At 34.7% G+C, this 144,179-nt stretch overlaps 3 protein-coding genes across 8 annotated transcripts; 1 reads left to right on the top strand and 2 right to left on the bottom strand.

Moving 5' to 3' along the window:
- Positions 1-29,908: 29,908 nt before the first annotated feature.
- UQCRB (ubiquinol-cytochrome c reductase binding protein) lies at positions 29,909-36,276 on the bottom strand. Its single transcript, XM_074269039.1, has 4 exons — positions 36,178-36,276; positions 33,352-33,417; positions 30,569-30,735; positions 29,909-30,125 (listed from the first exon to the last, which is right to left on the bottom strand). Exons 1-4 carry the CDS (start codon positions 36,194-36,196, stop codon positions 30,048-30,050), a joined length of 330 nt encoding a protein of 109 aa, XP_074125140.1. The 5' UTR covers positions 36,197-36,276; the 3' UTR covers positions 29,909-30,047.
- Positions 36,277-44,276: 8,000 nt separating this feature from the next.
- On the bottom strand, positions 44,277-95,711 carry MTERF3 (mitochondrial transcription termination factor 3). Of its 5 annotated transcripts, none has more exons than XM_074269015.1 (10): positions 95,471-95,604; positions 84,732-84,840; positions 84,355-84,437; positions 82,582-82,926; positions 73,988-74,140; positions 71,391-71,580; positions 54,905-55,052; positions 53,716-53,787; positions 50,159-50,320; positions 44,277-44,576 (listed from the first exon to the last, which is right to left on the bottom strand). In XM_074269015.1, exons 4-10 carry the CDS (start codon positions 82,904-82,906, stop codon positions 44,382-44,384), a joined length of 1,245 nt encoding a protein of 414 aa, XP_074125116.1. In that variant the 5' UTR covers positions 82,907-82,926; positions 84,355-84,437; positions 84,732-84,840; positions 95,471-95,604; the 3' UTR covers positions 44,277-44,381. The 5 variants fall into 5 exon arrangements, with proteins under 5 accessions (XP_074125116.1, XP_074125124.1, XP_074125107.1 ...); XM_074269023.1 differs by having other exon boundaries at positions 84,367-84,437; XM_074269006.1 differs by lacking the exon at positions 84,732-84,840 and having other exon boundaries at positions 84,367-84,437; positions 95,471-95,690.
- Positions 95,578-143,853, top strand: PTDSS1 (phosphatidylserine synthase 1). Of its 2 annotated transcripts, none has more exons than XM_074268972.1 (13): positions 95,578-96,412; positions 102,751-102,842; positions 109,568-109,612; positions 111,860-111,984; positions 116,079-116,237; positions 118,431-118,582; positions 120,640-120,781; positions 121,594-121,706; positions 126,338-126,403; positions 135,896-135,995; positions 141,263-141,331; positions 142,563-142,632; positions 143,727-143,853. In XM_074268972.1, exons 1-13 carry the CDS (start codon positions 96,234-96,236, stop codon positions 143,834-143,836), a joined length of 1,422 nt encoding a protein of 473 aa, XP_074125073.1. In that variant the 5' UTR covers positions 95,578-96,233; the 3' UTR covers positions 143,837-143,853. The 2 variants fall into 2 exon arrangements, 1 of the variants encoding a protein (XP_074125073.1); XR_012482469.1 differs by having other exon boundaries at positions 95,699-96,412; positions 141,263-141,413; positions 142,542-142,632.
- The last annotated feature ends 326 nt before the right edge of the window (positions 143,854-144,179 follow it).

Below are 144,179 nucleotides of genomic sequence, written 5' to 3'. Positions count from 1 at the left end.
ATTGAAACACTTAATAATCATGTGAAAGACAATGATATTGAAAAAACAACATACAAAATTTGTGATACTTCCAAAGCTCTCATTCTGGGGAAAATGATATCTTAAAAACTTATAGTTATTAAAAAGAAAAAGTGAACTGAACATACGTTTTAAAAATAAGAACCTATAAAATAAATGCACTCCAAGTCATCAAAAAAAGAGAAAACATTGAAGTTAGAGGAGAAACAGATAAAAATAAAAACAAACAAACAAACAAAAAAAAAGACTACAGAAATGATAAAACTAAAAGCTTGTTCTTTGAAAAAAATTGAAATTAACAAACCTTTAGTTAAATGGACTAAAAAGAAGGCAGAAAAATAGTCAATAAAATAGCAAGTGAACTAGGTGAAATCAGAACAAAGCTAGAAGAACAAATTAGAAAAAATGATCAGTACTTATGCATAATATTATGCAAAAAACACAATTAACAAAAACAGATTTTCTTCAAAAAAAATTCTGAACTAATTGAATAGATAGATAATCCCATCTCAGAAAATAAATAAATAAATAAATAAATGTAAAGTAACTATGAAAGAAAGGAAAAATATATAAAATATAAAGAAAATCTTGTCAGCATTTACTTAGGATATCGTTCATTATGACCAAGTTAGATTTATACTGGTAGGATCCAAAAATATTTCAACATTAGGAAAACAATCAGTATATTTAATCACATTAACAATACAGCCATCCAGCATGACATGAGTAACTTGATACATTAGAAAAAGCCTTTGACAAAGTACAACACTAATTTATGACTTTAAAAAAAAACTCTACAAAGTACAGGTAAAAAAAGTAATTTTAATATGTTAAAATTGTGTAAAACTCAAAAGTAACTTGCCATGGAAAAATACAAGAAGTTTTCACAATAAATAAAGAGTAGAGTAAGGAAGTCCACTCCACCCAATATTATCTAGTATAGTCCTAGAAATGCTAATAATAGCTAGTAAAAAAGACAAAAGAAAGAAATTGAAGTGCAAATACGGGCAAAAGAAGCTAAAACTACTCCTGTTTGCAGAAGTCATGAGAGTGTACTTAAAACATTTTGAGAAATTATGAAAGAAACTAGATGAGGTAATTAATAGCTTCAGCTTAGAAATATGACATTTCTAACTAATAATAATAATATAATCTAAAGGAGAAGAGAAACTCCAATTAAAAATAACTACAAAAGTCACAAAATATTTGGTCAATTTATTAAAATAAATTCAATAATTGTGTTATGCAAAGAGTTCCTTAAAGAATTAAAGAAGCTCTCCAAGGCAATTCCAATAAAGTTTGGATAGAAAATGTCATCTGCATCCAGAATGGAAATAAAATAACTTATGCTATGTTCACTTCTTTTTTCTGTTGTTTTTTTTTTCTCCCATTGTTTTTCCCTTTTCTTCTGATTTTTCTCTCCCAACATGATTCATAAAATAATGTATATTAAAAAAAAAAAAAAATGGAGGCAGCTAGATGGCGCAGTGGATAGGGCACCAGCCCTAAAGTCAGGAGGACCTGAGTTCAAATTTGGCATTAAAGGACCTGAAAATAAAATAAGGTAGAATTTTCAAATTTTAGATAATAAAAATGGTGGGCGAAAGAGATATTAAGTAACCACTTAAATAATTGAGAAATATTCAGTACTTACAGGTAGGCCATGCTGAGACAATAAAAATGACAACACTGTCATAGTTACTTTATAATTTTAATATATACTCAAAGGCCTGATTTATAGAAATTGATCAAATAATAACAAAATTCATTTATTGGAACAGAGAAATAATAAAAAGTGGTAGAAATGAAAGAGGAATAGCACCTCTAGATTTCAAATTATGTGATACAGCAACCGTTGTCAAAACCATTTGGTATTGGTTTTAAAAAATAGCTAAATAAATCCATGGAGCATACAAGATGGAGAAGCAAAAATAATGAAACTCAGTAACCTAGTTTTCACTAAGTCTCCAAATATATCATTTTAGAAACACATTATAGTTGATAACTGATGAGAAAATTAGAAAACAGTCTTAGAGAAATTATATTTAAATCAATTTCTTACATAATTTTCTATGTTAAATTCAAAATATATATGTACTCTGAATATTAAAGGCCATATTATAAAGATACTTTACCACTAACATAAAAAAATAGAAAAGAAAATAACGTACATCTTTTAAAGCTATGAGTTGGAGATATTTTGTTAACCAAAAAAAGGAAAGAGAAAGTTATAAAAGATAAAAAAAAATTTTTTTTGATTACATGAAATTGAAAATCAATATATCTAGAATGAGAGGCAAAGAAGTTAGATATGGGAAAAAATCTTTATATTAAATTTCTCAGACATAAGTTTTGTATGTAACATAATAGAGATGTCTAACAAAAATATATTAGTGGTGTCAAACTCAGAAATGGGGCTACAAAACCATAAATAAGAATCCCTTTGGGATTGCATTTTGATTTATAAAAACTTACTTTTAACATTATCTGCTATTGTATTTTTATTTCATTTTGTTAAATATTTTGCAATTACATTTTAATCTATTACAAGTCACACTCATGAGTGTTGAATCATATATTTAATACTTTTAATACATAACTAAAAACCATTCCCCAATAGAAGAAACAGCCAAAATACTTGGGGAAAAAGTGTTCTCAAAAGATGTTCTACATTGCTAAGAATGAAAAAGGCAAATCAAACTATCCAGAAATTTCATATTAGCCTAACAAATTAACAAGATGAAAAAAGATCTGAATAGTCAATGTTGAAAGGACTGAAAAAACTGACATACTAATTCATTGGTAATGGAGGTACAAATAAGTACAATGATAGAAAGCAATTTGGAATTATATAAATAAATGTATTTAAATGTCCATACCTTTTAACCCATAGACTCCCAGGCTAGGACTACATCTCAAGTAAATAAATCAATTAGCCTTTATTTAATGCTAGATACCAGGCACTAGACAGAATTCAAACACATGTGTAAAGAAAGACAGCTCCTGCCTTCAAGGAGTTTACCTTTTAATAAGAAAAAAACTCATAAAAGAAAATTGAAAACTATGGGGAATGGAAAAGGAAGGGGAAGAAAGAAAGTTACCTATGGTAAAGGAAGGACTCTAGAGAGTCAGAAGCAAACACCAGAAAGGAATGAAGATATTAACTTTGCTGACCTGGATACTTCTCTTAAAATGAGGTCTCCAAGATGAACTGACCAATCCTATAGAAGGAATCCTCTAGGAAGAGAAGGCTGCTTGATAAAAGTAAAGAAAGAATCTTCAGTTAAAAAATAAGCCCATAAAGAAAGGGTGTCATGGATAAAAAGAAAAGTTTCCAAAATATTTATAGAAGCATTTCTGGAAACAAAGTAGATGATGATTAGTTGGAGAATAGATAAACAAATTAAAGTATATGCATGTAATAAAATATTACTGTGCTTTAAGAAATGACAAATATGAAGACATCATGGAAAGACATACAGTGATAAAATGTGAAATAAACAGAACCACAGAAACAATGTATATAATGCTTATAATAATGTAAAGAACAACAAGATGATGGAAAATGGATATTTAAAAATTATAAAAAACAAGCTCTGTCCCATACTAGAGATACAAAAATACTCTTCTCATCTTTCACAAACATGGGGAGGGACAGAGATTACACAGATGTAGAATATTGTATTTATTATATGATTTTTTAGAATGTATTGAATGATTTTGCTGATTTTTTCCCTTTATTTTTTGATTTCTTTTTTCTTTTTTTCCCCTTTTTATTATTATATATATTTTTAATAATATTATCCCTTGTATTCATTTTTCCAAATTATCCCCTCCATCCCTCTACTCCCTCCCCCCCCATGACAGGCAATCCCATACATTTTACATGTGTTACAATAAAACCTAGATACAATATATGTGTGTAAATACCATTTTCTTGTTTAAGTATTAGATTCCGAAGGTTTAAGTAACCTCGGTAGATAGACAGTACTGCTAACAATTTACATTCACTTCCCAGTGTTCCTTCTCTGGGTGTAGTTATTTCTGTCCATCATTGATCAACTGGAAGTGAGTTGGATCTTCTTTATGTTGAAGATATCCACTTCCATCAGAATACATCTTCATACAGCATTGAAGTGTACAGCGATCTTCTGGTTCACTCAGCATCAGTTGATGTAAATCTCTCCAAGCCTCTCTGTATTCCTCCTGCTGGTCATTTCTTACAGAGCAATAATATTCCATAACCTTCATATACCATAATTTACCCAACCATTCTCCAATTGATGGGCATCCATTCATCTTCCAGTTTCTAACTACAACAAATAGAGCTGCCACAAACATTTTGGCACATACAGGTCTCTTTCCGCTCTTTAGTATTTCTTTGGGATATAAGCCCAGTACTGCTGGGTCAAAGGGTATGCACAGTTTGATAACTGTTTGGGCATAGTTCCAAATTGCTCTCCAGAATGGCTGGATTCTTTCACAACTCCACCAGCAATGTATTAGTGTCCCAGTTTTCCCACATCCCCTCCAACATTCATCATTATTTGTTCCTGTCATCTTAGCCAATCTGACAGGTGTGTAGTGGTATCTCAGAGTTGTCTTAATTTGCATTTCTCTGATCAGTAGTGATTTGGAACACTCTTTCATATGAGTGGATATAGTTTCAATTTCATCATCTGAGAATTGTCTGTTCATATCCTTTGACCATTTATCAATTGGAGAATGGTTCGGTTTCTTATAAATTAGGGTCCGTTCTCTATATATTTTGGAAATGAGACCTTTGTCAGAACCGTTACTTTTAAAAATATTTCCCCAATTTGTTACTTCCCTTCTAATCTTGTTTGCATTAGTATTGTTTGTATAGAAACTTTTTAGTTTGATGTAATCAAAATCTTCTATTTTGTGATCAATAACGATCTCTAGTTCTCCTCTGGTCATAAATTCCTTCCTCCTCCACAGGTCTGAGAGGTAGACTATTTTCTGTTTCTCTAATCTATTTATTATCTCATTCTTTATGCCTAAATCATGGACCCATTTTGATCTTATCTTGGTATATGATGTTAAGTGTGGATCCATATCTAATTTCTGCCATACTAATTTCCAGTTTTCCCAACAGTTTTTTCCAAATAATGAATTTTTATCCCTAATGTTGGTATCTTTGGGTTTGTCAAAGATTAGATTGCTATAGATGTACCCTTTTTTGTCCTTTGTATCTAATCTGTTCCACTGATCTACCGGTCTATTTCTTAGCCAATACCAAATGGTTTTGGTGACTGCTGCTATATAATATGATTTTTTCTTTAAAAAAAAAATCTTTATTACATGAGATGGATTCCTGGAAGGGGAGGGGAGAAGGATTCAAGAGAAAAGTTGTGATATATGAAAAAAGTTAAGAATGAATATTTATTTTCTAAAAATAGTATCAGAAAGCATTCACAGTACAAAAGTTATTATCATGAACAATAATTTATTGAGCACATACCATATATAAGGCGCATCTGCTAAGGATACAAAAACTATTTGACAAACCCCCTACTTGTCCTGGGTGATGGTCTTACAGTCTATTTAGAATAATAAAACAAATATATTAAGAACAGTACAAGGTAGAAGTTACTAAGTGTTTAATGGATGGCTCAAAAAGTAAGTGGTATAATAGTTCAGAAGAGGAAATAATCAATGAGGGCAATTTTGTTTGGGGAAGCTTTATGAAGGCAAAAGTTGAAAAAGACTTGAAAAAAGGACAAAATCTAGAGGAATAAGAGGAAGGCTAAAGGCATCCATCTTAAGCCAGGAAGCAGTGAGAGGAAACACTCAGAAGTGAGGATGCTCCTAATACACTTCAGGAAACATGAAATCTGTTTGAGGAAAAGTTCATATAGAAAAATAGAATGAGAATATGTCAGGATGATCAGAGCCCTCTGTTTTCCATTAGGCATCATCTTTATACCATTAGAATTTTCCCAAACTAATTTATTTGAAGAAATGAAGTCCTGATTGGAAGCAGATTCATCAGATATGGATGGAATGATGACCATCACAAGCAGTGGGTTTCTAAAAGCCCTTGATCTCCTTAGGAAATGTTGCTCAGTTTGTCTGAATTGGTTATCTTGTGGTCAGGATTATGCAACCACCAAGGAGCAGGTGGGGTAAATTGTCAGGATGTTAGATCATGTGGTAGAGTTTTCCCTGATTTCAGATCACTGAGGTAACTCTCCCCTCATTTGAAGTACATATGTATGTATATATGTATATATGTGTTTTTATACACTTAAAAGTAATATACCTGTATATGTGTCTAGACAAAATGCCTATGTATTCTCTGGCATGGGCTATCTTTAGTACCTTTGGATGCTGAAAGAATGAATCACCCTTGTGGATTTTACCATCATAGGTCTAGGCAGTTGAATCCATAAATAAAATTAAAAGAATGATAATCCTATGTCAAAAGGTAAATAACAGCTTCATTCTAGATGGCAATTTCTGAGTCTTTCCCTATTTTATTAGGCATACCCATGTCAGAAATCACAGGATTTTAGCAGTAAGAGATCATGTGAACCTTATAATTTGGAGGCACTTACCAACAAAATGACAACATTCTACCTTGGCCAACTTTTTGCCATTTGGTCTGTCCATCATTGAATGAAAAATCATGCTCTAAGGGATCTAACCATTTAGCTCTAAATCTCTTTCACTGGAACTGATACTGTCCTGCTTGGTGAGTGTATCACATGGACCAATATATCTAATTGGACCCAAATAAGTGTCACATTGCACTCCAGTCATTTTTTTTGCCAATCACTGTACTGCCAATTGTGATCATTCTCTTTATCCCAGCTTTCCATTTCTGGAATCATAATCAAATTAATGGGATATTATTCCCTATAGTTTTACTCAATATCCTTGTGATTTTTTCAAAACAAAACACTCAGGTAGTTAGGTGGGCCTGTGGATAGCGTGCCAGGCTTGGAATCAGAAACACTTATCTGTCTCAGTTCAAATATTTGCTAGTTGGGTGGGCAAGTCACTTAACCTTGTTTGCCTCAATTTCTTCATCTGTAAAATGAACTAGAGAAGAAAATGACAAACCAGTCCTGTATCTTTTGCCAAAAAGACTTCATATGTGGTCATGAAGGATCAGAAATGATTGTACAAACTAAAACATTCCTCCCTGAACACCTCTCTCCTATATGTATTGTCTCCCCCCACTAAACTTGCAGAGTCCTTGAGGATAGGAACTGTCTGTCTCACTGTTATATTTATATCTCCAGAGTTTTATAGAGTACTTGACATGTAGCAAACATTTAATAATTTTGTTCATTAGTTTATGGTACAATGGAAAGATCACAATACTTGAAATTATAAGGTTCAGCTTTAAATTCTATTTCTCCCCTTACTGATCACATGACGTTGGTTCTTCATTCAGTCATTATGAGCCTCGTTTTCCACAGAATAGATTTCATATATGTTCTGCTTATTGTTATTGTTGTTGTTGATTTAATAGACTAGGTATTTATGTGAATGAAAGAGTTTGGACAAGATATTAGGCATCATACAAATATAACATATTAGCATTAATTTTTGGGAAATTTATCATCCTGTATATAAGGTGACTGCCTAGAATACATATGAATATATATTCATTACATATATCTCATATATTCATTATATCTTATATAAGAGGTATACCCCTCAAAATATTTGCTATATATATTTATATATTACATATTTATCATACATAATGTTAATCTAATATATGTAATACTCCTATATATATATATGTACTATCTATGTATAGATGGTAAGGCATAAAGCACCATACAAATATTAGAAATTAGAAACTGTTTTTGGGGAAAAATAATCCTGCAAATGAGGTGGCTCCCTTTTTGAGAGTTTATATAAAATAGATGTCAGTTGAAAAATGGAAAATAGATAAAAGAACAGATATTGAGAGGACTGTTACCATCCTAGAGCAGTTCAAGTAATATAAATCAATTGTGTAGCAAAAAGGCCAAAAAAAGCCACAAAGGCCTAAAACCATCTTATCCAGTACGTTATCTCTTTGCCAACCAGCAAGATATGGAAGCCTAGAGCAATACTGATTTAGAATATAAACTTACTTGAATGTAAACTTAATGGAATATAAACAAAATTTTATGGTAAAAATCTTACAGAGGTGATTTAGTGAAAAATTATGTGTAGTATCACCTTATAAAACAATGAGAAACAATAGAGGGGAAAATGATATAATGAAAGCCTGGTAAGGGGCCCAAACAGTAACCCTGTGGGCATTTGGGCATGAAACCAACACAAAAATTGAAAAATGCAAATTTTTTTATCATCAAGGACAATAGGCCTGCAGCATTTGAACTCAAGCATTATTCTTGGATGTGGTAAATACAGATCTAAAAATAGACATTGAAGACAATAGACAGGAAAAATAACTGATATAGACTAAGTATACATTTTTATGTGTACATATATACATGCATATCTTTACACACACACACACACACACACACACACACACACATACACACACACAGAGTTTCATTTAGAGGCAACAAATTTTTGAAGGCTTTAAGGGATTGATTCACATAACTAAAAAAGTGAAGAATATCAAAAAATGGAAAAAAATATCACAATATATTTTTGCTTTTTAAAAGGTGACTCAAAAGAATTTTAAATACAACCAATCCATATGACCCTTTGCTCATCTCAAAACAAAACAAAACAAAACAAAACAAAACAAAACAAAACAAACAACAAAAAAAAAAAAAAACCCAACAACAAAACCCCACAACTCTATGTGCACAATCAGGGAAACTTTGACAAATGTATTGGAAAAACCAGGCCTTTTCAAATGTTCAAATGATATTCTATTGAAGATATTTGTAATCATATAACTGACTGAAAAGTGAAGAAAATATAAGATTATACTGAGCTTGTTGTTTGTTGATAAAAAAAAAAATTGTTTTGGTAAAGTAAAAGTATTTCTCCAACACCTACGAACACAAGATTCACAATAAAAAATACTTTATAATTATCTGATTATCAATATCTAGCAAGAAATGAACAGGGAGATATTAGCTCATCAAGAGTATTGGCACCCATTGTAAAGCATTTTTAAAACCAAGTATACATGAATGAGAAGTATTTTCTATAGATGATGAGATCCTCCAAATGATTTTGATTTAGAGATTTAATCTTAGCCTGGAGCACTCTAAAGGAAACCAGAGCCCTGAGAGTTTAAATAATTTACCCGAAAATTACACAGACAGGTAAATGCAAACAAGATTTGATTCCAGACATTCCAAATTAGGCCTTTTTTTGTTGGTGATTTTTTAATCCAAGTTTTATTTAAGCAGAAAGGGAAATTCTTTTTTTTTTTTTCCCCTGAGGCAATTGGGGTTAAGTGACTTGCCCAGGGTCACACAGCTAGTATGTATTAAGTGTCTGAGATCAAATTTGAATTCAGGTCCTCCTGACTTCAGTGCTAGTGCTCTATCCACTGCACCACCTAGCTGCCCAGCGTGCCTCAAACTGAGGATAGCTTCTCACAAAAGTTATAAAGACCAAAAAAAAATCGGTTGATCTTTTAATAAGCTAGGAAATTAAAAGCAGTTGTGATGTACTTAAAAAATTTAACTCATTCAAGAAGTGCGTGCTTCCTGCTTGTGAAAGGAAGTTCCCAAAATGGGAATTGCAAACACAATTGGCAGTTTTACTACATAGTAAGTAATAAAAGTAATCATCCCAACTACAGTTTCATCTAACATTTAGCATTTTTTCTATAGATGGAAATTAATTTAACAGTGGCATTTCAAATTGTGATATGGAGTACATCAGTCTTATAAGAGATTGGCAAAGAAACAGAACATACAGAATAAATAACAAAGGAGGAGGCTTTCTAGTCACTACCTTTTAGTACAGAGAACAGTGATCTAGAAGATCTTGAATAGCCATCATACATATGACCAATAAAAACATTCAGCAGAAACAACGCAACACCAGTAGTACCCAGCATAGTACAGCAAAGAGTGTTGTAATTACATACCCAAAATTCATGGGCGGCCCTACATCATTGGTGGTATTAGTTACCTTGGCTATGAGTGTTTCCTAAGTTTTTTTCTTCTCTAGGCTAATCATCTCCAGTTCCTTCAATTGATCCTCATATACCAGTCTCCAATTAATTCATAGTTCTGGTCTTCCTCTTCTGGATATGCTCCATTTAATCAATTTTGTCAATGTCTTTCCCAGAATGTGGTACAGAACTGAACACAACATTAATTTCCTAGCTTGGAAAATAGGGAATCACAGAATAGAATGTGTGGTCTAACTAGGACAGAGTACAGCAAGCCTCTGAAAGTTTCCTTACATGAAGCTTTAGACTCCAGATCAAAACTTCTCCACACCTTTTGATTCCTAGGCAATTTTCTATTTTCCAGGATAGGAAATTAAGCTTTCTCATTTTAAAAATATATAATTACATGAATGTCTGAACTTTAGAGTATTTTAATACAAAAACTATCCTTTTTTTTTTTAATCTAAAGGGTCCATTTCTTCTTCTCTTGATCCCAAGGAGCTGTATTAATAAATTAAGACTGCTTCTCAGGACTCCATTAAAAATGAGAGTAAAGTTTACATAACAAGAGGTAGATTGAAAGTTGTGTACTCCTGATCTTTTGGTACATTTTTATGAAGCTAAAGGATATCTTTGCAAAGCAAACTGATTTCCAAACCTTGTTTATTTCTTTGCACATGATCTAGTCCTTTAGAATTCCTTAGAAAAATATTTTTTTAAAAATATGTTTTAAAAGGATTGCACATGTTTAACCTATATCAGATTACTCACTGTCTTGGGGAATAAGTTGGTAAGAAAGGGAGAGAGAAAAAATTGGAGTACAAAGTCCTACAAAAATGAATGTCGAAAACTATTTTTATCTGTATTTAGAAAAATAAAATACTAATGAGAAAAAATAAAGTAAGCAGATTGTCAAAAAAGAATAAAACATTGACAGTTTTATTGTTGATAATCTGCTTGTGAAATATTCTTGTGCCCACAAATACCAGAACTAACCACTATAAAGCAATTGAATAATGATACAAAGTTAAAATTATTTTGTAAAATATATAAGGCTCCTGAAGAATGTGTTTAGGGACAGTTTTGGATTTTTAAAAATCAAATCTAGAAAGTTATATTTTTATTGTCTTCCCATGATGCTAAAGAATGTTATTAATAAAGATCTTGCATTTCAAGTTAAAAAAAAGTTTTTGAACTTAGAAATAAAAACAGACAAAACCAATACAAAATGGCTTTTAAAAATCTGAAGAATTCAACAGAGTTTTAAAGATAAATCAATCAATCCACAAGCATTTATTAGATAGATACTTACTATGTGCCAGGCAATGTGCAAAGTGCTAGGGATACAAGCACAAAGAATCAAACAATTGCTATTCATGTGGAAGTTACATTCTAAAGTAGAAACAAGCACACACATAGATATATGTAGATATATGCAGATTAAATACACAGTGCTCCCAAAATCTTAGTACAGTTTTAAGTTTAAAATTTTGGGGATACCTTGGGATAAAGAGAATAAATACAGACAAATTCAAGGTAATTAAAGAGGGAAGCAATAACAGTTTGGGACTCAGGAAAGGCTTCATATAGAAATTCATGCTTGAACTTTGTGTTATAGAAAATGAGGGATTCTTTATGGCAAGAGGCAAAATAGAAATGTGTTCCAGGAAGAAGCGACAATCCATCCATGGACATCAAGTATCCTGTGTGAGAAACATAGAATAGGCCAATTTGGCTCCATTGCAAAATATGGGAGAGTTACATAAAATAAAATTTCAAAGTGAGGTGGGGGTCATATATGAACAATTTTAAAAGCAAAACAGAGGAGTTTTATTTTAGTATATTGGAAGTAGGGAGCCACCAAAGTAGATATATTGAATTGAGAAGAAATTTTAGGTAGGAAAGCCAATGAAGAAGCTATTGCAATGATCTATAAAACTGATGATGAGAGTCTGAACAAAATCAGTGTCAGTGGCAAGTTGCTCTGATACTCTTAAAAAATACCAACTGACCATTGCCATATCCTGCTATTCCTGACCATCTGACCATTTATCATTGTGTCCCTTTACTTTGTATATATTTTTTGTCTCTGATGTCACTCACTTTTTTCCCCCCTTTTCTTAATTGGCTAAATATATATAAAAATAATGTATATTTTGCATAATTTTTATATTTGTGGGACAAAAGTTTGTATTTTTAGTTTTTAAAACCAGAATTCTAATATAGCTTATATTTATTTTCTCTCTAAAATAAAACTAAGTTAGTTTTGCTTTTTCTTTCATGGACCTGCACTGATTTTTGTTCACATGCAGGAGAAAAATTGATTCCTAATTTCTGCTTCACAAAATTTATCTGTATATGGAAAATTAGTGTGTTGGGTATTCAATAATTCAAAGAATAAGAGATAGTCCCTATTTAATGCAATTACATATTGATTGAAAAAAACCTGAATAATATTTTTTGTAAAGTAAATACAAAAGCTATCATTTATAGAGTGCTTTAAAGGTTTCCAAAGTGCTTTTTAAATATGATCTCATCTTATCTTCATAACAATCCTTGGTAGTAGGTACTATTATTGTCATTGTCATTTTACAGATAACGAAATAAGACAAAGATTGCTTGCTCAGAGTCACACACAAGTGTCAGAAGCTAAGTCATCCTTACTCTGGGTCCAATGTGCTCTATTCGCTGAATTCACTAACTAAAGACTAATGATTGCTGCTTTATTTGCTTTGTAAATCACTGAATTTTTTTAAAAGTGAAATACATTTGAATGTTATGTGAATCAGAAAGAATAATTACAGGTACAATACGAATTACCAAACCTGGTCATATAGCGTAAAAATGCAGTACTGTTTATTTCTAAATTATATCAATTTGATATCAATGCACAAACTGTTCAGAAGAGGACAGCCTATATGTTGAAGTGATTAGAAACCACTTATTTTTTGTAAATGATATTTTTTAAGTTTATCTGAAAGCCTTGGAAATTGTCATAGAATCCTAGGATCTCAGTGAATATATATATAGTAGATCTCCTCTATAATATCATATTGACAAGTTGTTAACCAGTCTATAGTTGAAATCTTCCAGTTGAATAAGTTAAAGTCTTACAGTGGAAAAAGGTGAGCTCACTACCTCCTAAAGCAACCCATTCCATTCAGAAACATCTCTGATTGTTAGATAATTTTGCCCTCTATCAAGCCAAATTCTACCTTACTATATCTTCCAATTATTGATGCTATTTATAATTATAATAAATAGTATATGAGAAAATAACAATATAACACAATGATACAATAACAACCAATATGCACAAAACATTTTGAGATTATAAAGATGCTTTTCTAGAACAACCCTATGAAAAATATCATGTTATTATTATTATCCTCGTTTTACAGATTAGGAAACTGAAGTTCAGAGAAACTGGTTGACTTGTTCTGTTCAGGAAGTTAGTTAAGTACCGAAGCTTCTTGAACCTAGATCTCCTCTCTCCAAATCTATTCTTTTAACTGTACAATCTCGTCTTTGGTATTCCTGTTGCTCTTTAGTCATTTCAGACTCTTCGTGACCCCATTTGAGATTTTCTTGGCAAAGATACTAGAGTGGTTTGCCATTTCTTTCTCCAACTCTTTTTACAGATGAGCAAACTGAGGCAAACAGGATTAAGTGACTTCCTAGGGTCACACAGCTAGTTAAGTACCTGAGGTCAGATTTGAACTCAGGATGATGAGTCTCTCCACACCTGGCACTATCCGCTGTATCATATAGCTGTCCTGTCTTCTGGGGCCAAACAAAATAAATATAAACCCTCTGCCATGTGTCAGGCACAGCTGTAATTTCTTTTGGATGTTTTCTTCTCCAGGCTAAACATTCTCATTTTCTTCCACCTCCCTAATAATAGAACATACTTTCTAATACCCTCACTATACAGGTTGCCTCTTCTTAATAGTTTGTTAATGTCCTTTCTATATAATGTTTCACCCAGAACCTAACATAGCTTTTTAAAAAGTGGTCTGACCAGGGCTGAATATCACAGAACTATAAATCTCTCTTTTTCTGACAGAAAGTCATATCATGTATACAGTTCATCAAAACCTTCAGGTCCTTTCCTCATAAACCATTCCTCATAAACTTGCCTTCCAAGGCAAGAATCATGGATTTGGAATCAGAGATCTGAGTTCAAATTCTAACTCTGACTCTTTCACTCCCTGTGACTTTAGGTGAGACATTCAATTTCTCTCAAGCCTCAGTTGCCTCAAATATAACATGAGGGGACTGGATCAGATGACTTCTATGTTTTTTACCCACTTTAAATCTATGGTTCTATGATTCTAGCCACATTTCTGCCATCACAAACTTGGACAGTCTAATTTTTGTACCAAAGTATAGGACTTCAAGAATACAAAAAGTTTCCTTTTGGCAGACAGGATGAAGAGAAGCTCAAAGTGATCGTTTTAATATCTTTGACTCACAACACAGTCCCTCAGATATTTACAGATTGTCTGCTATCTATGTTAGGAGGATTGGAAAGCAGTACGGTCCATTGAATCTTGCTCTGCCCAGATGTTTATTCATGTAACAACATTTCCCAGCAAAATATAATTCAGCAACACCATCCTGAGACCTCAGAAATAGAAATGCTATGGTTTTTAATATAAAAGCCAGTATAACTAGAATTAAAACAAATTTATGGCAAATAAATTAAAACATTTATATTTTAACATCTACAGACTTTATTAGGTGTTCCTTATACAGTCATCTGGTATGTTTAAAGAGTGAGCAATCATATAAAAGGAAATATGGTCATAACTGATTGAAGTAATAAAATCCTGAAACTAAATAACATCTCATAATTCATTACATAGCATATATTAGATTTCATTACATCAGTATATGACTTAGTAGTAAATTCTCCTGGTGGTCATAAACCTCTAAGGTGTTGTCATCCTGAAAAATGAAGGAGGAGGGATTTAGCAGGGTATCAGATGGTCCCAGCTTGAATGGATCTGGGTTGCAGTCATTCTAAAGTTGTGTTGCATCACCACCTGGTGGCCATATGGAATACTACCCTTTGGTAAATGTACAGTTTTCAGGAAGGCTGTATCATTCTTCACAAATGTGACTTATTTCACTTTTAATTTTCTATTCTCATTCTGAGTTTTCAAAAAGTAATGCCTTTACCCAATAATGTCACTATTGTGATAATATGCTCTCATAATGTTTTCGAAAAGAAAATTCAAGTATATAGATATATGAGCAGGTACACGTGCATGAATACATGCATGTATGTATGTGTGTGTGTTTATGTTCAATTCCAAAAGCATTTAGGGGAAGAAGGAGTGGAATATGCACTTAGATAGCATCTCTTATGTGCCAGCACAACGTTAAGCATTTTTAAAATATTGTCTCATTTAATTCACACAACAATTCTCTGAGAGAGGTTCTATTATTTATTCTCCATTTTACACTTGAGAAAATTGAGGTAGACATAGGTTAAGTGACTGGCCAAGAAGAATCTGAGGCCAGATCTTCAACTCAGCCCTTTATCCACTGTAACACTTGCTGTTATTATTGCTATTCTCCTATTTTATTACTCTCATTACTATTACCAGGTTCACAAGCAAGATAGATGTCATCTTCAATTCCTCATTCTCACCTAATATTCCATCAATTGCCTAGTCCTGTTTATTTTACTTTTGTAACATTCTCACTTATGTCTCCTTCTCTTCTCTGACACTGCCAACCGCAGCCTGTCTCAAGTCTCTGTTTAATTTGCTCTTTTTCTAGCTTTTTTAGTTGTAAGCCTAATTCATTGATTTTCTCTTTCTCTATTTTATGCAAGTAGGCCTCTAGAGATAAAAAATTTCTCTTTATTACCGCCTTACCTTCCCACACATTTTGCTATGTCATCTCATTATTGTCATTCTCTGGGGTGAAATTGTTAATTGTGTCAATGATTGTCTGTTTTACCCAATTATTCTTTAGGATGAGATTATTTAGCTTCCAATTACTTTTTTGGTCTATTTTTCCCTGGCTTTTTGTTGGATGTAATTGCTATTGCATCGTAATCTGAGAAGGATGCATTTACTATTTCTGCCTTTCTGCCTTTGAATTTGAGGTCTTTATGTCTTAATATGTGGTCAGTTTTTGTATAGATTCCATGAACTACCGAGAAGAAAGTGTACTCTTTTCTGTCTCCAATTCGGTTTTCTCCAAAGATCTGTCATACCTAAGTTTTCTAGTGTTCTATTTACCTCTTTAACTTCTTTCTTATTTATTTTGTGGTTTTATTTATCTAGTTCTGAGACTGCAAGGTTGAGGATCTCCTACTATTATAGTTTTGCTGTCTATTTCTTCTTGCTGTTTTCTTAACTTCTCCTTTAGGAATTTAGATGCTATGCCACTTGGTGCATATATGTTTAGTATTAATATTGCTTCATTGTCTGTACTACCCTTTAGCAAAATATAGTGCCCTTCCTTATCTCTTTTAATTAGATCAATTTTTGCTTTTGCTTGATCTGAGATCAGGATGAGATCCTGCTTTTTTTACTTCACCTGAAGCATAATAGATTCTGCTCCATCCTTTTACTCAAGTTTCTGTTTAATTCAGCTTATCTTCCATTTAACTACCAAAATGATCTTCCTAATGTGCAAGTTTCACCATTTCAACCCCTGCTCAATAAACTCCAGTGGCTCCCTGTGTCCTCCAGGTTCAAATATGAATAATCCTCTGGTTCATAAAGCCCTTCAAAATCTGTCACCTTCCTGCCTCTTCTTACACTTTGTACTTCCAATATATCCTGTGATCCAGTGATTCTGACCTCCTTGCTTATTTCTTAAACCGGACACATCACTAGTTCCATGAATTTTTTACTGACTTCTCTTAACTTGCTTCAAGTTCCACTAAAACCTCATCTTCTTCAAGAAGCCTTACCTGAACAATGCCCCAAAGACTATCAGACTGTGCATATCCATTGATCCAGCAGTGTCTCCACTGGGTCTGTATCCCAAAAATATCATTAAAAAGGGGAAATGTGCACATGTGCAAAAATGTTTGTGGCAGTCCTTTTTGTGGTGATAAAAAAAACTGGAAAATGAATGGATGCCCATTAGTTGGGGGATGACTGAGTAAATTATGGAATATGAATGCAATGGAATATTATTTTTCTATAAGAAAAGATCAGCAGCAAAATGATTTCTGAAAGACCTGGAGAGACTTATAAGGATTGATGCTAAATGAAAGGATTGTAACCAAGAGAACATGGTACAAAGGAACCACAAGATTATATGATGGTCAATTCTGATGGACTTGAGTCTTTTCAACAATGAGGTGATTCAGACCAAATTCCAATAGACTTGTGGTGGAGAGAGCCATCTGAATCCAGAAAGAGGATTGTGGATCTACAACATGTTTTCCCTTTTTTGTTGTTGTTTGCTTACATTTTGTTTTCTTTCTCATTTTTTCCCTTTTTGATCTGATTTTTTTTCTTTGTGCAACATGATAATTGTGGAAATATGTATAGAAGAATTGCACATATTTAACATATATTGGATTACTTATTGTCTAAGGGAGGTGGGGGAGAAGGGAGGAAGAAAAAATTGGAATATAAGATTTTGCAAGAGTGAATGTTGAAAAGCTATTTCTGCATGTATTTTGAAAATAAAAAGTTATTATGTATAATAAAAAAGAAAAAGAAGCCTTTCCTTAGCTCCTTCAATTCTATTGTCCTCACTCTGGAATTTTATCTAATTTATTTGATAGATAGTTATAGACATATATATATATATATATATATATATATATATATATATATATATATATACATATATGCACATTTAATTTAATATATATATGTGTGTAAACACACACACATATATGGTTTGTACATAATTTTTGCATATTGTTTTCTCCCATTACACTATGAACCCCTTTGGAAGTAGGAATGTTTTTTTGTCACATTTCCAGCACTTATCACAATGCGAGGATATAGTTGGCACTTAATAAATACTTGTTGGCTTGATTTGATTTGATTTATTTTATAGTATATTCATATCTAATCAGTTTAATGGAATCGTAGCATATAGAATTGGCATTAGTGTAGTTAAAGTTTCTTTCATCATGCACCAAGTTTTGCACATTTTGATTGTTTTTAGAACTCTGAAACTATGCAGACATAGAGATATTTGGAAACCTTCAAAAAGAGGCTGAATGATCACTTGCTAGGTATCCCCCTCAACTATAATGTTCTATGATTTTTTTTCACTTGGCTATATAGATGCAAAATATATTTATTGGATGAGATTCAACTTTGTCAATGCTCTATGTCCTAAGACCTAAAAGATTCTAGGGACCTAGTTTCAAAAAGATTTGGGGGAGGGGAGGGAGCCGAGGATGAAGATTAGGGAGGATTAGCTGTAATACAGAGAAATTTTCTATGTCTGCCTGAGAATAGTGCCAAGGGAATGTGAATAAGAGTGATCCCAGACCTCAACAACCTTTCTTATAGTCTGACAGAGAAGATATGAAATATGTACAAATAACTAAAATGTAGAAGTAAATGCCACAAGACAGATAGAAACAAAACAGGACATTCTGGGTTCAAAACTGGCCTCAGATCTTCCTAGCTGTATGATCCCCAACAAGTCACTTAACTCTCTGTAGGAAGTCTAATAGTTCTGAACACTGGGGGACATTTATACTTAGGAGTAGAGTATGATGATATCCTAGCACTGGAGACTGAGAAGCAGACAGGGAAGAGAAAAAACATGAAGGAGCAGCAACAGAAATCAAGGGAAGAGAGTGTGTATAAGAAATTATCCATGTGAGATAAGTGACTATGTTTGGGATTGGAAGAAGAGCTAAAGAAGGAAATGGCAAATCATTCCAGTGTCTTTGCCAAAAAAAAAAAAAAAAAAAAAAAAAAATTCCCAAACATGGTCACTAAGAGTCAGATGTGACTGAAAACAACTGAATAACAAATTGCTTCTAAGAAGCCATGGGACTTTAGGCAATCAGTTCTATATATCTTAATTTTCTCATTGCAAAACAAAAGGGATGGGTTGGATAATTTCTTATACACACTCTCCTCCCTTGATTTCTGTTACTGCTCCTTCATGTTTTTTCTCTTCCCTGTCTGCTTCTCAGTCTCTAGTGCTAGGATATCATTATACTCTACTCCTAAGTATAAATGCCCCCCAATGTTCAGAACTATTAGACTTCCTTCTTTTTACTCTATGTATTGCCTCTTTAAAAGATAACATCTTCTCCAGTGTGTCAAGCTGCCACCTCTGTACAGTAAGTGTTAAATCTATATAAACATCAGCATCAATGGGGAATTGGAAGGAGAATAAGAAGTCATCTGCTCCAAATCTTTAGTTTTATAGATAAGGAAAGACACATAGAAATTAATCTTACACAGACAGTAAGAATCAGAGAACAATGTCAAACCTGGATTCACACTTATCAATCTTTTCATTATTGCATGACAAACTCTAATCTACAATCTCCAACTATTATTACCTTGGCATCGCCCGGTTTTTCCCATTGGTACTTCAAACTTAACATGTCTAAAACCTTTAACTTTTCATCTTCTCCTTTAAACTTTCCCCTCCTCAATGATCCCCACTTCTAAGCAGAATACCAACATCTTCCTAGTAACCCAGTTTTGTGCTCTTAAAGTCATTTTAATTCTTCTTTCTTCCTCATTTCTTCCTAAAAGCCATGTAATATCTGAATTTGTAATACCAAGTGTGGACAAGGTAGATCAGAATAAGAAAAAGTAGTGATCAAAGCAGAAAATAGGCGTGGAGAAATATTGTAAATACTTAGAGCAAGGCAAGACCCCTTTAGAGAAAAATGTCTTTAACTCCACACTTATCTAGGTTGGGACAAGAACTAGACTTGAGAAACCTTGAAACAATTTACGACAGAAAACACAGCAAGATTATTCAACTCTGACCATCTTTAAGATATTACTAAGGAGAAAACCAGCTGCTGAGGAAGATAATGTAACCTAGATCAGTAACCTTTTCCTGTGCCTTTCAAGCCTGGAAAAATGTTCCTCAAAATCTTAACAGTAAACTAAAACTCCCACTCTGCCCTTATACCATGCCTTAGGCTTATATGTTTAGAGAGAGCATACTACAGAACTTTGCATTTACTTAGATGCTGGTTTATATGTTACTTGGATTAAATGAGGTTGTTTTAAACCATTAGCTCATCCAGCCTTCATCATTACAACAATGAAAACATTGAAATTATAAAATTAAAAATGAATAGAAGTAAAAATAAGCAGAAATAATTTCTAAATCTTGTTTATTCTTTCTCCACTATTTCTTCTACATATCCCCTTCTCTCCATTCAACACTATAGTTCATCATTCATCTGGACTATTATCATACTTTCTAGATTAGTTCTCTGGCCTCAGGATTTATTTTACATTATTTCTTTCCATACATTCCCTATCACAGTTACTTCCATATATTCCATATTATAGTTACAATATATCCTTTTCACCTTCATATAAGTTATCACATGCTCAGAAAGCACTCCCTTCTCATGTAGGTTATTTCAGATTCCTAATCTAACCTCAAATCTAATTTGGGGTGGCTACGTCTCTGAAAAGTCTTCCAGGATCCCCAGCTGAGTTTTCTTTCCTCAAATGAACCTAGAACAATGTGATTTTTCAAAGCCCTTCACAACCTGGTTCCAACCTCTTTCTAGGCTCATTCTACATTTCTACCCTTTCTGTGGTCAATCAGTCAATAAGCATTTATTGAGCACTTACTAAATGCTGTATTAAGTATTGGGAAGAGAAATGCAAGCAACTATCTTTAAGGTCTTTTATTCTAATGAATAAAGACTTGCCAAATCTTCATTTCTCACTAGGTTGCAATGTTAAATTTCTCTACTCTGCCCTGATGTTGGGTTTCTTACTCCAACTTTCATCCTCCAATTCTTTTACCTTCCTTTTATGTTATCCTTACATAGCATCTGGGAGATGCCATCCAATGAGAGACAAGGGCCTTTAGTGCAAAAATGACCCAAAATGCATAATGGAGAGGTATGAAGAAATGTACCTTGGGGAGAAATGAAGAGCATTCCTTCACTCTACTGTCTACTGATCTCTTTAGTGTTATTCATACACAACACCACATCTCTCAACTCCAGACTTTTGTCCTGGCTGTTCTCCATTCCTGCATGCTCTTCTTTCTCATCTTATAGAATCTCTTGTTTCTTTAAAGATTCTCCCATCCCCAATCCTTGCAATATTGGTACTTGCCCTTCCTCAATACCTCCTTATTTATTCTGTAAATACTTACATATGTATATAATGTCTTCCTTCAATGAAATATAAGCTCTTTGAGGACATGAATTATTTATTTTTATTTTTTGCATACTGAGCATTTATCACAGAGTAAATGTTTAAACACCAGAAGTACCAGAATTTAAGAGCATCTCAATGGATCAAGCAAATTTTTGAATCAGTTGATATACCTAGTCTTACTGAAAATGCTTGCATACTCTCTTGATCCTCTCCTTTGCTCCTTTCACTCTCTGTATTATCTATGTATTATTTGTATTAAAACTTTGTATTATTGTGTTTATGTCACATATTTAAAAGCAGTTGATGGCACAGTGAGTAGAATGTTGGCCCTGGTGTTAAGAAATTGTTTTTCAATTATTTTCAGCTGTGTCCAACTTTCTGTGATCCCATTTGGGGTTTTCTTAGCAAAGATATAAAAGTGGTTTTGCCAATTTTTTCCTCCAATTCATTTTACAAATGAGGAACTAATGCCAATAGGGTCAAGTGATTCACCCATGGTGACTAATTTGAACTCAGAAGATAAATAAGTCTTTCTAACTCCAGGTCCAGTACTCTATATATTAATCACCCAGCTGCTCTGGTGTCAGGAAGATTCAATTTTAAATCTATTCCTAGATACTTACCTATCTCTGCCTCAGTTTCCCCTATTGTAAAATGGAAATTATAATAGGACCTATCTCAGAGAGTTATTGGGAGGATTAAATAAAATAATATTTGCAAAGTGATTCGCACAGAGGCTGGAACAGTTTAACAAATGCTTGTCTCCCCTTCCTTCCTGTGTGATTATAAACTCCTTGAGATAAAGACTTTAATTCTGGTCTTTGTGCCCCATTAATTGTGTTTTTTATTGAATAAATAATGGAAATTATTGAATGCTTTAGAGCATAGGAAGCAGCACAGTTACTGTTACAACAATTAGCAGGGCAGTTTAAAGCAGCAACTGTTACCAACAATCCTAACAAAATGATTAGTCTTTTCTCCATGGTAAAATGACCAGCAGCCAGTCCTTAGAACCACAAAGCAAGTTTCTTTGCTGGTGTTGTAGCACTTGCCCTGTTTTATTACTATAACCCAATTCCTCATCCTTGAAGAAGAAAGAGAAAGCTAGAAGAATCCATGTAGCAATGGAGCAAAAATAAACAAAATAATTGTTTAAGTGAAGGGGGTGAGATTCTGGTATTCCTGGGTGATTCTCTCCGTCTTGTATATACCTGTTGTACTGTGAGCCTCAACATTAATGGTTTGGTGATGATGAATCCAAGAAATTCCTAACAACTACATTCATTTAAAAAAAAAAAAAAAGTCTGAGCTGTTCCCTATTCTTTTGGATTAAAAATCAAGGAATCTTATCAAAGTGGTATTGTAATCCAATTAATCTGATGTCAATATCGGGGGAGGGAAGAGTTAGAGAGAAAAGAGACTGGGGATTTCCCAGTCTTCATTATAATACTACAATCAAGAACCTAATTGAAAATCAAAGAGGAACTGACCTAGGGTTATGATAGTTAGAATAGAAGCCACTGATTCAGAAGAGATTCTCCTCCTCTCCCCTCCCAATTTATCATCCAACTACCAATTACTATGAATATATTTTGCATTTTGTCTATCTGTAGATATGTTATCACCTCAATAGAATGCAAATTCATTGAGAGCATATGTTGTTTCAGTCATGACACTCCATGACCTCACTTGTGGCTTTCTTGGCAAAGATATGACATTTCCTTTGCAGCTCATTTTACAGATAAGGAATTGAGGCAAATAGGTTAAATGACTTGCCCAAGATTACACAGCTAATAAGTGAGGCTGGATTTGAAATTTAGGATTTTCCTGATTCCAGAGCTAGCAGTCTATCCATTACACACCTAGCTACCTTGCTTGGCATACAAAGGATACCTAATGAATGATAAGAATACTTAATAAAGACCTATTGAATGAATGAATAAAGAGAATTTATTAAACTTGGTGATTAAATAGATGTTCATCAGAACATACTTGAGCCAGCTCAAACCAGATCCTCAAAACTTGATTGTTAAATTCTCAGTGAACACATGTACATCTAGAAATCAACAAATGTTAAAAATCAGGGTTGATTTATTGTTTTGCTGATTACCTACACTAAAAAAATGATAGAGAAGATGCTGATAATGAAGATTAAATTTAAAACACGTGTAATGCATGCTTTTAATTCTGGAAAACTATTTTTAAAATATTTTCCAGCATATCCCTCATGAGAGAATTAAAGATAAAGATTTTGATCCAGCATAGATGTAGTAATGTTGTTCATAAGGATTATAGATTTGGAGTTAGAATGAACTTTGCAGGTCATCTAGTGTAAACTCCTACTTTTACAGATGAGTAAACTGAGGTCCACAGAAGTTGTCTTCTGCAAAGTTAAATAGGTGGTGGATAGCGGAACTAGTGTTTTCTACTCTATTCTTATGTCTACATTTATTATAGTTGTTGATTATATAAGTATAGATCACTAACCACCAGAATCAATGATCCCTTACTCATAATTTCCATTTCTGTCCAAATGCCTTAAGACCATTGGTGGAATGTGTCTACCTATTATCCACCAACCTCAATATAGCCATTTATGGTCCAAGAACCTAATCTGTTAACTGGGCAGTTTCCATTTGTCTATCATTCTTATTATTTGAAACACCCAGTAACTTTTCTCATAATTTATAGGAATGAATTTATCCTGTCATACACATACATACATACACACACACACACACACACACACACACACACACACTCTTCCTCCCCCATCATTCTTTAAAGTTCCTCATTTGTCAAATTTTTCTATTGCAAGATACTGTAGTTAATTCTCCTATAATGCTTGTTTAGAAAACATAAATCTGTCCAACTCATATATTGAAGATGATAATATGAATTCTGGTTGTTCATTTCTTCCTTGAGAAGACAGCATTGCAGCTGAAAACTTCACAGTAACTCACCCTTCTAAGGCTGACTTCCATAAGCAAATTTCAAGTGTTTATTAAGATAAAATGTCATATTTAATGTAAATATTCTGGTGCTATCAGAAGTATGGCAGGAGACTGGACCTGAATCCCTGAACATACTTTCCATCATGCCTCTGACATGATGAGTTGTTATGGGCTAGAACTCTATTTGCAACAAGGATTCTTACAAAGTGCTAAGTCTGTAGAATTGATGAGACAATGGTTATCTATTTTAGCATGGTGATTAATAGTTCTCTAGTGCAGGATGATTGATTTAATCTTACAACAAATGGTTCCCTAGTGATGTAATGATTGGTTTATACTTAGTATATTGTAAATGATCTAATTATAATAGAACATATTAAATGAGGACAACTCAGCCAGGGTGGGACTGAGAGAGACAGATTCATTCCATCTTTGATCAGACTCAGAGATTCATTCCATCTCCCCCCTTTGTGGTGGCTGGAGGCTGAAGCACAAGCCCTCAGACTCGACATTCCATCTTTGAGCAGGCTCCAGGTGGCTTTCCTCCTTCCTGCACTTTGGGAGAGACTGTTTCAGATTAACTCCCATCTCATACCACCCTAGTGACTGGCTTGTTCTCCTGCGTTTCCTCCATGAGACCAAGCTAGCCTGTGCCCCAGACAAGAAGAAAATAAAGAATTTGGACTTTTAACACCTAGCTATTCTTGTGGTGATTACTCTACTGAAGTGAAGGCTGCCCCAGAGACCTCCAGAAAATCAACCTGAACACTACAATGAGTTGCAACCAGTACAATTTGGTCTATACTTTGTCCATTTGAGGCTCAAAAGCTGAAGGTTTTGCCTTAGATTTTATTTCTGAAATTATTTGTCTAAAAGTTTTACTAGCCTCCTCTTTTCTATCAGTTTTTTTTTTTAAGTTGTACCCCTGACCATTCCTGACCATATCTTCTCCCATCAACTCTGTGGGTTTTATTGCTCAATTTTGCATAATGTGATGCTTTTTTTTTGCATATGTCCCATTACATCTGGACTAAACCTTAATTTCTTCCTTTTCTGCTGGTTTATCTGAAGCTTTTGACATATAGTTAAGCCATCATTCTGATGCATTATCATTGGAAATGCTTTGGAGGACAACAGTAATCTCAGAGAAGTAGAGTAAGAGTATTTAGGAATTCTTCATGAGTTCACTTCATCCAGATGAACCACTTCCTTAGGTACTATTAAGAACCGGTAGCTGTGACTGCTGTCAAGAGGTCTTTGATGGAAGGCAAAAAATAGTTTCCACAACTGGGGAAGAGCACATAGAGTACAAAGTCTTCGAAGACAGGAAGGGAATGTAGCCTACAAAGTACAGGCTGGTGAGCTTGACTGTAATGCTTGGCCAATTTCTAAAACATGATTAAAGAGATGGGTTTTGTTTAAAAGTTGGATTTTTGTGACAAGGGACAGATTAGGATCAGTAAAAGCACTACAGTTTTCTAACTATAACCCATTATATTCTTTTGCTCTTATTCAACTATTGGCCAAATTTATTTCCCATTTTGTTATGAGGTTCTTAGTCTGGAGTTCATCACTTTTTTTAATATTTTGATATTTGTATCTAGATTATACATTTAAAAAACATTTTTCTGAGAAGAGGTCCACAGGCTTCATCAGACTAAGTGGATCCATGACAGAAAAAAAGCTAAGGATCCCTATTGTAAATATAACAAAAAAAAAAAAAAATATATATATATACATATATATATTAATTCAGTGAACTATCCAACTGCATGTCAGTCCAGATGGATTTCTTTTGTACAGGCATGAATCTCATTGAAAAAATTCTCATGTTCTGAGCCTTGAAGCAATACATAAAATGAAGCAATACAAAAAACCTCACCTCTAGGAAATCCTCTTTGCATTTGGACATGTGAGGAATAAGCAGAAGAGGAAAAACAAATGCTTATTAAGAAGCATCTCACTCATGACCTATCTGACAAACAGATTGAGCATTTATTGTCTACTATGTGCTAGGAACTGGTCATATAGCTTTTGTTTGAAGACATGGCTAAAAAGCAACTTACTTATGGGAATAAATAATATAGGTGAATGGATTGTAAACTGAATCAATAATATGTGTCAAGTGTGACCTCACTGAACTCTACTCCAGAAAGACCATATCTAGAATATCAGGTTCAGTTTGGATAATACATTCAAGAAGCAAAATTGGGCTACATGCACAACAAAAAAGAAATCAGGACAGAAAATTTAAAAATCGTGAAAAATGATAATTAGTTGAAGAAAATGAGAGTTTTAACATAGGAAGAAAAAATACTGGGGGGAAAGAGCAAGTCTTCAAATATTTGAAGGGTTATTGGCCTTTGAGAGCAGAAATAGGGGCCAACTGAAAGAAGTTACAGATACACAATTACATAATCTCAGAAATGGAAGGTATCAGAGAATCCATCTATTCTAATTCAAATCTGAAAAAAGAAAGAATCCTTTCACAATATATCTGTAATCATCCATCTTTTGCTAGCTCTCCAATATGAAAAAAAAAACTACTACCTTTTAGGCCAAACTATTTTTATTTGTTGGAAAGCTTTTCCTTAAATCAAAACTAAATTTGCCTTTTCTATAACCTTTACTCATTGCTTCTAGTTCTGTCCTTGAGAGCCAAGCAAATTTTAAGCCCACTTCCACATGGCACCCATTTTTCAAATACTTGAAATGTAACCATCTCTATCTCTTCCAGTCCTCTCTTCCAGCTAAGCATTCCTTGACGTGAACCTTGTCACCATCCTGACTACTTCCTCAATGTTTTTCCTGAAATGTACCTAGAATGGAATACAATACTCTAGATGTTGTTATGACCAGGGCAGAGATGTCCCCTCCAGAAACTTTAAATTGCACTTCTTAATCAATACATCATCACACTGTTGGCTCAGTAAGCCTATAGTCCACTAAAATCCTCTTAACTGTTTAAGGTTAGTTCAAGGGTTCTTAAACTGAAATCTGTAAACTTTTTAAAAAATGTGATTACTTCAATATAATTTCCTTTGTGATCCCATCATCAGACTTACAAAGGGAATCATTACAAATACAAAAAAAGTTACAAGCCCCTGGTTTAGATATACTGCTAACCATGCATCTACTTTGTACTTGTGAAGATGATTTTCTCAACCATAACATTAATTTACTCATATTGGTTAAATATGCTAGCCAGTAAAGATCTTTTTAAAGAGAATCTCTGGTGAACTTGATAAAAATGGAGTTTATAGCTTTATTCAAGCCAGTGATTAAAAATAAAACAATAAAGAATCACATAGAACTCTGGGGAATGCTCCTTTATAAAAATTCCTTTCAAGCTGAAGGTATTTGAATCAATGACTATTCTTGAGGTTGTCATTTAGTTGAGAACCAATTATACAACAAAATCATATAATCCATGTTTCCATAGCCGATATAAAAAAAAAAATAGAAAGGGGAATTCGGATCGCTTACACTTATGACTATAGACCACTTGACCCCTCTGAATTTGTTTCATTTATAGTAATGGTGATGTTTCCAAGTACCAACTTCCAACCCCTAGTCTTGTGTAATACAAATGATGCATACATAAAACAATTTTCAAACTTTAAATAACCACACAAATGTCAGCTATATTGATTTATCAAATATTGCACTTGCAAATAAAAATTCTTAAATTATATAAAGAATTAAAAGGCTCCATTTTATAAAGGCTCATAAGCTTCAATTTCTTTAAAAAAAAAAAAAAATGTCACTGGATATAATCCCTCAAAATAAAAACATCAATTTATGAGCCTATTTCTTCATTCATTTTTTTTTTTTTTGTCCTTTCTTTTCCAAGCTGTTGAATCTCTCCCATAAACCTTATTTTTTTTCCAAATTTTTCTTCCTTTAAAATCCTTTAGGAGCTCTTCTGGCTGGAAGCTAATTCATATCCCCCCTCTGAAATTTCACATATAGGCATTTTGTCTTCTTCTGAACTAGATCTTCCCTGTAACCAAAGTAGTGTTCTATGGTCAAGATTCTTGTTTCTTGTTCATTTTGTTTTTCTTTCTTGGGGTATAAGGGAAAGTGTTCCAAGCTTCTTTTGAGGCTTTGAGCTTTAAGGCACTTTTGAGCTTTGCCTTTAAACACTGGAGCCCCTCTTATTTGGGTTCTTGCTCATAGTGCCAATCTAGTCCTGCCTGTTGTTGCCTTGTTTCCCCTGATGGCAATTTTACTTTTGAATTGGGACTAGAGACTCCACCACTGTTCCCATGTGCTGCTGTTCTATTGAATCAGGACTAAGGGGGAGGAAGAGAACTCATATTACTGATTTCTGCTCTCCAATTAGTCTCAAATACCATCTGCACTGGGCTGCCCTTTCACCCAAGGAAGACTGACCTTTCCCAAAGTATTTCCAAACTATCTAGAACTGCACAATTGTTTCATTCCATTTTTTGTAGATTGTCATTTCAGAATCTTTTTACAGGCTTGACTTCATGTTTTTTCTGAGGGAAACTGGAGAAAGCTTAAGCAACTTTTGGCTTCTCTGCCATCCCCTATTTTTAAAGTCAAAGCTTAGAAGTAAACAAAAAAAAAAATTAAAATATGGTTTAAAATTTAGGGGCTTGTCAACAAAAGTCATAATATTCGATCTGGAAGAGAAACAACTCCTTTGGTCCAATTCTCTCATTTACAAATTAGAATTCGGAGATCAGTGACAGCTAAAAGTCCATTCAAATTCCGCCTCCATAAAATCTTTTCAGTTCCACTTAATCCATGATGTTCTTTCCCTACTCTCATCTTCTATAACAGCCCTTTACATGGCATTTGTGAGCTAATTTGTATTATTTAGTGTATGACCCATCTACCCTCAGTAAACTCAGTAAGGAAAGTGACAGTATCATATCTCTGCGTCCTAACTACATAACACAATGTAATGCATTTATTAAGTGTTCAATAAATGCTGATAAATTAAAATTTTTATTTTGTTTACTATGCTCTTTCTACATAATTTCCAATAAGAATTTCTGTTGTATAGAATAAATCATGTAAAGCAAAGAGAAATCTGTAATATACACTATAAATAAATTTCACTTACTATACCACTTTAAAAAAGACACATGTTATGATGAACAGAACATAAGCTGAGACAGGAAACATGGATTCTAGCATTGACTCAGTATCTTGTTTATTTTTCCTGACTCCAAATCCAGCTACCTATCCATGACACTATCTTACTAAAATTGTCCCTTCAAATCATCTTGATTGTCTATTTACACAACGATAAAATAACAGCCCTTTGCTGATTATTAGCTACAGAGTAGTGGTGGAAAAGACTTAACAATCACTTATTTAAAATCACTTCCTTCTCCAAGCTACAGAAAGCAGTAATAAATGTAACCTTAAAGACATTAGAAATTATATATGTGTGTGTGTGTGTGTGTGTGTGTGTGTGTGTGTGTGTGTGTGTATATGTATAAATAAAGCCTTAGGATATGTTAATGCAAAGTTTTCTAGTTCACAAGTTCCTATGATAGTCATTTATTTAAATTAAATAAATTTGCAGCACAATTACAAATGGTCAATTAACTTCATATTTTGCACAACCATACTTATTAAAAAATATTTTGAGGATTAACATATTGATAACATTTTTTGACATGATTACTTTTTATTCCATTCTTCTTTCTCTTTTCTTTCACGCATAACCTCCTTCAGATATGGTTGAAGATATAATTTGTCCTAAAGGAAAAAAATGACAAATATTATATGCTGATTATCAGTTTTATATATCAATTTTCTTTGAGTTTCTAACAAACACTTCACTGAAACAATCACGTTTTAAATCTCAAATTAAAACCATTTTGAATCTAAAAACACAGAGTACCGTATTTCCCCAAAAAAAGACTTTTTCAAAAATAATCTGCCAATTTATAGGAATGAACAGTGACAATGAAAAGATTGTTAAAGGATGCTTGTCCTGAAATTTCAATTTTTGGAGGCCAGACTGAACTTAAGTTTCATTCTAAAAACTACAAATTGCTAAAACCCTCAGGAAGAATTCAGTCTGTCATCTCTAGTTCGAAGAATCACAGAGAGACAATATGACACACTTATACAGTCATCTTATTTTCCTTAACAATTTCTAATAACCAAAATTCTCAGTTATATGAAAGGCTTTATACCTCTTCATATTTTGTCCACTGGTTTTTAGGCAAGATCTGATGCCTCATGGTCAGGTCCAGAGCCCTCTTGATACGAAACATTCGATCATTATACAGATTCTCTGGAAGTCTCCTGATGGCCTCTTTAACATCTTCATCTTCATAAAGTGTGTCATCACGCATCAACCCTATAAAAAGAGTAGATGAAAAAGCAGAATTGGACTCCTTAAAAATAAAATAAAAATAGTTGCAATTTTTAAAAAATCATAAAAATGTCTTAGAAGTGACATTACAATTTAATATGTAAAGAACCAAGCAGAAAAATCTATAAATAAATGGCTAATTATACCTTAATTACTATTTGATTTGGGGGGAAAAGTACAGAAGTATAAAATACAAGCACAAAGCAAATTTTCTAACTTGCAAACTAAACTGAAATTTAAGCAGGAATGTTATACAAGAATGATTTGTTAAATCTAAGAAATCACAAGTGACCATTTAAATTTACTGAAATAAAATTCATGGCATTTTACTAAATTTAAGTTTTTCATCCTAGCCATTTTATCCTTTACAATGATTTTGCTATAGTGCTTTAAGGAGGCTACTAATGAAACTTAGGTTCTCAAAGACTATGTCAGCAGAGTGAAAGTTCCATAGTTTTCCACTAAGCTAGAAAAGCTTTCTGAACAGTTCCAGGGATCAGCCATCACCTACTCCCTAAAGAAAGGATGGTGAGTAAAGAGTTCAACAATATGTTGTCATTAGGTGATGAACACTTTGGTCAATCATAGCAATCCATTAAAAATAGGAAAAATTTGGGCAGTTATGTGGCGCAGTGGATAGAACACCAGCCCTGAATTCAGGAGGACCCAAGTTCAAATCTGATCTCAGACACTTAACACTTCCTAGCTGTGTGACCCTGGGCAAGTCACTTAACCCCCAGCCTCAGGGGGCAAAAAAAAAAAAGGAAAAATTTTAGGTGGCCTTAGCCGAAGTCTCCTTCTGCTTTCACTGCAACAGACACACAGAAATAAGTCAGAAGAATTGTGTTCTGCAAACACAAGTTTAATTATACGTACTCTAAGTGCAAAATCAATTCAATACAATGACTATGATTTCAAGTTATCCTACTACTTAAAATGAGAGAGAACTACAGTTTATGAGGCAGCTTCTATGCAGAACATAAATGTCATTTAATGCTCTTCATTACCTAATGTCTTCCTTTCATTACAATCTTCTTATATTCTATTCCCATACAGCTGATATAATCCAGCTACTGGCTACTTGCTACAGGACAATGCACTTCCCATTTCTAAACCTATACACTGGCAAGAATGCTCTCCCAATTAGAGACTCTTAGAATCTCTGGATTCCTTTAAGACTCCAAAAGCCATTTCCTGGTCCCCTACGAGAATGCTTATGTTTCCCCTTCCCCCCAATATCTTTAATGCTTAGCACGATGCCTGGAACTTAAAATTTTATTGAATGATTTTCTTTAACACATATCCTCCCAGTGATATTACATGGCTGAGAATGATTGAACGCCATAATTGAAAAGATACACATTTATAACTGATCAAAAGAGCAAAAAAGAGAGAAGTGTGGTGATTATTACGTAGGGTATAACATTCTACAAAGTAGGGAGCATACAAAATACTGTAAAAAAGATGTTGATCATGTATCAAGAATGATACAACTGATGAATTCACACCCATGAGATATTACTAAATCTCAAGAGATTTCCATTACATTGGCTAGAATCCCTATGGAGACTATATAACTATGGATGAGTTATAAAAGAAAGTACCACCAGGGTCAGCTAGATGGCACAGTGGACAGAACACTGGCTCTGAAGTCAGAAGGACCTTAGTTCAAATATGAATTCAGACACTTTCCTAACTTTGTAACTCTGAGCACCCAGCTGGATCCCAATTGCTCCCCCTCAAAAACAAAATCTTATCACAGACTATATTAAGGCAATTTTGTTTTAAAGGAACATATAATTTAAAAACAGATTGTGTGACACAGGCAAGTCATTTAATTTCAGTGTTCTGACATTTATATCTATGTCTCTTCAGTTGCAGAGAAGGTACTTATTTACACTGAAAAGAGAAGTTTATTCTTAGAGTTTCTACATCAGTGAAGTCACAGCTCAGGTAATATTCCTACAATTTGAAAGTAAAAGATGAATACCAGATTAATTTATATACAATAATCACACCTAGATTCAACAGACTTATGAGGGAAAGTGCCATCCACATTCAGAGAAAGAATTATGAAGACTGAATATGGATCAAAGAATAGAATTTTCACTTTTTGTTATTATTTGTATGCTTGGTTTTTTCCCTTTTGATCAGATTTTTTTTTTTTTGTGCAGCATAATAAATGTAGAAATATATTTAGAGGAATTGCACACATTTAAACTATATCAAATTGCTTACTGTCTTGGGAAGGAGGGGAGGGGAGGAGAGGGAAAAAAATTTGGAATACAAGGTTTTTGCAAAGGAGAATGTTGAAAATTATCTTTGCCTGTATTTGGAGAAGTAAAAGTACATTTTAAAAAACAATAATGATACTTAAATATTTACATTTAAATTTGTACTTAATGATATAATATAATGCCATTTTTATTACAATTTTCTAAGAGCCAACAATATTGTGTAGAAGTTAGAGATTATCAATACAATCTCTCTGCTAACAGTAAACTTCTGAATTCCTTAACACTAAATCCTTTTAAAATATAGAATCTGTTTTTAAAGTACAATTTTTAGACTTTTGTAAAATGCAAAGATAAAGATACCTACCAAGTTTGTTGAATCCTGCAGCATTGTAATACCATTTCCGAAGACTCTGGAGCCAGTGTCTTGATGCTACAGTTCAAAGTACCATGTTAGTTAATACTATTCATCAGGCACACACCTTTGATAAGCAACCATTTTACATTACTCTTACAGTGTTGTCTAGGTTGTGGTTTTACCTCTAACTCTCTACAGAGGAATAGTTACAAAGGAGGAATTGCTCAGCCTTGGTAGAGTTTATTACTCTTATGAGTTCCCTATACCAATACAACTCCAACTCAAAAAACTATATTATTATGTTATTTCTCAATGATATATTCAAAAAGATTTTCTAAGTGGTAACACAATCAAGTTCAGAATAAAAGTACTTTAAAAAGAAGTATGCCTCAGACACTAATAATGTGATCCTGGGCCTAGGTGGCGCAGTGGATAGAGCACCAGCCTTGAATTCAGGAGGACCTGAGTTCAAATCTGGTCTCAGACACTTAACACTTCCTAGCTGTGTGACCCTGGGCAAGTCACTTAACCCCAGCCTCAGGGGGAGGTGGGGGGGGAAAGAGGTCTCAGAAGATTAAAATGATTTGTAGAGGGTCACAAGTCCAGCTCTATCTACTTCTCGATCTAGTTATCTCAAGACAGCTTTTACTGATTTAAACTGAGCTAATGCAGGCAATTCTTAATAAATACCCCACTACTACAAAGGAGATCATAAAGATGAAAATAACCACTATAGTGCTTATATACTCATCACTAAAACTACAAGTACTATGGGGGGGGGGGGGGGGGGGGAAATGGAGCCGACTACAAATGTTTCAAATGACAGACCTGATAGTTAATATCAGTCAAGTTGGATAAACTATCATTATTAGGAGAAAGAGCAGGGACACATAGAGAAATATGGTGATGTTTAAAAGAAAAACAAAAAAACATTAACTGTTGATAATGGGTCCTTAGACACTTAGATCTCCATTTGTTTCTGCAACCACATGTACTGTTAAAGAAATCACTATCTGGAATTTAACAATCTGGTTTAAAATAATTTTGATGGAAGGCTTAGAGAAATTGACAAGTGAAAGAAGCAAAAAGCAAAATTCTAAAATAAGAAAAACATCAAGCGCTTAAGGGAGCTGTTCTTGAGGAATAATTCTCAGGTCCTGCTTGCCTAAGTTCAAAAAAACTTTCCCTATCTTTGCCTGAATGTTTTCTCTTCATTTTATTATGCATAAAATCATAAGCTTTAGAATTGGATGAGCTTGGGTTCAATTCCCTCATTTTACAGATGAGGAACTGAGGCACAGACAGGTAAGTGATGTGCCCAGGTTCACAGCTAGAAAATGTCTGAAATGATAGGATTTTTTTAGACAAATCTTTCTGACTTCACGTTAGACATCTAATTTCCCAAAATTCTTCAAATTAAAGATTTGGTTAAAAGCATCCTTTAAAAAACGCAATTACTTCTGAGAAAGTTGTTACTGTCAATTATAGATACATTTCATCAAGATTGCTTTTAACATTTAGGTGAGATTTTGACAGAATAGAACACCCGGAAGAATAGCCGTGTTGGAATTTCAGAGCGGTACTCGGAATACATTAAGAAGCCAAGATTTGAGAACAGCAAATACAAAGGGCAAAAGGTCTGTTAAAATTTTGGCTAGGAACCCATCCAATAAATAAGAAAAGGAAGTTCTATCTAACGGCACAGCTCCCTGATGCAAAGTGAAGGACTGCACTAGGAGTCTAACCAGAGTCTAACCATATTTCCACAACGGGAAATTGTGTTCTAAACAAAAACCTTACAAATGAATTTTTGAATACAACCGACAAATACTCAATTAAACAAATTACAAAGCATTGTAAAATGCCCTTAGAAAATCGAAATCCATCCCTTCTCTCAGGGATCATCTATTGGAATGGGAGAAAATACACATTTATTAGAAAGATTTTCTAATAACTTCAAGAAAGTCAAAACAACTCCATAGGACTTCCACTACCAAAGGAAAGACGGGGCAGGTCCCGGGAATAGATTCTGGCTACAAACACTGCTAAGAAATAAATAAGGATAACTTGTCACTTCATCACTGAAGATTTGGAACAGAGAAAACCTCCTGGACTTTCAGAGCCCGGATCTCTGTTTCCGGAGAGAGAAACGTTACTTACTACCTGACAGCAGTGATTGGCTACAATGCCCCATAAGAACAGTACATAATTTTGGCCGTGGCTTTTTTTCTTCTCTATGTCTATTTGTCACAGGGAATTTTTTTTTTTAACTGCTAAAAATGAGATGGGGCCGAGAATAAATGCTTGTTAATTGAGCAATGTACAAAGTTCTGTGCTAGAGTCTCTGTATTAGAGCTCCTTCAAAGCTTGATTCAGGTGCAGAGTGGAAAGGAAACAGAGAAGAGGGAAAAGTGATTCTTTCTAAGGAGCGCCTTAAGGTGTGCAAAGCTTAAAGCACAAAACCTGCAAAGCGCTTTTTGTACCGATGCTCCCTCCTCAGACGTAACTGCTAAAAGGATGCTTTTAACCAAAGCCCGTCCCTCACGGCAGACCCTTACTTATCTGAATTTTACAGGCAGACGGATTTCCCCTCCGCTCAGCCAGGCCCCTCACACACCGGCGCCTCAGCCAGGCCTTGCGCGAGCCCCGACCCACATCTCAGGTCACCTTGGGCCCGGTCATTCTGACCGAGCTCCCGTCGAGACACTCCCTCGGACCTGGGGTCTCTCGCTTCCCTGCCGCCCGCTCGAGACGGCTGGAGGAGCCGCACGAAGGCTGGAGGGCACCCAGAGCTCATTCCACCCCGCCTGGAATTGGGACCCCCCAATTACTTACAAGGTACCCGCGTCGCCATCTTGATCTCCAAGAGTCAAGCGCTTTGCCTGCTGGGTAAGTCCTAGAGGACGCTAAGAATCACGTGACAAGGAAGTTGGGGCTCCGCGGGGTAGGGGGCGGGGCGGACCGTGACAGCCAGAGGGAGTTACTCCTGCGCAGACGCCCTTCGGCTTTCACCTTTCAGTGAATAGAATTCTACTCATTGAACATTAAGAGTTTGTTGGCTTGGTCCTTTATCTCGTTGAAAGGGAACACGAGTTACTTTTTTTTTAAGTCCCCCAAAACAGATTAATATCTTAAAAACACTTTATTTTTGTTGTTATTAAGCTTGCCCAAACCCTTCCGAGTTTTGGCAAAGCTAGTGAAGGAGTTTGGGTTTCCTTCTCTAGCACATTTTACAGATGAGGAAACTGAAGCAGTCAGGATTACGGGATTTGCCCAGGGTCACACAGCTAGTAAGTCTGAATTTGAATTTGAATTCAGGTCTTCTAGACTTATCTGCCCTACTTTATTTCAGCAAAGTACCAAGGGCCCCTTCAGGAAGGGAAGAGAATTTTGCTGTTGCTAGTGTAGATCCTTAAATTTTCAGTATGGATGTCTACACACCTTCTAAGTTAGAATTTGACTTAGAATAAGATAGCCTAGTTGGAAGGGATGTCCATATGGTGCAATGTGTCAACATTTGCTTTGAACTTTGAAAAGAAAAAAATAAAAACATTTTTAGAAAAAGTTTAGTTTTGGCTTTTCTCTGCCATATCTTGTCAATATTCTTAAAAAGTAGAATACAGAAATGAACAAAATACTGCAGAGGAATAATGAAGTCATAGCTTTAATTCCAGTTCTGTTCCCACCAGTTACTGAAATTCAAAGGGATTCTGACAAGTGAAACTATCAAGAAATTTCATCTCTCAGAAGCAAAATAGGTTAATATGGGGAGGGGAACACATGGGTGCCAAAGACTTCCACTTAAATTTAATTTAAAAAATGTTTTTAATCACTTTAGTTTTTTTAGCTCCTAATTTCCCTCTGTATTTGTCCTCCTAGAAAGCTATCTCTAATAACAAAGAAAAAAAAAAGATGCAAGAAAGAAAATAAATTCAGAAAAACCAATCAATCAACATACTGAAAAAAAAAAAAAAAAACAACTTTATATGCAATGTTCCATACTCATGTATTCCCACTTCTTCAAAGGAATAGGGGCATGCATCTTCTCACATTTCTTTTTTGGAAGCCTAAGTGCCTTTATTATCTTTTTTATTTTCCATTTTAAAAATTAATTTTATAATTATAAAAATTTTTGACAGTATATATATATGCATGAGTAATTTTTTTTAAATAACATTATCCCTTGTATTCATTTTTCCAAATTTTCCCCTCCCTCCGTCTACTCCCTCCCCTAGAAGACAGGCAATACTATACATTTTACATGTGTTACAGTATAACCTAGATAAAATATATGTGGTACATCCAATTTTCTTGTTGCATGTTAAGTATTGGATTCCGAAGGTATAAGTAACCTGGGTAGATAGACAGTAGTGCTAACAGTTTACATTCACTTCCCAGTGTTCCTTCTCTGGGTGTAGTTGTTTCTGTCCATCATTGATCAACTGGAAGTGAGTTGGATCTTCTTTATGTTGAAGATATCCACTTCCATCAGAATATATCTTCATACAGTATTGTTGTTGAAGTGTATAGTGATCTCCTGGTTCTATTCATTTCACTCAGCATCAGTTGATGTAAGTCTCTCCAAGCCTCTCTGTATTCCTCCTGTTGGTCATTTCTTATAGAACAATAGTATTCCATAACATTCATATACCATAATTTACCCAACCATTCTCCAATTGATGGACATCCATTCATTTTCCATCTTCTAGCCACTACGAAAAGAGCTGCCACAAACATTTTGGCACATACAGGTCCCTTTCCCCTCTTTAGTATTTCTTTGGGATATAAGCCCAGTAGCAGTACGGCTGGGTCAAAGGGTATGCACATTTTGGTAACTTTTGGGGCATAGTTCCAAATTGCTCTCCAAAATGGCTGGATTCTTTCACAATTCCACCAACAATGTATCAGTGACCAAGTTTTCCCACATCCCCTCCAACATTCATCATTATTTGTTCCTGTCATCTTAGCCAATCTGACAGGTGTGTAGTGATATCTCAGAGTTGTCTTAATTTGCATTTCTCTGATCAGTAGTGATTTGGAACACTCTTTCATATGAGTGGAAATAGTTTCAATTTCATCATCGGAGAATTGTGTTCATATCCTTTGACCATTTATCAATTGGAGAATGGTTTGATTTCTAATAAATTAGGGTCAGTTCTCTGTATATTTTGGAAATGAGACCTTTATCAGAACCTTTAACTTCTCTGGGAATTCCGCAGCTGCTAGAATTCTACTGCCTCAGGCTGAGGCCCGCACTATGTGGATTAGAGGCTGCCTCAGGCTGTGCCGAGATCTATTAGGTCACTTCCGGATTGGGGGGGGTTCTAGGATCTGGCTTTATATTTTAAAGTGGCTTGATTTCTCTTCTGAACTGCTGTTTTATAAGCAGAGAAGAGCTAACAGCCTGTGTCAGATTCCTCTATCTCAGTGGGTTCTCTGATCCCAGAGTTCTCCCCAGCCCAATCGACACAGTGTGTTAGCACCTAACCTTGTCTGTGCTGGTCTTTTTTTTTTTTTTCCTCCCCTCAGAACCGACCTTTTCTGTTGAAGTTCCAGATTCTCTTCAGCTGGTAAGTTGTGCTTCTAATCCTTGTGGTTTTTATCAGTCCAGTGTTATTTTTGAGGCTGATTTAACTCATTGGTAATGAGAGAAGAAGGGAGCTTACAAATTCGCGTGTATCTTCTTCACCTTCTTGGCTCGTGTCTTTATTATCTTTTGCAACATTGTTTCAATTAGCTTATGATTGTTCTACTTACATTGTGGTAGAAATTTTGTAGATTGTTTTTTTGGTTCTGCCTACTTCACTTTGCAACAGCTCAAATAGTTATTTCCATGCATTCATCTCAAATTCAATTTTTAGACAACTAAATTATTTTTAGAAGCTCTGGATCAAGATTTTCCTTGTACTTGGCCAGGAGATCTTATACAAGTAGAAAGAAGATTTGTGTGATGTTCTGTTTCTCTAAATTGTACTTGTTTTCTTGGGGAGCTTCTGGAGGCAGCCTTCCTTTCAGTTCAGTTCAATAATCCCAAAATGCAGACAAGAATTAAAGTCCAGATCCTTTATTGTGTCCTTTAAAATCCTGAATATTTTCCTGGGCCAGGTTAGCTTTCTTAGAGGCCTCTTTGGTTCTGGAGAGCTCTTGTCTGAATGTCTCCAGCTAGCACGAAGGTTAAGTTGGAATGAATCTTCACTCTGAAACTCCCGAGAAGTTTTCCCAAAGTCCTCCCTGGCCCTGAGAGCTTCTTGCTTATACGGTGCACACTGAGTATACACCAATCATTATATCAGGAGGAAACCATTATTTGTTGTAGGATTAAATCAATGCTAAATTAGATTTAATCATTGTCTCCTCAATTCCACTCAGTACTTTGTTTCAAGTTCTGGCCTATAACATCTCTTTGTAGGGTCAGATCAATCATATTGAATTAGATAATTATATCCATTCCAGTGACTGAGCACCTTGTAAGAATCCTAACAGATCTGGGCTCATATTTCATTAAAATAAAATAAAATAAAAATGAGATCATTCACAAAGAGCTCCTTTGTGTCCTCTCATGTCTGAAATCTTTTCATACTTATCTCCTCCTCCCTCACTGCAATCTCTGATTAAATAGCCCCTATGTTTGCCAACCTCTCTACATTTACCCTCCATTCCAGCCCTCTTTATCATCACCATTCTACTCTTCCATCTAATCCTATTTCCTGGCTCCTTTTCTGCTTTCTGCTTCCTATAAACCCATATTCTTAAAAAACTTTCACCAGCTCCAAATTTAACTTCCTTTCTCAGCTAAACTTCTTGAGAAAGATGTCTATGCTAAGTGGGTACCCTCAACTTCACCTTCTCTTATTCCTTCAAACCCTCTACAGCCTAATTTCCAAGTTTATTATTCAACTGAAATTGTTCTCTCCAAATTTACCAAAGCTATCTTAAATGAGAAACCTAGTGGCATTTTCTCAATCCTTATTCTTCTTGAACTTTCCAAAATACCTAATATTGGAAACTACCTGTTCTTCCTAGACACTTTCTCTTCTCTGAATTTCTCTGGCTGTGCTTACTTCTTAGTCTCATCTGATCACTGCTTCTCAGTCTTTTTTTTTTTTTTTTTTTGCTAAATTTTCATCCATATTATGCCTTTTAACTTTGGCTGACCTTCAATGATCTATCATAAGTGAATCCTTTTTGCTTTTTTAAAACTCTATTACAAGGTGATCTCATTAGTTCCTATGGCTTCAATGATCATTTCTAAGCAAATGATTCCTAGAGCTTTATATATAGCCCTAATGTTTCCAGAACTCCTGTCTTGTATCACCAATTATCTACTGGACATTTTGAACCAGATGGTATCTCATACTCAGCATGCACAAAACAGAACTTTTCTCAGCAAACCATTACCTCCTTCTGAACTTTCCTGTTGCTTTGATGGCAAGCCATGCTTCCAATTACCCATGTTCCCAACTTCAATATCATCCCAGACTCCTTTTTTTACTCACTTCACATATCCAAGTCAGTTGCCAAATATTGTCATTTCTTTCTCTATATCATCTCTTGTACTTCTGCATATCCCTGATGTTTGTCCATAGAAAACAAATAAATTCATATTAATTGGCTGATTGAACAGATTAAAAATCAAGAGTTTGGGTCTTGGAGCTTAGGTAATACAAAGTGATCTGACTGAAGCTGTGTGAAGTCTTTAAATTTCTGTTTTGTTATTTATAGAGTAGATATATCTTGCACTACCAACCTCACTCACTGGACTGTTATAAATGTTTTTGTAAATTTTAAAGCCTGATGTAAATGTGAGCTAAAGATCACTTTTAAAAAGGTTGATGAATTGAATACTCATGTCTACTTGAAGAAAATTGCTTTAGTGGATAGAAGGGAGTCAAAAAAATCAATGTTCAAGTTCCTTCGAACACATGCTAGCCATGTGATACTGATTAAGTCACTTAACTCCTCAGAAGTTTAGGCAATTCTCTAAAAATGTAAGATAAGTGATGAACTGCATGAGTAGGTGTTTTCTTGCTAGGAATTTCCTACACCAGTGAAATCACAGGAATGATAAAATAATAAAAAATGCATATTGTTAGGAACTAAAATTCAAAAATTATAGACTAAAGAAATAGGAAGTTGATGAACACCAGAAGTAAATCAATAAAATTTATTAAGTAAGTGCCTATTATGTGTCAAGCACTGAGTTAAAGCAACACACATATAAAGAAAAGCAAAAATTAGTCAGTCCCTACTTTCCAGGAGTTCACAGTCTAGTGGGAGAGACAACTTGAAAACAATTATGTACAAATGAAATATATACAGGACAAAGAGAGATAATTAGCAGAGGGAAAGAAAGCACTAGCATTATGAGGGACTGTGAAATGCTTCTTGTAAAAGGTAGGATTTTAGCTGGGACATGAAAAAAGCTAAGGAATCTAAGAGATAAACATTCCAACCAAGGTGGACAGCCAGTAAGAATGTCCAAAATGGGGAAACAAAGAGGCCAGTTTCACTGGATTACAGAATATGTTATGTGTGGTGAGAAGATGAGAATGTTAAGGGGCACTGGATCCAGTTTATGAAGGATTCTAAATGTCAGAGAATTTTATTGTGGCAAATATTATCTTAGTGTGTAGTTCCAAGGGAAGTAGGAATAAATATATCTCTAGTTATCTTTCCTCTCATCCTTCTTCCAGCTGTTCTAAAAGAACTGGTCATTCTATTCTTATCAGGGAGAGTTCCAGGATAGGATTATATTCCTTCCTGCCTTCAAGAAGTTACAATCTAGCAGGGAATCACTTTTAGAATTCATTGTTGAGTTATGCCAGATAAACAGAGGTGGTCCACAGTGGCACGAAAATTTTGAGGAGACATCAGTGAATGTCACTGATATGACATTCACATAGTTGAGGAACTATGAAAAAAGAAATGGAGATGGTGATATTGGAGTTGGGCTTTGAAGGAAAGAAAAGTTGGGAAAAGAGTGACTATTTCTGGAATGGAAGGATATTTTCTATAAAAGGCCAGAGAAAGGCAAATGGAGTAGAAACACAATGACCTGGGAGGGAATAAAGGTAAATAGAGAAGAAAGTTAACAGGGATTAAGGAACATAGAAACAGAAATTAGTAAATTGTTTCTGGGGAGACTAGTTGTTGTAAGGTACTGTAATTATAACATCTCATTTTATAGGACCATATGTTTTAAAATCCTCTTTCCTCACAATGATTGTGTTGTCAATTTAACAAATATTATCCCCATTTTAAAGTTGAGGAAAGGGGCAGCTAGGTAGCAGAGTGGATAGAGGACCAGCCTTGAAGCAGGAGGACCTAAGTTCAAATCTGGTCTCAGACACTTCCTACCTGTGTGACTCTGGGCAAGTCCTACCTGTGTAACTCTGGGCAAGTCACTTAACCCCAGCCTCAGGGGAAAAAAAAAAAAAGTTGAGGAAATGAAAGCTGAGTTTAAGTGACTTGCCTAAAGTAATACAAATATGAATAAATCTGGGTTTACTACAATTCACATTGCTACTTTCTTTCCTTTTCTATGGTCTTTTTTTCCCTAATTTTAATTCATGTTTTTTCCCCCTTCAGTGTTGAATCTTTCACAAACTAGAGTCAATCTTTGATGATATGTGCAAATAGAAGCATGTACTCCTTTGTATAATACCAAATGCAATGGAATTTTTAATAATTACTATGGACTATGGAGTTGAGCATATCTGATATTCTGGAAATTCATGACACTCGATGACAAAATAATAAAGGCATCTTGAGAAGATCTGACTCACAAGGATCATCATTCCATTTCTTAGCTCAAAAATCTGTCAGTCAGGTTAATGAATTTAAAGAACAAAGTCTCACTATAAGGTTATCTAACTATAGCAGAAATCAACTTTAGTTGACATCTACCAAAAAATGTATACTTCTACCCTCTACTTGTCATTCTAAATCCTTAATCTGACTTAACTGGAGAAATGCACAGCAACTGAATCTTATATAACTGGGCAATTGACAAATCCAGATGGCTCACAAATTAAAAGAGCTAAGTAAACTAAGGGAGTTGTTGCTCCAATGTAAGGGAAGCCAACAATTGCATTTCAGCACTACAATTGGACAGAGGTCTGATAAACTCAAGAATGGGGACTGCTAGAATTCCTTGAGAGTCATAGTTAATATTGTCACACTCCTCAGTTTCAGATTATTCTAATGAGGATGCATCATTTTACATGCTCTTTTTTCTATCTTTGGAATAAAGGCCATTTTCCCTCAGAATACAAATTACAGAATCAAAAAAGATCTCAAATGTCATCTGCCCAACCTATACTTAAACAAAAATCTCTTCTATGAAATACTTGACAAGTTGTTATCTAGCCTTTGGTCAAAAATCTTTAGTAAGGAGGAACCCACTACTTTCCTCTGAATAGCACATTGTATTTTTGAATGGCTGAAATTGACAGGAAGTATTTTCTTCAAGTCTAAATGGGCTTTTTAGCTGTTTAAAAAAAGGCAATTCCAAAAGCGTTTTGGACAAAGGTAGCACTGTGGAGAAAAATACATAGCCTAATCAATCTAAAATGATTTCTCTCCCAATTAGTTCCCATTTTCCCCAGAAGAAAAGTGACAGTTAAATCCTTCTGTTTAAAAATTCTTCTGCCTAGAATGGGAAGAATTTTCAAAGAGAGGGAATGGAATATATTTTTTAATGGTAGATTAAATGTATTGTTCCTTAATTTTAAAATAAGAAACATCAACAATTTTTATTATAAAAGGAACATCAAGGGCAGCTAAGTGGCACAGTGGACAGAATGCCAGGCCTGGAGTCAAAAAAAATCAACTCCCCAACATCAAATCTGGTCTCAGACATTTACTAGATAAGTGACCCTGCACCCTGAAGATTTGAAAGGAACAAGCTTTTTTTTTTTTTTTTTTTTTTTTACAATAAAACATTTATTTAAAATGGTTGAGACAAAGTTATTTTAACAAAGTACATATTGACTCACATAAATATTAGATTAAATTAATCCTTTTCCATTGATCAGCAGCTAAACAGTTTTCAAGAACATTTCAAAGTCCTTTAGTGAGGCTTTAGCAACCTCTTTACAAAATACTTCATCAGGAAGAGATACCAGTTTGTCCAAAGAGATGTAATTAGGTTTTTGGGGATCATACTGTGCTCTTCCTAAGAAGGCAAGAAATGAGTGTCTTTCTTTGATTTTTAGCACTTTTGAATTGAATACCTAGAAAAGAAAAAACAAGGCTGAATTATATCACAGTTAGATTTTCAACAATAATGCTAAACTTAATATATCTGGCCATTTTTTTCAACTTGGCTTTAACTTTTGGCTATTTCAAGAATCAAATCTGTGCTGAAAGAACAAAAATTTACTATATGCATGGATGATAAACAGAATGTGCCAAAGTCCTGAGGGTAATTCTAAAAGAAGAGTTTTTGTTTCCATTTTTCTTTAGCAATTAGTCCTAATATAATATAAAAAATTTAAAGTATATTTTATTCCTTAATATTACTGACAAGAATTAAATAAATAGACATGGAAGTAGATATTAGAAATTTAATGCACAGAATTAGAAACCACAAGACTGTAGATAAAAGCTCATTACACAAAACCCAAGTTTGAAAAAGAACTAAATTTGCATGGTGGTTTGTGGGAGTAATAATATCTTTTCTTTGGGTGCCACACAATTATTGAAGAAACTTTCCATTTTCAGCTTTTTTGGTACTATCAGCCGAGATGAGGTTAGATGAAAATTTGTAATCAAGACTCAAAAAACATTGTAAGATCCCACATTTCTACCAGGGAAGAAAAAAAATATTACAAATATCACCTCCCATTATTGCAAAAGCTTCTGAGAACTAAATATATCCAATGAAAATCAACATGTGGAGGCTTGATGTTGTTTGTCTTTTGTTCTCAAAGAGAACCATGACAATCAGGGAAGTGGGGCCACGACATGTGAATGAGTTGGATGTAAGTCATGAGGGCTGTGCAAGGTCACCTGCCTCTCTTTCTCCACTGACACCATCTGAGTCCAGTGGTAAATTAAGATGGGGGAGACCTGGGCTTTTTTAAGCTAAGTCTGAGTCTGATGAGGCCACACACATTCAGCGATTGAGCCTAGGTTAAGTAATTGAGCCAAAGAATCTCCTCTTTCGAAAGTCCAAAAACCTAGTCCAAAAAAAAAAAAAAAAAGTTAAAAACAAAAACAAAAATAAAGAAATGAATGAATTTGGGAGGGAAAGACCCTCAAGGTTTCTGACCAAAGCAGAAATGATTACTATTTACATTCAATTCAATATGAGTCAATCAGGACCCAAATAATAATCAAATGGGGCTTGGCCCATAGATGGCCAATGAAAAGACATAATCCTTAAGAAAGGTATCTTGGGAGGATAGAGGTGCAAAAGAAAGAACCAGAAGGAGGGAAAGAAGGAAGGGAAGAAAGGAAGTCTTCCAACTGGACAATCCCGGTTTCTGGGCCAGCTTTATTCACAGAGAATGTTGTTGTTTGTCCTTCTTTCCCAAAGAAGACCATGACACCAGGAGGTCACTTGCATACCCACAACTCTGTACTTTCACAACACTTTGAAGGACATTTACTATATGTAGACAGACACTTTGAAAAAAATTTCAAAATATTAGAATTTACAATAACATGGTTTTAATTAGCATTTTTCTTTTAAAATGTCTACATATGATATCAGAAATATAGAATTCATTTTTTCTTTAAATATATAAACAGAAAATCTCAATGCTACAGTGTAATTCATATAGGCTTCCTCACTCTGCAACTCATTACAGTAATGCACGTGGGTTCCTAGGTTCTACAAGGAAATGCAAAAACCAATAACATTTTTACCATAAATGAAAGGCTTCAAGACCGATCCCAGCAACAACTTATGTCTGCTTTCCAAAGAACACCCTAAGCATGGAGAGTCTCATTACCATAAGAATGCTTCAAATTTTGGTCATGGCCAGCCACTGAAAAATTTAAAAATGGCTCCTATTTCTTGGCAGTTCCCAGCAGCAGTGATGGTGGCAGAATGAGTATATGGTGCTTAAGAAACAATTTTTATACGATTTAAAACACTTTCTTTAAAACATTTTTTAAAAACTACAATTTCAAAACATATAGTCCAAAAGATTATATATAATCAAGAAAAAAAATCTCTGAGCTCAGATTTGGGCAGTATTCACACTGGATAATTTTATTCTTATTTCCTCATCTATAATTGAAAACAGCAATCTATTTGAAAGGAAAATTATGAGTAAAAACTGCCATATATTAAGATATTTTGAAAATTATACTTTCCCAATTATATAATGATTTCATCTCAATATGAGTATATACTGACTTCTCTTGTGAACAAGTTTTCTATTCTGACCAGTACCTGCATACTTGTAGAAAAGCAGGATGAATGCTGTCCTATTTAATGTCTGATATGTATATCTAATAGCAAAAAATTCAATTACCATACTGTTATTACTCCCAAGTATTTAAGAAGTAGAAAAAGACAGTTGGATTTTCAGAATTTTGGGCTGTTTCCAGACAATGATCTTGTTGCCCTATAAAAACTGAGTATATTTCATAACAGATGAATTACTGAATTCCCAAAATCGTCTTGATAACCAGCTTTCAAACCAGAAGAGCATTTTAAAAGCCATAACATGATCTGTGAACAAATTTTATGATCTCTATCAGCTCAGGATATAGTTAATCAGTGAATACAGGAATGACTAATTTATTATCTATTTTGACAGCAAGAGCAAAAGCTTCATTTTAATTTGGAAAAAAAAAAATTCCCCCAGAGTTCATTTACCACCAGGGGTCATCCTGCCATTTTCAAAGAAATATAAGCCCATCTTTGACACAGAATTACAGATTTTCAGTTGGGAAGGGCCTTGGCAGCCATCTAGATCACCCCATGCTCTAAAATACCCTTATTCTGATTGAAGACTTTGGTTGGGAGGCAGATAAAGACAGCTTATTCAGATCAGGATAATTTTAATTCTTGGGAAGTTTTTCCTGATACCAAATATAATCCATCTTCTTTCCATTTTTACCCATTTCTCCTAGTTCTGCATTCAGATATTCAACAAAACAAACCTAATCTTTCATTCACAAGATAACTTTTCATGTACTTGAATACAGTTATGATGTCCTTTACAGGTCTTCTCTTCTCCACACTAAATATTTTTAGTTCCTTCAATTAATCCTCATATGAAATGGACTGAAGGACTTTCAATATAGTAGTTGGTCCACTGACAAAAAAGCTTGTGAACATTAAAATTACTGGTAACATCCCACTGATTTAATGGTAATATGACATGATACATGGTAATATCATCATGGGGAAATCTCAACCATGCATTATATCCCATTTGGACAGGACACAGGTTGTAGAATGATTCTGATCCCACTCTCTATATTAGAATATGGAGAAATTCCTTATCTTCAGCACATCTTCAGCTCCAAGCCATTTTTGGATAAATTGAATTGTGACCTTGAAGGACCTGTAGGACAGAGTTTCTTAACTTAAGAGTTCACAGCTCCTTTAGACGTCTATGATTGGATTGGGGGAAAAGGGAAGGGGAGAATTTATCTTTATGTCAGTATAACTAATTTCCTTTGTAATCCTATGTATTTTGCTTTATACATGTAGAAACAATAGTTTGAAAAGACATGCTCAGGTTTCACCAAACAGCCAAAAGTATCCAAGATGCAAAGAAAAAGTGCGGAACCTTTTGTTTTCAGAGTAAATTAAGATTTATCAACTTAGTAGTGAAACAGAGAACATCAATTCAGCCCTCATTAAACTTCTGGAGAAAATACTGGTGATCTCTGCAAGTCCAATTCCTGAACTTAACATCTTGTTTGAAGTGTTAAGGGAAAGAGAACAGGAAAAGGAAGGAGGGATATATGTAGACCTGCTAGAGTTAGAGATGCAGTCCTTTTGTGCTAAAAGTCTGAGGCTAAATTCTTCATCACATGTAATCAGTTTTACATAGTCTAAAGTATTTAATCTTTCTTTCTTAAGGAAAAAAAATATACACTGAATTTGTTTTGAACTCAACTTATATATATATATATATTATATTATATATTATATAATATATATATGTTATATATAACAAATACTATGGAAATTACAATGATTTTATATATATATATTATATATCATATATATAATATATATTATATATTATATAATATATATATTATATATAACAAATACTATGGAAATTACAATGATTTTATATATATATATAAAATCATTGTAATTTCCATAGTATTTGTTACTGTTTTGTTTGTCATTTGCTTTGTTATTTACATTATTCTCATTGTATATTTTATGTTTCTAGTTTGTTTTTTATTTTATATCAGTTCATAGAAGTCTTCCCAGATTTCTCTATTTATCATATTCATGATTTTTTAGAACACACAAATATTCTATTACATTCATCTACTATAAATTCAATTAATGAGGAATAGCTACTTTATTAGTGATGTGAGTTGTGTCCCCTTTGATGTTTGAGGAGGTCCTGAAGCAGTGTACCCTTTGATCTGTGAAAGAAGGGTGATTTGAAGTCTCAAATTTTCCCAACTTCTAGGAAGGGGCCACACCCTAGTTCACAAGGAAAACTCCCAAGATAAGTAATCTCTTTTCAATTGGAAATCTAGGCAAGGGGCAGGGTCAACATTAACTCAAACTCCCAATTAAGTAATCTCATTCAATTTTGAATTGAATTGAAGCATCAAGTCTCAAGACAACTAATAAAAAACAACTAGGAGATGTCCAAAACAGCATTATGCTCAATGGTGAAGATGTCTTTTTCTCAGTGTAACCCACCTTTGCTATATCCCCTGCCCACTAAGAAGGTTGCTTCTTAGCAAGCTGTCTTCTCAGTGGAAATAAAATTACTTTTTGCCATAGATTTTAGGTTTGTGAATTCTTTCATAGGGGACCTGTGGCTCCGACCTGAGGGGATCTCTCACCCCTTTTCTTACACCTCATCCATAGTTATTTAATAGTTATTTGTTGCTACAAAAAATAATGTGATAAATATTTTTGTGTACCAATATAGTATCTGTCCTTGATTTCCTTGAGTTTTGTGCCTAACAGTAGAATCTTTCTATGACAATAAATCAGGTGAGTTTTCCTACATTAATGGAGATGACAAGGGGAGCCCCAAAACTCTCTCTTGGACTTTGGGGGGAACACTTGAGAAACTCCCTCAAAGAAGTTCTCCTTTGAGAGACCTGCCCCAGGGAATCAGGATAAAGTGGTTGAGTCCAGGACCAATCCTACTTAGCCCAAACTAGAGATCTAGATATTGACCTCTATTGAGTTGGGATTAGTCCAGGGACACTTATTCAATTAGAAGATTCTCTATTCTGATTTCAACTCAAAACTGCTCCCAGCCCCCATCAAAAGCTACCCATATAGCAAGCTTTGTTCAGCTCAATTCCTTGCAGAGAGTCCAAAAGCAGGAATCATGTCAGGCCAAGGAATCTTCCTTGGCATAGCTGCCTGCAATGGACTCTCTGCCTGCTGAAAAGACATTCTCTTTTTGACCTCTCTGTCTCTCTCTCATACATTTCCCTAACAAGACCTTATTCCTCTCTAACTATCAGGATTTCTCTGCTAGGAACTTTCTTCTTCTATGTTAGAGGATTTCTCTGCTGGACATTTACTTCTCCTTTACACAGAGAGTTCCCCAAGGCAATGAATTAAAAGTCAGAAACATTTTAAAGATGAAAAGTTATGAAAACTTTTCCAGAGAACTTCATTACACATTACCTGTGGAAATTTGACAATAATATGATGGGGAATGTTCATCACATTGTGCACATAGTCAAAAGTCTCTGTTAATTTCTTTTTGCTTGCAGTTAAAATCTTTGGGATTCTGGTCACCATGTGCTGAATTTCATTATGTTTAAAGCCAAGTTGAAGTTGGTAAACCTAATAAAACATACATAACAAACATAACAAAAAATAAATCACATACATTTCTGGATTTTAAAAAATGTTATCTCAATCCATACTGCATCATAAACAAAACATTTAAAACCATAAAGTGTTATTATCTTTCTTAAAATGATTTATTTTTAATTTATGGAATAAAACAAGCATTTTCATATGATTTTTAAAAATGCACATGAAACTACAAATCTATTATGTATAATATGCTATTGTTTTAAAATATATAATAAAGTAATCATGTAAATTTCTTTTTTTTTCCCCTCCCCATTCCCTTCCCTTAGGGATGGCTATCATTAGACACAAATATGCATATATATGCAAAATCATTCTATACATCCTCCTATTTATCAATTTTTTTAAAATTGGAAATGATGTTTATTCTTTTTTTATTATTAATTTTATAATTATAATTTTTTTATTTAGAATTTTTTTCACAGTATATATGCATGAGTAATTTTTTTTATATTATCCCTTGTATTCATTTTTCCAAATTATCCCCCCCCTCACTCCCTCCCCCCGATGACAGGCAATCCCATATATTTTACATGTGTTACAATAAAACCTAGATACAATATATGTGTGTAAATACCATTTTCTTGTTTAAGTATTAGATTCCGAAGGTTTAAGTAACCTCGGTAGATAGACAGTAGTGCTAACAATTTACATTCACTTCCCAGTGTTCCTTCTCTGGGTGTAGTTATTTCTGTCCATCATTGATCAACTGGAAGTGAGTTGGATCTTCTTTATGTTGAAGATATCCACTTCCATCAGAATACATCTTCATACAGCATTGAAGTGTACAGAGATCTTCTGGTTCTATTCATTTCACTCAGCATCAGTTGATGCAAGTCTCTCCAAGCCTCTCTGTATTCCTCCTGCTGGTCATTTCTTACATAGCAATAATATTCCATAACCTTCATATACCATAATTTACCCAACCATTCTCCAATTGATGGACATCCATTCATTTTCCATCTTCTAGCCACTACGAAAAGAGCTGCCACAAACATTTTGGCACATACAGGTCCCTTTCCGCTCTTTAGTATTTCTTTGGGATATAAGCCAAATAGCAGCACTGCTGGGTCAAAGGGTATGCACAGTTTGATAACTTTTTGGGCATAGTTCCAAATTGCTCTCCAGAATGGCTGGATTCTTTCACAGCTCCACCAACAATGTATCAGTGTCCCAGTTTTCCCACATCCCCTCCAACATTCATCATTATTTGTTCCTGTCATCTTAGCCAATCTGACGGGTGTGTAGTGGTATCTCAGAGTTGTCTTAATTTGCATTTCTCTGATCAGTAGTGATTTGGAACACTTTCATATGAGTGGATATAATTTCAATTTCATCATCTGAGAATTGTCTGTTCATATCCTTTGACCATTTATCAATTGGAGAATGGTTCGGTTTCTTATAAATTAGGGTCAGTTCTCTATATATTTTGGAAATGAGACCTTTGTCAGAACCTTTAACTTTAAAAATATTTTCCCAATTTGTTACTTCCCTTCTAATCTTGTTTGCATTAGTATTGTTTATACAGAAACTTTTTAGTTTGATGTAATCAAAATCTTCTATTTTGTGATCAATAATGATCTCTAGTTCTCCTCTGGTCATAAATTCCTTCCTCCTCCACAGGTCTGAGAGGTAGACTATTTTCTGTTTCTCTAATCTATTTATTATCTCATTCTTTATGCCTAAATCATGGATCCATTTTGATCTTATCTTGGTATGTGGTGTTAAGTGTGGATCCATATCTAATTTCTGTCATACTAATTTCCAGTTTTCCCAACAGTTTTTTCCAAATAATGAATTTTTATCCCTAATGTTGGTATCTTTGGGTTTGTCAAAGATTAGATTGCTATAGATGTACCCTTTTTTGTCCTTTGTATCTAATCTGTTCCACTGATCTACCGGTCTATTTCTTAGCCAATACCAAATGGTTTTGGTGACTGCTGCTATATAATATAGCTTTAGATCAGGTATACCTAGACCACCTTCATCTGACTTTTTTTTCATTAGTTCCCTTGCAATTCTCGACCTTTTATTCTTCCATATTAATTTTGTTGTTATTTTTTCTAGGTCTATTTATCAATTCTTTCTCTAGATGCAGAAAGTATCTTCTTTCATATGTCCTTTGTAGTTAATGTAGGCATGTAAAATATTCAACATGACTTATTCAAAGTTGCTTTTAAAACAATAATGCTGTTCCCATAAACATTTCTTTTGGTTCTTCATATCTCACTTCTCATTATTAGTATCTTACATAAAGTTTTTCCAGCTTCCTAGCCACTAATATCCTTCTCTCTAAATTACCTTTTATCTATTTTGCATATGCCTATAGTGTACATATTACTTACTCTAGGTAAAATTCTCATTGTTTCACAGTGATTTGTTTCTATAACCCCAGCACAAAGCATAATGTCTGGCACCTAGAAAATGTTTCAGAAGAACTTCTTGATTGATAGATTGGTTGATGGAATATTGAAAGTAACAAAGAATAAGGAGATAAATGATTAGAATTGTAAGGAAGGCTATAACTTTTCTCCCTGAGAAAGAATGGAGCAACCTGAATGCCAAAAGATTGTCATAGAAAAGATCTGAATGGAATGACATAAACTGATGAAATGAACTTCAAAGAAGAGACTGCTGAGTTGCTAACAGATAAATGAGGTCTTGGTAGCAGTCAAGATCAAAGAATATATTGACTTTTTCTCCAAGTCCATTATGTCTCAAGACATGAGAGAATAAGTTAGTCTTGTAGAGAATGCTAGGGATGAGGTGTCTCACAAAGAAATCCAGGTTATTCAGAGTGGCAGAACACAGTTAACAGTCAAAAGCAGAATTGTGACAATCAAATCTCATGTTCATTCCCTTCAGGCCTCATTCGGGACTTCATTTACCAGACTGCAGCTCTTCATTCTGAAACCAATGTCTAGCCCAGTGGTCCTCAAACTTTTTAAATAGGAGGCCAGTTCACTGTCTCTCAGACTGTTGGAAGGCCGGACTATAGTAAAAACAAAAGCTCACACTCTGTCTCTGCCCCTCAGCCCATTTGCCATAACCCGGAGGACCGCATAAACGTCCTCAGCAGGCGGGCAGTAGTTTGAGAACCCCTGGTCTAGCCTCTCTGACTGGATGGTTCTTTCTAGAATCTCATTTAAGGAGGACCCCCAGATTCTATTGGCAGTCTGGAATTTGAGGACTAATTGAAATAAGCTATCTATTGAGAAATACTTTTCAGAAGCTACAATTACTTTAAAATAAAGCCTCAAACTTAAAGGAGACTACAAGGAAATTGCTACTCTTTTAAAAGATAATAATTTAAGGCAAAGACCAATTTAATTGAAAAAAAAAAAATGAGAAAAAATCCTTACCTTCATATTTTCTTTCACAGGCTCAAGACTTCCAGTTAATAGTCGTGGAAGACGAATAACTAGATTTCTGGTCTAGAACAAAAACAAAATAATCCATTGTCATAATACATACAAATTCAGCCAGTTTTCAAAATCCATAATTTTTTCTAGCACGAAATGATACATTATAGTGTTAAAATTGTTATGGACTTAAACTTTATAGAAAAGTAACCAAATAAGAAAACTATGAAAAAGCATTTATTATGGAGGCATAAGACCAAGTGCTATAGATACAAATAAACCAACGTCTTATTCTTAAAGAGCTCACATTCTAACTAGGGAGCACAATGGGAGTTGTCTTTATTTATTTATTTATTTTTTTATGTTCACTTCATGGCAGTAGTACTTAGGCAGGAAAAGTAGCATAGCAGATGGGCAAAGTCCAAAGATGGTACTGTGTTCTCCCTCACTAGAAGTCTTCAAGCAAGGGATAGGAGATCATTTATTGGTTATATTGTAGAAGAGATTTTTGTTCAGATAAAAGTGGAACAGTTGTTGCCTTGGGTCTCTTCCAATCCTGAGTATTATTTATTTAGAAGCAAGTCTTGATCTGTAAATTTGATATATATACATTCATTCTGATCATTATAATTTATTTGAGGTTTGACATTTTTACCTAATATTTTCTAAAGTATCAGCGCAGTTTAAATAATTATCATTTTTGATAGCAATGTGGCACTCAACAGTATAAAGAGAACAGTTTGCTTAGACATTTTCTATTGTTAAGCATTGGGACAGTTTTAGATGTTTTGCTATTAAACATGTGATTTGCAAATATAAATATCATTATAAGTTTTACCCCCTCTTGGCCCTCAGTAACAATTTTAAATGTGATTTAATTAACCTATCTGTTAGAAATTCAAACAGATTCATATATAAAAGCCAAGATATATCTATATCTACACATACACACAGGTCATTTTGAAGGGAAAATGCATGTAAACAAAATTTGAAAATCAATTTGGCAAAACTGTCTAAATAACTCCAGTAACATTTATAGACTGACAGAATCATTTGATTCCTGCCTAGAAAATATCAACTATTTTATACATATGTTCAATATGAATAGAATTCCCCCATGCAAATATAAAGATATTTCAGATTCCCATATTTACTTGATATGAACATCTAAATATTTTTTTTCTTTTACCTTCTCCACATTCAATCCAAGTTCTTTCTGGAAAAAACCCAATCTGTTATCCAGTCTATCCACTGAAAAACTCAGCAAATATGGTGCTTTTACAATCATCCGTGAGATATCTGTCTTACTGAAATTTTTTGATTTAAGGTAAGCCACCCTGGGGGATAAATAGACATGCAAACATTTATATAAATATGTATCAGTGAAGAGAAATTTTACTATTAGTAAAATAGTGTATATAGTTAGTAAATATATAAGTACATATATTTACTAAATACTAAATATAGCATATATTTAATTCTTAAACATGTAGTAATAAACATTTACTGAATGCATAGAATGAATAACAAAGTGACAACTGTTTTAGTGCTAGCCAAGATAAAAACAAAACAATACAAAAAAATCCTGGTCCAATTTTGAAGTACCACAATAACTAGCACATTGAAAACTAAAACTTTTGGGTTTTTTGGTTTTATTCACTCATTTTATTTTTTTCCTTATTACTTTTTTTTTTGAAAAAGTTAAATGGATTACACGTGTAACTACCAGAAATCACATCATTTATACAAAGAAATACTAAGTCATTAAGATAAAAGGCTTTCTATTTATGTTTTATCTTTGTTATGCCCATTGGTATTTCTTTCTTCAAAAGTCATTTACAATTACTCCAGCAAAGACAGTATTGCTTGATTGTTATGAGAAGGAAAAAATGTGGTCAGTATTTTATTACTGATTAAATAGGCATTTTTTACAAGCCTTTCAACATCTTGGCCACAATTATAAAAACAAAACAAAAAAAACTATTGTACTTATTATTTGCAATTAAAAAAAAAACACTAATTTTAAATTTAGATAACACAGAGCAAGACAAAAAAAAACATTGCCATATGCACAGCAGAATATGACATATGAAAGAAATGGAATATTATTGTTTTGCAAAAAATTAATGAATAGGCTGATTTTAGAAAGGTATAGAGAGTTTTACATGAACTGATGCTGAGTGAAACAATTAGAACAGGAAAATGTACACAGCAACAGCAAGATTATACAATGATCAACTATCACAGACTGGGTTTAGTGATTGAAGACAATTCCAATAAACTTTGGAAGGAGGAATTTTTTTTTTTTTTACATGTAACTGGGGAGAATTAAAACAAAAAAGCAAAGAAAGTGCTTCTAAAAAAGGTGAGAAGATTCAAAATATGAGACAATAAATTTTTATTTCAAGAAATATTGTGTTCAGAGAACTATCTTTTTTTTCTTCCTTGTAGATTTTCTTGTTTCCTGCTGTGTACTTTCTCCTTTATTCTTTTTTTCACTTTCCCCTTCCCCCCATCTTCAAGAAAGCTACAATGAAGTATGGTTATATTTATATATAAGACACACATATACACAAAAATACATATTTATACTTAGATAACTATAATCATACACATATATGAATATCTATATAAGGCATTTGTCCTGTTTCTCTGAAAGTGGCTGATATCATCCTTCATAAGTCCAAGTCTTTTCACCAAGTCATCATTTCCTATGCCACAACAATATTCCAACCTTATACATTATAGTTATTTTAAATCGCCTATAACAATATTGATTAATATGACTGACCTATAGTGTGATTATCTGCAAATGTTTTGGTCAAGATCATGATCAAATTTATCTACAAGTTGTGACTATATCAGTATATCCCTATATCATATGCTTAGTCACTTATCCATTAAAAACTGGTTACACATTAAAAAAAAATTAGATTTGCATCTTTTCTTCATATATTTGGATAAGTAAGCTTAATCTACTAGTATTTTTAAGCATATATCTCTTCCTATGCTTTTAATAAAATATGTTTGTCATGTTACTTTGCTTTTTAATAAAATATATGTATGTTTGTCATGATATTAAGCAAAGACTGTTAAGGGGTCCCCTAAACTTGTCTTTGTGAATTGTCATTATATATATACACACATAGACACAGACACTACATACAAAGTCAACAAGCTGATGAAACTAAAAGAGAAATAAATGAATATGTATGTGGAAGCCAAAGAGTTCACAATTCATATGAAAGTTTGCATTTTTCTAAAAGTAGGATAAAGGAAGGAGATACCAGGAATCTCCACCTAAATTGGCATGGCATGGGAAAGGGAAAGGTGCAATAAAGGTGGGGAAAAGACAAATCCATTCCCGAAAAGGAAAAACAAGGCTAATGGCTATCGGGAATTGCTAAAATATGAAGACAGGATGGTCTACTTATTTACAAGGGTCCCAGCTGCACAAGCCTATTGCAGACTGTCTGGTGCCTGTCTTGACTTCCAAAGACATTTAGGAAGTCCAGGTTGATGCAAACACATTATATCAGCTTAACTGGAGGTGGAAGAGGTGGAGTCTTTGACACATTCAGAATCTCTGGGTCCAGTGTTTATGGAAAATATGGCAACTCAAAAAGACAAGTTCAGGGAATTCCTTAACAGTCACTTAACAATATCATTCATTCATTCATTTATACACATACACATATATATGAAATATACATTCACACATGTTGGCAGAGCTCTGCAGAAACAATTCTTTTCTAGAAACAATAACAAACAAGAACCAGTTATTTTTGTTTTTTAGGAAAGGTGAGAGAAAAATATATTATTCAGATTTCTCTGCTTCATATAGTATCAATTATTTTTCTAAAGACATTTTTAAAGAGATAACAAATTGGCATAAATTATATCATAAATAAGTAATTTGACAAAGCTGTTAGCAGAAAATCCAATGCCAAAAGTGAAAACTGTTATGGGTTTTGGAATGTTGTGTCTCCTATAATGGTGGCCTTACTCATAAATCCATAAAAATTTCCGTTTTCTTTACCAGAAACATATGCCAGATATAAAACTATAAGTATGATCTGTTGTTTTAGAATCCTAAGAATACCTTCTCATTCTTTTCTTTCTCAGAAAAAAAATTCCTTTTATTTATATCAGAGGCATCAATCATTATGTGACTAGAATCAGATTAAAATATAATTAGAAAATATGTAACAAAAATATAATAGAAAATAGATGGAAGTAACTAGTTGAGGAAGGAGACATAGTACTGGTCCTGAAGTCAGGAGGACTTCAAATTCAGTCTCAGACACTTCACAGTTAATGGCAGTAAATTATTAATCCCAATTGTTTCAAAAAAAGGAGAACATAACTGGGAAAAAATGTTTACAACTAGTATTTCTGATAAAGGCCTTATTTCTAACATATATAAAGAATAATTCAAATTTATAAGAATACAAGCCATTCCCCAATTGATCAATGGTAGTTAATTTTCAGATGAAGAACTTAAAGCTATCTATAGTCATATGAAAAAAATGCTCTATCAGATTGGCTAAGATCACAGGAAAAGATAATGATAAATATGGGAGGAAATGGGGGAAAACTTGGGCACTACTGCATTTTTGGTAGAGTTGTAAACTGATTTAATCATTCCAGCGAACAATCTGGAACTATGCCTAAATGGCTACAAAACTGTGTATTCCTTTTGACCCTACAGTGTTTCTACTGGTTCTGTATCCCAAAGGGATCATAAAAAAGAGAAAAGAACTCACATGTGGAAAAATGTTTATGGCAGCCCTTTTTATAATAGAAAGAAACTGGAAAATGAGTGGATGCCCATCAGTTGGAGAATGGCTGAATAAGTTATGGTATATGAATGTAATGGAATATTATTGTTCAAGAAATGATCAGCAGAATGATTTCTTTTTTTTTTAATTAAAGCTTTTTATTTTCAAAAAATATATAAGGATAATTTTTCAACACTGACCGTTGCAAAACTTTGTGTTCCAAATTTCTACTAGCTTGCCCCCATCCCCTCTCTTAGATTGAAAGTAATACAATATATATATTAAACATGTGCAATTCTTCTATACATATTTCTATAATTGCTGCACAAGAAAAATCAGATCAAAAAGGAGAAAAAAATGAGAAAGAAAAATGCAAATGAACAACAACAAAAAGAGTAAAATGCTATGTTGTGATTCATACTCAGTTCCCATAGTCCTTTTTCTGGCTATAGATGGCTCTCTTCATCACAAGATTATTGGAACTGATGTGAATCAACTCACTATTGGAAAGAGCCACATCATCAAAATATAGTTCATGATATAATCTTGTTATTGCCATGTACAATATTCTCTTGGTTCTGTACACTTCAATTAGCATCAGTTCCTGTAAGTCTCTGCAGGCCTCCCTGAAGTCTCCTGCTGATCATTTCTTAAAGAACAATAATATTTCATAACATTCATATACCATAACTTATTCCACCATTCTCCAACTGATGGGCATCCACTCACTTTCCAATTCCTTGACACAACAAAGAGGACTGCCACAAACATTTTTGCACATGTTGGTCCTTTTCCCTTTTTTATGATCTCTTTGGGATATAAACCAAGTAGACACATTTCTGGATCAAAGGATATACACAGTTTGATAGCCCTTTGGGCACAGTTCCAAATTGCTCTATGATTCCATAGATCAATTGACAACTCCACCAGTTTTCCCACAACCCCTCCAACACTCATCACTGCCTTTTCCTATCATTTTAGCCAATCTGAGAGATGTGTAGTGGCATCTCAGAGTTGTCTTAATTTGCATTTCTCTGATCAATAATGATTTAGAGAACCTTTTCATATGACTAGAAATGGTTTCAATTTCTTCATCTGAAAATTGTCTGTTCTTATCCTTTGACCATTTATCAACTGGAGAATGGATATTCTTATAAATTCAAGTCAATTCTCTATTTTGAAAATGAGACATTTATCAGAATCCTTGAAGGTAAAAAAATTTTCCCCACTTTATTGCTTCCCTTCTAATCTTATCTACATTGCTTTTGTTGGTACAAAACCTTTTTAATTTAATATAATCAAAATAATCTATTTTGTATTCAATAATGTACTCCAGTTCTTTGGCTACAAATTCCTTCCTTCTCCACAGATCTGACAGGTAAACTATTCTTTGTTTTTTTTATAATTTGTGTATAATATCACTGTTTATGCCTAAATCATGAACCCATTTTGAGCTTATCTTGGTATATAGTGTTAGGTGTGGATCAATGCCTAGTTTCTGTCAAACTAAATTTCAATTTTCCCAGGAGTTTTTGTAAAATAGTGAGTTCTTATCGAAAAAGCTGGGGTCTTTGGGTTTGTCATACAGTGGATTACTATAATCACTGTATATTTCGTCCTGTGAACCTAGTCTATTACACTGATTGACTACTCTATTTCTTAATCAGCACCAAGTAGTTTTGATGGCTGCTTTATAATATAGTTTTAGGTTTGTTTACAGTTAGGTCATCTTTATTTGCATTTTAAAAATTAATTCCTTTGAAATTCTTGACCTTTTGTTCTTCTATTAACTTATTTTTTCCTAGATCTGTAAAATAATTTCTTGTGAGTTTGATTAGTATGGCACTGAATAAGTAGATTAATTTAGATAGTTTTGCCATTTTTATTATATTAGCTATATTATATTATATATTATATAATTGTAACGTGCTCTCCCTGGCAGTTACAATTACTAGTCTGTCCTAGACCCACCAGAGTACCTTTGACCACTGTCCTTTGCAGTGTGAACTCTACCCAGCTCGCCTCCTCTGAGGCCTTCAAATGTCTCTGGTCACAATTTCTTGAATCTATAGCTTAATAACGGGTAACGCACTCAAGAACAGCTACGTGTAATCTTAAAAGCCTTTATTATACCTACTTACATAATGCCCTGACTGATGCCCTGACTTGTTGGTTCCCGAGTGAACACCTGGTCAGAAGACCCACGTGTTCACTACCAAAATCCTTACCTCTTTTGGCTATCCATCTTGGCTTGGCCACCCAGGCTAGGAAGTCAGGGTGAAGAGCGCCAGGTTAAAGAGAGTGACTGCTGCCTGCAGTGGGCTTACATAGGGCCTGTGAGGTCACACACACAGCCAATCAGCGAGAGAGTCACCCATTACGAAGCTACCTCAAAATGGACAGGATCCCACCTACAAGGCAGTCCTAATATCCATAGAAATTATTTCCGGACCACTCAATCTCCTGATGCACTGTGGCGCCTATTTAAAGGGCTCTTACATATAATAATATATTATTATATTACCCATGAGCACTTTTATTTTCCAATCGATTAGATCTGACTTTGTGTGCAAAGTGTTTTGTAATTTTGTTCATATAGTTTCCGACTTTGCCTTGGCAGGCAGACTCCCAAATAGTTTATATTATCTACAATTATTTTAAATGGAATTTCTCTTTTTTTTCTCTTGCTGCTGGATTCTGTTCATAATATATAAAAATGCTGATAATTTATATGGATTTATTTTGTATCCTGCAACTTTTCTGAAGTTATGAATTTTCTAATAATTTTTTAGTTGATTGCTCTAGGATTCTCTATATCACCTATAAAGAGTGATAATTTTGTTTCCTCATTACCTATTCTATTTCCTTTAATCTCTTTTTCTTCTCTTATTGCCAAAGCTAAAATTTCTAACACAATATTGAATAGTAATGGTGATAGTGGGCAAACTTGTTTCATCCCTGATCTTACAAGAAATGGTTCTAGTTTATCCCCATTACATATGATGCTTGCTGTTGGTTTTAAGTAGATGCTACTGATCATTTTTTAAAATTTCATTTATTCCTAAACTCTTTAATATTTTTAATAGGGACTTCCGGCCAAGATGGCGGCGTGGTGGCAGACAGCTGCTTGAGCTCCTCTTTTTCTCTCAGAACTTACTTTATGACAAGCCTCAGACTTAATGCTTGACCCAGAAAGAAATCCACAAATAATCACCAATAGAAGACATCCTTGAAAGTCGCCAGAGAAGGTCTGTGTTTGCTCGGGGGAGGGTCAATCAGACTGGGCGCAGACTGAGGGCAGGCAAGCCAAAGCGAGACAGGCAGCTCACACAGCTCAGACCAGAGGGGGAGGGGTACGATCTCTGCCGTTTCAGTGAAAAGACTTTTTCCCCAGTGTGGATACTCCATCTTGGCAGCAAGCCAGGAGCAGCAGAGAGGGTGTAAACACTGGAGGTGAAGATTAAAATCCCGGAAAAGCCAGGAACCTGGCCACCCCCAACCCCCACCTGGACTGACTCAGCACGTTCTCAGAGCCTTAGAGTGCAGACTCAGTACAGTCATTGCTGTTCTGTTAGTGGCTCTCTGCTGCCCTATCCCCAGTCTGTAGAGGAAGCCCATTAATACCATCCAGCCCCATCCCCCGCAAAACAGACCAATTGTTTCTCTTGTCAATTTGTTTTCTTCAATTCCTACTCTCACAAAATGAACAAAAAATTCAAAAGGGCTCTAACCATTGATAGCTTTTGTATGGAGAGAGAGCAGACTTCAAACACTGAGGAGACTAAAAACAGACTGTCCCCAGATGAATCCCCTAAGAGGGAGATGAGCTGCTCCTCAATACAAAAGAATCTCCTAGAGGAAATCAAAAAGGCTCTCACAAGAGAGCTGGAAGAGAAATGGGAAAAGGAAAGGGAAGCTTGGCAAGAGAGCCTGGAGAAGTCATCCCATGCATTCAAAGACAGAGTGGATAAAGAAATCAAATCATTGAGAAACAAGATTAGTGAGCTGGAAAAGGTAAACAACTCCAAGGAAAACAGGATTAGTGAGCTGGAAAAAGAAATCAGCTCTCTAAAAAATAAAATGGATAAAATGGAAAAAAATTCCATAGAAGATAAAAACTCAATTGGACAATTACAAAGAGATATAAAAAAAGTGAGTGAAGAAAATACATCATTGAAAATTAGACTGGAACAAGTAGAAATGAATGACTCAAGGAGAAACCAAGAGGTAGTCAAGCAAAACCAGAGAAATGAAACAATTGAAAAGAATGTCAAGTACCTTATTAGAAAGACAACAGACCTGGAAAACAGATCCAGGAGAGACAATTTGAGAATAATCGGACTCCCTGAAAAATGTGAGGAAAAAAAGAGCTTGGACACCATTTTCAAGGAAATCATCAAAGAGAACTGCCCAGACGTTCTGGAAACAGAGGGTAAAATAGACATTGAAAAAATTCATAGATCACCTACTGAAAGGGACCCTAAAATCAAAACACCAAGAAATATAGTGGCCAAGTTCAAGAACCATCAGACAAAGGAAAAGATATTGGAAGCTGCTAGAAAAAAAGCAATTCAGATATGGAGGATCCACAATAAGGATCTAGCAGCGTCCACATTAAAAGAACGAAGGGCCTAGAATATGATATTCTGAAAGGCTAAGAAACTTGGTATGCAGCCAAGAATAACTTACCCAGCAAGAATGAGCATCGTTTTCCAGGGAAGAAGATGGACATTTAACGAAATAAATGAATTCCATCTATTTTTGATGAAAAAACCAAACCTACATAAAAGGTTTGATCTTCAAATACAGAACTCAAGAGATTTCTAAAAAGGTGAAAAGAAATCTTGAGAACTAGACTTCTGCCAAAAAAATATGTAAAGAACATATGTACAATTTGTCTTAGAAACTAGAGGTGGAAAGGAAATTATATCATAAAAAAGTGTAAAATGGTGGTACTACATCTCATGAAGAGGCAAAGGTAACCTATTATATCTCAGCAGTTCATGGAACCTATACAAAAATTGATCATATACTAGGGCATAAAAACCTCAAAATCAAATGCAGTAAGGCAGAAATAGTAAATGCATCCTTTTCAGACCATAATGTAATCAAAAATTACATTTAATAAAAAACCAGGGGAAAATAGACCAAAAAATAATTGGAAACTAAATAATCTTATACTAAAACAGCAAATCATAAACAGTAAAACAGCAAATCATAGACATAATTAATAACTTCACCCAAGAAAATGACAATAATGAGACATCATACCAAAATGTGTGGGATACAGCCAAAGCAGTTATAAGGGGAAGTTTTATATCTCTACAGGCCTACTTGCATAAAATAGAGAAAGAGAGGGCCAACGAATTGGGCTTACAACTAAAATTGCTAGAAAAGGAACAAATTAAAACCCCCCAGACAAACACAAAACTTGAAATTCAAAAAATAAAAGGTGAGATTAATAAAATTGAAAGTAAAAAAACTATTGAATTAATTAAGAAAACTAAGAGTTGGTTCTATGAAAAAACCAACAAAATAGACAAACCCTTAGTAAATCTGATTAAAAAAAGGAAAGAGAAAAAGCAAATTGTTAGTCTTGAAAATGAAAAGGGTGAACTCACCACTAATGAAGAGGAAATTAGAACAATAGTTAGGAGCTACTTTGCTCAACTTTATGCTGATAAATTTGATAACTTAAATGAAATGGAAGAATACCTTCAAAAATATAGCTTGCCCAGAGGAAGAAGTAAGTAGTCTAAATAGTCCCATCTCAGAAAAAGAAATAGACCAAGCTATTAACCAACTTCCTAAGAAAAAGTCCCTAGGACCAGATGGATTTACATGTGAATTCTACCAAACATTTAAAGAACAACTAACTCCAATGCTATGTAAACTATTTGAAAAAATAGGGATTGAAGGAGTCCTACCAAATTCCTTCTATGACACAGACATGGTACTGATACCTAAACCAGGTAGATCGAAAACTGAGAAAGAAAACTATAGACCAATTTCCTTAATGAATATTGATGCTAAAATCTTAAATAAGATATTAGCAAATAGACTTCAGAAAATCATCCCCAGGATAATACACTATGACCAAGTGGGATTTATACCAGGAATGCAGGGCTGGTCTAATATTAGGAAAACTATTAGTATAATTGACCATATTAATAATCAAATTAATAAAAGCCATATGATCATCTCAATAGATGCAGAAAAAGCATTTGATAAAATCCAACATCCATTCCTACTAAAAACGCTTGAGAGTATAGGAATAAATGGACTATTCCTTAAAATAATAAGGAGCATATATTTAAAACCTTCAGTAAACATCATATGTAATGGCGATAAACTAGAACCTTTCCCTGTTAGATCAGGAGTGAAACATGGTTGCCCACTATCACCATTACTTTTCAATATAGTACTAGAAACTCTAGCCTCGGCAATAAGAGCCGAGAAAGAGATTCAAGGAATTAGAGTAGGAAATGAGGAAATCAAATTATCACTTTTTGCAGATGACATGATGGTATACTTAGAGAACCCCAAAGACTCTGCTAAAAAGCTATTAGAAATAATTCAGAATTTTAGCAAAGTTGCAGGATACAAAATAAATCCACATAAATCCTCAGCATTTTTATACATTGCCAACACAATCCAACAGCAAGAGATACAAAGAGAAATTCCATTCAAAATAACGGTCGATAGTATAAAATATTTGGGAATACATCTACCAAAGGAGAGTCAGGAATTATATGAGCAAAATTATAAAACACTTGCCACAAAAATAAAGTCAGATTTAAATAATTGGAAAGACATTCAATGCTCTTGGATAGGCCGAGTGAATATAATTAAGATGACAATACTCCCCAAACTAATCTATTTATTTAGTGCTATACCAATCAGACTCCCAAGAAACTATTTTAATGACCTAGAAAAAATAACAACAGAATTCATATGGAACAACAAAAGGTCGAGAATTTCAAGGGAAGTAATGAAAAAAAAATTAAGTGAAGGTGGTCTAACTGTACCTGATCTAGAACTATATTATAAAGCAACAGTCACCAAAACCATTTGGTATTGGCTAAGAAATAGACTAGTTGATCAGTGGCATAGGTTAGGTTCACAGGGCAAGATAATGAATGAAAATAGCAATCTAGTGTTTGACAAACCCAAAGATCCCAAATTTTGGGATAAGAATTAATTATCTGACAAAAACTGCTGGGAAAACTGGAAATTAGTATGGCAGAAACTAGGCATGGACCCACATTTAACACTACATACTAAGATTAGATCAAAATGGGTCCAAGATTTAGGCATAAAGAACGAAATCATAAATAAATTGGAGGAACATGGGATGGTTTACCTCTCAGACTTGTGGAGGAGGAAGGAGTTTGTGTCCAAGGGAGAACTAGAGATCATTATTGATCACAAAATAGAAAATTTTGATTACACCAAATTAAAAAGTTTCTGCACAAACAAAACTAATGCAAACAAGATTAGAAGGGAAGTAACAAATTGGGAAAACATTTTTATAGTTAAAGGTTCTGATAAAGGCCTCATCTCCAAAATATACAGAGAATTGACTTTAATTTATAAGAAATCAAGCCATTCTCCAATTGATAAATGGCCAAAAGGTATGAACAGACAATTTTCAGATGATGAAATTAAAACTATTTCCACTCATATGAAAGAGTGTTCCAAATCACTATTGATCAGAGAAATGCAAATTAAGACAACTCTGAGGTATCATTACACACCTGTCAGATTGGCTAAGATGACAGGAACAAATAATGATGAATGTTGGAGGGGATGTGGGAAAACTTGGACACTGATACATTGTTGGTGGAATTGTGAAAGAATCCAACCATTCTGGAGAGCAAGCTGGAATTGTGCCCAAAAAGTTATCAAAATGTGCATACCCTTTGACCCAGCCATACTACTACTGGGCTTATATCCCAAGGAAATACTAAAGAAGGGAAAGGGACCTGTATGTGCCAAAATGTTTGTGGCAGCCCTTTTCTTAGTGGCTAGAAGCTGGAAGATGAATGGATGTCCATCAATTGGAGAATGGTTGGGTAAATTATGGTATATGAATGTTATGGAACATTATTGTTCTGTAAGAAATGACCAACAGGAGAAATACAGAGAGGCTTGGAGAGACTTACATCAACTGATGCTGAGTGAAATGAGCAGAACCAGAAGATCATTATAGACTTCAAAAATGATACTGTATGAGGATGTATTCTGATGGGAGTGGATTTCTTCAACATAGAGGAGAGCTAATCCAATTTCAATTGATTAATGATGGACAGAATCAGCTACATCCAGAAAAGGAACACTGGGAAATGAGTGTAAACTGTTATTTTTACCTTCTGAATCCAATTCTTCCTGTGCAACAAGAAATTCGGTTCTACACACATATATTGTATCTAGAATATATTGTAATATATTTAACATGTATAAGACTGCCTGCCATCTGGGGGAGGGGGTTGGGGGAGGAAGGGAAAAAATCTGAACAGAAGTAAGTGCAAGGGATAATGTTGTAAAAAAATTACCCATGCATATGTACTGTCAAAAAAAAAAAAGTTATAATTATAAAATAAAATAAAAATTAAATAAACAAAAAAAATGTTTTTAATAGGAATGAGTGTTGGATTTTATCAAATGCTTTTTACCTGCTTCTTAGGTAATCATATGATTTTTGCTAATTTGGTTATGGATACAATCACTTATGCTAAGTTTTACTAAAATTAAACCAGCCTCAGCTGGATGATTTCAGAAAGGCTTGGAGAGACTTACATGAACTGATGCTAAGTGAAGTGAATAAAACCAAGAGTACATTGTACAAAACAAGATTATAAGATGATCAATTCTGATGAATGTGACTCTCTTCAATAGCAAGGTGATTCAAGTCCGTTCCAACTTTTCCTCTCCTTCCCATCACCTCCTCTCCTAGATGGCAGATAGACCAATACATGTTAAATATGTTAAAGTATATGTTAAATCCAATATACATAAATATATTTGTACAATTCTCTTGCTGCACAAGAAAGATCAGCTCAAAAAGGAAAGAAAATGAGTAAGATAAATTGCAACCAACAACAACAAAAAGCATGAGAACGCTACGTTATGATCCCCACTCAGTTCCCACAGTCCTCTCTTTGGGTATAGATGGCTCTCTTCATCATGAGATCATTAGAACTGGTATCAGAATCAATCTTTGCATAATATTGTTATTGGTGTGTACAATGATTTCCTGTTTTGCTCATTTCACTCAGCATCAGCGCATGTAAGTCTCTCAGGCCTTTCTGAAATCATTCTGTTGGTCATTTCTTATATAACGATAATATTCCATAACATTCACATACCATAATTTATTCAGCTATTCTCCAACTGATGGGTATCCACTCAGTTTCCAATTTCTAGTCACTACAGAAAGGGCTGCCACAAACATTTTTGCACATGTGGGTGTCCCTTTCCCTCCTTTAAGATCTCTTTGGGATATAAGCCCAATAGAAACACTGCTGTATCAAAGGGTATGCACAGTTTTGATAACTTTTTTAGCATAGTTCCAAATTGTTCTGCAGAATGGCTGGATCCGTTCACAATTCCACCTACAATGTATCAGTATCCCAGTTTTCCCACATCCCCCCCAACATTCATCATTATCATTTCCTATCATCTTTAATCAATTTGAAAGGTGTGTAGTGGTATCTCAGAGTTATCTTAATTTGCATTTCTCTAATCAATAGTGATTTAGAGCACTTTTTCATATGACTAGAAATAGCTTTAGTTTCTTCATCTGAAAATTGTCTGTTCATATCATTTGACCATTTATCAATTGGAGAATGGCTTGAATTCTTATAAATTTGAGTCAATTCTCTAAGTATTTTAGAAATGAGGTCTTTATCAGAACACTTAAATGTAAAAATGTTTCCCTAATTTATTGTTTCCCTTCTAATCTCGTCTGCATTAGTTTTGTTTGTACAAAAAAAATTTAAACTTAATATAATCAAAATTATTTATTTGGTGTTCTAGTTCTAGTTCTTTGGACACAAATTCCTTCCTTCTTCACAGATCTGAGAGGTAAACTATCCTATGTTCTTCTAATTTACTTATATGTCTAAATGAAGAATCCATTTTAACTTTATCTTGGTTGTGGTGTTAGGTATGGGTCAATGCCTAGTTTCTTTCATACTAGTTTCCAATTTTCCCAGAAGTTTGTTTTTTTTTTTAATTGCTTTTACATTTTTTTTAGGAATAATTTTTTTCCCCCCTGAGGCTGGGGTTAAGTGACTTTCCCAGAGTCACACAGCTAGGAAGTATTAAGTGTTTGAGACCAGATTTGAACTCGGATCCTTCTTAATTCAGGGCTGGTGCTCTATCCACTGCACCACTTAGCTGCCCCCAAATGGTGAGTTCTTATCTCAAAAGCTGGGATTTTTTGGCTTTGTCAAACATTAGATTGCTATACTTATTGATATTTTTTCCTGTGATCCTAACCTATTCCACTGATTGACAACTCTATTTCTTAGCCAGTACCAAATGGTTTTGTTGATCACTGCTTTATAATATAGCTTTTGGTCTGGTACAGCTAGGGCACCTTCATTGGCTTTTTATTAAGTCCCGTGAAATTCTTGACTTTTGTTCTTCCAGATAAACTTTTATTATTATTTTTTCTAGGTCTGTAAAATAATTTCTTGGGAGGTTTGATTGGTATGGCACTAAATAAGTAGATTAATTTGGGTAGTATTGTCATTTTTATTATATTTGCTCAGCCTACTCATAAGCACTTGACATTTTTCCAACTGGTCAGATCTGACTTTGTGTGAAGTGTTTTGTAGTTGTGTTCTTATAGTTCCTGACTTCCTCTTGGCAGATAGATTCCCAAATAATTTATACTATCGACAGGTATTTTGAATGGAAGTTCTATTTGTATCTCTTGATGCTGGACTTTGTTGGTAACATATAAAAAATGCTGATGATTTATATGAATTTATTGTGTATCCTGCAACTTATAGCAAATGCTTTAAAAAAAAATCCTTCTTTCCTTGTTCCCTTGCTCAATTAGTTACTTCATCTATAAAACAAAGGGTTTGGACAAGATGACCTCTAGAAATTCCTTTTCAGCTCTAAATGTTGCAACATACAGACCTAAATATTTCTCTTTCCCCTAGTGGTTTCCCCTTCAAATCAATTTCTGTACTATCTCCATTCTTTGCATGAGTCAGCTCCCATACCAGCATCATATCCTTCATTCTGTATCTTAAAATCTCCAGATTCTTTTTACAAAGACTACTTCATACATGAGGCTTACATTCCTCCAATTGTAAATGAACTCTCCCTATAAGTGACTGTGTATTTTGTGTATATTTACCCACACACATGATGTTTTCCTCCCAGCAGAATATAACCTCCTTGTAAGCAAGGTCTGTTTAATCTGTCTTTGTGTCCCAAGGATTGAGCAGAATGCTTGGAACATAGCAAGTGCTTCATAAATGCCTTACTGATTAAGTGAAAAGCAAACAAAATGGATCTTTTAAAATCCTTTAAGAAACATATAGGGACTTAAATTTTACCTTGAAGAACATATAACAGAGAATAGAAGAGCTAGCATTTACACAGCACTTTTAGGTTTCCAAAAGTTTACAAAACTATCTCATTTTATCCTTAGTAAATAAGGTACTATTACTATCTAGTTTTACAGAAAGGAAACTGAAGAAGAAAGAGGTTGAGTGACTTGCCCTGGGTTATATAGTTATTAAACAGATGTCTGAAGGTGGCTTTAAACTCAGTCTTCTTGACTCAAAGTCCAGCACTCTATTTATTAAACTACCTAGCTACATCTATGTTATATACATGTATTTTTAATGGCAAATCAGACTGTTTCCACATCATTCCCAACTCAAATTAATATAGAGAGTAGACAAAATATCTAAAATGAACAAATCTTTAGCAGGTATTTACACTGAAATTTATTTCCAGATTATTTCTATCCTCTCTATTGGAACAAAAAATATTTCTCATGTTACAGACCAAAAGGAATATAATGTTTGGTCACTAAGAAAAGCACAAGAGAAAATCCAAAAGAAATATTTTAGAGAATCTTTTTTCTAAATCCATTAAGGAAAATAAAATCCCTATCTTAGGCAAGGATCTTTGAGATTCATAAAAACTTGATGATAGCTTCATATCTAGACCACAAATGTATATTGTTTTGACTCCCAGGAGAAAATTAAAAACCTAATTTAGGACTCACATAATTTCCCCACAACTTCATGATCCAAGAATTTCAGAGTCCACTAAATAGAAACCACCTTTATTCTCTTAAAAACTGGTTTAATCATAAAGCTAAAGGGGATCTAAAAGAGCCTTTCCTATCACAAGTCTTGTCCAAGTAGCTCTTTTAAGGTAAAGGCAACTAAATAAATAATTTTGGACTATGGGGAGAAGATGGAGACAGAAAAGCTTTTATGGAATTAGCTGCATTACCTAGGCATAAAATGGTTAAGTTCTAGGTCCACTAGAAGGAAGGATCTGAGAATATTCAAGAGAAAAACACAGTAGAGATTATTCAAAGACTATGTGTCAGGGAATCATGAAGATTAATTGTTATTACTGGATATAATTAAGATCATGTGGAAAGGAGAGTTTTGGTAGTTAAAAAAAAGATTTCTCTTTCAAATGCTTATTTTAGATCTCAGTGAGACATAACATCTCAGCAACTAACATTTACAATCTGTTATTGTGTATCAAGCATTTTCACAGTCATTACCTCACTCAATCTTCAAAACAATTTGGTGTGATGAAGACAAGAAATACTTCACAACTATATTTCTCTCATAATCACATTTTTAGTATTTAGTGAAGTTAGTCACTTTACAAAAGTCCTACCTTGTCCTTAGATTCTCCAAGTCTTCAGTTAAAATAATATAATTTTTAGTAAGGAATGCTCCTAATTGGTTATCTTCTACACCATTATCCTTAAGAAACAGAAGTATTTTTTGTATGTCATTTTTGAAATCCAGTTTTAGAAGGAGAGTACCAGCACCTGGGCGTTTTTCCAACTTCGACAAATTGACCCCTGCAGCAAGTGATAAACATTAGCTGAGTTATTCATTTTGCTATGCTCATGAGCACTACATCTAGACAATTCTTTTTATAGATTACCAATAATAACACAAACTATTAACTTACATTTATATAATATTTTAGTTACAAAGTTCCTAAATACATTATTTCACTTGAACCTTTTAACTCTGAGGTAAAGATATCCTACATAATTCCATTTTAGAAATAAGAAACCAGACAGAAAATTCAAGTGAGTTGCCCTAAGTCAAAAAATAAGTAAGTGAATCCAGGTCTTCAGATGCCAAATACACCACACTCTCATTCAATCATCATTATATCCAGAAAGGAATTTAGATGGGCAAATGAAAACATTCTCATTACGGACATTTCTAGAAAGACAATTTAGGGCAATGTCCTGAGAGAAAGATCAACTAAAAGAATGTTTAGCTTGGAGAAAAGAAGGCTTAGAATCACTGTCTTCAAACATTTCAAGGACTCTACAATGGAAGAGGAATTAAAATAATTTTATTTGTAAAAACTAAAATCAAGAGGGAGAAACTACACAGGAGCTCATATCATTCAACAAGATAAAATTTCTTAATAATCAGCCAAAAGTTGAAGCTGCCTCAAAAATAAATACTGAGCTCCCCATCACTGAAAACACTCAAAAAGAGGCTAGGTCACCTGTAAGGTGTTGTAAAGGAGACTTCTGGTCAGGCATGGATTGCATTAGGTGGTCTCTGAAGTCTCTTTCAAATCATATATTCTATGATTTTCTTTCTTTCTTTCTTCTTTTTTTTTTTTTTAACAAGAAACATTTCCATAAAAGTTGTTTAAGAAAACAGATTCTCCCCTCTTTCTCCAAAAAACTTCAAGAAAAATAAAATTTAAAAAATGAAAGTATGTTTCAATTTATACTCAGATATAAACAATTCTTTCTCTGGGTACAGATAGCATTTTTTGTCACAAGTCTTTTAGAGTTGTTTTGATTCATTGTATTGCTGAGAACAGCAAAGTCATTCACAGATGATTATCTTACAATATTGCTGTTACTTTGCACAATACATTTCACTTTGCATGAGCTCATGGAAATCTTCCAAGTTTTTCTGAGAGCATTCTGCTCATTACAGAATAGGATTCTATTATAATTACATACTACAATTTAGTCAGTCATTCCCCAATCTAGGGCATCAATTTCCAATTCTTTGTCCTAAGAAAAGAACTGCTATAAATATTTTTGTACATATAGTTCTCTTTCCGTTTTTAAAAAATCTCTTTTGGGATATAAACCTAGGGTGGTATTGTTGGATCAAAGGAGAGTGTGGTTTTATAGTCCTTTGGACATAGTTCTAAATTGCTCTACAGAATAGTTGGGGTTCTATGATTTCTTAACTAAGTTGATGAGAATGTTCAAAAGAAAATGAACAAGTTAAAAAGAAAATGGTAGCATTATATATAAGGCCTGATATTCAAAAAGGAAATCTAATAACAGCATTATGTTAAGACTTTTCCCTCTCAATTGTATTCTTCTATCATTTCTTTACTGTTTTCAACAATAAAAAAGATTCACAGAAATAAATATCTAAAAACAAAAAGATATCCAGGAAAAGTTTCTTTAATCTCAGTTAAAAGGGTAGTTTTAGTACCTTAGGTATTTAGGTACTTAGTAGTGCCTTCAGGTACTACTTAGGTAGCACTGTCAGTATCCATTAATGATTTACTTTACTTCATCATCTCAGCAATAGCCATTTATTTTCCAGCTATAATCAGCACTTGATACAAACACTCCTGAAGATATGTACATAAGGGCATTCCAAAATATTATCCAATGATTCAGGCATAGTCCTATTATTTTTACACTGCTAGGTTACCAGCAGTAAAATAATAAAAGATATCACCCTAAAGACATATGAATGGAAAAGTACACTGACCTTGAAACTAGAGAGAGGGATGTCAAAGGGACAGACGTAGTAGAACTTTGGCATCCACAAGATATTTAGATTCTTAGAAGAAGGACCCTAACACATTAAGTAGATTCTCTTTGACAATTATGAGAAGATAAAGGCACGAGAAAGCAAGAGCTTACAAAATGCCTCACCAAAGAAATAACTCACATCGATGGTATCACTGATTCTCTTAAGTGTAAGTTATTAGCAATCAATTTATTTTTGTGTAAAATTGTAGCATCTAAACCTTAAATGAGATGTCTTAATATTTATTAAATATGTATTAAGCGCATACACAGTTGACAAAACTATATATTAATTTTATATATCATTCTAAGTCTAAGCTTGTAAAATACTCTAAGTCTTATAAACTTTGTGAGGGCAATATAAACAATTAATATAAACCACCTTCATGTCTACAACAGAATTAACAATATAAAGGGTCCTCAAAACAATACCTGATCAACCACTTACCCAGAAGTACTAACTTCTGTAGAGTCTCAGAGCGATCCACATAGTCTCGAAGTGTGAATGAAATTGGGGGCAGAGGAGGTTCTGCAACAATCTGCACAGCATCCTCTTCAGAAATCTGTTGCAGTGGAGAGATCGGAGGCAAATCCTCCAATTCTTGAAGTCATCATTGTAGACACATGCAAGAAAAGGATAAAGCTGTAGGCATTCTTTCTATTAAAACAATCTATTGCTGAGTTTACATCTCTCAGAAATTGGACTGATTTCTGCTTTTGGGGGTATTGTGGTGGTAAAGGTAGGTGGATTCACACCTCTGATTTCATTCACTAGTATGTGTTGTAGAAACTCCCTTCATTACTGCAAATCTCCAATTGTGTAACATCTAGTCATAGAAAGGGTACAAACGAACTGAAGGGTTCAGTAATTCAACTGTGGCTGTTTGGTCATTTTTCAATCATGTTTGACTGTCACCTTTCTTGGGGAAGATATTGGAATGGTTTGCCATTTCCTTCTCCAGGTCATTTTAATCATGAGGTAATCTATAAACAGGGTTAAACAGGTTGCCCAAGGTCATACAAATAGTAAATTATGGTATATGAATGTTATGGAATATTATTGTTCTGTAAGAAATGACCAACAGGATGAATACAGAGAGGTTTGGAGAGACTTACATGATCTGATGCTGAGTGAAATGAGCAGAACCAGGAGACCACTATACACTTCAACAACAATACTGTATGAAGATATATTCTGATGGAAGTGGATATCTTCAACATAAAGAAGATCCAACTCACTTCCAGTTGATCAATGATGGACAGAAACAACTACACCCAGAGAAGGAACACTGGGAAGTGAATGTAAATTGTTAGCACTACTGTCTATCTACCCAAGTTACTTATACCATCGGAATCCAATACTTAACGTGCAACAAGAAAATTGGATTTACACACATATATGGTATCTAGGTTATACTGTAACACATGTAAAATGTATGGGATTGCCTGTCTTCTAGGGGAGGGAGTAGACAGAGGGAGAGGAAAATCTGGAAAAATGAATACAAGGGATACTGTTATTAAAAAAAAATTACCCATGCATATATACTGTCAAAAAATTTTGTAATTATAAAAATTTTTAAAAACATATAAATTTTTATTTTGATTAAAAAAAAAAAAAAGGATACTAGCTCTACAATTTCCCTCTCAGCACAATCTCTTGTGCTACCTCTCTAGATGCCCCATATCTGTTCTGCGTCTTCATTGGAACCTTCTGTTCATTATTCCGTACTGTCCCAGGCCATTATCTCTTTCCTGGCCTCATTTTTCTACTTGCAGTTGACTATGGGAACAACCACTTTAGAAATGCTGTTGTCTTTGCCCTTTAATCTTCTGGCATTCCTTCCCCAATATCCCTCAGCCTTAGGTAGTTTCTACTATTTATGTCCTCACCAACTTCTCTTAAGCTATTTTACATGGTTGGAGCAAATCATTACACATCTATTCCCTCAACCACTTGAATGTGGCTTTTATAGTCAAAACAATATTGGAATTGCTCTTTCCATAAGCAGTAATCTTCATCTAATTAACAAATCCAATGAGTTGTGTCCTTTTCCCTACATCCTTCCTCCTCCTTTTGGTCATCATAATGTTGACAGAAGGCATGTAACATTATGTACTGATTCCTACCTTCTGGATAGCTCTCTGGGCTTCTGTGATGTAACATTCTCATGATTTCCTTCCTACTTTTAATCATTCCTTTATTAGTTCCTCATATCCACTAGTTCTTTAAATGTGGATGTCTTCCCAAGTTTCAGTTCTTTACCTTATTCTCTCACCACATTAACTTTCCTCTGGTGCTTCCTTATACTACCACTACTTCTATTACCATATTTAAAAAGATGATTCTTAATTCTTGTCTTCAACCCCAATTGCTTCCCAGAGCACCAGCCAATTATTTCCAGATGTCTGATTGGTCAGTTGTACTTATATGGTCTTTTGGCATCTAAAACTCAAAATGTTTAAATTTTAATTGATCATCTCCACTAACTTTAATCTTTTTCTTAAAAAAAAAAAGAAAGTAATTTTTAATTAAAATTTTAACACTGAACATCAATACAACCAATTAAATTTGCTAAACAACCACTTGTATATATTTTAATTTACTTTAATATAAGATAAATAGTGTAAGTTAGTGAATGGAGACTTCACCTTAAAGTCAAGAAGCCTTGGATAGAGATCCCTAGAGCCTTGGCCATGGCTATGTGATGGTTAACTCTCAGAGTCTCAGAGTAGATAATGTTAAGTGGTAGATAATGTTTTGATCTAACTTGGTAGAGAAGTTCCTCGCCTAGCTCTCACTATATTGATGAAATTACATATTTGGTTTAAAAAAAAAAAAATCAATATATAAAGTAACATTCTTTCAGTCATCCCAAATGTCCAAACAGGAACACTTTTCCTAGTTCATTTTTCTAGTACACTGCCTTCTTTGGTTTTATATTTTAAAATTTGTATTATTTTATAAAGGATTTTTCAGATTTCTTTGAAGTCCTCATACTTGATGTTTTTAATGATATCACAACATTGTTACATTAATGTATCACATTTTATTTAACCATTTCTCTATTGTGAGATACAGATTCCAATGGATATGTATTCATAGCATCCTTCTATGAAAAAGCTGAAAAAATTATTTTCAATTTTTCTTGATGTCATTTTAAAAGTACTTTCTCAGTGATAAAATTATTGGATCAAAATGTTACATTCTTTTTGTGACTTTAAAACTTTTACTTCATAATGTCCAAATGTTTTCCAAGAAGCTTCTCATAAGTATATTTCTCTATGGCTCTACTAGCAAAAAGTGTTGTTGCTTTTAATTCTTTTTTGCCAATTTGACAGTCTGGGATAATACTTCAACAGTTTTAATTTTTAAATCTCTGCTTATTATTGTTGAGACTTGGAAACAACATGCAAATGACTATCTTTTTTCTTTCTTTCTTTCTTTTTTTTTTGCTTGATTGGGAGCAGCTTTACTATCTGAAACTACTTGTGGCTAAGTACAATTTGATCTTATTTCCAACAACTGTCTTTTCAAAAGACTGATAACACATTTTGTATAGTCACATCCTATTAATTTACCATGGGTTTAGTGTTACATCTATGCATTTTTAACAATTTCTTTTATAATTTAGATATCAAGTATATTTTTGTTTTGGTTTTTGTGTGTTTTGCAATTAAGAGTTAAGTGACTTGCCCAGATTCATACAACTAGTAATTGTTAAATCTTTGAGGCCCTCCTGACTCTGCTTTATCTACTTAAGCTATCCAGCTACTCCAATTGTTGTATTTGCTGTACATATTTTATTCTCACCAATTGAATTCTTTTTCTTGTAATCACCCTGTTTTTAATTATACTGCATTTTTAAAGATTTCTATTTTAGTTCCTAATAATTTCATAAAAAACATTTCCTTACCACAATTTCTTCCCAGTTTACTTTGTAATGGTATTCCCCATTTCCTCATAAATCATGGATTGTGATCTTTGATTCCTTCCTCAGTTCCCACATACTCACATTTTCTGCCTCCGAAATCTATCTTATCAAATCCTGTTTTTCCACTCCTCCAAAAACAGCTCTGACAGAAACCACATTTCTTCTTGCCTCACTATTTTCTGACATTCTTGCTTCAAGATTATCCCTTCAACAATTCATCCTACATGAGGCTATCTAAATTATCCTTCCAATACATTATTATATTTGAAAGGCAAAGTGGTACACTAGAAAAATCTTTAGATTTAGATTTAAAGAACAATATTCAGGTTTAGATCCCACCTCTGTCACTTAATCATATAATCTTGGACAAGTCCCTACTCTCTCTAGGTCTCAGTTTAGTTTTCTATCTGTAAAATGAAAGGATTAGCATAAAGATAGTCTTTCTAAGGCTCTTTCCAGCTCTAGATCTGTAAGGCTATAATAATGTCACTAGTGTATTTAAAATCTAGAGTGGTTCCCCAATGTCTAAAGAATCAAATTTAAACTCTTGATTTTGGTATTCAAGATTCTCCACAATTCAATCCCAAGTGATTTGTGCAGCCACATCTCTTGCTGCTCCTCTTCAGGTTTTCTATATTATAGCCAAATTAGTCTATTCTCTATGTCCTGTTTTATCTTGCCCTCTCTCATATGAATCTTTGGTCCCTGTCCAGCAGGCTTGGAATCCACTCTTACCCCCAACCCCCACCCTTTTCAACTATTTCCAAAGTTCTTTCCTTTCTCCACAGTGCAACTCCGGCCAGCCAGTTTTGAAGTCGTCTTTAACTCCCTCATGGAAAGAGTGATCTTTCCCACTGCTTGTATCTTTATACAACTACCATCATTCTTACTAAAAAAAAAACAAGAAGAGCCTTGAACAAGGTTTTGTGAACTCAGAAATCAGGAAGAGGAATGGCAAAAGCTGGCAACTTTGCTGAGAGAAAGTCTCTAGCCTGTAATGCACAAGCCAAAAATGCAGAAATGTGGCTGCTGCCAAACGGGAAAATTCTGGAGGCCCTGTCCTCAACAGCAGCAAAAGCTTCAGGGAAATACTTGGCTATACCTCCTAGGAATGAAGTTGCTCTGCAGAAGGAGCTGACAAGAATTTCTAGGAGACTCCATCAGGGAGAGTAATGTCTGCTGTCACCTGATGTAAGTTAGTTCCTCTTGCCAGTGAGAGTAGGTCTGGCAATACTAACTGAAAAAAGCAGGAAGAAATCTCCCTTAGTGACTAATAAAGGAAAGAAGAAACAACTTTAAACTTAGAAGAACAATAACCACAAGAACAACAGAGGATTAAGGATTGATTCCTGTTCCCAACAATTACAAAGAGCAAAAAATTCTTTGCAGTAACCTGCATCTAGCATATGTTTGTCCTTCTGCCATGGATGGATAACTACAATATGCATCCAAAGTAAAGGGTGGTATACTTCCTAAAAAGGAGGAAAACAGGCTTTAAGAATGGCTCTTCATCCTTCAAGTTATCAGAAGAAGAGATGTTATTGGAAAGAACAATTATGGCTTTATTATTAAAAGAAGCAAAAAGATCTGATGGGACAAAAAAAATTCCTGACTTTTGTGAAGAGGTTAGAGGGTAGAAGCTTGGGACAAAAAGAAGGCAAAGAAGAACTACTCAACACTTGGGATTAATGATTTATAAGACTCTTATCACAGAAGAGAGAACTGGACCCCTTTGAGGACAAGACTGCTTTCCCTCCAAAGAATAATGACTTGGAATTACCTATGGAAATATCAAGTGAAAGATCATACAGTAAAATGGGAAGAAGAAGAGGACATTCAGTCCAATTTAAACATGTATAAGAAGCCCCTCAGCAAGAGATTCAAATAGCCTTTGGTCAAACATCTCTAGATGAGGGAAATTCATTACCCCCCAAACCCTTATCTCACTTGATATTCTATCTTAATTAAGTTTGAATATTCCTCTTAATAGCTTCTACTAGTGCCCTTTAGTCTGTCTCCTGCATAATACAATAAAATAATACAAGTGTAATTCATCTTCCTTATGCTAACCCTTAAATTTTTCCTTCTGTGAGATGAGCACTGGTGGCTAGTGACTTTCTGCTGAGGGTTACTAAGGCAGTACTTAGTCAACATGACATTAACAAAGAAAGGAGTTGTATTCTCAGGGCACACATCTGGACTATGTGCCCATCTGGACTATGAAAGACAATCTCAGAATTTTTGTGAAATCTAATGAACTCTACTCATTACAAGTAATAAAGGTACAGATAAATATGGGTTTGTTTTTTTATGTCCTCTGCTATCAGCTGCTAGTATATTAATTATGATATATTGTTTCCCTTAATGAAATGCAAGCTCCCCAAAGTGAAGGACTGTTTTATTTTTATATATTTTATCCCCAGGCCTTAACAAATACTTATTAATTAATACTCCTTCTGAACCTCCCTATTACTGTCAAGGGTATCATCTTCCATCCAGTCATTTGGGTTCATAAACTCCATGTCATCTTCAATTGCTCATTTTCACTTTCCATGTAGCCAATCAGATCTCAAATCTTATTGTTTCTACTGCTCCATCTGTGCCTTTTTCTCCATTTAATCAACAAACATCTATTAAGTGCCAACTATATCCTAACTATATATTAAGTACCTATCATAGCACTGTCTTCAGGAATACAAAGAAGGGAAAAATACAAGATAGTTCCTGCCCTTGAAAAGCTCACAGTCTAATGAGAGAAATAATTTTCAAATATATACAAACAAGTTACATACAATAAAGAGGAAATAACAGGGAGTAGGCACTAGACTAAACGGATTTCCTGTAGAAAATGGAATTTTATCTAGGATTTGAAGAAAGTCAAGATAGAAAAAAACAAAATGGAGAGAAACTGGGAGAGCATCCAGTCTAATTCAGATCCTAATAAGCTTTTGTCTGGACTGCAATCCATTCTCCATTCAACTGCCAAAAGACTTTCCTAAGGCACATGTCTCATCGTAGCACTCACTTGCACCCACATTCAATAAAGACTGAGGACTCTCAAGTATTTGCAGGGTCAAATATAAATGTCTTTATTATTTAGAACCCTTCCTCTTTTCAGTTTCCTTACACACTACTCTTCTCCATTAACTCTTGGTCCAGCTACATTGGTCTACTTGCTGTTCCTTCTCACATGTTCTGTGCTCCATCTCTTCTCTCTGTGCCTGTACAATGTTCAAAACACTCTTCCTCCTTACCTCTGCCTTGCAGAATCCCTTACTTCCTTTCAGTCTGCTTCAGTTCTACTTCTGAAGGAAGCCTTTCCCAATTGTCACTCTTTTCGACCTTCCACTATCTGAAAGAATCCTTCTCTTACTTTCCATTTATTCTTTATCTTCTATAAACTCCTTTACATTGGTACATGTTGGCTCCTGCATTGAGGACAGGAACTGTTCTTTGTATGTCTAATACTTAACTTAGGGTTTAGCACATAGGATTTACTTAATATTGAATGACTAATTATTCAACAAGATTTTTGTTACAGTCGAGGGCAAATCTCAAGAGCAGAGTTTGAGGCTCTTGGAAGCTTACTCTGCCTGAGTCCAAAATAGGGCGTTGACAGGCATTGAGTAAGCCTCATCCTATGAGGTGGAAGCCTTCCTCACTCTTGATTGATTATGCACCAGACTCTGACAGTCTCTGACACATGACCTAGGGACTATAGAAAAAGGGGTTGCAGAAAGGGAAGGAGGAGTAGAGTAGAATAGAGCAGAGTAGACTAGACTAGATTCATTATGCTTTAGGATTAGAGCATTAGGATATAGGGAACTCTATGTAGTGAAGTAATGTAGTGAATAAAGATTAATTGCTGCATATTCACGCGTATCAGGTGTTCTGTGGGGGACTTCTTGAGGTCGTTCTTCCATTCAGATAATCGAAGCCATGACTACGAAGACCTGGTGAAGGTAAGACGCTAGTTGGCCCTGCTGAGGTGAGCAGTGGGAGTTAACGGATTTTAAGTTTAGTATTACAGCATAAAGTAATGATATGCTTGATCTCAGGATGAAATACATATATATTTGCCAAGAACTTTGTAAATCTACACAGAATGGAGATTGGGAGAGGTGTCATATCACTAGGTAAGGGGAAATGCCTTAATTTTCTAAATTAAAAAAAAATTCTATAAATTTTAGGTCATGAACTTGACTTAGTCTAGAGTCAAGCATTATAAAGTTAGATTATGAATATATAAAAAAAAGTGGCAGTTAACTAGTATGGCTTCATTAAAAACAATCTATGCTACATTACTTTAATTTTCTTTTGTGAAATGTATTTTAGACTAATAGATCAGGAAAATGCCATAGCTACAGATTACAGCTACTTAGGTTTCAGCAAAGTATTTGATGTTTTTAATGCTATCCAGGTGAACAAGACGTAGAACTGTAGGCTAGATAACACAGTACAGATGATTTAGAACTAGTTAAACTACTAGATACAAAAGGAAGCCATAAATGGGTTGATGCCAACTTGGGAGGAATAAGATCCTAGTAAGTAGCTCATACACTGTAGTCTCATGCATGGATATAGACATAAAAAGGACCTTAGAGCTCACTCTAATTCAAATCCTACATATTATAGATGAAGAAATTGCAGCCCAAAGAGGAAAGTGAGTTTTTCAAAAATATACATCTAGAAAATAGAAACAGTATTAAAAACCAGCCGTTACTCTTTCCACTATATCATGCATGAACTACAACATGAAACACAGAATAGATCCAAAATTCATACAATTTTAGGAAATGAAAACAAATAACAAATTACGAGGATTGCAAGTTGCCTTCACAAGCCTTCTCAAACTCAAAGTTTGATTATACGAATCTAAAAGCAGTCTTATAAATACAAAAATTTATCAGCAGATTTTAAAAACACATTTCATAATGGTATAGTTATTTAAAAGTTATGGTTAGTAGCAGCATTATAGTTGCATATTACTTTCTACTAGTACATATAAATAGAGCAATAGTCTAGGCTAGTATCCAACAGACTTGCTAGTTTTCTACCCCTACCCTAAATGAATTTGGAAACAGAAGATTGTCTCAAATTTCAAAATTACCTTCTAGTGATATCTGTGAATCAAAGTTGGTGACTTCAGTCTTGAGTTGTAGTCCATTAAGGGAAGGAGGGTGAGTGTCTTGTGCAGCAATATTTTCTTGTCTAGTTGAGCTGGGAGCCAGAGAACTATTCCATAAGGAAAAAGTCCTATAATTCTTGAATCCCCAAAGGAAAAAATTGTCAGAAGATTGCTGAGGCAGTGCCAAGAGTCCATGTAGAGTTGTTTTTCTTGGTCTCATGAACTGACTTCTAATTTGTGTGATGCTGATGAAATTTATTTTCATTGAGTAGAACCATTTGGGTATCTGCTGAACTGGTAGAGCCATCTTTCATCTAATGTTTACATCTATAACAGAAACATACAATAAACAGAAGTTTAAAAAAAATTAAATAAATAAATAAAACATACTGAAGGTTAAAAAAAAAAAATCCTTTAAAAAAAATGAGCACTTCATTAAGTATAAAAAATGGACCAGAGGCAGATTTGAACTGAGATCTTCTGATTCCAAACTCTTTCCCACCAAACTGGTCTATAGATTTTTTCTTGGCCAGGAAGGAGAAGTTAAGAACTAGGAGCTTCAAGAGAAAGACAGGAAGGAATCTGCACAATGCAGATGTGCAGATGGATGAAACACCTAAGATTTACAAACATATAATAAACAAATTAAAAATACATGGCAAAAAATTGAGTGGAAAAGAAAAACATTTAAGATAAAAAGACAGAAATGAATTGAATATATCTATCAACTTGAGACTTTGTATTAATCACATTTCAGGAAGACGTGAACAATTTAGTACCTTAAAATTCAATCTTCAAAACAGCAGATTGTGAGGTTAACATCACTATATTACTGAAATGTGTTTTATGGACTATAAAAAGCTGTTAAGATATAAACATTACAAAAATCATCTGTCTTATATGAACTATCAAAACATTTATTATACTATATGTAGAACAGTGAATGTTATTTCTTTTCTTTTATCCAGAGCTGAGATGACACAATTATTTCAAGAATAAAACTGTTTTCTAAAACAGGAACTGATCACAAAAGCAGTTCTGTTGAATTCTGTTACACTGGAGGGGAGAAGGGAGATTGCAGAAAAATAATATAGCTTTTAATAAAAAAGGTCATAAGTGGCAAGGAAAATGAAATGACAATAAGAAGCAAGAATCTGGCAGCAAACAAATATAAATTTCTCTCCAAATTAAAAAAAAAAAAAATAGAAGAAAGAATCCCATGGGGAAATGTTATTCAGCCCTCACAAATCTTCCCTTTTTTCTTTCTTTTTTTTTTGCTGAGACACAATTGGGGTTAAGTGACTTGCCCAGAATCACACATAGTTAGGAAATGTTATGTGTCTGGGACCAGATTTTAACTCAGATCCTCCTGACTTCAGGGCTGGTACTCTATCCACTGTGCCACCTAGCTGCCCCAAATCTTCCCTTTTCTAGTCTAGTGGGTTTGTGGTATAGGGAATAGAGTACTCTGCTTGTGTTCAAATTCTTCCTCTAACACATTCTATCTTTGCGATCTTGATCAAGTCATTTAATCCTTATGTGACTCAATCTGGCTACATAGGAATTCATCTATTAAGCCAGATGTCTTACAGACTCTTGCTATCTCTTCAACTCCATAGTTAATTTTCCCCTACCCATACATAACTGTGAATTATGAATGAATCACTATACTCCAAAGAGTCAATAATTCACTGTTCAGGGTCATATAGTTTTTGAACAGAAGCAGAAAATATATAAAACAAAAATGAAAATTACAAGGAACAATACTTCAAGATGCAGGTAGTGTTGCAGCCAGGATTGAATTTGTCTCTTTCCTTCCCATAGGTTCCTCACCCAGTCTGAGAAATAACAGGAGAAAAAAGATAAAATTTAAAAATTGGGGTAAAATTCAAAACCTTTAAAAAATAAAATCAACATAGCTGGAATCAGATGATAGATAAATACAAGTAATCTTCACTACAAGACCACTGATTCTTCCAACTCAGAAAGAGAACAAGAGAAGTTTGATTTTGATGACTATCCATTCATTACATTTATCCTATGGTAGGCAGCTACATAGGACAGCAGATAGAGTCAAGCTTGGCATATATAAACTCATATTCCTGAGTTTAAATCTGGCCTCAGACACTTACTGTTATGTGACATTGGGTCTTTTAACCCTGTTTGCCTCTGTGTCTTCATCTGTAAAATGAGATGGAAAAGGAAATGGCAAACCACTCCAGGATCTGAGCCAGGAAAATCCTAAATGAGGTCACCAAGAGTTAAACATGACAGGAAAAACAACAATAGGCTTTTTCAAAGAATGAATGGAAAATCAAATGTGCGAGTTATCAAACCAAATAATTGTGTTGCTTGCAAAATCCTCTTAATATTTCCAATAGGCTGAAAGTGGTTCTAATCTTTATGAAAATTCCAGGGACAGTTAATAGAACTGGAGACATCAAAGCAAACCATCCCTTACTCCTGATAATAACTGATAACAATTGCTTGAGATTTACTATTTAATGCATCTAGACATTCCATATCCTTAAACACCATCACTTCTGTGGGATATTGAATGGATTGGACCAACTACAGTTTTCCAGGACCCAATGTGGGTGTTTTTCATGAGTTCAAATCCAGCCTTGGACACATGTAATAGCTATATGACCTTGCATAAGTCATTTAACCCTATTTGCCTCAGTTCTATCATTTATAAAATAAGCTGGAAACAGCAAAACTAATCCACTATCTTTGTCAAGAAAACTAAAATGACACAATAAAACAGGGACCAAGGTAGACCTCATGCCTTAATCCTTTGTATGCTTCAATCTGCTTTCAGAGTCTATCAGTTCTTATTCTAGAGATGGATAGAATTTTTCATCCTAAATACTTCATAACTGCCTTGAATCATATTTTTGAGAAAAGCTAAATCATTTGCCACTTACTATATTATCTTACAATAATGCTGCTGCTATGTACAATGTTCTCCTGGTTCTACTTATTTTACTTTGTATCGTTTATATGTGTCTTTCCAGGTTTTTCTCTTTTGCTCATAATTCCTTGTAGCAAAATATTACATCACAATAGTATACCACAACTCGCTCAGCCATTCCCCAACGGATGTGTCTCTTTAATTTCCAATTCTTTGCCACCAGAAAGAGTTGCTATAAACATTTTTGTACATATAGATCCCTTAAAAAAAAAAATCCCTTCAAGATACAAACCTACTAGTGGTATTGCTGGATCAAAGGATATGAACAGTTTTTTTAGTCCTTTGAGCAGTTTCAAACTCTTCTACAGAATGCTTGGATTAGTTCACAGTCCATAAATGCATTTAGTGTCTTAGTTTTCCCACATTCCTTCTAACAGTTGTCATCATTTTCCTTTTCAGTCATGCTAACCAATCTGATAGATGAGATATCTCAAGGTTCCTTTAATTTGCATTTTTCTAATCAATAATAACTTAAGAACCTTTTTTTCATATGAATATATATATATATATATATATATATATATATATATATATATATATATATATATATATATATATATATATATATATATATATATATATATATACACAGAGAGAGAGAGAGAGAAAGAGAGAGAGACAGAGACAGAGACTGGTTTAATTACTTTGAGAATTGTCTGTTCATATCCTTTGACCATTTATCAACTGGGGAGTAGCTCTTATATATTTGAATCACTAATTTTTTTTCAGAGATACTTGGGATATGGTTTTTTTTTTTTGTTGTTAGGTTTTAGTTACTAATTGTATTTCCTTCTCTTATTTTCGCCACTCTTTCTCTCACTTTTATCTTGCCCATCCTCAAAAGTGTTTTGCTTCTAATTACCACCTCCTTCAAAATGCCTTTCCTTCTATCAGAGACCCACACTTCCCAACCCTTTTTTTCTCTTCCCAATCTACTTAGGGTAAAAATAGATTTTTATACAACTGTGGAACCACCTACCTCCCCACCTTTGGTATTTGCCTTCTTTATAAAAGCTCTTTTGTGTCTCTTTTATGTGAGATGATTTACTCTATTCTACCTCTTTCTTCTTACACACTCCTTTTTAAAAAAGATATCCCATTATAGTAAACTCCCATTAATTCAGCCTAACAGTATGGAGGCAGTTTCTCATTTCTGGTGGCCACATGACTATAGTGATATCTAAAGTAAAAGTTGTCCATGATCCTCAGAGTAATAGACTGAAGGAACATTTTAGTACTCTGAATGCCCTGTTTAGGTAGATTCCTTCTAATTGCCTGAATAACAAAAAAGTTCTTAGGAGCTACAAGTATCACCTTCCCCTGGAGTAACAGTTTAGTATTACTGAATTCTTCATGATTTCTCTTTCCTGGGTATCTTTTTTTATTTCTCTTGAATCTTTTATTGAAGATCAAATTTTCTGTTCAGCTTTGCTCTTTTCATCAGGAATGCTTGTAATCCTTTATTTACATGAATAACCATTTTTATTCTGAAAGATTATATTGAGTTTTGTGGTAGGTGATTCTTGATTGTAATCCCAGCTTTTTTGCCTTCCACATCACATACCGGGCCCACTTTTAAGGTAGAACTTGCTAAATCTTAGGTTATTCTAACTGTGAACCCACAGTATTTGAATTGTTACTTTCTGAATAGTTGCAATATTTTTTCCTTGACATGGAAGCCCTACATTTTGACTATAACATTTCTAGTTTTCATTTGGGGATTTCTTTCAGGAGGTGATCAGTAGGTTTTTTCAATTTCTATTTTATTTTCTGGTTATAGAATATCAGGGCAGTTTTCCTTGACAATTCCTTAAAAAAATGATGCCTAGGTTCTTTATTATTATTATTATTATTACTGTTTTAATCATGGCTTTCAAGTCATCCAATAATTCTCAAATGATTTCTTGATCTATTTTCCAGGTCAGCAGTGCATTAGCTTCTACTTATCCAATTTTTTTTTTTTAATCAAAACTTTCTATTTTCAAAACATATACAAGGATAATTTTTCAACATTGACCCTTGCAAAACCTTGTGTTCCAATTTTTCCCTTTCCCCCCCAACCCCACCCCTAGATGGCAATCATCTCATTGTTAGAAAGAGTCACATTCCTCAGAAGAGATCGTCATATAACATTGCTATTGTACAATGATCTCCTGGTTCTGTTCATTTTATTTAGCAAAAGTTCATGTAAGTCTCTCCAGGGCCCTCTGAAATCATCCTGCTGATCATTTCTTACAGAAGAATAATATTCCATAACATTCATATATCATAACTTATTCAGCTATTCTCCAACTGATGGGCATCCACTCGGTTTCCATTTTCTTGCCACTACAAAAAGGGTAGCCACAAATATTTTTGCACATGTGGGTCTTTTTCCCTAATTGTAATTTTTGAAGAATTATTTTCTTCTTTATTTTTAAAGATATTATTTTCTTCAATATTTTTTGTGTCTCTTTTATCAATCTGTGGATTCTTTTTTCATGATTTTTTGCATCATTGTAATTAACTTCTCCCAGTTTTTCTTTTACATTATTGTTTTGATTTTTAAAATCCTTTCAGAGGTCTTCTATGATCTGAGATAAATTCACATTTTTCTTTCAGTCTATGGATGTAGCAGTTTGAGTTTTGTCTTCCCTATCACCATAGTGACTTTTTTTCTTTTAAAATTATTATAGCTTTTTATTTACAAGATATATGCATAGGTAATTTTACAACACTGACAATTGCCAAGCCTTTTGTTTCAATTTTTCCCCTCCTTCCCCCTCCACCCTACCCCCCCAGATACCATAGTGACCTTCTATGCTCAGGTTTTTTTTTTTTGTTTGCTCATTTTTCTTGCCTTATTTTTTTTTTTTTTTTGTCTTTTTAGCATTTAGATTTATATTAAAGTTGGGCTTTGCTTCTCTGGGCTGGGCTTCTCTGAAGAGAGATATATTTACTATTCTCCTAGCTTGTTTATAAGCAATCACAAGAAATCTTTTCCACACTGGAACTATAACCAGGATTCCTTCTTTCCCTTTGGCCACAACTTCTGGTGTGCTAGTATACCTCTTTGCCCTAGAACTATGATCCAGATTTGAATATGGATGATGCAATAGAGTCCTTCACCTAGCGCTAGCAAAGGGATCCCTGTAATCTTCTAACCAGTTATCTGACCCCCCCTCAAAGGCCTAATACTACTTTCCTATGACATGACAAGTATGGCTACAGCCTGTTCAGGAGCTCACTTTGCTGTAACAAACATTTCCTATCAATCTCCTAATGTGTTGAGGAAGAAAATGGTTTCATCCCCCTCCTTTTGTGAGTTCTGTCACTTTAGAATTTGTTTTCAGGAGTTATTTAAAACTGTTTGAAAGGGAATTTGGGAAATCTCAAGTGAGTCCTTGTCTTTTTTTCTTCCATCTTGGTCCCTTTGTCTTTTCAAGTAGAACAGCTTTTTTAAAAAATATAGTATTATTAATTTCCTTTTTTGTCACATTAGCCAATCTTATAGGTATATAAGTTGATACTATAGAGTTATTTTAATTTACATTTCTCTAATCAATAGTGACTTTGAGCATTTTCCCATATGACTATAGAAAGCTTTGACTTTATCTGAAAACTTAATGTTCATATCCTTTGATCATTTATCAACTGGGAAATGACTTGTATTCTTTAAATTTGACTAAGTTCTCTATATATTTTAGAAGTGAGGACTTTATCAGAAACACTGGAAGTAAAAATTGTTTCCTACTTTTCAGTCTTTCTAATCTTGTATAAAAGCTTCCTAATTTAATGTAATCAAAGCATTCATTTTGCTTTTCATAAGGTTCTCTATCTCTTTGCTCATAAATCTGGAATGGGATTTCCCTTTCTATTATGCACTGAATAAAGCACTAGTCCTGGAATCAGGAGGACCTGAGTTTGAATTCAGTCTTAAACTAACATTTAACTAGCTGTGTGATCCTGAGCAAGTCACTTAACTCCAACTGTTTTGCCCCCCCCCCAAAAAAAAATTACTATGCATATTTTTTATAAAGTGTTCCAAAGAACTCAAAGACCCTGTTCTTAAAAAATTCTCACTTGATCTAACCATCACCTCTAGTTATCATTCTGTGACTATTCTACCCATTCTTTGATAAACTCCCAGAAAAAACCATCTCCGTATAGTAACTCTCCTTTTGCTCCTCTCATTCTCTTCTAACCCTATCATTCAACTGAAACTCATTTCTCCAAAGTTACCAATGATCTTTCAATTGCCAAATTTTATAGCCTTTTCTCAGTACTCATCTATCCTGACTTCTCTGAAGCAAGTGACACTGTCAATCACCCTCTTTCCTGAATATGTTCTCATCTCCACATTTTAGGACACTGCCTCAAGGTTCTCTAGCCATCACGATTGTATCTTTTCACATTCTTTTAGTTGGTTCTTCATCCATTATATCTACAAAGCACAAATGTTCCTTAAGGCTCTGACTTGAGCCCATTTTGCTTTTCCCTCTAGGCTATCTCACTCAATGAATTCATTAGTTTGCACATTTCAACCATCATCTCTGTAAAGAAGATTCCAAAATCCATATATCCAGGGGAATAAATTAGGTGACTATATATCCATCAATGACCCGAGTTCTAGTTATTTATCTCCAACTCTCTTTTGGATATCTCAAACTAGATGTCCATAGACACCTCCAACCTAACATGTCCAAAAGAGAACTCATTATTTGTCCCTCCAACACATAACCCAACACATAACCATCATTCAGTCACCCACGCTCAAAATCTCACTGTTGTCCTTACCATATCAAATCACATATCCAATGTACTATCAGATCCTATCAGTTGTACTTTCACAACATTTCTTTTATACCTTAATCTTTAGATTCAGACTCATGTATAGGATGTCATCATCTCTCCCATGTATTTTTGCAATGGCCTTCTAACAAGGTTCTCTGACATGAATTTCTCCCCACTCTAATCTATTCTCAACTCAGTTGCCATAGTGATTTTCCTAAAGCTTAGCATTCTATCCCCACCACAATAAAACTCCCTATACTTCTAGAATTAAATCTGAAACTCCTGTTTGTCATTTAAATGTCCTCTCAGGTAATAAATAATAGAAAGGGAAATCCCATTCCAAATAACTATAAAATAAATGAATTATCTGGAGATCAATCTACCAAAGCACATGAAAGATTTGTAGCGATTCAATTACAAAATTCTCTGTAAAGAAATTTTTAAAAAACACAAAAATTTAAATAGCTGAAGGAATATTTAGTGTTCATGGCAGTGCCTTGCCAATATAACAAAATGACAATACTACTAAAGTTAATTTATACTTTTAATGCAATAGAAATTATCAGAGGGATAATTTACCAAATTTGATAAAAACAAAAATAATTTGGAAGGACTAAATATCTAAAGTATTAAGGGATATAACAAATGGAAAAAGAGACAGTGCTTCTAGCTTCTAACTATATTATAAAGCAGCAGTTTTCAAAAATATCTGGTATAAGTTAAAAGAATAGACTAGATCAATGGAATATGTGACTTGCCTAGGGTCCTTGAGCAAGGAATTCTAGTCTTTAATCCTAGTCTTCCTGACTCCAGGTCTAGTGCCCTATCCATGGTGCTACCTAACTGCCCCTGAAAAGAAACTAAGCTGTGAACTGTGAACTGTGAACTGTGAAGCCCACAGTCAAAGTATAATGTGGCAAAGCCATGACTCAAACCGGGGTCCTTTGACTTCAAATTCCACCCAGTGGAAACTGAGTGAATGCTCATCAGCTGGGGAATGGCTAAATAAGCTATTGTATATGAATATAATGGGATATTATTGTTCTATAGGAAATGATGAGCAGGCTGATTTTATGACTATGAACTGATGTTAAGTGAGCAGAAACAAGAAAGCATTATACATAGCAACAACAAGATTATGTGATGATCAATGTGATAGACCTGCCACTTTTCAACAATGAGGTGATTTGGGCCAATTCCACACAATTGAAATACACTCAGCACCATGCTGGGGAATGCTTTCCCAAAGGAGCAGAAGGGTACTCCAGACAAGAGAGGAGTCAAGGAAGGGTTACAAAAAGTTCCTATTTACCTAATGTTTTTCCCTTTGCTTTTCTTCCAGAATGGGGTAAATTCCTGGAATTATCCGCAATATTTCAGGAATTTTTATTGCAATCGTAAAATGGTTAATTGCTAAACTTTTTTTTTTATCATAGCTTTTTATTTTTAAGATATATGCATGGGTAATTTTTCAGCATTGACAATTACAAAACCTTTTGTTCCAACTTCTCCACTCCTTCCCCCAGATGGCAGGTTGACCAATACATGTTAAATATGTTAAAGTATATGTTAAATACAATATATGTATACCTGTCCAAACAGTTATTTTGCTGTACAAAAAAAAAATCGGACTTTGAAATAGTGTACAGTTAGCCTGTGAAGGAAATCAAAAATGCAGGCAGACAAAAATAGGATATATTGTGGCTCATATTCATCTTCTTTCACTGGGTGTAATGGTTCAGTTCATTACTGCTCTATTGGAACTGATTTGGTTCATCTCATTGTTGAAGATGGCCAAGTCCATCAGAATTGATCATCATACAGTATTGTTGTTGAAGTATACAACGATCTCCTGGGCCTGCTCATTTCACTCAGCATCAGTTCATGTAAGTCTCTCCAGGCCTTTCTGAAATCATCCTGCTGGTCATTTTGCCAAACTTCTTAATCAGTGCTTTCAAAAATTTGAGAAATTGCTGAGATGTTATTTCAATTTTAACTAGCTAACTTTTTGTATAATCCCCAGTTCAGCCTGAGCTGAAGTTAACAGGAAAAAAAAAAAAATTTGGCCTTTTAAGAAATTTTCCCAGCATTTTAACAACAGCATAGAGGTTTTTTTTCTTTCTGGTTGTGTTTTAAATCTTTCTAGGTAACAAAATCTAGTTCACAAAATCTGCACAGCTGTGAATAGTAGAAGTTGCTATTAGGGATAAAATCTCTTGGAACTGTAACTGATATTCTTTTGGGTTCTGAATTTGATTGCCTGATCATTAAGTCAGTTGCCCACCATTTCAAAAGAAATGCCATAAGTTACTCAGAATTGCTTCCTGAAATGTCTAGGTGCATGAGGTACATGACTTATCTAAGCAAAAACTGGGAGGACAACCTTATCCTCTGCTTAAGGTGGGACCCTTCTGATTCAGTTTCCCAGTTCTGCTTCTTTGTCTCCCATCTAATTATTCCTGAGTCTGGCTATGAGGTAGAGTTATTACTGTATGATCAGTTGTCAAACAGATCTAAGGTTACTTTATCCTGTTATGTATGTACTCTCGGGCTGAGGACTGAAGGATCTGTTTTGAGCCTATTATAATCATGTCCCTGCTTTTTCCTCTTATAGCAAATTTTTATAATCAGAGCAAATGGTCAGTAGAAGCCATGAGCTCACTACAAGTATTCCAGGGGACAAAATGGTTTTCTACCTTAGATCTTAAAGATGTTTTCTTTTGCATACCATTGCTAAAGACTCAATTTCTTTTTGCCCTTGAAGGGGAAAACTCTGGGGAACATAACTCCCCACCAATGAACATGGTCAGTATGGGTTAGATGGTATCTTGATCTGCAGCCCCACCAGAGAGGCTTCTCTGACTGTGGTCATATCAACCCTGAACTTCCAGCCCCACCTCTCCCACACAGGGCTATGAAGTTTGTTTAAAGGCCCGAACAGTCTTATCAGTCTGATTAAGACCCTGAAAGCTAAACTAATCTTTCGTTGGGCCTAATGCCTTTTTACACTGTATGGTGATGGAAGGCACCGAAAGGCTCTGGGAGCCTAGACTCAGGTCCAGACCCCTTGCTTCTCAAAAAACTTGGTGTTTTGAAGGTGACCCTCTTGCCTTAAAGCCAAGTGCCACAGCTCTTCTAATTGAGGAAGCCTCTAAGCTCACCCTAGGTCTACCATTGGAGGTTCTAACATCCCCCCACTGGGTTCAGAGCATTTTTGTTCTCCCATTGTTTTAGAATTGAGGAAAGAAATGAGAGGGAACATCTATACTGACTCCAAATATGCCTTTCATGTTTTGCATGCTCATGGGGTTATATGAAGAGAAAGGATACTCTGAAAGAAAGAAAAAAAAATCAACGTGGAAGAACAAAGTTGTCAGCCCTCACTCTTCCTAAATTAGTAATGTCCAGTGGCAGGACAAAAATCAAGACAGCTGATGGGGAGGGAGAGGGAAGAAAAGAGAGGAAGTCTTTATGATGTGTTTAAGGTAAAGAATACACCAAATGATGAAATTATGGAAAGCAAATAGCAACAAATGTTGGGGATTGGTCATATGATGAATTCACAATGGTCTTTCTCTTTGGCAAAAGATACATTTATTTATGAGAAATTATAGATAAAATTAATAGAGATAATGGATACCAGGAGAGATAAATATGAAATATTGGGAGAGCTTATAGGTAACAAGAAAAAGGGTTTTTTAACAATTAATCATAGAAAAAACAAGTTTCCTAGTGGAACTCACAATTAACCAGAGAAAATAAATACTCCATAAGGTGAGAGTACACCACTGACAGACTTGTCAGGCAGGCTAAGTCCTAAGGGGGTTAGTTAGCTAAGAGAAAGAGCCATGAGGCATGGGGGAGGGATAAGGAGAAAGACAGCACAAGCTATATTAGAACTAAGTGGCAGGCTGACCCAAAAAGGATTCAGCAATGACGGCACAGATTTACAGGGAAAATTTTCAGAGGTTTGGCATTACTTCAGAACTTACTGGATACAGTGAGGTAGGGGTGCACAAGGCCTCCACAGGGGGTAGGAGTGTAAGGTGGCGCTCATCCCATCAGCGCCCTTCCTCACTTGCCCCAGGGAGGAAGTAGTCATCAGTACAACAGGCTTACTCTGTGAACCCCACCTCGGGACCCAGAGTCTCATCATTTACACAAACCCCCATGTGGTGTGTTACCCTCAAACTAAATTAGCCCATCCGCTAACCCAGTCTACCAGGTAGAGAAGCGTTAAATGCTCTTGATACGTTTAAATTAATACTTATGTGGGAACTATTAATTTGCTTCTCCAGAGCTTGGCAAAGAACAATACATTTGAGAATGCTTGTAAATTCCACTTGATAATTTGTCTTATGGGAATCAATGTCCACAAGACCGGGAAAATGCTTAATTAACTTTGTAGTTCATTAAAAAAAAAATTCAATGATAGTCACGTGGTGTACTCGGGGCGAGCTAACTATAGCGTAGCCTTGGGGTTATTCATTCTCTTCTCAAAAGATAAGCCTTTCTCAGATAACAGACAGAAGATAAAAAAAAGCAATCCCAGTAGATAAAATCGGGGATATGCCCCTAGGGAATAAGTAAGGTACCAAAAATTGCAATAAACTACAACTATTCCCGAAAAACCTAATTTGAGTGCACCAGACTCTGGCATCAGGGGGTAGCCCGCAAGCCATTTTATAAATCGGGACTGACACCGGGGGTCCCCATACTGAGATTCACCTGGAAGAGCAAAGACAGATTTCAGAGAGCCCGTAAATGTGGAACTTTTAATGTTCTGATAATTGCTTTAATATAATTGTCTTTGTGATTATGCTATGGTGGACTTAAAGATATCCTGAGAAAGTCTCTAGGTTTCCACTACCCCAACGGTACCCTCAAATCCCCCCATCCCAAGAGTTCCTAGCAAAACAGCAGCCCCGAGTTCAAAAATACGCGGGAACGGCGACAAGTAAACAACTTCTTGTGCAGCAGGCAATCCGGGCCCAATAGGGAGAAAAGAGAAGCCAGGAACCGGGTTCGTTAACCCTAGGGTGTGGTCCCGGTTCGGAGCGAGTTCCTACTAGTTTCAGGCTCAGCAGGCCTAAAGTCCCGGAAATATCCCCAGCCCTTATTTACCTGCGGCAGGTCCCGCCCAGTCCTCCGTGCCCCAATAGTCCGGATCCCCAGGGCGGGACCTCTGGAAAAGGACTGCCCAGACTTCCGTCCCCTCACCGCGACCCCTCGGGGCTCTGGAGGCAGCTTCCACAGCTATCGGTCACTCCGCCGTCCGCCGAACAGCCTCAGCAGCACCTTAGTCCACCGCCCTCCCGCTCCCGCGCGCGCTCTCGCAAAGCTCAGCCTCGCTCCTTCTCCCCACGTGGGCTGCTCAGAGTAGACGAATCCATCTGCCACCCAGGCGGGGAACATGAAGACAATTAAAGGAGAAAAGATCTGAAACATAGTGGGTTTTTTTTCCTGATTTCTTCAACTTTGCCTACAATTTACTTAGAACGATACCAAGGACAAATTTTAAGGTAACAGAAATTCTTTTCTCTCCGATTTGACTTTTTTGGGGTTCTAAGCCCCCCCTCTTCCTAAGGAGAGAGAGCAGAACCACTGTCACCGCTTCCCTGCCTCCTTCGCAGGCTCGCCCGCGCGTGTGCGCGCGCTCCCGCTTCTGCTCGGTTTTGCCTCCGGCCGCAGCCGGCCGCTCGCTAGCCTGTCTGCCGGCCCGCCGGCCCGCCAGCCCTCCCAGACTGCCCGGCCTCCTTCGGTCCCTCCCTTGCTGGTTGCTGGCGCGGGCCGCGGCAGCTGCGACCACCCCCACCTCCTCCTCCTCCACCGCTGGCGCTCCTTCAGGACGGGAAGAGGTGGGGGGGAGGGTGGTCCGGGGGGGGTCATGGCGTCCTGCGTGGGGAGCCGGACCCTGAGCAAAGACGATGTGAACTACAAGCTGCATTTCCGGATGATCAACGAGCAGCAAGTGGAGGACATCACCATCGACTTCTTCTACCGACCACACACCATCACCCTGCTCAGCTTCACCATCGTCAGCCTCATGTATTTCGCCTTTACCAGGTGAGGGGCTGGACGCCGGCGGGGGCCCGGGGTGCCGGCCTGGGCCGCGGAGCACCTCGCCCAGAGCCGGGGGGATGAGGACAGTGGCAGCGGGAGAGGAGGACGGGGAGACGGTGGGGGAGGGAGCCCGGGGCGGGAGGAAGGGAAGCAGGAGAGGCGAGGCTGATTCAGAATGGCAGCCCAGACCTCCCCCCACCCCCGAAACGACTTTCTGGAGTACACTCTCCTCCACGCCCCGTATGCGCCCACCTAACCCGCACCTTGGAGCAAGAGCAAGAGGCTCCTGTCTCCCAGTCACGTTTACTAGCTATGTCTCTGAGGGGGAAGGGGAGGCGGATTCTCGTGCTTTGGGGCTGTCAAACCGACCTCCTGTTGTGTTTTGAGGGAATTTCCTGAACTTCCTTCCTTTTCTCCCTCCCTCTTTTCCTTCTTTACTAACTTCCTCCCTCTCTCCATTTCCTTCCTTTCCTTCCCTGCTTGCCTCCCTTCCTTCCTCCCTTTGGTTCTCTATTTAACAGACACACCCCACATCTCTCCCTCCATTCTCTAAAGAATCCCCCCATACAGCGTTCTCCGCAGCCTGCAGACCGACACACAAACGAGACCCGTGTTGTCTCTTTCGGCGTCGGCTGCCTCCTGGGGCAGGTTTTAAGCGCTTTGCTTAGGGCACGGCTGCCCTCGGCGTCGGAAGGGAGCTGCTGCCTTTCCGGGAGATGTGTGGAAGTGCGCTGAGGGAAGGGCCGGGCAGGTTTCGTCCTCCCTTCACTCACTGGTATTGCCGAGGGAGCGGATCTCATGCTGAGAGGTGAACCAGGGGCTCACCCAACAGAGGGGGCAATGGGAACTTCCCCCACCCCGCCCAAACTGCGTCCAAGGTGGAATGATGGCTCTAAGGAAGGCGGCTAAGAAGATAACGCTTTGAAATGTCCAGTTCACATTTTATATTAACTTCAGTGTAACACCCTTTTTTTTTTTTTTTTTTAAACACCTTTTCCTGATTAGTAGTCAGGAAAGCAGTGAGCTTTAGGGAACGATGGAAATAGGTTGTTTTAAAAGGGGGGTAAGGGAGAGAAATGATACCATCATCCAAAACTCCACGAGAACAGAACTCTCTTCTGGTTTTATTACTTAAACTTGAGTCCAGGAAAGAGTTTCCTTCAAATATACTGATAAATTGACGCTAACTTGTCATATTAGCAGAGTAGCAGGTGCTGGAGGGAAATTGTCGTCCTTTAACGAAGTCAGTGGTTTTACACATAGAAAGATAGGTCTGTATTTGTAATAATTTTAACCTTTTCTCTATCTTTGTAGAGGGATTTTTCTCCCAATGCCAGTGTAATCACTGCTCTGACTCTTGACACAGTTTTCCTCACCCACCCATCCAAAGGGAGTGTAGAAGACCCTAGTTACTTGTTTGCCCCTGGGCAAGTTAATTAACCTGTTGGGAACCTCAGATTAAAATTAGGGGTTGAACTAGATGAGCTCTTCCAGCTCTAGATTTAAGATCCTATGGGTTCTGTAAAGTCAAACTGCAAAATCTCTCTCTCTCTCCCTCTCCCTTCCCCCTCTCTCTGTTTACCTCCCCCCCCTTCTCTCTCTCTTATCAATGAATTAAATAATCATTCGATCTTTATTTAAAAACATGTACCATTAGTCAGCTTGATCACCTACCCTATTTTCCAGCACATTTAACCTTTTCAGTAACCTCTTTATCCCTAAAGTCATGGATGATTCAAGGATATACTTGGTGTTCTTGCAGAGGCTGGATGACAATTTGTCAATAATGATGAAGGGAGGAATTTAATATATTTCCACAGCTAGCATTAGTTAATCTCAATGTTCTTTTCCAGCTAAATTTTTACTATATAACTTTTGGTGATATTGTCTCTAGGCCTATTATTTACCTAATTGTAATTATTTGTATCACTTTTAGCTAAGATCCTGCCATAGTGATTTTTTGGCTCTGTAAATTCTCCAGTAATGTCATTAAAAACAGTCATTCTCTTTTATCCCTGTCATTTTATGATATCTATCTTAGAATCTTTAGTGTCATATGCTCAGTCTTGAACAGGATTTTGAGTGGACACAAGCACAATTGTTTTAGTAAGTTTTTTTTTTTTAATTTTATTTGTTTTCTGTTTTTCAAAGATTATTTATGAGGAAGAAGGATGAGAAATACTTCTAAGAAACACTTTTGTTGTAGGTGAGAAAAAATGCTCAGATAATCTTATGTGGTAATTTTATATACTATGAAGACATTACCCAAATTTAGGTTTAAAGTACTTCAACAAGCCACCAGTTAGGCAGACTGGAAGTGCCATAATATAACTAAGTTAGGTGTTGTTGGAATATTCTCCCCAAGATTTTTAATTTAAAATGTGTTACCATGAATATTAATGAAATTTTAAATTCATCTTTCAAAATAGATGCCTTGATACCTGTATTTGTACATGTAAAAGAAGGTCAATAATTGATTTAAATTGTGTATAATATGATACAGCAGTATTATTTATTTTGTTATGATTCATAATTCACAGTTCCCCCAGAGATGGGTGATATGTGAATTGTTGAAGTATCACTTTCTTCACTTCATGGTATTAATTTGTAAATACTAAATTCTATCAGCTTATAAAGTGTTGATTATTAGGGTACTCTCCTGTTACTACCTTTTTTCAGAATTAAAGAGAATTAGTCTTTTTGACTAATTCAGCACAAATCATCTTTCTCCCTAGGGAAGATGATTTGCCAAAAAACTTTGTTTTAACTATTCAATTGGGCATTTATTAAGCATCTACTTTATTCCATTCAGCAAACATTGATTAAGAGCTAAGAGCATACAGAGCACTGTTCCAATCATTGGGGAAGTTACAAAGTCTGAATAAGAGAGGTCTCCCCATTCAGTAACTTAGAATCTAGAAGAGAAATATGACAAATAACAATAATGCACAAATTCGGGAGAGGTGCTAGAATACTTTGAACCAGGTATTGTAGATAAAAAGATGAAGTGATATCCAGGTCAGGATTCCTGAGTTTTAGTTTTTGCTGTACCAATAGCTCTATAATTTTACACAAGTTAGAGGATGATCCTATAGTGGTGTCCCACCTCTCATTTGTCAAATAAACACACCTCAGAGGATTTCCATTAAGATTCAGATAAAATAACAAATGTAAAATGCTTTGTAAGCTCTTGGTGGGCAGTGGTACCACTTCTTTCTCTTTGTATGTTTCTCAGTTCTTAGCTCTGTGCCTTGAACAAAAATCCATTCACTAAATATTTTTAAAAGAATGAATGGATTTGTTACCCAGTAAACCTGAAAGTGAGAAAGAAAGTGAAGAGAGAGGCAGGCTGCCTAAGTATCTGGAAGACCTGGGTCAGTCATGCCTATAATACAGATGAGCTGAGTAACCTTGGGCTAGTCACTTATTTTGCAATTCTCCCTCACCTCAACTTCTTTAAAGATTATAAGTTAACCTTAGAGTTTCCACATTAACCCTTCCCCTTATTGATGAAATCATAGGTCAGCAGCCTCCTCTTACTCTCTCTCTACACACACACACACACACACACACACACACACTTAAAAAAAGAAAAGGAAAAAAGAAAGGCTAAGAGTAGATTTTCAATGCACTGTTCAATTTTTGTGGTTTTTGGTTTTGCTCTATACTTCACAGCTCTTTATTTAGCTGATTTTAAAACAGTCAGGACTAAGTAAGCAAAGGTTTTGCTTGACTAGTAACATATCATGGGTCTATATCAAGCAACAATAGAGAGAAGTATTCTGGTGTGACAGAAAAGACTCTGATGGGGCAGCTAGGTGGCGCAGTGGATTAGAGCACCAGCCTTGAATTCAGGAGGACCCGAGTTCAAATGTGGTCTCAGACACTTAACACTTCCTAGCTGTGTGACCCTGGGCAAGTCACTTAACCCCAGCCTCGAAAAAGAAAAAGAAAGAAAAGACCCTGAGTCAGGTGGGCTGGGGTCAAGTCCCAACTCTACTACTAACCATAGTACTCAGTACACTAATCAGTATAACCTCACTGACAGAATTTAGCATTATGCTAATAGCACATAATAATTATAATAGCTGGCATTTATCTGATGCTTTGAGATGTATAAAGTTTTATATTTATGTAATCCTCACAACAAACTTAGTGTTATTATTATTCCCATTTTACAGATGAAGAAACTTAGGTTAAGTGCCTTGACATTAGTGGCTGAGAGCATTGCAGGGAGGATGAAGTCCTGGCCCTGGAATCAGAAAGACCTGAGTTCCGATGTGGCCTCAGACACTTACTAGCAGTTTGACCCTGGCCAAGTCTCTTAACCCCGGATGCCTTAGTTTCTCATCTGTAAAATGAGGGTAACAAGAGCACCAACTTCACAGGATTCAATGAGATATTTGTAAACAAAGCACTTAGCACAGTCTGTAGCACATGATAGAAGCTATATAAATGCTAGCTCTTATTGCCCAGTCACACAGCTAGTAGCTATCTAAAATGTGGGTGATCACTAAGGTTTCTTACCAGTTGTATTCCGAGATTGTGATCATCATATCCCTCATTCCTAGCTGTGGAAATTTATGTGACTCCAGGGTCATCTTCTGAATGCAGATAAATTGAATCCCTACATTTTTCAAGTCATTCTGAATCCTTAATAGAGACTGCCCTTGGAATATGTTATAAGAGTTTCATAGGGCATAAGTTGTGTTCAGCTGAGTTGTAACATTGTCATGATGCTTAGTCTGTAATACTTCTGTGTTCTTAAGGAGCACCCAGAACTTGTGTTTTTGTTTCTAATTAGATATTTAAGAATTCATAAAAGTGAGCACTCAGGTCTTTGTCCCATATCAAAATTTATAGGATTCATCAAAATAATAAACTGAATTATATTACTTTTGTACTTCTTATTCAAACTAGACTAACAGGTTTGTTTGGTTTTTAATCTGCCAGTAATTCCCAAATGAAAAGTGAATTGATTGCATCTACACGATGACACCTCTCTCTATTGCATATTTAGCAGCTTTGATGTCATGAGCATACAAAAGTATAATATGATAGCAATGGTCCTGGAGCAAATTAATTTGTTTGTTTGTTTGTTTTTAACTGTAGTTCAGGGACAAATCATAATATCAGTCATGTAATAGATATGCAACATCTTGAGACTTCTTGGCCTTCTAAAACAGCTCACAACTCTTTAGGCATATGAATAATTTGGATAAATAGTTGTTGTTTTTCCCCAAATCACTATCTCCTTTAATTTTTTCCACTTTGTTCAACCCTGTTGCTTAATTTTCTCTGTTTTTTTTTTCTTTTTTTTTTTTGCCTTCCCACTAGAAATGTTTTTTTCTTGTCATCCTTCAGAAACAAATTATTACTAGCATTTTTTACTATAATGATACTGTTCCTTCAGTGAGGCACATTACCTTCCCATTCAGATCAGTGTTTCCTGCTCTCTCATCCTGCTTTTATTTTTCTACTCAAACACAATAATAGAAAGGTTGAACTTAATTCCCTCCCATATCTCCCTACTTTTATCATTATCAATAATTCAGATAATCTTCTGTTACCCAATCTAATATTCTCAATTTTCATTGCCTTCCAGTCACCAAATGTGTTAATAGTCTCTCTTCATGTAAACTTTGAGTCTTTCCACTGCTAGTGCAAAAACTCTTGTCAATCTTGAAAATTTTCCCTGGTTTATGATAATTCTGTTCTTTTTAAAAAAAATTGTTGTAGTTTATGATTCCTTTGTTTCAGTAATTAATATGATTTGTTCTCACAGATTTCCTTTTAGGCATCTTTTACATGGTATTTTTTCTTAGTTTTTTTCCTTATTTTCTCTCATTCAGCCATTTGATCACCATTTAACTTTATGAAAGAAGACTAAGGACAGAATGGCTTTGGTATGACTCCCACTGGGAATTCTACCTCTCTCATCTATCCCTAGAAGTCATTTCTTTAGGTGTGGTGGCTATGGGAGAGAAGCAGTAGAACTCACAACCCCTAACATCTCTGGGATAGTGGAGTCTATTAGAGAAGAGAATTTTTAAAAAACACAAGTAGCACTGGATCTAAGATAGGCTATCAGTATTGCCCCTTTTATTGTTTGGATATTTCAGGCATTTGTTTCCATATTTGATCTTCACAACCATTTGTCTTTATTCATGAATATGTCACTCTATGCACTGACCTACTTTCCTCCCATTTTCAGTTTTCTTATTAAAAAACTTAATTGAAGTGTAAGGAAAACACATGTTTTTATATACAGTAAATCTCTTGGATATTGCTATACTCAACAAAAAATAACAATACTTTGATTTTGTTTTTTTCATTTTCAGGGATGATTCTGTTCAAGAAGATAATATTTGGAAAGGCATCCTCTCTGTTATTTTCTTCTTTCTCATCATCAGTGTATTAGCTTTTCCCAATGGTAAGTAATAAATTACATTATTCCATTCCACCTACTTGTAATTCTATTTCCAATCATTGGAAGCAATTTGGTTTAGCTATTGGAGTTGAAATGTAGTTTGCAAACCTGGTTCTGCCTAATCAGAAGAACTCATAACACCTTTTCCCACATCTCAATTACTCCATTTTAAAAGTAAAAGACTAAAAACTTTGTAAGGGCTGAAATAGATTGTTCCCTAATAAGACATCATAGCATAGTAAATAAGAGTACTGGCATTGGTCAGAAAGACCTGAATTCAAATCATTCATAAGACATCAGTCATGTGTCATTTCTTGGCTACCAGGGACTTATTATTGAGAGGTATTGGAATTTATTTGCCCAACGGTTTTTGAGTGTGGCTCAGTGCTGAACAGTCAGAGCTTTACTGAATTCTGTTCCCAACTGTGCTACTAATTAGTAGTGTGACTTTGTGAAAGTCACTCCTTATACTTCTGTGCTTTCATATGCACATTCAAGGATTTGGTATAGACAATCTTATCCTGCATAAGTCAGCATTTAGGAGAATTTAAGAAAAAAAATTGGGGAATGTCACAAAAAGGCAACATGAAGGAATAGAGAGATAAGGAAGAACAGGTCCCATTTCCAACTGCCAGGATGATTTTTTTTTTTTTCCCCAAAAAATACATATCTGACTATCAGCTCCCTGCCTAATGTGCTTCCATGGCTCCTCATTACTTCTAGAACCATATAAACTTAAAAAAAATTTTTTTTAAGCCAAAACAGAATCATATAAACCCTAAAGCTCATCTTATCATAGCCCCTTACTACTTTCCTCTCTACAAACTCTTCCATTCAGGTACATTCTTTAAATAAGACTCTCCACCTCTCATCCCTCTTGCTTTTGCATTGGTCATTGATCCTTCCCCGAGTTCCTTAGTTCTGTTACTTCTGCCTCTGTTTCATTGACTTCCTTCACAATTCAGCTTAAATTTTACCTTTTGCATATGGCCTTCTATGCTAGTGCTTTCCCCTTCTGTATTACTTTCCATCTATCCTGTGTATAATTTTTATGTAAATATTTCTATGTTATATCTCTATTGGAATGCAAGTTCCTTAAAGACAGAAAATATTTCTACCTCCCTTTGTGTCTATAGCACATAATATAGTTCTTAGTATATAATAAATCCAGCTGAATTGGAAAGAGTCTTTTCCAGAGGCCAGCTGAATTGGAATCTTCCAGAATATTCTTTATTTTATTTTATTTTATTTTTTAATTTACAAAGCATATGCATGGGTAATTTTTTCAACATTGACACTTGCAAAACCTTTTGTTTTCCCCTTCCCCCTGCCCTCTCCCCATCTGGCAGATAGTCCAATACATGTTAAATATGTTGAAATACATGTTAGGTACAATATGTGTATACATATTTACATACATACATACAGTTATCTGGTTGCGCAAGAAAAATCAGATCAAGAAGGAAGAAAAACTGAGAAAAAGAAAACAAAATGCAAGTAAATAACAGAGAGTAAGAATGCTATATTGTGTTTCGCCCTCTGTTCCTGGTTCTCTCTCTGAATATGGATGGCTCTCTTCATCACTGAACAAGTGGAACTGGTTTGAATCATCTTAATGTTGAAGAGAGCTATGTTTGTCAGAATCGATCATCATATAGTCTTGTTGCTGTGTATAATGATCTCCTGATTCTGCTCATTTCACTTAGCATCAGTTCATGTAGGTGTCTCCAAGCCTCTCAGAAATCATCCTGCTGGTGGTTTCTCAGAGAACAATAGTATTTCATAGCTGAATATTCTTAACAAATAGTCTTGTAGACTCTGTTTCAGAGGTTCTTAACCCTTGGAATCCATGGGTAGATTCAGGTATAATAATTATAGATTACTGATTATATATATATGTTCAAGGCACAGTGCTAAGTGCTTTACAAATATCCCACTTGATTCATACAGCAGCACTCTAAGGTTAATGCTATTATTATCTCATTTTACAGTTGGGGAAACTGATGCAAATGGAGGTTAAGTGACTAGTGAGTGTCTAAGACTATTTGAACTCCTTTATTTCTGACTCCAAACTCAGCACTTTATGTGCTGGATCACTTAGCTGCCTCATAAATAAAAATCCAAAAGCTTGGACAGCATAGAAAACTGCAATTTTATTTTCACAAACCTCTAATAGAGAGTTAGCAATTGACGTTAAATATGCATGCAAGTCATAAACGTATTTCTGAGAAGTAATTCATAGGTTCCACCAGACTGCCAAAAGGTTCTTGAAAAACCTTGGTGTTTTTGGTTGTTGTTAAGTTAAGAACTTCTACTGTATTTGAATTGGGGGGGGGGGAAGATATTACTCCTTGGAGGAGGACCATTCCCTTTTTTAGATATGTGAAAGATTCTCTTTATATCAAAGTAAAATCTGCCCCTCTGCAAGATCCAAGTTCTACTCAGATAAGACAAAATTAATTTTTTCACATGACATCCTTTAACTTCTTGAAGGAAGGTATCTTGTCTCTTGACTCTTCTTCTTTTTGTTAATTATCTCCCTCCTTTTGGTCACTATGTTCCTATTAATAAATCCTTAGATTAGATTAAATCTCCCCATATTTTTTATGTGAACTTTAACCTAGTCTTATCTTCACCATCTGATAACTAGTCCAATTGTTTACTCTTTACTTTTATCACTATTAAAGTTTGCCTCATTAGCTCATTGTTTTAGCCTTCGAAGACCTTCTTGGATCTCAGTAGTGTTGCCCAATACTTTAATGAGCCCTTCCAAATTCATATCAGGTGCACATTTAATAAGCTTCCATTGGTCTTCTGTTATCTACTTGAATGTTCCTTCTGTCATTTGTCACCTTCTTAAACAAAGATGACCTTTTGTGACTCCTTCCATTCATCAGATCATCTCTATACAGATTTTTATAACCTTTTGGCCAAAGAAGATTTGTAGCTTAGAGAGATTTTTTTGATAATAATGTTCTGAAAAGTCAAGGTTTTAATATATGTTTTTCAGTAGTATATAGATTTCCTCAAGGGAACGTCATAGCAAGAATTTAAGCTTTCAATAACAGATGGGTTTCCTCAAGAACTGAGTAGAAGAGACTCTTTGGGAGTAAATCCAGATAGTTTTAAGTAACTTGTGGTAATTTTGTTTGATTTCTGATGGATATTTCCTGTGTTCCCCAGGGAAGATCTCTTATGAACTCCTCTAATGTTAAAATGAAATTTTGTTTCTATTTAAGCTGCAGAATCTTCCATCTCTCTGTTTTGTTTCAAGAGAGATAAAATATAATGTTCTGTACATCTTTTTTTCTTTTGGGGAGTTAAGTGACTTGCCTAGCCTCAACATAGCTAGTGTTACAAAGCTGAAGCTGGATTTGAACTTAGGTTCTCTTGATTTCAGGGCTGGAGCTCTTGTATACAGCACCATTTAGTTTCCCCTCAATGCGCCTCTTCTGACAACTGAGATGGAGCTTCTGAGACAAATTTTAAAATATATTCAAGATCACAATAAAATTCATACAATATAACATTGTAGATGAAACTCAGAAATCATTAAACCCACTATTTATTTTAAAGAAACCAAGCCTAGAAGAGCAAAGGTCTCAGAGAACTGAGACTCTAGGTTATGAGAGGTTATTTAATCTATCCCATCTCCTGCATCATACAGATGAGTAGATTGAGGCTCAAATGTGAAATAACCCTCCACCTAATAAAAATGGTGTTTCATTAGCACATTTGTAGTGCTTTCAAGTTTGCAAATATTGTTACTCATTTGGTCTCCTAACAATGTTAAAGATACTCCCTCTATTTGTAATATAGAAGAAAGACTTGTCTACAGTCTTTTTTTTTTTTTAATTTAAATTTATTCATTTTAATATGTATTGCTTTATGAATTATTTTGGAAGAGAACTTTGAGAACAAAAAGGAAAACACTTGGGAAGGAAAAAAAACCCAGAAAAAAAGAAGTGACAATAACATGTGCTGATTTACATTCAGTCTCCATAGTTTTGTTTTGTTTTTTTTTTTTTTTCCTGGTTACAGATGGCATATTCTGTCTGAAGTCTTGGGATTCCTTTGGTTCTCTGAATCACTGAAAAGAACTAAGCCTTTCATAATTGATGATCACATTTTTATTTTTATTGTTATGCTTGTTTCACTCAGCATCAGTTCATGTAAATCTTTCCAGGCCTTTCTAAAATCAATTTGTTCATCATTTTTTATATAACAATAATAGTCTATTATCTTCATGTATCACAGCTTGTTCAGGCATTCCCCAATTGCTGCTACAAACATTTTTTGCCTGTACCCTTATAACTAGTAAGTTTGAGGTGGAATTTGAACGTAAAGGTCTTCTTATCTTAAAGTCTTATTATTTTGGACAAAGTTACTATCTTGGACAAAACATTTTCTATTTCTGGACATCAATGTACTCACTTTTAATATACAATGATTGAATTAGAAGCCCTGTTCAACCTTAACGTTTGTTACATGGGATCTTGATAAATAATTAAATGTGATAGGCATACTGTCCTCTCACATGTTCTGACCATATCTGGAATATTGTGTTCAGTTTTGGATCACATATTTTAGAATGGGTATTAAAAAGTTGGAAAGTATCCAGAGGAAGGTAATAACAGCAAGGAAACTTATCATGGTTCAGTGAAAAAGAGCAGTGTTTTTGTAATCAAAGATTCCTGACCTACATAAAAATGATTATGTTATATACATATCACAAGAATAAGGAAGAAATCACCTTTTGGATTTAGACTAATTCATGACAAAAAAAAATGTGAGAATATCATGCAAGATAAAAGACAATTTTGATTATTGAAAATTAAATGTTTTTGGATAAACAAATCTAATAATATAGTTAAAATGAGAAAGAAGACAAATAGCTAGGCTAAACCTTTGTAGTGAGTGTCTGATAAAGGTTTCCTTTCCAGAATATATATATATAAAACTAATTCAAATTTATAAGAGTGAGAGCCATTCCACAATAAATTAAGAGATATAAATAGGCCATTTTTATTTTTTCAAAAATTTTAAATTATTATTATTTTATTAAAGCTTTTTATTTTTAAAAACATATACATGAGGGGCAGCAAGGTGGCACAGTGGATAGAGCACTAGCCCTGAAGTCAGGAGGATCTGAGTTCAAGTGTCAGACACTTAGTACTTCCTAGCTGTATGATCCTGGGCAGGTAACTTAACTCCAATTGCCTCAGCAAAAAAACAAACAAACAAAACGTATGCATGGATAATTCTGTGACATTAACCCTTGCAAAAGCTTATATTCCAATTCTCCCCTTTTCCCTAGATGATAAGTAGCCCAATATATGTTAAACATGGTAGAATATATGTTAAATCCAATTATATGCATACATATTTATATAATTATTTTGCTGCACAAGAAAAATCAAATCAAACCATGAAAAAAAAAGGGGAAAGAAAATAAAATGCAAACAAACAAAAATACATTCAATTCCCACAGTCTTCTCTCTGGGTATAGATGGCTCTCTTCATCACTGAGCAAGAGGAACTGGTTTAAATCATCTCATTGTTGAAGAGAGCCACGTCCCTCAGAATTGATAGTGTATATTCTTGTTGTTGCTGATAATAATCTCCTGGTTCTGCTCATTTCATTCAGTATCAGTCATATAAGTCTCTCCAGGCCTCTCTGAAATCATCCTGCTGGTCGTTTCTTACAGAATAATAATATTCCATAACAGTCATATACCATAATTTATTCAGCCATTTTCCAATTGATGGGCATCCATTCAGTTTCCAATTTTTAGCCAGCTACAAAAAGGGCTGCCACAAACATTTTTGCACATATTGGGTCCCTTTCCCAACTTTAAGATCTCTTTGGGATGTAAGCCCAGTAGAAACACTGCTGCATTATAAGATATGCACAGTTTGTTAACTTTTTGAGCATAGTTCCAAATTGTAGAGTATTTTTCTTTTCTTATGACTAGAAATGGTTTCTTAGTCTGCAAATTGTCAAACAGGCTATTTTTAAGGGGAATGATCCACCAATTAATAATCATATTTTAAAAAATGCTTTAAACTACCAATGGAGGAAATATTTGAAAGAAAAGATTATGAAAAGGAAAAAAATAACATTAAAAAGGAAACAACTAGTAAAAATATTTGTCACAAATACCTCTAAGAAAGTTCTTATTTTCAGCATATATAAAGAATTGATACAAAACAATAAAATCAAAAGCCATTCTCCTGGTAATAAATGGTCAGGCCATAAGAACAATTTTCAAAGGAAGAATCTAAGCAGTCGCTAGCCATGTTTAAAAAACAAAAAAAAACCTCATTCACTAAATATTAATCAAATGTTAAACAAATGGTAATCAAAGGACTTAATTTAGTAAACAAGGTGGGGGGAGAGGGGGATATTTCTAGTCACACTTCAGTATTACACTGAATTATAAAAAATAAAATTATCACTAGCTCCTCACTGCTTCGACCTGTCGTAATCTTTTTGTCCCCCAGTTCTGTGATTCAGTCAGCTATTGCTTTTAACATCATATCAGTTTCAAATTTTATATTTACTCAAGTAATTTGATAAAATTATGAATTCCAGTCTTTCACTCAGAATTATCAGTATAAAGATTTTTTGTGATATTATTTCTTAAGTTTAATGTTATCTGAACCCACTGTTTCACTTTCTTATTTAAAATTTGTTTATGATCATTTTTTGGTGTTCTTATCCACAGGTCCTTTTACTCGACCACATCCTGCTTTATGGAGAATGGTTTTTGGTGAGTTTAAGTGGATTAATATATATATGAATGTTTGTATCCAGATATCATTTATTTGCCATTGTAATTGTTAAATTAGCTGTTAACTACTACTAATTCCAGAGCTTTGCAAGACACCTATAATCTCCATGATGACTTCTGGTGCAACAGTTAGTGCATATAACATTCTTTTTATAGAAGCATTGCTATATCTCTCTTAATGGTTGAATGTTTACTTTTTTTGTATAGGTCTTATTCTCAAATGTTTGAAAATTTGAAAAATGCTGGTTGTTTTTTCCTGTCCTGATTGGGAGAACAACAGGAAATGTAAAAGGCAGTATAGATTTTATTTAGAGTGTTATGGAGGTTTCATTTCCCCCTATTCCCCCCCCCCCCCCCCCCCCCCAAGACTGGGGTTGAGTGACTTGCCCAGGGACAAACAGCTAGACAATATTAAGTGTCTGAGACCAGATTTGAACTCGGGTCCTCCTGAATTCAGGGCTGGTGCTCTATCCACTGCGCCACCTAGCTGCCCCCCATTTCCCCCTGTTTTAATGGCAGTCATCTCATTCAGGGTTTCTGAGTTTTTTAGCCTGGATATTTAAGTTAACATCACATAATCACAGCTATAACTGATAGAAAAATAGATCTTAGAAGCCCATTGGCTCTCTCTGAGTCACCAAGTAAGGAATTTTCTTTCACCAAGTAAGGGAGTTTCTTTTCTTTTTAATAGTTGGAAGATCTTAGTTTTGGTATAGATTAGATTATATGATTCAACCCAAGAATCTTTAGAACTCCTAAGCTCTTTCTATATTTGAATCTATGCTTCCTACTCTGTTTGCCCAGACTTCATTAGGACAGCCTGAAGACTGCAGTACACAACATAATGATTTATAAGAGATTTTATTCTAGTCACAGATATTCCCTTCTGTAGACTTGCTCTGTTGGAGCAGAGTATGGAGCCAAATTTGTATTGGGCTATGTGAACCAAGGTCACTTGCATTGCCATTGTAAACACTGTTTTTGGTATAGCCAATATCCAGGAAAAGGACAGTGACAAAAGCTTTGGCACTGGTCATTCTTGAAGAATGTGCTATGTTTTGACTTTTTGTTTATCAGCAGATTGTCATCCTTTTTTAAAAAAAATGACTAATTTTCAGGTATGAGAGGGAAAGTTTAGTCTTTTTTTTCCCCTTAGAAGTTTTTTGCAAAAATGTTTTTGGTTGAAATGAATAAAAAACTTGAGGGCTTTTTAAAAAAATCTATTTCAAAATATCAAATGGTAGATATATATTATATATTTTATCTTTCATTAATGTGTTTACTACTTCTTTAGTTACTTAATCCTATAAAGAAACAAAAAAGGGCAGTGAATCCTTAAGATATACATTCTACATTCTAAATCAGTCTTGAAAACTGAATGAACTATGATTACTTTATTACAGCAGGGATAGCTAAAGAAGTGTTTAAAAATATTAATAATTTGGACTGTTTAAAACCCTTGCATTTTTATATATAAATGTGAAACTAATTTTAATTAATATTGATAGAGAGATTTTAGGGAATTAGAAAGTAATCTTTAAAGCCCTGAGTTATGGGTTAAAGGTCCTTCAAGGTTTCCTCTGAAGATTCAGATTCCCTATACTTCTTCCACTTTGTTTGTAAGTTGTTTTGCATTATTTAATGTAACTTTTTTTTTTTTTTTTTTTTTTTGTAAAAAGTTTAGGTCAGAAAGGTACCTTGGAATTTGCCATTTGTTGCCAATTGTGTTTATTTTGATTAATGAATGAGCTAGAATCTTTCTAAAATAAATAGCTACTCATCTTTTAATTCTTGAATTAATACTATTGTTTAATGTAGATTTTAAATCTATCGAAGAATCTTGTAGAATTCCTTAGTTGGTACATATTACAGTTAAGCAGTTTAATAAATATCCCTAAAGAATAATCAGTCAGTCAAAGAAGAGAAAGGGAGGGAATGTTGGCACTATTAAAGTAACATATTAAAGAGTCTCTTTGTTAAAAAGAACAGATATGTAATGCTATAATAATGACATATCATGAATAAAAGCATTTTGATTAAAAAAGTTTTCCAGATTTTATTCAGAATTTTAAGGAACCATCATAAACATTAATTTTAAATAAAATCCTTCGGTTTTAAGCAGTGTATACATGTATGTATGTATGTATGTATATGCTTTGGCCAATTTTTTATTTATGGAACCAATATGTGTCTATACAGAGCATCTCATGCTTTTGTCTTCCTCAGGTCTCAGTGTGCTCTATTTCCTGTTTCTGGTATTTCTTCTCTTCCTGAACTTTGAGCAAGTAAAAGCTGTAATGTACTGGCTAGACCCAAACCTTCGTTATGCTACACGAGAAGCTGATATCATGGTAATTGCTTTATTTCAATTCCATAGACATTTAGTAAGTGCCTTTTTGTGCAAAACGCTATAATGGATGATAGAAGTACAAAGGCAAGTATGATAGCAATCTTGATTTAAAGGACCTTAGAATATAACATGAAGGAAAGGTACAATAATTTAACTAGCAGATAAAGGGGGGAAAATAAGTATAATGGATAGGCCCAGGAAAAATGCAATGAGGAATTTATAGAAGGAAAGATCATTCTCCCCTGAGACTATGGGGAATGTAATATGGGAAGATTTGTAGAAGTGGCGATTCCTGAAGGAAAGAAAGACTTCAGTAGAAAATAATGGCTTGTCCAAATGTAATAGACAACCTAAACAGTGGCTTGGAGATGAGAGTTCAGGGAGGGCTTGACAAGAATGAGGAATGGATGATAGTGCAATTTAGTTGGAACATAGAATAATTGAAGAGATTTATTAGGTAAAGCTGGAAAGGTAAGTTGGAACTAGATCATGAAGTACTTTACATATGTGGATCCAAAGTGTATAATTTACTCTATATGCCATGGGATGCTGCTGAAGTTTTTTGAATAGTGACATGGCAGGTAGTACATTAAGAAGATGTGTGATGTGTAATAGACAATTGAGGGGGCATAGACTAGAATAAAACAGTAAAGTAAAACTAGATAGGTTTTTATAATCATCTGGGAGCCCCAACTAAAATGTTTGCAGAAAGGGAAGCCCCAACTAGAATATTTGCAAAGAGATTGAAAAGAAGAGCCTAGACACTCAGGGATATTGTCCAAGCCAAAAAACCAATAGGTTTTGGCAACTGATTGAAATTTTGAAATAAGATAGTTGAAATAAAGTTCTCTCCAAGGTTTTGAACATATTTTACTGGGAAGATATAAGCTAGTCTGTGGGGGTTATGGGGAAGTGGGAAAATTAAGAAATATAATTGAGACTCTTGAGTTTGAGGTGCTAGCAGGAAGATGGAAATACAGAATTTTAACTGTGGGAGTTTTAGGGTCATTTACATAAAAGTGACAATTGAATTGTTAGGAGATAAGCATAGTGAGAAGAGGTAGCTGTGATCCAGAGGTTAGGAAACCTACTTATAAGAGTAGAAAGCAATATTGGATTTAACATATTTTAAAAAAAGTGTAGAAGGCAGCACAAGAATCCCTTCTACAGCATATCTGACAAGTGATCATCCAGTCTTTGCTTGAAGACCTCTAAGAAGAAAGCAGGTGTCTTCAGAAACAGGCCTTTGAACTAATGCATATTTTTAATTGAATGTTAGGGTGTTTTTCTTCAAGCCTAAATTTGTATCCTTGCAGTTCCTATTCATTATTCCTAGTTTTTCCTGAAAACTAATGAGAAGAAATCCAATCTTTATTTCCTGAGGGTGCCTTTCAAATAGGGGCATAGATTTAGAAATAGAAAGGATTTCAGAGGTGATCTGATCTGATCTGACAAATTTTCTAGATAAGAAACTGAGGCCCAGGGATACATAAATAGTAAATGGCTGAGCCAGAAATTGAACACAGGACTTCAAATAGATGCATGCTGCCAGCAATATTTGAAAAAGTTTCTGGAAAAAATTATCTGGTTTTACTCTCACTTCCCCCCCAAATCTTAACTACTATAATATGAGACATCTTAACACCTTTTACCATCCTGGTTACATCCTTGCTCCTGTTAAAACATTCCAAGATTATATTTGCTTTTTTCTTACTTAAACAACAAAAACAAACCCTTTCCCAATGTGACAGTAACTTATAATTTTCAGAATTTTATTAATATTATCTTTCTTTTCTCTATTTCAGCAAACCTATAAAATAGAAGCAGCAAGAAAGATATTAGTTGTATATTTTTTCATTATTGGCCAAAGATGCTCAATCTCTCATACTAAGCCAGTAGTTCATAATTAGCAACTAGCAACATCCAGTAAATTCAGGAAAACATTGATGAAATTTCTTTTGAAGCTAAATATTCATCCAGCAGAGTCATGGATTTGAACATAGCACTGTTTTCCTAGACATTGTTTCCTTACAAGTCAGTAACACCAGTGTGCCATGGAGGAAAAGAAACTTGATCTTCTATATGTGGTTTTCAATTGCTGGATAATGTGCTATCTAAGGAGCCAGATTCTTTGACTCTTATTAATTCCTTGCCGGTATAAATTTCTGGTGCATTTTTATTAATCATGGATTAGTCTAGAGGATAATTATGGTCAATTATTCTCTATGCTTATCAGATAGCAATGTCATAAATGATCCAGTTAGTGGCAATGTAGAGAGTTGTGGGAATCCCCCTAGTCGACACAGGTCCAACATGAAAGAATTCACAAACCTGAAAAATCTGAATGGCAAAAGGGAATTTTATTGGCACTAAGAACCCAGCTTTTCTAGGAAGACAGACTTCTGAGTAGCAAGAGATCCTGGCAGAGAAATAACAAAAGGTTATCACTGAGAAGAGAATCTCTTCACAGCAGGCAGGAGTCCTGGCAGGCAGCTGTGTCTAGAAGAGAGCTTTGTTGGCAAAGAATAATTCCTACTTTGGGCTTCTGCAAAGATTTGGAGTTCAGAATGGTCATTTTATTAGTAGGGCTTCCATTGAATGAGATTCCTTCAATGTTGTCACTGCCCCCTGGCCTAGATTTCCAGTTGAATGAGACTATTTAAGTTCCATCTATTGGGAGTGGTCCTGGGCTAATCTTAATGAAACCACTTAACTGCTCTCAAGGGTGGGGCTTTGTCTTCAAAGAATTATACCACGGTAATATTTGTATTTGATAGATAAGAAACTATGTAAAGAGTAAATATTGTCACACTTGCAGCTAGTAATTGTCAGAGCCTAGAATCATACTCAAATTTCTGTAGACTCCTAGTTTAATTCTTCATTAGTGACTTCTCTACAACACACATATACAAATGGTGAAAACAGGAGTAGAACTCGAGCGTCTTGCGAAGTTTCTATTTATCATAACTCCTTCCTTTCCTTTCTTTTAAGTTACTCAGACATATAATATCATCGATTTAAAGTTAGAAAGGACCATAATGTCCAAACCCCTTCTGATTGTAGCTGCCTTTATGTTCCTTAGGGGCCAAGTCTAAATACTTGGAATCAGTTATAGTTTCTTGATGCTTCCTTCCTTGTGCTTACCTTCTCTTTAGTTTCCAACTTCTACTTTTTGCCAATCTTCCCAGACGCCAAGCTGGTCTCTCTACTTTTACTTTAGAACCTCCTGATTCCCTGCTTTTATACCATTGAAACTTAGCTCTCCTGTATATCATTTAAGACAAAGTTATCTATATATTCTAGAGTTCCATTCTAAACTTTGAGCCTTTTTACTAATGGCCATTTGAAGACCATAAGTGTACTTTTTTTTTTATAAGCCCAAAGTTAGTTTTTTATCTGATTGAAATAAAAAAAAAAAAACTTTCTTCTTGGAATAATTGAAGAGCAATAGAGAAGTATTCAGTTGATACCTGTATTCCTTCAGAATGTTGGCATTTCAGTTTATATATGATTGAAACAGAAAAAGGGCATTTAGGAGGCCAAGGTAGTTTGTATATATATATATATATATATATATATATTATAGCAACAACTTTGCTGAAAGTTTTTTTCCTTATTAGTTTGATCCTGAGGAGAAAAAAGTGGGAAAGTTTAATGCAATGCATTGAAGTTAAAATTTAGGAAACTGAAGTTCTAGTTAGCTGGATGATCATGAGCAAGTTATATAATGTAAAAAAATTGTGGCATCAACCATTTGACAGGGCTGTTATAAACCATCAAGAACATGTGTGACCGCTCTGTATATGAAAACCAGATCCTATAGATACCACGATTTAAGTTTCCTTTTTAAAAAATACAACTTTATGTTAAAAATTTTGTAATGAACAAAATTGATACTATGAATGGAGCCAAGTTTTAATGATGGTTTTTCCCCCTAGAATCTATTTAGTTAGCATAAAAACTGATCAAGAGATTTTTGAGTATTATCAGTTTTATACTTACTAAACAGTTTCTTATGGTCCAAGTTTTAGAAGTTCTTTTAAAATCTGTGTATCCCGGTGTTTTCAATTGTTCACTTTTCCAACTTTAAATTAGGAGTATGCTGTCAACTGTCACGTCATCACCTGGGAAAGGATTCTCAGCCATTTTGACATATTTGCTTTTGGACATTTCTGGGGCTGGGCTATGAAGGCCTTATTGATTCGGAGTTATGGACTGTGCTGGACAATCAGTATTACCTGGGAGCTGACTGAGGTAAGTAGGCATTCAAGTACCATAAAATATGTATTTAGAAAGTAGATAATTCATGAACTGGATACAAATGGACCCATAGAAGTTAAAGTCTCCTGAAAAGTGGATTTTACTAATCTTGATGATTTTTGTCTATTTCACAACTCTTATGGTCAGAAAGTTCATTCACCTTATACTTCATCCTTTATAAAGCAGTTTGGGCCCAGAATTTGGTCACTGCTGCTTCCTCCAAGGAGTCATTTTGAAGTAGAAAATGAAATAGAATTTTAAAAATACTAAAAATTATTTAAAAAAAATGTAAATATGAGAATCAATTTGGAAATACTTATCTTCAACTAGAGTCATTTGTATTATTTGAAAATAAAAATGACAATTAGGGTTTTTGCAGGTTATATATAAATCTTCCATAAATAGCCTTTAAATTTCATTTATAAAAATAATTGCCATTCATATAGCATTCTAAGGTTTATATCCATTGTCTCAGTTAACCCTTTTAATAGCCCTATAAGGTAGGTACTATAGATATTATCTTTATTTTGTGAGGAAACTTTGGCTAAGAGGTTATATGATCATAATTATTATATATAATTATAATAATTACACAATTAAACAGATGTAACAGATAGGAATTGAACATTGACTTTCTAGCACAGTACTCTTTCCAATATTCCTTAAAGAAATATTTATAGAAAACCTCAATTATTTAATTGGGCTTCATTTTTCTTACCTATGAGGGGGTGTAGGGGGTTAAAACTACATCATCTGTTTTGTAAGGTTGTTGAATTTTTTAAGTAGTATATAAAACTACAAGAAATATGTGCTGACATTATCAAAAGCTATTTGTACTGTGAAATTTTTTTTAAGGCTCAGTGGTTTCCTATTTAAATTCTAATTTTAGAGATTTATTTTCTCTTAGCCAAAATTTATTCTTGGAATGTGTTTCACATTAACAAATAAGTGCCTTAATTTTTAATTCACTTCAGTCAGGGGAAGGAAACCCTAATCTAACTACCATTTCACAAGGAAAATTCCTTTTACAAATACCTCTTCATATCCTAAGTCTGTATGTCATCATAGGTAATGATACATCTATTTAGGGTACCATACATGTTCCACTACTTTATGTATCTTCAACTAGTTTATTATTCCACAAAGCAGGGATCCCTTCTCCCTTCTGCTACTCCCATTCCTGCCTTCCACTCTTATTCTTTCTTCCCTGACAGCCAGAACTTTTATTGGCACTTGGTTAAAGGTTATGTTTTATGGAATGGTATCTCACTTTGGTGGTGTTCCCTAAACTACAGAAATAATATTAGAACCTACTTTGTATGGACCCACTTGCATAAAGTGAATTTGGGGTCTGTCTCACTAGAATTATGCAGTCGAATAAAAGAGAATGAGTCTCTTGAATAGCAGGATACAATACATATTGCAACACCTATTGAATTTAGGTGCCGCAGGTATAGATATTCCAACATCAGAATCCTTTCCCCTAGTTTACTGTGTTTTAAGTCTGATGAAGAAATAACATTAGATGATTCATAGCTATATTCAATCTGGTTTATAACTGTCAGTCTTTTTTGGCATAGTTTCATACAACAGGGTTTACCTATGTTTAAAAATTAAAAATTGTTTCTACATATTTTTTTTTTCAGAGAGTAGGAAAAACAATTTTCTTTTGAATATATTTCCCAGTTTTATCCATGACTTTGCCTACTTCATGACTTTGCCTAAAGCCACAATATTTCTCTGGCCTGTACTTTTAAATATTAACTTCAATTGTGGAGTTGCTAAATTATAGGATTATATCATAGCCCTTATGTTCTAAAATTTTTCTTCTTATCCCTGTATACTCTTATCCAGTCCTACTACAGCAAAACTGGCAGTATGTTCTCAAGAAGAACCATTATTGAATTCAAATAGAAATTATCATTTCTTGCTAACATTTTTATAAACAGTCAGACATATCTGGAGTTTAGTTCAACAGATTTTTTTTTTTTTTTAACTTATACTGTATACCACGCCACCTTGGAATAAGAAAAGAGTAGATCTTTTTATGTACTCAAGAAAAGAAAATAAGTATTTAAATTTCATTGTCTTTTTCTTTAAATACAGCTCTATATAGAAGAAAAAGGTCTTTCTGTATTTTACCCTATTTTTTTCTCCCACCCATCATCTTTTTCCTATATTCTATAGCTTTTCTTCATGCATCTTCTGCCTAATTTTGCTGAGTGCTGGTGGGATCAAGTCATTTTGGACATCTTGTTGTGCAATGGAGGTGGCATCTGGTTGGGAATGGTAGTTTGCCGATTTTTAGAGATGAGGACTTATCACTGGGCCAGCTTCAAGTAAGTCTTTTTACAACTCAGTCGTAACTTTCAATGGTGTATTGGGCATATATTGGTATAACCCAGTGTCTTGTTAATAAGTAGGAAGGAACTGGCCCCATGAAGATAATTCTCAGTTTTCTATAATAAAAGAAAAAGGAAAATATTAATGAAAGCTTTAGAAAATCCCTTCTCAAAGTTATTAGAGGTTACTAGAGCTAACCAATTCTTGTTTTGAATTTTATTCACCATCACACACTCTTAACTATTTGCTTTATTAAAATATACAAGTACTTATTTAGAAGATGAAAGATGAGAAGAAGCTAGAACTAGATTTATCAGCTTCTTCTCAGTTTCTAAAATAGAGTTAGCTGTATTTTCTTACAAATATATATATTCCAATCTGGATTATGTATAAAGAATTTTCTATTCTATGCCAAATACAAGATCATATAAGGAAAGGGCAAGTCACAAGGTGATTATTTTGTACTTAGAAGATAGCTAGTTTCAAAAATAACCCACACGTGAATTCTTACAATAATGGTACTATTTCTTGTTCTCCGTTACATGGTCTTGCCCTGGGAAATCTTCATTCCTTGTCCTGTGCTCAGATAACTTTACTCACTTTCTAGGGAAATCTGATGCAGAGAGGGCCCTCCTCAGATCTACAGAGGAAGAGTGCTGGCAACCTGGGGCTGTGAGAAGTGAGCAGGATTGGGCCTTTGAAGGCCTAGTCATGAATCCCAACCTTGTACCTCACTATCCCCCTCGTGTATCCCTCAGACACATCACTATGCCTTTATGCTTATGCTTCACTTTCCACAGGTGAAATAAGGGGATTCATGGATATCATCTATAAGATCTTTTCCTCTTCTCAATACTATGTTTCACTGATATCAAGTCAGCAGCCATGCATGTGCTAAGGGGGTAGTTTATTTTTCTTTTATGAATCTATCTACCTTAATATATTTGGTCTCTATGTATCTAGGCATAAACCTTTGCAAAGGAATTGAATTAGAAGGCAAATCAATCGACTGTGCAACAGGATTTTTAACTAAGTCTCATAAGGACTTCCCTGTTAATAAGACTGTCAGATGAAAAATCATTGATCAAGTACTTATGTGTGCCAAACACTGTAGTAAACTGGTGATATAGTAGATTTTTTTAAAAAAAATTCCCTTTTCTCAATGAGCTCACATTCTAGTTTTGGTGAGAGATTGCATGAACAAGGGCTTATGTTCTTGTTTGATCCACCACAGGTCGGGCAAAAGGCCATATGGAAGTTGGGTTTCACCAAAGAAAGCAATTCAAGTGGCAAAACCCCAACCACCTGAGAAGTGGTGGCGGGGCAAGCATCCTGCTATCAACATGATAGTGGTCACAAAGCCTAGGGCAGGATGTGACTCTGTAATAGCTCCCATGAATGCTAGGATGTGGAAATTGGCGTCCAGCTAATGTGGGCATCTTGCTCTTGCTGGACATTGGATATTGGGTTTCTAAAGGGAAAAGGTCTGTGATTCCCCACCTGGGAGCTATGGTGACTTGTCTCACCAACTCTTGCAGTCAGTTAGGCAGTTCAGATCAAAGGAAGCAAGAAGCAAGGTCAAAGAATGAGGAATTCAGCTTCTATTGGACCTAGAGAATTTTCTCCATTTTTCCCTATATATGTCTGCTTGAACTGTATCTTAGATTAATGAATTTTTTGGCATTTATATCTATGAGTGGGATAGCTCAAGAAAAGAACTGTGTCCTTAGTAACTCAATTTTGTTTGAAAGCTACTAATAAATGAGGCTTTTTGGGGGGTTTGGTTTGGTTTGTTTTTTTTTTTTTTTTTTTTTTGATCTGCCTTTGTAGATCTATTATGAAGTCATCTTTACTCTGATCTCATTTTCACTGGAATTCATCATGTATTTTTACTATAAATAAGCACTCTTGCTATAAGAAAAAAAAAAAACCCTTGTAAAAACATCACTTATCTTGATCTTTAGTTATGAAGTAGTGTATGTGAATTCCTTCTATTCCTCTCCTTCCTTTTTGGGTTCTTTGCTACAGTATTGCGGCCATTCTCTTCTTACAGGGACATTCATACCACTACCGGGAAAATCAAAAGGGCTGTGTTGCAGTTCACTCCTGCCAGCTGGACTTATGTTCGATGGTTTGACCCCAAGTCTTCATTTCAGAGAGTGGCTGGAATATACCTTTTCATGATCATCTGGCAGGTAAAAAAAAAGGGGGAGGGGAGTGGAGAGAACTGGCGGGTGGGAATCAGTCATGAAAAACCTTTGTGAAATTTAAGTTTGTCCAAATTAAAATTACTATCAGCTAGATTTAGCTGGAAAATAGAATGTTATCTCTGTCATCCAGAAAATAAGTTCAATTACATGAAACCACAAACTAAGAGCTTACTTAATATACAGATTTTTTTAATTAGCAAACTAGAAAAAAATTACCTGTTGAAGAAATTAGTGTTCTCTTGCCCATAACTGAGTGGGTTAGGCATTAGATTACTTTTTATTTAGAGTAATTATAGAAACCAAAGAACCAGATGGGTAGAATTTTCCAAAGTGCCAACTTGATTGGGTATTTGATTTTGAAACTAATATCTCAGCAGTAAATTTTATAAGCAGACATCCGAGAAGTTCTGTTTTCCCCATGGGAAAGCTAAAACTCTTAAGCATGAAGATATCTGGAATCTCTTTGTGTACTATTCTTAGTAGGAAGAAGTTCCAACAGGAGAACATTTCTTTATAGAACTTAATTCAGCTAATTATAATGAATAATACACTGTAATTTTTGAGTATTACTGTGATAATGTGACTTAAAACCGTATATCGTCCTACAAAATCCCCAAAGACTTTTGTTCTTTTGAGCATAAAATAGAAGGATTTATGTGTTCAAAATTTGCAATTCTTATCATTGTCTAATTAGCTTGCTATCTTTATCAGATATCCCTATTTTCCAGAGATAAGCCTTATTTTGGTTCCCCAAAGCTTGTTGTCAAACTGTGGACTAATTCCTTCTCCCTTTTCAGTTGACAGAATTGAACACCTTCTTCTTGAAACATATCTTTGTGTTTCATGCAAGCCATCCATTAAGTTGGTGTAGAATTCTCTTCATTGGTGGGATCACTGCACCTACTGTTAGGTAATTTTGCATTTCTTTTATAGCTTTTATTCAGAAGAAGAGAATAATGAGTTTTTGCCTTAAATACCATTCAGAGGGATTATGCAGATTTTTTTTTTTTATCAAGCAGAATTTAAAGAAATGTTTTTCCTCTTCAAACTTTAGCCCTTTGGGAGCCTATGTTTTAAGAAGAGGGTGGGGCCACTAATGGGGAACAATAATTAGAACTATGATAGCTCGGCTCTGTACACTGAAACAACTTTCATTTCAAGCTCCTTCTTAAGTCTTAAGGTATTCTGGGAAATACCCTCATAAATCATATGTATAATAGCTGTTTTTTTTTTTTTTAATTATTATTATTTCTATATCACTTTATAGTTTATAGAGTGCTTTTCTTAGTATAACCTTCTTACAAGATGGTAAAATAGGCTTGACTTTATATTATACTTGTCTCTTGCTTCCAGGATAGTGGGCAAGTGCTAGAAATAGACTAATGGTTGAAAGATTTATTTTTCTGTTTTATATTAACCACAAACTAACCTCATTAGAAAATTTTTATTTTTATCAAAAAGTTCAACAGTTCTTGTTAAATAGATGATCCTTATTTTAAAAAATGTTTAAAATCATTCATTATAAAATTAATTTTAAATATTAAAAACATGCATATTTAAATTAGTTATATTTAATTTAAATTATAACAAAGAACCATGACCACCCTCTTTGAATATTTCTAATCTCTTTCTCCACTGATTCATAGATTCAGGTTATGTCGTTATAAAATTGAAGTCAGTACAAATGTTTTTATAATTTTATAATTCTGCTTTCATCACTTTTCCTTCAGTCCATATTTTTTATGGTGAACTTTACAATTATCAAAAAATATAAACATTTCAGTATAAAAAAATCTTATAAAAAAGGGGATTGTGTTAAGAAACAGTGGGATTCTGTCATGTGCAGTAATTTTTTTTTAAAGAAAAAATAATAGAATTACACCATTTGTCCCTTCTTCTGTCTTTTTTTCTTTTCATTAAGTAGCCTATTGATGCTGTTTTTATGCATTATCTACCACTACCTATAACTTCTACTTTACCCTTCAAAGAGAAGCCATCTCTTGCAACAAATACGTATAGTCAAATAAAATAAATTAGCACAATGACCATATCCTGTACCTTGACTCCATTTTATGGAGTCCTTATATTTTATGGTCCTTATACTTGTTTTTAATTATATTATGACATTCCATATTCCAGTTTGTACTGTCAAAATATTAATTACTTACTATATTCCAGGCACTGTGCTGAACTCTAGGAATACAAATGCAGTTAAAAAGACAGTCCCACCTCTCAAGGGCCTTGGGCTGTGATGGGAAAAGACAGCATATAAAAGGAAGACAAAATGAGGGTTAGCAATAGAAACACAAATGAACGTCTTCTGCAGGCACATGATGCAAAAATTCTCATGTGCATCTTAGAAAGAAATAAGACATGGTTGCCCTGGGAGCATTCCTTAAATGAAGGTTCTAGGAACAACCATCCAATCAGGAGAGGTCACAGGACAGAACATAATTAATAATATGTGAATTCTTTGCCTGGGGTAAGCTTTCAGAATGAGAATGTTTCTGTGACATTATAGAAAACAAATGGAGTGCAGCTTCATTAAATATTTCCATACAGCTAATTCTATAGCACTCTTTAGGCATATTACCAACAATGGGCGTATTGGATTTAAATGCTCCAATTGTATTTATAACTCTTGTTCTGTAATTTTATGTTGCTTTCCAAAATGAGTCCACCAATTTTTGCATTGAGTAAGTGAACATATTCTCTTCACATTCTTGCCAGAATTGAAATTTTTTCATTTTTGTTTATTTTTGCCAATTTGGTAAGTGACTCAAGGTTGTTTATTTGCATATTTTTGATGGTTGGAAAGAGTTTGTATGTCTTTTTCAAATTTTTTTTTTTAATAGGGTTTGATCGGTTTTTCCATCAATATTGTTATGAATTATTTTGGAATTTCTCATAAATTTTAGCTTTTTAAGTTTTTATTTGATTTAATTTGCCACATTTCCCCAAGGTTCTTTTAGTATTTTTTATTTTACACTTTTTTTAAAAAATTGGTGTATGTTGTTAAATCCATTGAAATCCCAGGCTTAATGTTCATATCAATTAAATTGTCAGAAATTTTCATAGTGTAAAAAAAAAAATTTCAAACAAGAAACTAAAAGCATATGAATTCAGTTTTAGAAGGTCTCATCAAAATGTGTACCTCATCAGACCAAAGAATTTCATGCTATTCTCTCTGTCATTTCAAAATTAGTCTCTTCCTGTACATTATATTATATTATATTATGTTATGTTATGTTATGTTATATTATATTATGTTACATTATATTTTAGTGAGGTTATTATAACTGTATCTTAATTAGTTTAGTCATGCAAATTAGTTCATATAGGCCAGTATTTAAAAGAAAATAAAGTTGTAGGTCCCACAATCAGTTTGTTTTCTAATTTTATTATGTTTTCATGAGTAAAAGTTTTGAGATCTTTGAGCATTTTTAATATGTAATGAAGACTAATTAACATATACAATCAAGTAATGAGGATTTGTAGCTTAATGAAGACTTTGTTCATTAAATAACACTTTAGAGAGAATAAATTAAATCCAAGAGAAATTAGCTCTCTAGGCCTTTTTCTGCAAGTCATGACTAAAGATTGAACCTTGGTGAGTAATGATTCAGAGACTTTGGCATCTGTAGACAATGAAATGCTCTTATAGTCTCCTTTTAGCTACTGCAGGAACTTCCATTTTCAATATACAAAGCCAGTCCTAGAAATTCATGAGAGAAATGATCTGTATTTGAACTCTAACCTCAGAAATCATCTTACTAGATAGTTGAAGTTGCCATCCAGCTTTTATTGCTGGAGTCCAAGGCTGTGTTAATTTTATCTCATAGAAACTTCTGTATTGGCATTAATGCATTATCTACCATGCCTATTTTCTAGCTAGAGCTCCACAAAGAGTCTGGGCTTAGAAAACAGACCCAGCAAGTCAAGTCCATAAGCTACTTTTAAGTACCTACTGTGTGTCAGACTCAAGGTGCTGAGGATAAAAAGAAAGGGAAAAGTTATTCCTGCCCTCACAGAGCCCTCATTCTAATGGGGAAATATATAAATAACTATACAAGTCATAGAATATTGAAGATATTCAACAGAGAAAAAGAACTCTCATGAAGGACAATGTAAAAGCTTCCTATAAAAGGTAGAGATAGAAGTGAGAAAGGAGAGAATTACAGAGATGGGGCAACCAGTGAAAATATCTGGAGTTTGGAGACAAGGCCCATCTCACACTTCACTCTAGAAATTAAAGTGTGGCTGATAGATTGTTGGTGGAATTGTGAATAGATCCAACCATTCTAGAGAGCAGTTTGGAACTATGCTCAAAAAGTTATCAAACTGTGCATACTTTGACCCAGCAGTGTTACTGCTGGGCTTATATCCCAAAGAGATCTTAAAGAAGGGAAAGGGAAAAACTACGTGGAAACTACGTGGATGCCCATCAATTGGACAATGGCTGAATAAATTATTGTAAAATATAGAATATGATTTTTCTGTAAGGAACAATAAGCAGGATAATTTCAGAGAGGCCTGGAGAGACTTACATGAATTAGTGCTAAGTGAAATGAGCAGAACCAGGAGATCATTATACACTTCAACAACAATACAATATAATGATCAGTTCTGATGGATGTAGCTCTCTTCAATAATGAAGAGAACCAGCTACACTCAGTGAAAGAACTCTGGGAAATGAGTGTGGACCACAACATAACTTTCCCACTCTCTCTGTTATTTGCTTGCATTTTGTTTTCTTTCTCAGTTTTTCTTTTTCTTCCTTCTTGATCTGATTTTTCTTGTGAAGCAAGATAACTGTATAAATACGTATACATATATTGGATTTAACATGTATTTTAATATATTGGACTACTTCCTAGCTAGGGGAGGGGGGAAGGAGGGGAAAATTTGGAACAAAAGGTTTTGCAAGGGTCAATGTTGGAAAAATTACCCATGCATATGTTTTACAAATAAAAAGCTTTAATAATAAAAAAAAATTGAATATAAAAAAAGAAATATATTAAAGTGTGACAAGAATAGATATAATGGAGTCAAGTTATAAGAAAGTGTATGACCAAGGTATGATTGATTCCTATATGAGGAAGCAATTGGAATCTATTGAATAGGGAGATGACATTGTCAGACTTGAACTTTAGAAAGATCCCTTTGGCACTTAAGTGAAAGATGGATTGGAATGAGGAAAGACTTGTACCTGTCAAACCAACTAGCATACACCAAGGCAGTGGCAAGGTCAAAGGAAAGAAGAAAGAAGGAGGTACCTTTGAGAGTAAATTAAACAGACGTTGGCAACAGTTTGGATATTGGGGATGTGAGAGAGAAGAGTCATGGATGAGATCTAAGTTGTTTGCCTGGGTCACTGGGAAGGATGATAGTGCCGTCTGAAGTAATAGAAAAGATAGCAAGAGGGGAGAGCTTTGAAAATACATAGCTCTTTAATGTATTTGCTTTATCGGACATGTAATTATACAATATCCTCTCCGCGAGAAATTTCCAGTAATTTCAGATTTCATTTGTTTCTTTCAGACAGTACTATGCTTACCTCACTGACACACAGTGCAAACGAGTGGGAACACAGTGCTGGGTGTTTGGGTGAGTATGTACTTTTTAAGTCTTATAAAATTAAGAAAATGGAGATGGTTTTAATTCTTGTATAAAGTCCTTTAGTGATTGCTTGACCTTGTAGAAGATAACTTTATTCAGAAGGAAATTTTATTTCCTTTTGAAAATCAGTTAACTATTTTGGAGGGAACATAGTTTCTCAAATATCCTCTTGTCTGGTTTCTTTAAATAGTTCTCATTAGTTGGTATAGAAAAAGAAGAAACCTTTAAATAACTATGGAACTAGTAGGTATGTTCTAGGAAACTGACAGGTGGATTCTTTTTAAAAAATGAAGTAAAATTCAAATTGCTTTTTCAGATAACTTGAATTTTCCAATATCCATGATGTGCTTACACACATTGTTTATTTCCTTTTTGTGCACAAGAATTAATCCTTTGAAACAACTGATTGACATGTGCTAAAATTTCATTTTACTCCTCTTCCTGACAAACAAAAACAATTTTCTTTCTGCCTTTATTAACATCATTGGGTTTTTCAGTTCACTCATCTTTAATCTGACAGAATTAGATTGAGTGGGTCTCTGATATTCCTTTTGGCTCTGCTTCTGAGATTCTGTGAAATAGGTTGGCACCCACTTATTCACACATTTTTGCCCTTTGTTTAAGACTTTGTTGCTAGGGTATAACATGTTTTTCATATTAATAGTGGGTGTACATTTAGATCCTACTATTGATTTTCAAGAAGACGACAAAAGTATTAAACGCTTCTGAAAAAATAAAACAGAAAATTGAAAAGATTTACACTGAGTTTTAATTCCATCCCAAAGAAACAAATAGCAGTTTCACTTGTCAAATGAGCCCCTACTTGTATAGATTTTTTGTAGCAACAATCAAATGGGGCAATAAACTCTTAGAAGGTAACGTAAGCTGAGAGCCAACAATATAAGCAGTTTCTCCAAATGATTTTATGAGTTCTTTCAATAACTCTTAGGAAACCAAGTCTTTCCAGTGGCTTAATATATTTAACATTGTAATGTTGATAGTTTCCAAAATGCAGTTTTAAGATATGTCATAGATTTTCTATAATGAGTCTTTTTGTAATAGTTTTTTGCCATTATGGTAGGTCACAGAAAGGAGATGCACTTTTAACTTTATTTTTTTTTTCCCCTTTCCTCACCTTCCCAGACACATTCACACGTATTCAATTTAATATCCATGTATGGCCATACTATACTTGTTTGTCCTCTGTTTCTCTGAAGGTAGATAATGTCATCCTTTATAAGTCCAAGTCTTTGCATGTTTTTCTAAATCCACCAAATTATCATTTCCTACAACACAGCAAAATTCCGGCCTTATATTCTCTTGTTATTTTAAATAGTTTTAACAATGTGGTTGACTTATAGTGTGCTTTATCTTTTTATTAAACTATAACTTTAACTTTTTCTGTGATCAATGATTACTAGTCCTACTTTTTTCCCTAATAAATTCTACTTCTGATCATTGTTATTATGTTTGTGTGTATATCTTTATTTCCTGTGTCTGATTATTCTGCATTAGTTCTTGCCTTGCTTTAATCTATACACCCTGTCCCGTTACCATTAATCCACATATTCTTCTCTACTTCCCCCTTTATGTTTTTCCCTTCCTCTCTTATTTCTTAATAAATGTAAGACTTTTATGTCTATAGTAGGGTTCCAGTAGGGTTCCAGACTACCAACTTTCCTCCCCCATCTAATTCTCTGTAGTAGTTCTTGAGGTCCACCTCATTGCTATAACCTAATTACTCTTTTTATCTTTCCCTACACAGTTTTCCTTTTTAGAATCAGATCATACTCAGTTCTACCCCATTCTCTCTTTTTTTTAACCTCCCCATTTATTAATGGCAATCTTAGACATATGATTTATATTCCATATATAAAAAATAAAGTTGTCTTTATTGAGTCCCTTGATATTAATTGAGGTATGCCTTATATTTCTCATGGATCTTCTATGTCAAATTCTCTGTTAAAGTTCAGATCTTGTGATAAAATCCTGAATGTCTGGCAGTTCATGGAAGGTGCCCCCCCCCCTTTTTTTTTTCATTCAGGATTATTATTTATATTTTTTACTGTAACCTAGTACTTTTTCTCTTCAACAGAGACCTGTGGTCTCTGTTAACTCTTATATGATGCTAATTGTGGTTCTGTCATATTTTTAATTTTTTTTTTAATTGTCCATTCTATTTTTCACCTTGGCTGTGATGATGTTCCTGCAAGATTTCTTTCAAGTGGTGATGTGTGGATTTTTTCTATTTCTACTTTCCTTTTTTTGTTCTAACACCTCAGGACAACTTTATTTCCAGTATTATTATATCAAGATTATGTTTTTGATCATAGTTTTCAGGTAGTCTAGTTATTCTTATATTTGCTTTTCTTGATCTGTTTTCCAAACTAGATGTTTTTCTTTTGAGATGTTTCATATTCTCTTTTTTTTAGTTGTTCTTTATATATATATAGAAGTATATATATAATATTTTATTATTTTAGGTCTCTTATAATTCCATGGGCTTCCTCTTGCCCAATTTTAGTTTTCAAAGAATCATTTTCTTCCATAAGATTCTGGATCTCCTTTTCTTGTTGGCTGACTTTCTTTACATAATCTTCTTGTTTTATCTTCCTCTAAGAATGAATCCCAGTCTTCCCTATTCTCATATTAACTTTTTATATAGTTGGGTCCTTTCTCCTTACCGTGCTCATTTTGAAGCAGATTGTTTATATAATTACTTCTCCTGAGGTATGTTGAGGAAGAGAATGGATGAACCTCTGGCCTCAGGTGGGCCTTCAGGTTTTCCTTCTGGCCTGGAACCCTAAACCAAGAACTCTAACCTCCTATAAGTGCCTGCAACCAGCAACAAATCTGCCCCACTGCTTTTCCTTCTTGCTCAGTGCTGCATCTTGGCACCACAGGTAGGCCTAGCTTCCCTTATCAGCAGAGGTTCCCTCCATCCTCTTGATTTAGACATCGGACTCCCCACATTATTTAGGTGGGGAATATTTTCTGTGGCTGAGGCGCTAGCTTCTCAACCCAGCTAATTCTAGGTCTCACTTCAGGCAGATTTAGTGAAGCCATTCTGGAATTGTTTACATTGAACACTGGGCCAAACCTCTTTCCTGGTATCTTTCTTTGGATCTTCTCCCATTGTCAAGGAGGACCATTCTTCTGCCCAGCTCTTACTTGTTTTTAACTGCTCTAGGTCTCCCTGAGGCACAATTTTGTTTTGTTTGTGGGAGAAACTGAGAGAGCTCAGAATTTTCTGACCTATTCCGCCATCTTCCCAGAGTACGCTCTTGGTCATCTTCTGAATCCCAAATCCAGGCACTATTTGGTGGAGTCAAAGTCTCTAGGTCTCTTCTTACTCCCAGCCCATGTAGTTCTGTCAAACAAATAACTAAAGGCTGTGGGACTGAAATAATCCCAAACTATTCTAATATCTTTAAGATGGTAAGAGACCTAGACATGGAATCCCAGTGCCTACTAGATCACATTGTAAGAAAAGTCCAATTTTAAATTAAAATGTGGGATGTTAAAGCATCAAACTATAGAAAAAGAAGTTGTATCAGTTGTCATATTATACTCCTTAGTTTAAAAATAGCCTCAGATACAGAAATTCAGTGTTTGTACATGACCGAGGATTCAATGGGGGTGAAACTAAAATATATGGATTGAGACTGAATACCTCTAAATGAATATCCTCTCCTAAACCTGAGAATATACATATAATAGTGCTCAGGCCTCAGATAGGATACCAACCTATTTAGATTAGAGAATTGAGAAGAACATACTTTTTGTTGTTCTTATTTAGGATGCTCTCAAAAAAAAAATCTATTGAACAGCAACATCAAATAAGGCTTTCCAGATTCCCCATTTCCTGCAAAACACTGAATACTATTATATACAAGTTTTAATCAAGGTTGGAAGTGGGGTCATCCTCAGTCCTTTGAATTTTCTTCTTGGGAAATGCTAGTGCATTGTAGGATCTTACTTTTTCAGTGGCAGTGGCAAAGAGAATGGCCAGAAATTGAAAATTGTAGGGTCCTGGTCAGTCAGGAGTACCTAAGTGTTCAGTAAAAAATATTGCACCCTAAAGCAATAACTCCACTCATCTTCAAACATCATAAATAGTTAATTATTTCTGAGAAAAAAGAAATAAAACTTTAGTGATTAAAAGAATATCAAGTAATGCTCCTGCTTCCGAGATACTAGCTAGTTGCTCTGAGTCTAAGTTAGCTTGTATATATCTGGATTTTTTTTTTTTTTAATCTTTCAACAAATCTATATAAAAATTCCAGTAGTTAGGTCCCTTAGAAACAAAGGTTTACTTTTATGCCTTTTTGATTTTTTTTTTTTTTTTTTTGGTTTACAAAATTCTCAGCATAAGCTGATTTTCTTCCATAAAACAAAAGCAGCTTAAGCAGGAATGATGGATTAGGTTCCCTTTGTTGAATGCCTGAGTTAGAAAGGGAAATTCCACTTTTTGACTCAAACTGCTTATCCACTGAACAAAGGAAGATATCTCCATATCCATTTTCTTCGGTAGAAAGGAATAATCCCAAAAACCTGCTAGCTAACTTGTTTTAGACCCAAGTGACATAGAGAAATGGCCTCCCTTCCCCTTTCTTCTTCTTCACTGCAATTTTAAATAGCTTCATATATTTCCCATTCTCAAGTTAAAACCCATCCCAGGATCCATGCTACAGTGATAATTCTTCAGTATTTTCTACTAGACTGAGTCTTTTCAAAATTTAAGACAAAGGAAATATAGGAAGGTGCTTTAACAAAGCTCTATTTCATAAAGACAGTCAAAAAATGTCATGGCTATTTTATAGGGAAGTAGTAAGAATGATATGTCAGTAATTTTGTAAAAAGTTCAGGAAACTTGTGTGTTCTTACGGAAAATTATTTTAAAATAACACCAGCAGTTAATAGGCATCTCTTTCCACCTCCCCTTCTTCCTTTGGAGGACAGACAATGGGTCAAGGCTAACTTTTGTTCAAAAACTATTCCTTGGACTTCTCCAGATAAAGAAGCATGTGTCCTGATAATATTGGCTGCTGGTTCTTAAGATCCATTCCTCATTCTGACTCATTACTTAATCCAATCTCCCTAATATTGCAATTATTTTGTTAGTGTTAAATGACATTTTAATATTTTCTTTCCTTAACCTCCTTTTTATTCCTTTTATATTTTCTCTTGTGACATCCTAAACTTGAAATGTAATCTTGTGCTTACAATATTATTCCTGCCTTAGTATTTGACTTCTTTCTAAGGAGTTACAAAAAAAAATGCCATTGGAATTCATTTCCTGTAGTGATTGAAGTTCTTTACTTAGATTATGACTTTTCCTCTTCTCTACTTTTCCTTAACAATGTTTAGGCTACATTTTTGCTATTATTTTTAAATTTTTAAAGATTATGAGGTGATCCTTTAAATTTCATGCCAGATTGCTGTGCTTTTCAAGTTTTTACATTTACAGTTTTCCTTTGCAATAGAGACAGGACCCCAGGGAATATGAAGATGTGGTATGGAGATTTTTTGTCTTTGCTTCTGTTTTGAAGTGTTACTTCAGCTCTGTCTAATTCATAATAATGTCTTTGTCTTGGTTCACAAAAAAAAAAAAAAAAAATAGAAGAAGAAGCTGACATTTATATAGTGCTTTGATGTTTGCAAAGTCTTTAATGTATTACCTCATTACCTGCAAGGCAATAGACTAGAGATATCAATTAGACTGATTTCATTATTATTGGGAACTCCAAGCCCAGTTACTACTGTTCAGTCATTCAGTCTTGTTTGACTCATCATTACTTTCTCCACAATCCAGCGATTGTTAGCAATTTGGTCTCTGGTTTTTCTGCCTCTTTGAAAGCCAGCCTGTTCTTCTGGTGCTATTCAGTTCATATATTACTAAAGCCTACCTAATAGACTCTTAAGCGTAACCTTGCTGGCATGTGAAATGAGTATAATTGTTCAGTAATTTAAACATTCCTTGACATTGCCTTTCACTGATCTTTTCCAATCTAGTGTCCACTGTGTTTTCCAAATTTGCTGTCATATTGAGTGCAACATTTTAATAGCATCATTTTTTAGGATTTTAAGTAGATCAGCTAGAATTCCTTCACCTCCACTAACCCCTTTTAGCAATGCTTCCTAAGGCCTACATGACTTCATTCTCCAAAATGTTTGACTCTAAATTAGTAACCATACTGTCAAGATTATATCTGTTAAGATCTTTCGTGTATTCTTGCTACCTCTTTTTAATCTCTTCTGAGACTCAGCTCAACTTATTCAGAGGGCCCTAGGAGTTGGCCATGCTGCTTCTCTTTGTAACTCCTTCTGAAGTTGATTTTTTAAAAAAATTATATAAAAATAAATATATGCTTTTTTTGTACAGGGAAAAAGCATGGCATAATGGATAGATCTGGAAGTCAGTAGGGCTTGAGCTCAATCCCTGCCTCTGCCATGTCTTCTTGACAGTATGTTCCTGGACAAGGCACTTAACTCTCAGGGGTCCAGGCCAGGCTAGGCTTTAAGAGCAGGTAAGGTAAGGATAGGTAAGGGGGTGAACTAAAAGATGCAGTGTCATGAAAACAGACGAGACAGTTATCATTGAGAAGAGGGTGATTGACAATGTCAAAGGCTGCAGATGGTCAAGGAAGAGGAGAATTTTGAGAAGGCCCTTAGATTTAGCAATTTAAAAGATTTGTTTTTAACTTTGAAGGGAACAGTTTCAGTTCAATAGGTTAAAAGTCAAACTTTTGAGTTAGGGCACCTGTTGTAGACAACCTTCTCTAGAGTTAAGCCACAAATAACACATGATATTAGGAGCAATTGTTAGGTAGGGATGGATGAATCAAGTGAGGTTATTTTTTAAAAAATAAGGGAGTCAGGGGCATAGGAGAGAAATTATGGAGAAGGGATCAAACATCCTCACTAAATGCTCACCAACTTCCACATTTAGGGCAGCCTAGTTAAAGTGGTAGAAAACATGAGGAAAAGACAGGAAACAAGTACCAGACAAGTCAAACCACTACTACTACCTTAATCATCTAGAAACCTAATGAAGACAGCCCTGGACACTAATCCTCAGAGTCTTGGGATAAATATTGCTTCCTTAACATTTATGTAGTGCTTTAATGATTTACAACTATATTACAACTATTATTTCATTTTTTATCTTCCTACTACTTTCAGAGAATGGAATGTTATCATTTTACAATTTTTTTTTTTAACAGATGAGGAAACTGAGGCAAACAGTTAAATGATTTGCCCAGAGTTACACAGTAAGTGTCTAAAACCAAATTTGAACTCAGGAAAATGAGTGCTGGCTCTGGAGTTAAGAATACTCATCTCTACAACCTAGCTGCCCTTTAACTGCTACTTCTTATAAATTCTCATACAAGATTCTAAGGCAATTAAGGTGTATGTCCTACATCTCATTATCAGTTAGTTAGCTTTGAGCTTTCACCCCAGTTATTTACTAAGTAAATTGGAGAAACTTTTTTTTTTTTCATAAGCCTTCTCTTCCCTCTCTCTTTTGTAGAGTTTTGTAGAGTTTCCTTTTCAACTCCTGCAATGTTCTCATTTCCTTTCCCCATTTTTCTTCTAACTTTTTAAAGATCCTTTTTTAATTCTTCCAAGAGAGCCTTGTGAGATGGGAATCAACTCATATCACCCTTTGGAGCTTCATCTGGAGACGATTTGCTTTTAGTGAACTTGGGGTTTGAGATCTGTTTTTCTCTTTCTCCATAAAAACTTTCTATAGTCAGAGTTCTTTTTGGATTTTTGCTCATTTTTTAAGAGTTGTGGTCTACTGTTAGGTCAAAGGGGAGATTGCCCTGTGCTTCCTCTACAGGCTTCCCTGGGCTGGTGCTGCTTACTTATGATGCTGCATGGGGATGGTCATATTCCACGTCATTCTGGGGTTCAGTGGCTTACAATTTGCCTTTTGTTTTGCATTGCATATCTTTTCTGATTCACTGGCTTGTAACCAGGATAGAGTAGCCAGCACTCCTGTATTTTGGCTAAGAGCCCTCCTGGTAGATTTTCCAGTGAGCAGATGCCATACCACCCTGGATCCCTGCACAGTGCTCAACTGCCTACCTTCCCCCCCACTCAAATGGAACAGAATTTTCTGAAGTTCTTTCAAAACATCTTATGCTGGAAATTTGTTACACTCCAAATATTTGTGGGTTCTGTCACTCCAGTTCAGAGGCTTGATTTGGTGTTGATTTGAGGGATGTCAGGAAGAGCTTAGATAAAGACCTGTCTCATCTCTGCCACTTTGGCTTTGCCTCCCCTCTCTTTCTGGAATTCCCAATTTCTGTAAGATTAAATGAATGGCAACAAATATTAATGTTTATATAATTTATCAACTTTTAATAAATATAACACAAATTTTTAAAAATAGTTAAATATTTCAACCATGTATCACTGGAAGAGGATCATATCCATAGCCACCTGCTGACTTTTCAATTCTAGAAATACTAGAAATGACATTCTAGTCATTCAACTCAAGAACTACCTTTAGGGTGTCTCTTTCACAGCATAAGAGTTGCACTCAGTTCTTTCATTCTCTTTAGTCTTATGTGTGATTCCTCTGGAAAGAAGTTCTCAACAGGCAATTTCACATTGCTCTTCTCATTGTCTCTTTTCAGCAAAAATAACAAAATGTCATTCTCCTCAAGATCTATTCCTTTCTAAAAATTCAGAGGATGCATAGTCTTTGGGAGGAAGTCTATAAAAGTTAAGGGTGTAAGAATTAGAATTATAAAATGTTATGATCTATACCCTGAAATGGTGGGGTCCTCTTCAGTAGTATAGGTTGAATAGCCTATCAGTTATTTATCAAGGTATATTTTAAAACTGAGTAGCAGTTAGACTGAATGTTATCTAGATTCTAGTCTCTGATTCTAATGAGTAGAAACACGAGAACATTGTGGGAATGATCAACTTTGATGGACTTTGCTCTTCTCAGCAATTCAGTGATCTAAGACTATTCTAAAAGACTCATGATGGAAAATGCTATTTATATCCAGAAAAAGAACTATGGATTCTGAATGAAAGGCAGAGTACACTATTTTCACTTTTGTTGTTTTTCTCTTTCTCATGGTTTTTCCCTTTTGATCTAATTCTTCTTTAACAAATGACAAATACTGGAAATACACTTAATATAATTGTATGTGTATAACCTATATCAGATTGTCATCTTTAGGTGGGGTAAGAAGGAGGAAAAATTGAAAATCAAAGTATTACAAAAATAAATGTCAATAAATAATTTTTTTAAAAGTCTCTGATTCTAGACTGATCTGGACAATAAGCTTAATTTTGTTTTTCTATTTCCAGAGAATACGGTAATAGACCAGACTTGTAGACTTGTATGTTTTTATACACACAGACAAATAAATACTTATAAATACTCTATCCAGTTCTTATGCTCTGGGAAAAGATGACAAAAGACTTAAACTTTTTTTTTTCTTTGTCTTTTAGAGTCATTGGTTTCCTGGAAGCAATTGTTTGCATAAAATTTGGGCAAGATCTCTTCTCCAAAACTCAAATACTTTATGTTATACTTTGGCTTCTTTGTGTGGTAAGTTATTTTTGTTCAGCATAACACTGAAAACCAGCCTATATTTGTAGAGCTCAAAAACTCCTCTCTAAAAAACATTCCTCAGGAACCTATCACAAGAAAAAAATCTACTTGAAAGTCTTAAGACTGGCCTTAAAACAATTGAAGTATTTAAAAGTTCATAAGTAAAACAGTAATGTAGAGTCAATTCATGGTAGACTATAACACAGGTTAGAAGATACCCATTCCTTGATTAAAGGAGATTTTGAGGCAGTAAAAGTAAATGCTAGACAATAGAAAGTAACATGATATCTTCATGCCATAAGCTGCTTATTTAAATCATTATCATCTGCCTATATACATGGGAGCAACAGGCAGAGGTTCTATATAGGCTGCTATGGCATTCTGAATCTGAAAAGTGACTAGAAATAAACCTTTCCCCAAATCCAAAACTCGTACTCCTCTGTGAAATTCTATACCACTTAATATTAATACTTATTTAACTTTTAGTAGATACTGCTTTATATTAATAGTTAATTGTGTGTGTGTTTCCAAGTAGATTATGAGCTCTTTTAGAAAAATTGGCTGTTTAATTAATGATAAAACATAAAAATAGAATCTTGTTGGTTTTTCAGATCTACAAATTTTAATAAAGGTCAGGTTTGTCCGCTAACACTAAAGTGTGATTTAAATATTATTCAACAAGCAAAACCTTTTGCCTTTTGGACTTCTTTAAAAAAAAAAACAAAAAACTCTGGAGCAGGCATTCTTGTATTTCCCAGAATTCTCTACGAGAGCCAAGTAAATTGGTCAGTAACAGTTGTGTAGTGACCAGTTATTATAATTGTAAATGCTCATTACCATAAAGTGAAAGCTAAAATTCCTGCATAGCTCTAGCTGGTGGTTATGCATAAGATCACATATAGTCTGAGCTGGTGGTTATGTGTAGGATCACGTATAGTCAGGATCTTTTTTTTCTTTTTCTTCTCTTTTCCCTAAACAAAGAAGAGGCCTGTGCAATTGCTATTTTATATTATGGCTTAGTGGGTGCTTTTATAAGCTTCCACAGTTGTGAGAGCAAACCCATGAATTAGAGGCTTTTGCCTCTTGTGACAAAACTAAAATGGATCTCTCTTGTTTTCCCCTGGATATGGTAAGTTTGTCAATAACAACAATATCTTTTGTGGCCTATCTTGTAAGGCAAACCATTTGCTCAGCAAACATTTATTTAAGCCCCTACTTTATGCCAGGCTGTAAATATCTGACAGTGCCCTTGACCTTTCTATCAAACCGGACTTTGAGACTTAATGTCCTGAATATGTGAGTTTCTTGGTTCATTAAATTGATATTTATACTATTTATATCACATGGTTGTTGTGAGGAAAAATACTTTGTAAAATTTAAAGTTCCTTAATAATGAGACAGCTGCCTTCTTGACAAGGCCACCTCTTCAATATGATCCTTTAATCTCATCCCTTCCTGACTCCAGTAAATTATCTCTCTGTTGTCTTTAACTTTTAGTTTCTTCCTCAAAGCATCTTCCTTGTGCTTTTTTCTGCTTACAAACATATCCACATTTCTGTCTTTAAAAAAGTTTGCTAGTTACGGGCATTTCCTCAACTATCGTTTTATTTCTCTTCTCTTTCTTAATCAAACTAAAAAGGCTATTTACATTCATTGCTTCCACTTCCTTACCTTTCATTTCTCAACTCTGCACTCTAGCTTCTGATTACATCACTCAAATGAAACCACTCTCTTCAAAGTTATCACAGATGTCTTATTTGCCAAATCTGATAATATTTTTTCAAGCTTCCTCTCTCGATCTTTTGATAACATTTAATATTATTGTTGAAACTTTTTGTTTTTTAGGCTTTGTAAAACTGTTCTGTCTTGGTTTTCCTTTCTCCATCTCGCATTAATCCATCACTTGCTTTGCTGCTTTAACTCCCACATCACTGTAAATGTCCACACCCCCTTAAGATCCTTTCCTCTCTACACTCTCACTTAGTGACTTAATCAACTTTCTGGAATTTATTTGCCATCTTTAGGCATATATCACCCAGATCTGTCCCAATCTCTGCCTTGAGTTTCTATCCTGTATCACTGTCTGTTTGCAGGACATTTCAAACTATGTATCCCATAGACACCACAAATTCACCATGTCCAAAATAGATTAATTCTCTTCCCCCAAAAACCAACCCCTCTTTCAGACATTCATATTTGAAGTATTTTCTGTTGAGAGTATCCACCACCCTTCCAATCTTCTAGATTTTTAATCTTGGCATTATCCTTGAATCTTCACCATTCTTCACCACTTCACATTTCTAGTTAATTTTAATTTTAATCTTTTTACTAATATCTCCATAGCATCTCTCTCTTCTGTTCCATCCTAACCTTTTACACAGCCATAACTATAGTTCAGGTACTTGTCATCTTTCAACTGACTTATTGAAATGACTCCCTAATTGATCTTCCTGACTAGCATAGCTTTCTACTTTTTTCCTACCTCCAAAAAGTTGCCAGAGTGATATCCCTTAATCAAATGTCTCCTTGGGTCTCTCCCTACTCAGTCTGAAGTATTTTCCTATTGCCTCTAAAATGAAATATAAATGTATTTGTTTATCTGTTAAAAACCTTTCACAATTACTATGAATGCATTACTCCCTTTCCTCAATCTACCTGGTAAGGAAAATGACCTTGCTATGTCTCACATACCATACTTCAGCCCATCTCTGGAGTCTAGCTCATAGAATCCCTTGCTTTCTCAAAGACTCATTTCAGAGACCATCTTTTATAAAAAGCCTTTGCTAAATCTCCCCTATCACTAGTGATCTTCCTCTATAAGCTGTTTTATTATGTACTTACACTACATGTTGTTCTTCTGAGTATATCTCCTTGAGGGAAGATAGTGTGATTCCTAGCACCTAACACAGTACCTGACACAAATAAATCACTTTAATGAATGCTTGCATAAACATGAGTATCTTATGATCAGTAATCAATAGCTTCAAAATGGCATCTTTTAATAGAATTTTTCAAACTCATTACCTAGTTTTTATTTTTAGCTTTAACACATCAAGTTTTTATTTAGCCAGCTCCATCTTCTACACGTGGCTGGACAGAATGCATGTTATAGTTGTAGTATCTCTTTTCTTACATGGCAGATAGGCTTCCCATAGATGTATCTGTCACCTCTTTAAGAAAGGAGTCAAATGTCATTATCTTCATTTTAAAGATAGGGCAAATGAAGAATAAATAAGATGCCTTGTCTTATCTCTCATTTATTCCACTTAGCAAATAGGACCATGTTATGGACAAAAAAACAGAAAACAGGCTACACAGCTCTTGATAGTTAGTCCAGCATTTCTAACATCTATCCAGCATTGTAAACTTTGGATATGATGGAGACATACTACCAGTGAGTGTTGGGTTAAAGATATTGCCTTTTCCTAAAGAAATCATTGCCTAACAAAATCAAAAATTTGGTCCACATTCAGCTTTGACCTAGAAACCTAGATTTACTCACCTGTTGCAGGCCTTAGGTTTTTTTTTTGTTTTGTTTTTGTTTTTGTTTTTTCACTTTTTTTTTTTTTTAAATAGTTTTTATTTACCAGATATATGCATGGGTAATTTTACAACATTGACAATTGTCAAACCTTTTGTTCTAAAAATATGTTAAAATATAAATTAAATACAATATATGTATACATGTCCAAACAGTTGTTTTGCTGTACAAAAAGAATCGGACTTTGAAATAGTGTTCAATTAGCCTGTGAAGGAAATCCAAAATGCAGGTGGACAAAATTAGAGGGATTGGGAATTCTATGTAGTGGTCCCAGAGAGAACTCGGGTCCTCCTGAATTCAAGGTTGGTGCTCTATCTATCCACTGCGCCACCTAGCTGCCCCAATTCTCATTCTTTACCTATGATAAGATGGTATGCTTAGAAAATCCTAGAGAATCAACTCAAAAACTACTAGAAACAATTAACAACTTTTGCAAAGTTTCAGGATACAAATCCACATAAATTATCAGCATTTTTGTATGTTACCAATAAAGTCCAGCAGCAAGAGATAACAAAGAGAAAATCCATTTAAAATAACTGCAGATAATATAAAATATTTGGGAGTTTACCCGCCAAGACAAAATTAGGAACTATGTGGACACAATTACAAAACAACTTTCCACACAAATAAAGTTAGATCTAAAAAATTGGAAGAATATTAAGAGCTTCTGAGTAGGCTGAGTTAATATAATAAAAATGACAATCTACCTAAATTACTGTTTTTCAGTGCCATACCAGACTGCCAAGAAATTACTTTATAGAGCTAGAAAAAATAGTAACAACATTCATTTGGAAGAACTAAAGGTCAAGAATTTCAAGGAAATTAATGGAAAAAAATGCAAGTGAAGGTGGCTCAGCTATACCAGAATAAAACTATATTACAAAGCAGTAATCATCAAAACCATTTGGTACTGGCTAAGAAATAGAGTAGTTGATGACTGAAATAGGTGTTTGATTAACCCAAAAACCCCAGTTTCTGGGATAAGAACTCACTATTTGACAAAAATTAATGGGAGAATTAGAAAATAGTATGGCAGAAACTAGGCATTGAACCACACCCAACATCCTATACCAAGTCAAAATGGGTTCATAATTTAGACATAAAGGGTGATACTATAAGCAAATTAGAAGAACATAGGATAGTTTACCTCTCAGATCTGTGGAGAAGGAAGGAATTTATTGCTAAAGAAGAACTAGCGAACATTATGAAATGCAAAATGGATAATTTTGATTCTATTAAATATAAAAGATTTTGTACAAACAAAACCAATGCAGACAAAATTACAACGGAAGCAGAAAACTGGGGGGGGGAGGGATTTAGAAAAAGCTTTTGAGCTTGAAATGAAAAGGGGTTGAAGGGAGGGAGGACTTAGCCTATGTGTTTATTAGACTCTGATTTGCTTTGTTTCTATTCTGAAGGCTTTAGATTTCAACATAGATCTTCTAAATGTCTTGGCAGACATTGTATACAATGTATACAACTTGGCAGTCATTGTATACAATGTATACAACTTGGCAGTTGTATTTTTTTTTTTTTTTTTAATGAAGGAAGGGAGCTTTCATAGTATTGTAATTCAAACAAAAAAAAATTGTGAAAAAATAAGGAAGAAGACTGATTTCATTGTAGTCTGTTTAACTTTCTAAATACAGTATGTATTCATATATACATGCCAAGCACTTATACCTAGTCATTTGTAAATTTTTTATTTGTTTTTTATTCACAGGCTTTTACTACTTTCCTGTGTTTGTATGGTATGGTTTGGTATGCAGAGCACTGTGGTCACCGAGAAAAGGTACAAGAGAGAAGAGAGTGATGATACATATTTTCTTAAAGTGATCCCCTTTTGTGTAAGACTTTAATTTGAGAGTTTAATGGTATAATCAAGGAAACAGTCCTCATCACCAGGACTACACAGTGGGATTTGGAGTTATAAAAAGAGCTGGTTGCACATCTAACTTCAGGCACTTAGGACATGTACTTCTCAGAGGCCCAGTTTCCTTAGCTGTAAAGGAAGAAAATCCTACTTGCCTGATTTGTCCCGGACAGATATTGTGAGGAGGATATTCCATAGATCTCAAAGCACAATATTAAGAGAATTATTTTGGTGGTGGTGATCATTGCCAACATCCATCTCATGAGAATTGTCCAGAAGAATATTTTCAACAAGCTGTATGTTCATGGAGGGAACTATCTTTACCAGTGATTTACCATTTTTAAGCTGTTCTTAAGCTGCAATTTGGAATCTATATAATATTTACACAAGTAATACAAACAGTATTGGAGCCAGAACCAGTTATCTGGTTCCTAGCTCTTAACGCTCTACCCACCTCACTTTGTCAATTGGGCAAATTATTTTATGTCTCTCTGCCTTAGTTTCATTATCTCTAAATGCAGGATAACTCTACAGGCCAATGACATGAGGATCAAATGAGTGAATTAAGAGTTAGCAACTGTCAAGTGCTAATAAAGCACTATCCATAACTAAGGTGTGTGACTTGCCCAGGGTCACACAACTAGGAAGCGTTAAGTGTTTGAGGTCAGATTTGAACTCAGGTCCTCCTGACTTCAGGGCTGGTACTGTATCCATTGCACCACCAAGCTGCCCCTGTGGGGGGGTTTTAAGTGCAATAAGATTATCTTTGAATCTTTTTTCCCCACCTTATAAGCTATTAGTCAAAGACACCAACTTTGGTGACTGCATTCTCACAGTTAAGTTGTGATATTTTCTTAGGTGATTCATTTCTCTGCACTTTTCTCTGAAATGAGTAGACTGCATGTAATGTAAGACTCCCTCCTGGCTTTAATAATTTATGGTCTCACATCTCTAAGGTTTGTATTTTTATACTTGCAGGGAAGAATGTGCAGTAAGGTTTTTTTTATTTTCCCTTTGTTGTACAGTACTTACACACTGAGTACAAAGATGATGACTTGAATGGAAAGCAAACTGACTATTGCTTTTTACCATGCCTCCTCCCTGGAAATAAAGACAACACTTAACAAAGTTTCTCTCTTATTTTCCTTAGACATATTCTGAATGTGAAGACAGCCCTTACAATTCAGATGCCTCCTGGCTTCATTCTAAGTTTACAAAAGGTATTCTTTTTAATATCTGATTATTTAAGACTTTTTTTTTTAAACCAGGTCCTGTATTTTGTTTAAAACAAACAAAAAGACTTATTAATAGTATCTTTTCTCCATTAATTAAAGTCACCCCTGATACTGCTATAGATTTTCAAATATTCAAAGAGGTGCTGAATACTTTTCTGGAGCATCACTTCAGTTGAATATCCCTAACAGTAGGATCATAGTATAGGTTATAGGAGTGGTCATTGATAGTGCTTTGGTTTGTTTTTTGATAATGGATACTAGATAAAAATACTGAAGTATTATAGGGAAAAATAGTGTGGTCATTTCCACATTTTCTAGATGACACAGTAAACTCCATAAGGGCAGAGATTTTTAAAAACTTTTTTTTTTTTAATCCATCAGTGCACCTAATATAAGTGCTTCACCCATAGTAGGTCCTTTATAATTACAGTGAGGAAGGAATAAGAACACTTCTGCACATCAAATAAAGTCCTGAAATTTTGGTCAATCTTTAGTCCAAATCAAGAGATTTGGATCTTTGGATCTAGATTATTGATCTTTGGGGGAATGAGATTAGGGATGTTTACCATATGTGGCATAAGAAATGACTGAGAGTTTTGTTTATAATTGTCCCTTTGCTCTATAAAATACATTTATTACCATCCCTAGACTTGCACATCTTTGATCTACAGAGCATTTTAGCTGTAGAAATGACTTACAATTTTTCCTAAGACATCAGAGTTATTTAGCATGATAGTGAAGCAAATAAAACAGAGGGTGAAGCCATAGAAATATGATGTTGACTGTCTGCAAGACATTTAACCTCTCTGGACCTTTGTTTTGTCCTATGTAGCAGAAAGAGATGGGGCGAAGTGATTTCTAAGATAGCTTCTAATTCCTACAATTCTGTGAGCTTACAGTCTTGGAGTTGCTATCTCTAATTTTATTCATTTGGCCACTAGATGGAGTGCTAGTATCAGCTAAGTAGCCTGTATCTCCTTGCCATTGGTGAACCAAGGAAAGGAAATCCAGTAATCACAAGAGAATGCATTTTGAACTAGGTCTTGGGAAATGACAATATATTGTGATTCCTTTGCTAGGTACTGAAGAGAGTCCACCCAAACATTCTGGGAATAGTGAAAGCCATTCTTCCAGAAGAAGGAATCGCCATTCTAAAGCAAAAGTAACCAATGGAGTTGGCAAGAAATAATAAAATAGAAAACAAAACCCTTGTTTATCAAAGATGTTCCAGAGTGCCTAGAATTGAGAGTGACACTGGATTGGTTCTTACTTCCCTGTTAAGAGGTTAATATGTGTAGAGAAAACCAGCCAAGGTATAGGAGAGTTGACTTGGGGTAGGGGAACCCTTGAAGGAAGACTCATCTCCTCTTTGACATGGATCCTATATTTCAGATCATTGCCTGCTACCCCTTGCCATTTTCCAGTCTCTTCTATCATCTATTTCACTCCCGTCTTTCCCTGGGAGAGTCACAGCATGTCCAAAGAGAGGTGGAGCTGTTTCTTCACCCTTGCCAAGAGCAGCTTTCGTGTTG

Source organism: Sminthopsis crassicaudata, chromosome 1 (assembly GCF_048593235.1).
Source record: "Sminthopsis crassicaudata isolate SCR6 chromosome 1, ASM4859323v1, whole genome shotgun sequence".
Classification (NCBI taxonomy): Eukaryota; Metazoa; Chordata; class Mammalia; order Dasyuromorphia; family Dasyuridae; genus Sminthopsis; species Sminthopsis crassicaudata.
The sequence above is the reverse complement of the archived record's forward strand: the minus strand, read 5'-3'. Positions and strand labels throughout refer to the sequence as shown.

Coding starts and splice junctions, on each gene's coding strand:
- UQCRB (XM_074269039.1), bottom strand. Junction 30,736..33,351: donor TGCAGGATTCAACAAACTTG/GTAGGTATCTTT, acceptor CTCTTTTTATAG/GGTTGATGCGTGATGACACA. Junction 30,126..30,568: donor AGTGGACAAAATATGAAGAG/GTATAAAGCCTT, acceptor TTTTTCCTTTAG/GACAAATTATATCTTCAACC.
- MTERF3 (XM_074268987.1), bottom strand. CDS start 82,906: ATGGCTCTACCAGTTCAGCAGATACCCAAATGGTTCTACTCAATGAAA. Junction 53,788..54,904: donor TTGGATTGAATGTGGAGAAG/GTAAAAGAAAAA, acceptor TTTTTGTTCTAG/ACCAGAAATCTAGTTATTCG. Junction 44,577..50,158: donor TTATTGTCAAATTTCCACAG/GTAATGTGTAAT, acceptor TTTCTTTTCTAG/GTATTCAATTCAAAAGTGCT.
- PTDSS1 (XM_074268972.1), top strand. CDS start 96,234: ATGGCGTCCTGCGTGGGGAGCCGGACCCTGAGCAAAGACGATGTGAAC. Junction 120,782..121,593: donor TTTTCATGATCATCTGGCAG/GTAAAAAAAAAG, acceptor CTCCCTTTTCAG/TTGACAGAATTGAACACCTT. Junction 141,332..142,562: donor ACTGTGGTCACCGAGAAAAG/GTACAAGAGAGA, acceptor TATTTTCCTTAG/ACATATTCTGAATGTGAAGA.